Below are 134,494 nucleotides of genomic sequence, written 5' to 3'. Positions count from 1 at the left end.
CCATTTAACTGTACCAAGCAGGCGAAAGAAGGGAAAAATGAGAAGCCGGCAAGGGCATTTCCGCCATTACACTGCTCATAAACAACATTTTTCCACGAGGTTTTAGTATATACATATTTTTTTATGAAAACTAAACAAAAGTGTTTGAAAACTTTGAGTTTTAACAAAAAATCATTTTATAAGTTTATTTAATGACTAGTACAAATCCAATATTAACCCAGCCCAATAAGATTGGCCCAAGTAATTGTTGGAAATGTGCCCTAAAACCAATCATATGATGATACTTTACGGATATTTCACATGTTAAACTAATCTAGTTTAATATCAAGGGCATAGATTATTGTTTTAAGCCGTCTTATATAAATGTTATATGCTTAAACAATAAGTCCAAAGAATATGTGATTGGGAGAATACGATCTAAAGAAGTTAGATTCATGAGACCATTCTTTCGTAGACACATCCTAAACATTCCTGATCATAGGATTGCCAATTGGGCATTGACAGTCCGTTAAGATCAGTACGTGATGTGTCTTCTCTCAGGGAGAGTGACTAGTCTCGAGTCATTGATGTGTGTGACATCAAGACAAGTACGTAGGTGCTCAATAGAGAATGAGTTCACTGAACACGATCAACGAAGAGTTCTCATATTCATGTCACATGAGAACTCATGGTTGGGATAATGCAAAGTAGTCCTTTGACCTGAGACATCACAGTTGTCTTGTGGTTAAGTCCTTAATCTTTGATTATGTCAAAGTCACTCCATTTGGAGGGTGTCCACCGCATCGTTGGGATTAAGCCACTTAGTCATGGAGGCAAGTGAATGCGCAACAAGGGATCTCTAACCTTCAAACCGTTTGAGGGAGAATACTCTATGATATGATTAAGAATCTTTGGCCAAAGTATGAATGAGATTTAGGAAAGCGTTCCAAATCACATTCAAGGTAATCATATAAGCACACGAATCACATTGGATAGTAGACATGAATAAATAAACTATCAAACCAAACAATGTGGTCAAGAGTATTGTATTAGAGAAAGACCGTATTGCATTTGTAATCCTAAACTGAATAGGTTCTCCACCTCTTCTGATTAGCTTGGGTAACCATGATATGCTGCTAGGTGTCACTCATGGTTTGTGGAAGCCCTAAACGTGTGTAATCACTAAAGGGAGAATTGAAAGTAAGTTTCAATTCACAATCGATGTGAAATGGTTTTAATCGCCCACTGCCTCGCTAAAAGGAACCTAATGGATCGTACACCGTGTAAGGTGAAGATTGAAGAAACAATGGAGATGAGTAAGAATGATTAAATGGTTTAATTATTTATTTATGGCAAGGATTAATTAATATGTTAATTAATCAAACGAATAAGTTCGTTAAAACCTCGGGATAGTTTTGGACCTTAAGGCCCAATGGGCTTCGAACGTCAAGCCCATTAACTTAAGTTGTATGACAACTTAATGAATAATGATTCATAAAGACCTAATCAACCCAAATACACCCTAAGGCCGGCCATATTGTTAAGGGTAGTGAACTTGGACTTATTTACAAGTTTGCCACTCAAATGAATAAATGTATAAATATGACTTTATAGCCAAAATTCATTCAGGGTTTGTTTTGGAGAAAATTGGAGAGAACATGTCTCTCCATTTCTCTCTAAAGAGGCCGGCCCCTTGGAGGGTGCATCTAGCAATCCCACTACTCCAAGGTCACTTATTTCTTCTCCAATCTAACCTTGGTGAAGAGACTTAGAGGTTCTCAATTTTGGGAACTTGGAGAAACCTTTTCATCCATCCAAATCCATAGATTTAAGATGCAAGGAATGAAGGCCCTCTCTTTGGGTGATTAGCCTTTGCTTATGCAAAGAGGAATCTACAAAGGTATAAATCTCAACTCACTTTGTTTTGAGTTGATTCTTGATTCACCAATCTACTAGGCTTTGAATTTCATGGGTAATGTTTTGTTTTTGAATGCATGCAAGCATGATTCCGCCTTTTAATTGTTAAATGCATGCTATATGATGTTATTCAAATGAACATGTTTTCACAAAATAATCCTTCAAGTGGTATCAGAGCCTAGGTCTAGTAGTTGGTGAATCCTTTTGGGTTTTGTAGTTCATAGTTTGTGATTTAAAAGTTGTAGTTGTTACAAGCTTTATTCTTGCTTCTTTGAATGTAAATTTTGTTTGAAAATTTGCCATCTCAAATGTTGTAGATGTAGTTCATATGAGCATGAATATTGGAGCTAAAATTTGGTGCCATGCTTTTGGGAAAATTCGGCCAAATCCATAGGGTGGATTTTTGGGTTCTTGTTTGACTTGTTAAAAGTGTTTTCAAGTGACTTTTGGAACCCCTATGTACCCTAGTTTGGTTAGATGTTATTTCCCTTAAGTTTGAATGGTTTTGGAATGTTTTTGGGTGAAAAATGTTCATGGAAAAATTTTGGGTTTTTCATGAATGTTCTTCTTTGTTCTTGACAATTTTGCCAAGAACAAAAAGTTTTGTGTTTTGATTCAAAGTTTTGATTTATTTCATAAAGTTTATGTTTTATGTTTTTCAAATGTTTAAATGTGTTAGATATTTGTTTAAATGGTGTAAGAGATGTAAGAGATATTATGGTGGGTGTGAAAGGATTCATTCCCTTTCACACACACCACTTGCACCACTTGCATGCTTTATGTCAAAACTCACAAATCAACACACACATCACTCTATCTTCTCTCCAAAACCGGCCACTCCCTCAATGGGAGTACTTTTGGAGCTTTTATGCAATTACATAAAGTTTTGATACTTTTGTGTATTTGCACTTTGGCCCAAAAGTTAACGTTTTTACGTTTAGGTCCAAAACGCTAAAGGACAAATTGTTTTGATCCTTTAATGAAGTTTTTGCATTATTAAAATTTTGGGTTCTAGTGTAATTTCATGAAGTAGTGGACTTTTGTGATTTTACAAAGTGACTCCAAAAGTTTTTGTTCTTGCAATATAGCCCAAAAGTTGAGGTTAATTGCAATATAGCCCAAATAAGTTGTGGTTATTGCATATTGGCCAAAATTAGGTAGAGAACAAAATTGTTTTGTCTCTTTAAATGAGAATTGGATTTTCATTTTGTTTAGCTCCATTTAAATCAATTTTATGGATACAAAAACCAAATGAAAATGTTGCATTCAATTTAATTAGTTAAATTGTTAATTAATTAAAGGGTGATTATGAACCTAAGCCTAATATAATTGAGCTATGTGATAGGCCGTTTCAAATTTGTTTGAACCATGGGAATGTGTAGATTAGACTTTGGTTGTAATTTGATTTGATCAAATGTTGTAAAAGGGCATAAGCCCTTCTTTACTTTAAAGTAATTTGTTTTATGCAAATGTTGTAATGAGCATAAGCTCACCTTTACTTTGAAGTACTTCTTTCTTGCTTTATATGATAAGCATGAAAATGAAGTAGTTGGGTTCAACGCCCCTAAGACAACACGCCTTAATGTGATTAAACGCGTAACTAAAATCAATCACCATTCCTAGACCGAGATTCAACACAAGGTCCGTGTTGAATCTAATCAAAGGTTCATAGTCATCCTAAGGCCCTAAGGCAACTATATAGTCCATCAAATGAATGCAAAAGTTTATGTTAGTAGTATCATATACTCTTTCTTTAAAAACCGTTTTAAAAGCATAGTTGGAGTATTATATACAACTAAATTCAATCATATGGACCAATAGTTGTAATAGGACCAAAATTGTTTTAATAGAGATTAAAATGTATGTTTATATGTGATGAGACCTAAAACCCTCAACCAAACCAATATTAAGTTGAAAGCGTGAGAGTGCTTTGAACACTCTTTCGTGGCCTTCCACCGTGGTAGCTCCAATCGTTTATGACTTGTACACCGCCTTCACCCTATCATGGGGAAGTACAAAGTGCATGCTTATACTCAGGAGGAGTCTATACGCATATGATGAGGTGAGTGTAGGCAACAAGGATGGCCAATATCGTATCATTGTGAGGCTATTCTTGAACCCCTTCATGAACTAAGCATGGTGGGAATGACTTAACTAAGTGCAATGGAGCCAATATCATATCATTGTGAGGTGACATTCTCTAGAGGCCAAATAAGATGGGTACTTGCAAGAGATTGTTGCAAATGAGTAAGCGTACTCTCTCATTATTATTAATGCTAGCCAATATCATATCATTGTGAGGTGGGCTTGGTAATAGTGAGCCTCTCATACCCTACTAAGAGTTTCATCTAAAACTCTCGAATTCCAATGAGGGATATGGAATTTGCCAAAAATAGTGGGTGATGCTATTTGATTTAAAGACCCGAATCAAATGGCTTAAAATCAATCAATTTATATTCGTTATGTATTTGTTTACCAATATATTTGCAAAAGCTATCCAACACTTGACAAATAAAAGCCGAAAGTTTAGTTTCCGGACTTGGTACTACAAAACCATAGATTGTCTTTAATGGCTTGTAAATGTACCTAAGTAGTCTCTTCCTCACAATCTTCCTATTGATAATGTATCATTAGAAGAATATGTTAGAAAAGGTCTGTCATAAAGAGGACAACACTTTTAATGTCATAATTCTTCAATTACAAATTGTTGTATGAAGAAATAAGAGTTGCTTTGAACAACCCTTAGTCAATGCAAACACTTAGTGCTTGTTTCTTTGTTACATGAACAAGGAACTTAAGAAGAAAGCACAAGGGCATGGACACTTAATGTGCCATGATTCTTCACTTACAAATTGTTGTATGAAGAAATGAGAGTTGCCTTGAACAACTCTTGAAAGTTTGTAATTATGTTTAGAACATAATGGTTGGTTGACAAAAATAGTCCATTAACATGGACTTATGATGATTTTGAATCATTGAGTGTTGAAGTGATAAACCACTTAACGAGACGGAAACTAGGCTAGGACTTCACCTTCATGTCCCTATACTAATGGTTCACTAAGTTTATTGTAAACTATGTAGTGAACAATAACCACATGCTCTCCAAAAATGCTTGATGTGTATAACACAATTGAAATAAGTTTGAAGAGAGATAGTGGGAGTTTAGGGACCATGACTATTGTAGTCAGAGGAGAAGTCAAATGAAGAAGATAATATTAACTCCAAGGGAACAAACTTTCTTTATGAAATGATGAACATTGGAAGAGGTATTTGCAAGAAATGTCTTGCAAGTGTCAAGAACACACCTTTCGAAGGTGTTGTAAATTGTTCTTGAATAGTTCAAAACAGTTGGTTCTTCTACTTGAATGCTTGATTCCGTATTAGTAACTATGTTTTACAATCGTTGTAAAAGTGTGACTAATAAGAAGTAGAAGATATATGAGAGAAGAAAAGGTGCTTCACATTCGGAACGTGAATAAAATATAGATCTCTGCGAAAGCAGATAGTACTTACTTCCTCATATGAACTACCAAAGAAATTGGAAAAACCAAAGATTGTCTTTACATTCCAATTTTAAGGAACTTAATTCCGTCACTATAGTAGAGATGGATGAATGTTTTGTTTGACAAAACATTGTTCTTTATTAATTAATAATTGGATTATAGTAATCTAATTGATTGTCTCTATAGTAGAGATGATATGGTAGTGTTAACTGTTTAGAATAAAATGATGCTTAAAACCCAAAAGGTTGCAAGGTAGTGACTAATCCCAACTAAGTTGTGATACCTCTAAAACATAAGTTACGAGTTGGTCATAGATGGATGCATTGGATCGTTAGATCCGGATCCAATACCTTCTTGTCAAAATTGTATAGAGGCGAAATGTTCGAATCTTTATTCTTTTGGAAAGAAGAAAGAATCACAAGGTTGTTGAGGTTAATTCACTTAGATGTTAGTGGCACTTGTCCACAACATAATACTACTCATGTTGGATGACATTCACCGAAGATCACTCTCGGTTGGACTATAGTTTATTTTGAATAAACACAAGTCTGAATACTTTGTAAAAGGTTTCAAAGAATTCAAGAAATGTAAGTTAATGAGTAAGACGTCTAAAGTATTTACCTCCTTAGATTTGATCCAAGGAAAGGTAACACTTTAGATGAGTTTCCTTGAAAGATATCAAGGAAAATAGCATCATAAGATAATGTATTTCTCCATTAGGAGAAGAACGAACTCGAATAAGACTTAGTTCGTTAGATGTTATCTATTACCCATATATAGGATATATACTTCTAAAACAATATGATTGTCAATTAGAAGATCTTCCAAAATTTTCATAACTCCATAAGATGTAGTTGGAAAGAAAGACAAATCTTAAGCATGTTAAGATTTGGGGTTGTGTGCTAATAAGCAATATTTGTTTGATAACAATCTTGTGGGATATCCTTAAATTAACTTCTGGATATCGCTTCTATAAACCAACTAACAAATGTTGTTTTGTTGGGTAGTTCATTGTAATCCTACAATGTGATTTGCCTAAAAGCAAATAAACGAGAGATAGAACTCAAAGAATGGGTTCTTTGAGAGACAAGAAAGTAATCAACAAATATAACAACCTAGTTCCTATACCAAAAGCTCCAAGGTAGTCGAGAATGATTTATAAACCGTCTCAGTTGAATGGTTTGAACTTTATGACTATGTCATAGAGTTACACCTCTTAATTCGAAAGAAATAAAGAATGAAAATCCTTATGACTACATTGAGTGTATATATGATATATATTCAAGGAAATGGTAAAGTACCATTTGACCCGAAATAATGAAACCTTCATAAGCTAATTGGTAGCTTAAGGTGACTACAATCAAAGAGAATGGTTGACTTTGAAGAAACCATCTTTGAGATAGTCTTGGTTTCAATTAATTCGAAGATTGCTAGCTACAACTAAATGGTGATTCAATGTTTGGACATAATATGGGTTTCCGAAACCATTATTAAGATAGTCTTGATAATATATGTCTAAAACTATGAATCACAAGACATGTAAGTTGTAGAGATCCATCCATCATGAATCTTAGCAAGCTAGTGGAAGCTATAAGCGTTTTATGAGAAAAGGATCAAATCGTTTGATTTCTCATAAAGATGTAAATGAATCTTTTGTTTACTAGGTTTACAAAAGATTAGTGGGAGTTAATCATGTTCCTAAAATTTAAGTATATATGATATATTAATTTTGGAAATGAAAAGAATACTTCTTCGTTAAAGTTATGACTTTAAGCATTCTATAACGATAGAATGTATATGGGAGACATAGTCTATATACTTGGGATGGAAATCTATATTGATAGATTTTAGGATATAATTGGATTATATCAATTCCTAATAATAGACAAGAGATGCTAGGAAGTTTCTCATATGATGATAAGCTTCAATCAAAAGGACAACTCTAGTGAGACTAAGAAGTTGCTCTTCTCAAAGAGAACGTACTCTTTGACTCCCAAAGAAATAATGCGTAAATAGAATCCTTTATGCATATGCAGAAAGGTGATTTATGTATTCCATATTGTATGAAAAACATTGATATGAGTTGTACCTAGAACGGTACAAGACGATATCAGTGCAAGCCCAGGATCAGAACCATGGCAACTGTCAAGTGAGTCCTTAAGTATTTAAGAAATACTAAAGGATAAATTCCTCAAAGATCGAGGAAGAATTAGAGTAACGTAATGGAAGCGTAAATGTATTAGATTATGAATCTAATCCACCATTGGATGTTTCTTCATTATGAATGAAGAGATAAACGGATATCTCTTTATTATGACTAAAGAGATATTTGGATGGAAACATTAAAGTAATGACTTTAGTGTGTTCCATTATGAATGCAAGACATATTGCCATATAGATGTTTACAACAATGTTGTTTGGATGGGGAAGTTCATTTATGAACTCTCTATTCGGTTCCAACTAGAAAGTGTTTGACACTAATGGGGCGATAGCTCAAGCCAAGGAATCAAGGTCTCATCAAGGTCCGAACTCAAATGAGAGACTGAACCACATGATTAAGAATCATGTATAATGGTGACGTCGTTATTCTCAAAGTTGTTCTATGGATAACATATAGATATCCATTGTCTAGGCCTACTACTCAGTCATTTATGAAATGACTACAGAAGAGGTATCATCACTGATGAACAAGCTGATTGGCTCTAGTGCAAGTGGGAGATTGTTGGAAATGTGCCCTAAAACCAATCATATGATGATACTTTACGGACATTTCACATGTTAAACTAATCTAGTTTAATATCAAGGGCATAGATTATTGTTTTAAGCCGTCTCATATAAATGTTATATGCTTAAACAATAAGTCCAAGGAATATGTGATTGGGAGAATACGATCTAAAGAAGTTAGATTCATGAGACCATTCTTTCGTAGACACATCCTAAACATTCCTGATCATAGGATTGCCAATTGGGCATTGACAGTCCGTTAAGAACAGTACGTGCTGTGTCTTCTCTCAGGGAGAGTGACTAGTCTCGAGTCATTGATGTGTGTGACATCAAGACAAGTACGTAGGTGCTCAATAGAGAATGAGTTCACTGAACACGATCAACGAAGAGTTCTCATATTCATGTCACATGAGAACTCATGGTTGGGATAATGCAAAGTAGTCCTTTGACCTGAGGCATCACAATTGTCTTGTGGTTAAGTCCTTAATCTTTGATTATGTCAAAGTCACTCCATTTGGAGGGTGTCCACCGCATCGTTGGGATTAAGCCACTTAGTCATGGAGGCAAGTGAATGCGCAACAAGGGATCTCTAACCTTCAAACCGTTTGAGGGAGAATACTCTATGATATGATTAAGAATCTTTGGCCAAAGTATGAATGAGATTTAGGAAAGCGTTCCAAATCACATTCAAGGTAATCATATAAGCACACGAATCACATTGGATAGTAGACATGAATAAATAAACTATCAAACCAAACAATGTGGTCAAGAGTATTGTATTAGAGAAAGACCGTATTGCATTTGTAATCCTAAACTGAATAGGTTCTCCACCTCTTCTAATTAGCTTGGGTAACCATGATATGCTGCTAGGTGTCACTCATGGTTTGTGGAAGCCCTAAACGTGTGTAATCACTAAAGGGAGAATTGAAAGTAAGTTTCAATTCACAATCGATGTGAAATGGTTTTAATCGCCCACTGCCTCGCTAAAAGGAACCTAATGGATCGTACACCGTGTAAGGTGAAGATTGAAGAAACAATGGAGATGAGTAAGAATGATTAAATGGTTTAATTATTTATTTATGGCAAGGATTAATTAATATGTTAATTAATCAAACGAATAAGTTCGTTAAAACCTCGGGATAGTTTTGGACCTTAAGGCCCAATGGGCTTCGAACGTCAAGCCCATTAACTTAAGTTGTATGACAACTTAATGAATAATGATTCATAAAGACCTAATCAACCCAAATACACCCTAAGGCCGGCCATATTGTTAAGGGTAGTGAACTTGGACTTATTTACAAGTTTGCCACTCAAATGAATAAATGTATAAATATGACTTTATAGCCAAAATTCATTAAGGGTTTGTTTTGGAGAAAATTGGAGAGAACATGTCTCTCCATTTCTCTCTAAAGAGGCCGGCCCCTTGGAGGGTGCATCTAGCAATCCCACTACTCCAAGGTCACTTATTTCTTCTCCAATCTAACCTTGGTGAAGAGACTTAGAGGTTCTCAATTTTGGGAACTTGGAGAAACCTTTTCATCCATCCAAATCCATAGATTTAAGATGCAAGGAATGAAGGCCCTCTCTTTGGGTGATTAGCCTTTGCTTATGCAAAGAGGAATCTACAAAGGTATAAATCTCAACTCACTTTGTTTTGAGTTGATTCTTGATTCACCAATCTACTAGGCTTTGAATTTCATGGGTAATGTTTTGTTTTTGAATGCATGCAAGCATGATTCCGCCTTTTAATTGTTAAATGCATGCTATATGATGTTATTCAAATGAACATGTTTTCACAAAATAATCCTTCAGTAATTAGTTTCCAATTTTACCCTTATCTTCTAGTCTTCGCCCATTTAAAACTCTCCATTTCTTATCTCTCTGTCTAATCTCTACTATCATTTTCATTCTCAATTCGATTCCAATTTCACCATTTTGCAATTGAATCTCTCTCTCTCTCTCTCTTTCTCTCTCTCTCTGTTTTCGTACCCTACGACAGTTTGAGCCTTAAGGAGCCCAAGCAAATATACGAAACAGCTTCTTCATTGAAACTTAGATGATTTGTTGTTACGCTTTAGCAATTTGCCACCCATCAGTCGTAGAAAGTTGAAACTTAGATGGAGAAAAAGAGAGAGAGCTAGAGAGAGAAAGAAAAGGACAAGATAGAAAAGGATGATGGATGTAGAGAACACGTGGGTTCTAGAGAGTAGTTTTATTATTAAAGATGTAGATTCAATAAAATATTGTAGTATAATAAAGTGATTGATTTGATTTACAATAAAAAATAATTTTAGAAGGAAAAAACCTTGTTTTTGTTGTAAGATCAACTGTGGGTGCAGTGGAATAAATGAAACAAGACACAAAATTTACGAGGTTCCTCTACAGTCAGTGTGAATGGAGTACGTCCTCGGGGCAGCAGTGGTGCTTTCATTATAATTTGGAATAATAGGAGTACAAAGATAACTCTCTTTAATCTCCCCCTCATTTTCCTCTTCTTCCTCTCTTCCTCTTCTTTCCTCTCTCTCTTCCTCTTCTCTCTTCCTCTTACGTAAGTCACCCACCTCTTCTTCTCTTCTTCAAATATATAAACAAAAGAAAGCACTATTCACTTTACAAATTTTCCATAAATGAATAGTGAAAATATTTTGCATAAATAGTAACAAACTATTCATGTGGGCCATCCACATATTATCACAACACTCCCCCTTGGATGGCCATAAGTCTTCGATTGATTCGTTAAAATCTTGATCTGTTTTGGATGCTTCCCCTGATAAGTATCTCCCCCTGATTTCAAATCATTTAGGCTGATCAATGATCATTCTACTTCAGTCTCTTAGCGGGGAGAGTTGCCGAAAGAGGTGTTTTACTTGTTGTTAACTTTCCACAGGCTTTTTCTTGAACTGGGTTGTAGGACTTTCTGCTAGACTTGCATCCAAAGGTCTGAATTTACTTCTTTGATCTGGAGCATATTTGATTCAAGTGTGGTGGACACTTGATCTTGAATCGGACTTGTAATTTCTTTAAGGACCTTCGAAGCTTGATCTTGAATGAAATTGGACCATGAGGAGCTTCACGTGACAAGTGATATTCGGCTTAGTTGGGGATGAATCAGCATATGTTCATTGCACTTGTATCCACATGCTTCAATGCATCATTTTCACTTTCCTTACTTGCTCCCCTTGCTTAAGTAGTATTTTCACTGCTTTTCCCCCCATGCATATGTGGCATCTTCTCTTGTAGGATTTGTCCCCTGGTGCAGAAGTGGAATGCAAACCCTTGCATTTGGATGGTTCATCACTTCTTGGTGACTGGAGACCCAGCTCCAACAACAGTTGAAGATGACTACTCGAGAGCAATACTAGGTAAGCAATCAGGAAAGGTTCCAGGTAGTCTGTTCCTTACCTGGAGTTTGAGTGGAGGTTCCGACATACTGCTTTCTTTATCCTTGTCTTTGCAGGTAAGAACAAGGACAAAGGAAAGGACATGGAGATTGCATGATATGAGATAATCTTGCTCTGGTCCCTGAAGATATGTGATAATCTTGCTCTGGTGTGACATGTTTGAAGAGGTATTCTCGGAGAGGAAGAAAACTGAGTATTTCGAGATGCTATGTTGAAGATGCATTCTCGGAGATGAGGAAGAGTTAGGTATTCTTGCAGTGTTGCAGGTCTGCCTTGTTATGGAGAACAGAGGTCGACATATATAGAGATTTCTCAATAGCACGATTGGTGGTGTTGTGCTTTTACTCTTGTCAGCAACTGTGGTGTAAATAGAACAGTAAGATTTACGCGTTTTCAACTTTGTCAGAGATCTTTGACAAAATTGCACGCGACGTCTGAAAAAGCTGGGATTACGTCTGAAAAATGCCAACGACCTTTATTCAGGGAAATCTGGCTTTTGAAATTCGGAGAGCGGTGCCTCTTCGATCTTTGAACAAGTGGCTCTGCTGCCTCTTCTTTTATAAAGACATCAATTGTGTTCAAGAGTATGCTCAGAAAGTTGCTTCCTGTAGAAATTTCCTTTATCTTGCACTTCTGAAATTTTATTTGACCTCTGTTTTTCCTTCATCATTTCTGAAAAATGACTTGCCCATCTAAGATTTGCTTAGATTTGAGTCTTAGGAGTGATACAGACGAGCAGCGTCATGATAATATATGGCGCCCGTCCTTCTTATCTTCTAATGGTCCTCTTACGGTTGGGGACTCTGTGATGAAGAATAACATAACCGCTATTGTGGTAGCTAGGAATCTTTTCACTCCAAGGGATAACAAGATCCTTTCAGAACGGTCTGAAGAGTTGGCCGTTCAAGACTCCTTGGCTCTCAGTGTTCAGTGTGCTGGCTCTGTTTCCAATATGGGCCAACGCCTACTTGCTCAAACTCGCCAAGTTGAATCATTGATGGCGGAGGTGGCAAGTCTTAAACAAGAGATCAGAGGGCTCAAGCACGAGAATAGGGTGTTACACGTGCTTGCAAATAATTACTCTACGAGCATGAAAAGAAAGCTCGTCCAACTGCAGGAATCTGAAAGTCGGATTCAAAGTGATCACCAGAGGTTCGTTGCTAGATTCCGAAAGCAACTGATGCCTTCCCCTTCTGGTGTTTTGCTAAGTACTGGGGTGCCACATGATCAATCTCCAGTGCCTCCCCCTTCTGGGGTACTTCCGAGTACTGAGGCTTCACATGAGCAACCTTTGTGAAGGTTCCATCCTGTTTGTTTGTTTTAACTCATGTGTATGTATATATCTGTAATTTCTTGGAGATATTAATAAATAAGCTTTATTTCATTCAATGTATTGTGCCAAATACAATAAAGCATATACTTCACTAAGATGTGGTACTTCTGGACCAAATATTAATTTATCTTTACCCTCACGAAGATAAATGATTATTCTTAGTGTTTTCATCATATGAGTATTCAACTCATAATCTTCAATCCATATGGTTCTTTTAATATCATAAATATCATGGATAAGATTCGTGTTGGTAGATTGTTCGATCTGCAGCTCGAGACAATAATTCCTTCAACACTTTATAATTTTTCTAGACTCGTCAGGAGTCCCAATTTAATATCATCAACTCTTCAAGAGTTATAATTTAATGTCATTGACTCTTGCAAGAGATTTTAGTATGTTGCAACAATATCATAATGATAGTACTCACTAAGGCAATTTATATCATCCATTGGTATTGAGTACATATTTTATGTTTTACCCTTCAGAGGCTTACTTCAAGCAATTTGAATCCTTCAAGGGTTTTCTACACTTCATGACACATTTTCCTTTGGAATTTATACAGAGCAATTTGCTCCCATGTATACTTGAGGGATTTACTTATGGAGATATAATGTGGGCGACTCACAACCCTTCGTATATAATTCTCCATTCATATGAACTCGTTTACAACCTTGTGTCATATCATGTGAGTGTATTTCACTGTATTACAAATGCCCAATGTAACCTCCTGGGTTCAACATCTTTTGGCTATTTGTATTGTATTCAAATATATATAGGTTCATTTGCCCACGTTCTTACAAAATTGTAATGGAATTGCCTTTCTCCATTTTGGCCAATAATTTTTCTTTTGTCGACGAACAAAAGAACGTGACTCAATATTAACACAGCTCATTGATGAATTTAGTAGCTACTTGTAAAAACCAAAATTACCATTGGTTATCATCAATCCGTGATCCCATATTCTCATGTGCACGCGCATGCATAAAAACTTTTCATTTCTTTGGATATCCATTGCCTCTTCAAGGGCATGACGCTATCTCTTCCAGGATAGTCATAATTTAGAGAATGTGGATCATAACCTCATCTTGAGCATTATAGAGCTTGGATTTTAATCTCCACTTCCGAGAGTTGAGTCTTTGGAACCTATACGTATATCATGCTACATGCATGAGACATCAATATTCCTATGTCTGTGGATTGTCCTATCTGGGACGTGTATCCATGCGGTGACTGTCATGCTTCTGGCATGCAACAGTTATGCTTCGGGAATGCAATAGTTCAGTAGTGCCATATTCTTCTTCTTTCAAATGACTAAACCTTTTGAGTCTGAAAGTCTGCCACGCTTCAGGCGTGCAACAGATAAATCATTTACTGTCTCATTATTTTGTCCAACAGGGACATCAATTCTTGTAGGCATATTTGCAGTAAGTATATGTGATTTCATCACTTTCGTTGCATCATTCAATTATTCCAATTTCATTTTCTCATTGTTTGTTTCGTGAATCCAAATAAGACAAATTAATGACATTTTCTCATCATTCTTCTGGAATGATATTTTCTCATCGTTCTTCTGGAACGATGTTATTTTCTCCCCCTAACGGCGGGAAAATTGTCTTATCAAAATGATAGTCCGCAAACCACATGGTAAACATATCCCCAGTCAAGAATTCCAAATATTGAATGATAGATGGTGTTCAGCATCAATGCCTAATCTGCAATGATGCCTCATTTCAGTACATTGTGGCAGTCTTACAGGCACATAGACAACACAACCAAAAACTCGTAAATGTATAATGTTTGGTTGGTTCCCAAACCCGAGTTGTACTGAGAAGTATTGATGGTTGATAACATATCTCAACCGAATTAATAATGCATCATGTAAAGTTTACATGTCCCTATGTAGAAAACTGGCAATTTCGTTTTCATGAGCAGAGCGTTGATAATCAATTTCACCCACTTAATAAATGCTTCTGCTAAACCATTTTGAGTATGGACATGAGGAACTTCTGGTCCTTATTAAATAGTCTATGGATTGAGACTTTTATGACCTTTATTATAATTAAGTTGAGGCACTGTGGCACTTCAAACTTAAGGTACTTATCAAGAAACTTCATGTCCGATCTTGAGGATCTAGGGACTTCATGTTTGATCTTTTTGCATGATGGAACTTCGGGTCCAATCATTTTATGTGATGAGGATCAAGAAACTGCAGGTTCTGATCTAATCAAGGAACTCTGGGTCCTTGTTATACTCATCGTAACAAAAGATAAGTACAATAAATAAATTAAAGCAATAGGCGGTAATTCCAGTCATAGTAAATAAATTGAACAATAAATAAATTAAAGCTTGTGACAAGGGCTTTAATTCAGCACCATTCACATAAATCAAAACTTAAAGCAGTAGGCGGCAAAACCGTCCATGATAAATAAATTGCTTTAAAGTAAATAGAACTTGTGACATGGGCTTTAAACCAACACCATGCACATAAATATCAAAGCTTTAAAGCAAAGGGTAATAATTCTACCCACTGTAAATAAATTGCTTTAAATAAATAGAGCTTGTGAAAGTGTTTTAAGCCAACACCATTCACATAAATAAATATATATTTTCTTCTTTCTTTTCGGATGGTATAACACCATCCAAAAACCTTTACCTTTATTATTATTATTATTTTCTTATTCATTTTTTCACATGGTGCCGTGCACCATTCAAAAACTTTGCTTTGCTTTTTGTTTTTGTTTTCTTTCACATGATGCAACGCATCTTTCCAAAGCTTTGGCCCCCATTTCTCCATTATTATTTTTCATTCAAATGGTGCATATGCACCAGGCACCAAACCTTTTGTTTCTTTCCTTTTCAAATGGTGTTTTGCATTATTGCCTTTTTCAGATGGTGCCATGCATATTCCATAAACTTCCCCTTTTTTTTTCTTTCTTTATCTGTCTCTACCAGTCTCGAAACCCAGGACCAGCTGGGTTGTTATGGAGGTCACACAAAACCAATTTAATCCAAAAATGGCTACCAGAGACTGGCGTTGTTCTTACATGGCCTAGAGAACATGACATCGCAAAGCAAGAACCTCCCTATAGAGACATAGATGACAGTGGGGTTGACAGAGGCACAAGAGATGGAGGCTTAAGTGGAGTTAGTTTTGTCATCACCATCTCAGACAACCGAGTATTCATGGGAGTTCTCGAGATCCGTAAAAAAATGACGTGATCTGGGTTTCCAAGTCTGATGAGATTCTTCTGGATCTCTGGAAACCAATTGTCAAATACGAGTTTTCTCATCTCGTGACGACTACAGGTCGTTGTAAATTTCAATTCTCACCGGAATTCAGTAGGGCGCTTCTAGTGCGGTGGGAGAGACGAAAAATGGACATACCTTTTATTCTGTGAGATTTTGGCTAGCAGAGGTGAGAGGTAGGTAATGCTTCACAGGATTTATAGCCTTGTGCTTTCCACTGACATGAGAGCTTCTCGTGCTGATAATGTGTTGTAAAATCGACTGTGGGTGCAGTGGAATAAATGAAACAAGACACAAAATTTACGAGGTTCCTCTACAGTCAGTGTGACTGGAGTACGTCCTCGGGGCAGCAGTGGTGCTTTCATTATAATTTGGAATAATAGGAGTACAAAGATAACTCTCTTTAATCTCCCCCTCATTTTCCTCTTCTTCCTCTCTTCCTCTTCTTTCCTCTCTCTTCCTCTTACGTAAGTCGCCCACCTCTTCTTCTCTTCTTCAAATATATAAACAAAAGAAAGCACTATTCACTTTACAAATTTTCCACAAATGAATAGTGAAAATACTGTGCATAAATAGTAACAAACTATTTATGTGGGCCATCCACATATTATCACAACAGTTTTTGTGTCAAATATGTGTTAGGACACAATTTTTTTTTTTACCATAAAAATAGTGTAAAAATGTAATAGGTTCCACCGGTGCCAACCTTATTCAAATATGCATGGTTGGAAGGTCTGAAAGCTATAAGGTAGTGTATACACTTCTTATATTGGTTTTAGTATCACTTTTGAAAACGAAACCAAAATAACACATACTATTTCTGTAATAGAACAAAATAAACACTATTTTTGGTGTTATAGCAAAATAACCACATTATTTCTGAAACTGAACTAATATAACCCACACTATTTCTGAAACTATAGCAAAACAACCACACTATTTATGAAACTAAATCAAAATAACCATACTATTTTTTAAACCGAGCCCAAATAACCACATTATTTCTAGAACTACTACAAAATAACCTCACTATTTTTGAAACTGAACCAAAATAATCCACACTATTTATGAAACTACAGAAAAATGACTCACACTATTTTTCAGAATCAAAATAACTCACACTATTTCTGAAACTATAGCAAAATAACCACACTATTTCTGAAACTGAACCAAAATAACCCACACTATTTTTGAAACTATAACAAAATAACCACATTATTTTTGGAACTACAACAAAATAACCCACACTATTTCTGAAATTGAACCAAAATAACCTACACTATTTCTGAAATTATAACAAAATCACTCACACTATTTCTGAAACTGAACCCAAATAGCCCACATTATTTCTGGAACTACAACAAAATAGCCCACACTATTTTTGAAAATTAAATCAAAATAATCTACACTATTTCTGGAATGAAACAAAATAAACATTATTTTTGGAATTACAGCAAAATAACCTACATTATTTTGAAACTAAACCAAAATAACCAACACTATTTATGAAATTAAACCAAAATAACTCACACTATTTTTGAAACTGCAACAAAATTACACCTATTTTGAAACTGAACCAAAATAATGAGTTTTAAGACTAGGAGATTTTGGGCGCGTTTGTTTGGCAGGATTAAGTTTCACTGGATTGGACTACTTAGCTAGAATTAGTAGTCCTGTGTTTGATGTAAATTGGGATTTTGTTTAATGGGATTAAGCCGGACTCGTGCCGACTAAATCCTTCGCTAGGTGGGCTTAGCGAGAGCCACCAAAAACGAGGGGGTTTGTAGTCTCGTTTCTGTTCATGCTTCACCTCGTGTTTCTGTTCTTCGCTTCACCTCCGTTTCTGTTCTTCGCCTCAGGCTTCACCTCGTGTTGCTTGCTTCGCTTCTCTCCTCCTCCCTTTTCTCTATCTCAAAGGATCCCCAAGTCTACAATATTGGGTTTGACAGAAATGGATCCAAGAAATCCAAGCCATTGCTGTCTCTCACTTCCTTGACTCCACAAACCCCGACTCGTCGCCGGTCAGCTCGCTAGGCATCGCTGCAGGACGGTTCCGCCGCTCCACAGACTTGCGGCTCCGATTGAATCCACAAACTTGGAAAGCTCTCTCCAGTTCGAATCTTGCACCGAACAAAAACCTGAAAAACCAAGCTTGATTCTTCGTTTTGCAGAAAAAAATTTGGCAGTTAATCAGAAAAAATAAAGGATGGAAGGAAAGCGTGGGACAGAGAGAACAAGGAGGATAAAGAGGAAGAAAAAGATGGAGGCTTCCAGGGAGAGAGGGAGAGTATTATTAGAATAAAAAAGATAGAATTAATTAATATAATATTATTATATATGAATTAAAAAATATAATATTGTAGTTTGTTATTATCCTTATTTTTAGTCCGACACTGCACCAAACACTTCACTAAACTAGTACAACTTAGTCTAGTCTAAGCCAATCCAGCTTAGTCCCTGCAGCTAGTCCAGTCCGAGACAGTCCGGTGCAACAAACGCATCCTTTCAGTCTTATGAGCCAAGATTTTCACTACGTTGTGTTTAGATAAGGATTTTGAATAGCACTAACGAGTTTTAAATTATTTCTTTACTCACAACCAAGGAAGAAAATATCGGTAATATCGGAAATATCGGTAGTCCGAAAACACGGAAATATCGATGGAAATATCGGTAAAATATCGATATCGATAAAAATTACATGGAAACCACGGAAATTGTAAGAAAAACTTGGAAATTTTTATTGAAACTTTGTAGGATGTTTATTTAGTCAATTATCTATTAGTTTATCACAAAAAATTGGAAAGAAATGCATTGCATGATGAATTTAACATTATCAAGTTGATTATATAGCGAGCTGACAAACATTGTGAGTGTAGAAAATATGTAGTAATTAATGAAAGAAGTCTAAACACACCATAATCATTTATATATAATGAATTAGTACAATATTTGGAGGTTTTATTTAGGATATTAAAAAAAAAAAGGGAAGTGAATAAAATGATGAAGAATAATGTGCCGAATTTGACACTTTAAATTTCTTACACATAAGCATGCGTCTAGGCGTTGAAGTTCCAAATTATAGTATATCAATTAACGATTGAAAATCAATACATTGAATAAGACTAAACTTTAATTTGGATGCCGATTATGTTTTTTCAAGTTTATATAAAGTAAAAGAATTGAATTTTGGAAGTCAGGAGTGTGTCAATTGTTTTATAATTCGTCCGAATACATATTTCAGGTTACTACTCAACGTAATTTGAAAGTATATCTAGTGCAAGGACTTGTCTTTTTTTGTTGATAAGCAAAGGGTTTGTAGCTTTTTTTGCTAAGCAGTAGAACATATTATGTTTGTTTAATCTTTAGCATTTGATGGTTGTCCACAAATATAGGATAGAAGGCCCCAAATTAGATCTGGCTCTTACCTAGTTGGAGTCACAAGTTCACATGTACCAGCCCTTGAGGCAATACATTTTGGTTTTCCGGCCAAACCACGGCGAGTTGGCCGGCGTGTAAGGTATCAATCACTTCGTCTCGTCGAGTAGTACAACTTTCCTTTTTGTTTCACTCAATTTCGTTGAGTATTGAAAACGTTATACTCATTTGAATCTTACCCAGTTTCCGGCGACCTCAGTGGCTTTCGAGGCAATTTCCGGCCAAACCACAACGAGTTAGACGTCGTGTGAGGTACCATTCTCTTCGTCTATTCGAGGGCTACAACTTTCCTTTTTGTTTCACTCCATTTCGTTGCCTATTGAAAAGGTTATACTCATTTGAATCTTACCCAGTTTCCGGCGACCTCAGTGGCTTTCGAGGCAATTTCCGGCCAAACCACGGCGAGTTGGCCGGCGTTCAAGGTATCAATCTCTTCGTCTCGTCAAGTAGTACAACTTTCATTTTTGTTTCACTCAATTTTGTTGAGTATTGAAAAAGTTATACTCATTTGAATCTTACCCAGTTTCCGGCGACCTCAGTGACTTTCGAGGAATTGTCCGGCCAAACCACAACGATTCAGATGTCGTGTGAGGTACCATTCTCTTCGTCTCTTCGAGGGCTACAACTTTCGTTTTTGTCTTGCTTGATTTGGTTGAGTTTTGACAAAGTTATGGCCGTTTAAAGTGGGTGTGGATTTTCGGCCGAAATTCCTATTTTCTTCCTTGGTCGAGTCCCACATCGCCGAGCGAGGGCAGTGAGCAAGCCAAGAACGCCTATAAAAGGCACATTCACATGGTGAGAAAAGCATGTCTTGGTTGGCCTTTGGAGGCTTTGATCAAGTGTGGTATATGTTGAGGTTTTTCAATATTTTTGAATGTTATATTGTGATATTATAGATAATTTTAAAAATATCGCGATATTATTGATATTATCGATAATATCGCGATAATTTGACGAAAATCATTTGGATAGTTAAAAAAATTTTGGAACTCCAAAAAATCGATAATATCGGCGATATTTCGCCGATATTATTGATTTTTTCTTCCTGCTCACAACTACTTAACTTATTTCCTTGATAATATCATCTCGTTGGCAAATAATTGGCATTCTTGTGATAGGTTGAGCATGCCCTGACTTCACAAGTCAAAGTCATGCATCTCATTGACACGACCCTTTTGAATAATATATTATGGGGTTTATGAATTAGTCTCAATATTGTTCCTTAACTATATATATATATATATATATATATATATATTTTTTTTTTTTTTTTTTTGTCAGGAATAACAATTGCATTGATAAGGAAAATACAAAATGAGACAAAAGGGTGAGGGCACAGACGCCCAAACCCAGATAAAAGATAGAAAATAAAGGTAATTTGACCCAAAAAAAGGAAAAAAAAACAAAGGTGATTTGACCCACATGAAAAAAAAAAATGTGACTGACAGATACATGGGCACAACCAAACAAATATTTAATGGTAGTGTGGCCCGGGCAAACTTCACAAGTCAAGTCATGCATCTCATTGACCTGCCCTCTTGAATAATATATCCTGGGGTTTATGAATGGGGTATGATATCCACACATCTCATTTTACTTCTCACATACTTTTTTAATTTTCAATCATCAGATCTAATGAATTGAAGAAAATCAACTAACATAAATTATCAAAGATGTGTGAGAAGTAAAGTGGGTGAGACCACATAGGTCAAAACCCAGATAAAAGATAGAAAATAAAGGTGATTTGACCCCAAAAAAAAAAGAAAAAAAACAAAGTTGATTTGACCCACATAAAAGCAAAAAATGTGCCAGACAAATACATGGGCACAACCAAACAAATGTTTAATGGGAGTGTGGCCCGAACAAACTTCACGCAGTTCAAAGTCTAATGGAAAAATTCAACTTTTTGATGGAATGAACTGACAGAATGAGACTTTCGTAAGGGTCATTGGCTAGAAAACAGAAAAATTAGCATCTTCTTTATTATTGATGAGGCTTTAGCTTTTATCATTTTTTTTCTAGGAAAGCCTTTAGCTTTTATCTTTATTATATTGTATTTTGTTCTTTTTATTAAATTTCAAGCTTTTTATATTAAATAAAATTATAGAGTAGTTTTTTGTTAAAATAAATTTATCTCAAGCCCTTTTTATTAAAGGGCCTCAAATTTTTAGCTATAGGGAAGGCCCCTTTCTCAAGCTTCATGGTATTTATCCGATGAGAGAAGAAATCAACGGTGGAGACTGAGTAGTATGAAGTATGAACAAACAGATAGTGGGTGCATTGCATGCGTGTATGATGGGTTGGATGTAGTTGCAACCTATGTATGATGTTGGAAGGCTGCTTTTGGTTTGTAACTTTGGGGCAAAGAGAATCATGAGGGCCCGTGGAGTGTGATGCGGTTGGGCTGTTTGGTGGCCCTTTTTGTCATGTTTCAAGAATGAGGATTATCTACGGATTTTCATATCTTAGCCGTTATATTTATATTTAATTTTAAATAAAAAATTTAAAATAATTTTTTACCTCAAGATGTACAATGAACGGTTAGGATGTGAGAATCCCTAGGATTCCCACAATTTGAATCGGATGGTATAACTACTACTTTGAGTTATGTGTGGGTCCTTCAGTATATAACCTAGGGTTAAGGTATTTATAGTTGTCCACTTGTCTAGTGATAACTTATATCACACGGATTTCCTTAAGTATATACCTCTCGGTGAAGCCTAGATTTGTCCAACCCATGAGCTGTTCACCAGCTCTCCTAGAACCCCCACCCACATGGTTCTTTGTGAGCCTTTGTTTTTTTTTTTTTTTTAAAAATCAATTCAACAGCTAGGATTAATCCAACTCTAAATTTTTTTAAAAATCATAAAAATTATATAAAAAATAAAAAATATTAAAATAAACTTACGTAGTTCACACTTTAAAAATCTTACAAAGTTCAACACACATGCAAATTAAACGTTTAAAATAACCTATAAAACTACGGTGATAAAATAATGATATGTGGGTATAAGATAAAGAAAACATTAACAAATTAAAAAACTATGTTGGTTCAGTTGCTTTCTGTTCGTTAGTTGTGGTCGTATGCTTCTATCGCAAGAGACTCAGAATAGTTCAAAGAGAGATACCACTCCAAACGACAAATGAAAAAAGGTAATTAATTGTTTAATTAATTAATAAAAAGATTTGAAAAGTATTTATATATTACTTCAATTTCTTAATATATTTTTTTATTTAAGATATCTAATTTTTGAGTCAATATTTGTAGTTGGTAATGACATGAAGAAGACTGTCGAGTCATTGCAATTTAGATTGGGAACTATTGAAACTGCCACGAACAAGTTTTCAGATGATAACAAATTTGGTGAAGGAGGATTCGGTGCAGTTTTCAAGGTATGGAAATATTTATTTGCATGAGATACAGCTCCACAAAATTATGGAGGCATTCCTACTCGAATATAGTTCCTGATCATCGCTAGTGAAGAATTATTTATGCTAAAATCAATAAAAAATGTGATCTTTTATGCATACAAAACAAATGATCAAAATAGATAAAAGTATATATTATGAATCGTCTATCTATTTATTATAATTGATTGATTAAACAACCTTGATTAGTTTTAATCACATATTATACTACATAATTAATAGTATTTACAACGCTTATTGCTTAGTTCAACATTGCATATTGTAGGGCACACTTGGTAATGGACATGAAATAGCAGTAAAACGGCTGTCGAAAAGCTCCACACAAGGTGTACAAGAATTCCAGAATGAGGTGGTATTGGTAGCCAAACTTCAACACAGAAATCTTGTGAGGCTTCTGGGATTTTGCTTGGAAGGAGAAGAAACCTTACTTGTCTATGAATATGTACCCAACAAAAGTCTTGACCATTTTCTATTTGGTTTGTGAATATCATTTGACCATATATTTTCCTTTGTTAATTCCAAAATATATATATATAGACACATATATACATATATACATGTAATGGGCTGTAAATTCTAATTTGTCCTTGATAAATGTTACCCATGCAGAACCCAAAAAACGAGAATAGCTGGATTGGTCCAGACGTTGCATGATAATAGGAGAAATCGCTCGAGGAATTTTGTATCTTCATGAAGATTTTAGGCTTAGAGTTATACATCGTGATTTAAAAGCTAGCAACATCTTGTTAGATGGCGAAATGAATCCAAAAATATCAGATTTTGGGATGGCCAAAATATTTGGAGTTGATGGTCAAACTCAAGGAAATACCAAACGAGTCGTCGGAACTCTATAAGTTTCAATTTAAATAACCTTCGATCCTATTTAAGTTTCAACATATATACCTTTACATATAAAATAAGAGGATTCTACAGTACCTCATTAAAAAATAAGGAAAACTAATGAAAATGAAAAGTTCAAAAAAACTTTAGTTTTAATGAAAAAAATAAATAAAGGTGTAGTGAATTGTACCAGGGAAAAGTAAAAATGTGGTTTTTCGTTAAAAGTTAACAGTACCGAGAGTATTTCGTTAAAACTCCCTAAAAACATAAAGGTACGTGTGCCCCTTAATATAATAATATTTTAAATCATCTTAGACCATTGATTAAGTTCAAAGAATGATCTTAGTGTTAGATACAGTTTGTTTTAATAAAAATTTGAGGGTTATCTTAGACTATTGATTAAGTTCAAGGAATTATCTTAATCATAAACGTTAAGGATTATCTTAGACCATAGATTTAAGTTTAATGAATTACCTTGTACCAGTGATTAATTTTATTTTTGTATAAATGTGTAAATTACCAAGGGTTAGATTACCAAGGTTGTCACTTACTGTGTGGATATTAGATTACACTATCAAGGTAGTATATTACAATTGTGTTGAACGTTATTGAATTACAATATTAACGCTAACATTAAAGAGTACTAGTATCTTATTGTTTTAATAAAGTACCATAGACTAACTCTAAAATATATTTGTTTTTTCTAACTAAAAAGTCTCAACACATTACTTTTGTACGTGCAAGTGGTTACATAGCTCCAGAATATGCAATAGAAGGAATATATTCAGTAAAATCAGATATCTTTAGCTTTGGTATACTCCTGCTTGAGATCACCACAGGGAGAAAGAACTTTTTAGGCTTTAACTGCCGTTTTCCTACACTTCTAGCACACGTAAGTATTTAATAACTTGGTATAAGAATTATTTATATATACATCATTATTCCCAAATTATTATTTGGCTAAGCTATCAAATATTAGAATAGTATACTATTTTATAATTGCATCCTTAAAAATTATTGTTTTACAGGCTTGGCAATCATGGAATGAAGGAAAAGGGTTGGATTTGATAGATCCAATACTGTCGAAAGATTCATGCAGGCCAGATCAAGTTTTGAGATACATCCACATTGGACTATTGTGTGTTCAAGAGGATGAAAACAGTAGGCCGACCATGTCATCAGTTGTTTTAATGTTGAAAACTGAAACTATTAGTCTTCCCAAACCTGAGCGACCGGCATTTTTTACAGGAAGATCTACAAATATGCAGGATCAAATAGCTGCTAATAGTTGCACCATCAATGGTTTAACAATTTCTGATGATCTTCCCCGTTAAGATTAAATTATAAATTATATGCTTGTATATACAGCCTATGTCTCGCATTCAACCCCTATATACATACTTCTTGTTCCAAGTGACATTTTTTGTGAGACTGAGAATGAATTACGAAGTTAAACAATTAAACTATTGAACCTTTTTATATTATTTATTGTTAGAGTAAAGTTGGCCATTCTTAACAGAACGTCTGAGTTTGTAATGTTTTAAACTAGTACATGTTTCCGATTGTAATTATTTTAGTTTAAGTTTGTCTTTCGTACTCTTGATCACATAATGTCAAGCGTTTCAAAGACTTCAACTCAAGTGAGTATGTCATTCATATATATATATATATATATATATATACACATATATATATACATATATACATATATACATATATATATATATATAATGTTGAGTGGTTGGAATATTTTTGGAGCAGCCCAATATATCTAGTAGTTGCCATGTTATATGGAAAGTTCGTTAGCAGCTAATTTGATATATTTTTTGTACATTTATAAAGTTGATAATTTCAAGTGTTTTTAAATTTAAACTTATCATGTGCATGCTTATCCTCACATTTGTTTTTATCTGTACAAAAGAAATCTCAGCACAGTGCGTTATAAATTTAAACGTTACTTGAGGTTTTTTGGTGGCTACTGCATATATCAGAATAGTTTTTTTTCTTGATTTTTAAGGAGTAGTACTGGTGGTAAAAGTTAGAGGACTAAGTGCGAGAAGAGGGAGCATGGTAGGTAATATTAGAATTAGTAGTTGGAAGGGATAATAAACATGTTTGCTTATATTTTGAGAACTTCTATGCCAAGAATCATTCAAAAAAAAATTCAAAGATTAGGTAACAGGACGAAATCATGACGACGAGATATGTGACAACCCCGTCCCTAATTTTACGATTTTATTAATTTTAAATGAGTGAATCGAAGAAAATGTCTCTAGTGGTGAGTTGTTGACCTTTGTTAACCGTCTTTTAATGACGCGTACGAGATATTATTTTACCGTATTCTCGAAGTACTCGACGAGAAAAATGAGAAGCCATCAAGGGCATTTCTGCCATTATACTGCTCGTGAACAATGTTTTTCCACCGGGTTTTAGTATATAGATAATTTTTTAGCTATAGGGAAAGCCCCTTTCTCAAGCTTCATGGTATTTATACGATGAGAGAAGAAATCAACGGTGGAGATTGAGTAGTATGAATAAATGGATAGTGGGTGCATTGCATGCATGTATAATGGGTTGAATGTAGTTGCAGCCCATGTGTAATGTTGGAAGGCTGCTTTTGGTTTGTCACTTTGGGGCAAAGGGAATCATGAGGGCCCGTGGAGTGTGATGGGGTTGGGCTGTTTGGTGGCCCTTTTTGTCATGGCTTACGGATGAGGATTCTCTACAAATCTTCATATCCTAGTCATTTATCGTATATTGTGCGATTAATTTTCGTTAGATATTATTTGTGTTTAATTTTAAATAAAAAATTTTAAATAAATTTTTACCGCAAAATGTACGATGAACGGTTATAATATAAGAATCACTAGGATCTCCACAATTGAATCGGATGGGATCCAAATTCTTGATTCACATGGTTGGATGTGGACACAACACAACAACTTTGAGTTATGCGTGGGGCATTTCAGTATATAACCTAAGGTTAAGGTATTTATTATTTGTCCGCTTGTTTGGAGATAACTTATATCACACAGATTTACTATTATATAGTGTTGTGGTCAGCAATATATATATATATATATATATGTATGTATGTATGTATGTATATGTATGTATGTATGTATGTATATATGTATAAATTTTCACATAATATTCATATATTTTGAGAACGGAATACAGTTGTTAACAAATTAGCAAATTTAGGGCTTCTTTCGTCTTCACTTGTTTGGCATGCCACTCTTCCTATAGAAATTCTTCCTCTTATGCACTCAAATTTCTTGGGCATGTTAGTCTGCAAATTTGTCTCCCCTTCTTGATTTGTGATTTTTTTTTACCTAATCTTTTTGAATTTTTCTTTTTGTTTTGCAGCTTGTCTTGCAGGTTCTTACCTTGTAGGTTTATAGAGGGGTTTGGGCTTATGTCCACTCAATCTTTTTCTTGTATTTTCTTTTTCAAGAGATGTTAGGTCTATGTCCCCCATTTTTTTCTTGTATTTTCATTTCCAAAATGGGTAAGGTGTGTGTCCCCCTCCCTCTTTTCTTGTATTTTGTTTTTGTTTTTTTTTGCTCTATGAGGGTTAGGGTTTATGTCCCCCTAACTAGGTGTAACTTCTTTTTTCATATCAATAAATTTCACTCGTACTGTTGAGGTTTTCCAAAAAATAAAATAAAATAATAGCCAAAATGGTCTCTGAGATTTGCAGAACTCATCACTTTGGTCCCTAACATTTCAAATCGATAAAAGTGGTCCCTGAGATTGTCCACCATCCATCATTTTAGTCCTTCAGTTAAAAACTCCGTTAAGTGTCCCAGAGCTCTTGGTCGGAAGTTTGGGCAATTTTCAAAGCTTCGTAACTCAAACGTTTCTTAAACAAATTCGACCCATAATATATCAAAATGAAGATAGGAAAGTGTAGAATAAGATTATACCTATTTAGAAGCCCAATGGCTGCCGGAGAGCTCCGAGACACTTTGAAAATTGCCCAAACTTCCGGCCAAGAGTTTCGAGACACTTAACGGAGTTTTTAACGGAATGACCAAAATGATGGATGATGGACAATCTCAGGGACCACTTTTATCGATTTGAAATGTTAGGGACCAAAGTGATGAGTTATGTAAATCTCATAGACCATTTTGGCTATTTAACCTAAAATAATAGTATTAGATCGTAATGCTGATGATAGCTCGTTCCACGTAAAATTTTCTCATTTGTTTGAAAAAGAGAAAAGCATGCCCTGCATATATGCATGCATGTCGATTATAAAATTTGTACAATCAAAATATACTATTTACTGAAAATATGACTTTAGCCCCTGAAACTTAATGTTTTCCACATAAAACCCGATATAAGTTTTTTACTCAAATAAAACTCATTGACTAGATTCCAGATTAGCAAATTCATTAATTATATTTCACTTTATACATTTAAAAAATTTTGATGCCCAAAACACCCCTATTTGAATGTTTGATTTACACAATTAATTCCATACAAATTGTAAGGGAGAATTAATGATTTTACAAAAATACAAAAATAATAAATTCATTGCCTAATATACAATAACAATAAAACATGCCTAATAACTGTAGTAATACATGCTTAGTTAAGTCAATAAAATTATATTTTACATATAAATGTAGGTAAATTATGACACACCCCGACCGAGATCAAGGCATGCTGGCTGTCACGTGAGAGTGACGTAGCCATGTCCACAGTGCGGAAGCAATAATGATAAGAAATATATGAATAATTTAAAACCGAACTACTAGAGTGCACTACTAAACAGGAAGTGTTAGGAGTAAGATACAAAAGTAACACTCCTAATCAGAGCATAGAATGTCTAGGTGCAGTCCAGTAGGACAAGTACTAATTATACAGTATCATAAGATGTCCTACAATTATTTAGATATGTCAGAACCGCCGAAGTCCTCAAGCCACCAACAACAAACTTACCTAAAACCTGGAGGGGCGCAAAACAGAAAGCGTGAGTGGGCAAAAACAAATGTTTTACAAAACCATTTAATTTATCAACATATCTAACTCCTCGCTATAAAACATGTATAATTTTTCCCAGAATCAAGATATAAGCATATACATAAATATATATGTAATATATCACTTCAAATCATGCTTCACATAATCATAATCATATGTATGCCATGCCAAGATATAACAGAGTAAACAATTCAGGTAAGAATAATTTCATAGAAATATAACATGTTTGCCGGAACCCCTGACGTAGTCTGTACGGCTGAATTCATAGCTCAAAAGTCAATCTAGCCGGAGTCACTACAATGACCTATATGGCAATATACTGCACAAGAGTCGGAACCAAATGAAAAGGTCTGTACGACAATAATGGGTGTAATATAATCATGCTCAATACTACTCTCACATAATACCTGGGCGATAAATCGCTAGTCACCTACGAGTCGGAACCATAAATGAGGTATGTACGACAAGACTGTGCACCTAAATTGGATCCAATACGAGCATATGATGCGGGAGGTGACATAATAAATAGGCCTGTGCAACAACTCTGGCTAAATCACAATCACCCTAAGTGCAGTTTTATGAGCTCAACATTATTCAATCACATATCGCATCATTGACAATTCACATAACCAAACATAACTCACCTGAGCTTACCTGAGCATCCACATCACAACATTTATATACATAAAGCATCACATATCAAATCATATATGAAATATAAATTCATATGCATGGCATTTAAGGCATACATTCATTTAAACGCATATTTCTGGGAAAATATCAAGTATATAAATATATACTGAAAACCAAAAGCTCACTCACTGGTATGTCGAAGGGTCGTAGGCCCCGAGTCGCCCTTAAATACGCTCGTTCTCGGGATAAGTCTCACCTATATGCAAATTAACTATAAAAATGTTATTTTAGAGCATATAGACAAAATTAACTAATAACTTCTCATACAGTGACCTACACAACCTCACGATCATCCCCAAATTTTTAGAATATTTTTCTGACTCCTCACGCGCCGGCAAGGGCATTGCCCTACGCGCCCCCACGCGTGGCCACGTGACATGCATATTGACGGTGTCAGTCAACGTCATCAAGAATATTCTAAGGAATATTCTGTTAAAACTTAACGGTAACTGTTAAAGATGACTGACGGCGTTAGCATATTCCGTCAACACTGACAGAATATTCTCCCTTCTTCTCCGGTGAGTCGCAGGTTTCTGGGTAAAACTTTAAAACCACTATTCTCCTTCGTTTCTTCACCATTTTTCATGAAATTGGTACCAAAATGAAGCTAATAACATGTAGAATCACGTTATATAAGTTTCAAGGCTTAAAATCTACTAGATTTTCCCCGAGAAAGCTCGATAGTTCGGCTTACCAAGATATACGTCGATCTCAACCTTCCGACGTCCAAATCCTTCCAACGAAGTACCCCGAGACTCGTGAGGACCTCCTTAAGCTTCCTATAAGCTTCAAATTCCCTGCAACACAAGGTTTTACGTGTGCATGAACAGTGCACCAAATCGGGGTTAGGGTTTCTCGGGTTTTTCGAAGCATTCACGTCCAAACAAAGGTACCAATGAACTCAGGAGGTTACAATGAGCACGAATCTTACCTTTACAACTTCGATCTGTGCCTGAAATGGAGAGTTCAAAGGTTGTCCGTACAGGAGAGAAGAGAGAGAGAGTCTGAGAGATGAGAGAGCACGGGAGAGAAGAGAGAGAAAGAGGTTTGTGCGTGTGTGTGTTCCACGTAGGTCACCAACCAACCAAGGAAATAACATCTAAGTCTCAATATGTCACACCTACACTACAATTTCCCGTCCAAGGATAAAACTGTCATTTCGCATCGTCGAAAATTAAGTATTCGGGACGGGCTCTGACAAATTATTTCACACACACACACACACACACATATATATATATATATAACAACAACAAAAAACATGCTTGATATACAAAAAAATTCATGCAAAATAATTTACCTACATAATAAAGCAAACCCAATATATGCAAAATAATATACCTACATAAAAAATGTTATTATTTTATTCAGTACTAGTTTACCTATTATTTGTACATATAATAATAAAATGTGCCCAATATATATGATGATACATGCAAAATAAAATCCTACATAATGAAGAAATGTTATTTGATTCAAAATTAAGTTAGTTACAAAATAAAGCAATTGTATTTTATTCAAGATTAATTTACCTATTATTTGTAAATATATCTAATAATAATAAAATGTGCCAAATATATGTAATAATACATGGAAAATAAATTACCTACAAAATAAAAGAATGTTATTTGATTCAATATTAATTTACCTACAAAAACTAAGTTATTTGCTCATCATAAATTTAAATATAGGTAGATTAATTAATTTAATATGTTTGATCATATATGTAGTACTGTGCATGTGTGTGTGTGTGTGTGTGTATGAACGATATATGTAAGGGAACTTTAACGAAAAGTTACTGGTACTGTTCACTTTAACAAAAAACCATATTTTTACATTAAAAAGTCAATCCTGATACTATTCACTATTCACTTTACCCTTTATTTTGTCTTTATCGTTAAAACTCAAAGTTTTCAAACCCTTTTAATTAGTTTTCCTTATATATAATACTACTATACGTTCATATAGGTAAACTCTATTTGTTTGTATATATATATATAGGTAAACTATATATGTATATACACACAAACACACACACACATTTATATATATATATATATATTAAGCTTATGGTAGTAATATATACATTTGAACGTATATATGTGTGTTAGGGGTAATAATATGTGCAATAATTATATTTTCATTGTAATTAAGGTGAGTAATAACATTTATTGATTTTATTTTGAATATTGTGGTACAAATTGTAAATATTTTGTAATAATAAGTCAATTACTTCTATACTTGTCAGCCATTTTTACATTCGAGTTTTATTTGGATGTTTATAATTATGTGGGTTTTTATCAGGAAATAAGAATGACAATGATCTATATCTAAATAACCCTATTATTTATAAAGGATAATGAGCTCATTCCAAGGATTGCAAGGATTATCCACTCATTTTATTGACAAGTCTTTCCACTCGTTGATTCTAATCTGCTTCGACGTTGACTCACGAGTCAGGTCAGTCAAGCGTCGCGTGCATTGACATTGTTATAAACTCGTAACTTAGATATTTTAGCAAAACTTGAACAAATTAATCGTCTTATCAAAACCCCGTGGTTTTTCCATGCAACGTGACATGATCCCTTTCTACTTTCTCTCCTTGCTTCTTATTGCATTGCCCAGTACTAGCACATATGTTTCATACGGTATCATCCGCAACAGCTCTTCATCTGTCGCCTGCAGCAGATACAACAGCAGGTGCTTCAGGTCGTCGTCAGGTAATCAACCTCCGCGTGAATCGCTGTTGCCGCCTCCTCCGCAATCGCAGTCGCCGCCTCCTCAGCAATCACCGTTATCTTTGCCGCCTAAGCCTTCTCCCCCGCTGTCACCTTCACCGCCTCCTTCGCTGCCAATCTTGCTGACAAACAGATCTGGTAAATGATGATATCCTTCAAGCTTTCTACAATTCTTGTGACTGAGAAAAATGGGTACCCTCGTATATAATTTCATATGCCACAAATCACCGTGTTGAGTTTCATCTCACGATGTAATAATATGAATCGTTCATTTTTATATTCTCCCTTAAAGATGATTCTTATAGCAAATAATCAAAATAAAAATCGATTAGCTCTTTGATTATTGTTAGGTAGGCCCAGAGATATATTTATTATAATTTTGTATTCATACAGGAAGCAGCAAACCCTCATCGATGATAATCATCGTTGGTACTCTTGGTTCAGTTGCTTTCTGTTCGTTAGTTGTGGTTGTGGCCGGATGCTTCTTTCGCAAGAGACTCAGAACGGTCAAAGAGAGATACCACTCCAAACGACAAAAGAAAAAAGGTCATAATTAATAAAAAGATTTGAAAAGTATTTATATATTACTTCAATTTCTTAATAAATTTTTGGGTAAAAGACTGTTTATTAGCCTTATATTTCGTGGTTTTCAACATTTAGTACATCAAGTTTTTTTCCTCCCAGAGTCATACCTAAAGTGTAAATTTTGGGACAGTCTCATACATCCGTTAGTCAAACTGTTAAGTCTCCTGTTAACTGTGACGTGACGCACAATAATTAAGCGCCACGTGTCATCCACATTGAAATTAAAAATAAAATATTTATAAAATAAATATAATTTAAAATTTAAAAAATAAAAATAAAAATCCTTCATCTTCCCCAAATCCCACCCGTGCCCATCCTTCCATCACCCACCCCTTCTCCCACTCCCCCCCTCAATCTCTCGCACCAATCCTACCTGGACACCCGCTACTCCTCCCATCGCTCCCATGAAATCGACTGCGACACCCCCGACCAACCCCACTCCACTCCCTCTGTGACACCCCTAACGACGCCGATGGATCCTCTTCGACGGCTCCGGTCACGATTTCGGTTCAGATCGGGTCTCCCGAACGAAGTTGGGGTTTTTTTTTTGCCTTCTTCTTCTTCTTCCTTTCTAGGTTGTAGGGGGTGGGGAGGGGGGGCGAGACGAATAGGTGGGTGATGGGAAGGTGGGCACGGGTGGGATTTGGGGAAGATGAAGTTTTTTTTTTCCTTCTTCTTCTTCCTCTTCCTTTCTGGGTTGCAGGGGTGGGGAAGAGGGGGGGTGGGGAGACGAGCAGGTGGGTGATAGGAGGGCCGCGGCGCACGATCTCTCGGTTGTTTTGCTCTCTGCCTTCAACTCGGTTTCGGTGAGTTCTTCTTCGATCCCTGGCCTCATGATTTCCCGATATGTTTCTTTACGTTTTGAGTTGGAGTTTTGATTTGGGTTTTCTTCCTTGTTGCTTTTGGTTTCTGGGGTTTTCTTTTTTCGGCGGCTTGATTAATCTGCGTGCTAGTTTTTGGTGTTTTATGTTTTTGGGGGTTTGGTAATTACGTTGTATTTGGGGCATAATTGCATTATTATGTCAATGGCTTGATTTTTCGTTCTCGGCTAGTTTGGAAGTCAACAGATTTGTCTTGGGTTTGATGCTTGGTTAATTTGATGTTGAAGTTCTGTAAATTACTTTTATGTAGTCTTTGGATAAAATCCTTGATTATAGTTATTGAATTTGATAATTTTGAAGACTTCAATTGAAAGTTTTTGGAAAAAGGTGGAGGGGTTTATCTACATACTGGGTTGCAGGGGGGCCGAAAAGTTGAGTGATGAAGTTTTTTTTTTTTTTTTTTTTTCCTTCCTTCTTCTTCTTCTTCTTCCTCTTCCTTTTGGGTTGCAGGGGGTAGGGAAAGGGTGGGGACGAACAGGTGAGTGATGAAGATTTTTTTTTTCCTTCCTTCTTCTTCTTCTTCTTCTTCCTTCTGGGTTGCAGGGGGTGGGGAGGGGGACGAACAGTTGAGTGATGAAGGTTTTTTTTTAATTTTTTTAATTTTTTAATTTTTATTATATTTATTTATTTATTTTATAAATAATTTTTATTATATTTAATTTCCATGTGGATGACACGTGGCGTCTAGTCATGTAGAGTCATTGTCTACATGAGCGTTACGTCATAGTTAACGGAAGACTTAACTGTTTGACTAACGGATGTATGAGATTGTCCCAAAATTTACACTTTAGGTATGACTCTAGAACGAAAAAAACGTGATGTACTAAATGTTGAGATACATAAGGGGTAGTAAATAGTTTTTGCCCTAAATTTTTTATTTAAGACATCTAATCTTTTGAGTCAATGTTTGTAGTTGGTAATGATATGAAGAAGACTGTCGAGTCGTTGCAATTTAGATTGGGAACTATTGAAACTGCCACGAACAAGTTTTCAGATGATAACAAATTAGGTGAAGGAGGATTTGGTGCTGTTTTCAAGGTACGAAAATGTTTATTTGCATGAGATCCTTCGCTCCACAAAATTATGAAGGCATTCCTACGCGAAAATAGTTCTTGATCATCGATAAGTGAAAAAATATTTATGAAAAAATCAACAAAAATAAAATAAAATAATCTTTTACGCATCGAACTGTATAAAACTAAAAGGTACTTGATTGACTAAACGATTTTAATTAGTTTTGATTACATATTATACTACATAATTAATAGTATTTAGAACGCTTACTGCTTAGTTCACATTACATATTGTAGGGCACACTTGGTAATGGACATGAAATAGCAGTAAAACGGCTATCGAAAAGCTCCACACAAGGTGTACAAGAATTTCAGAATGAGGTGGTATTGGTAGCCAAACTTCAACACAGAAACCTTGTGAGGCTTCTGGGATTTTGCTTGGAAGGAGAAGAAACCTTACTTGTCTATGAATATGTACCCAACAAAAGTCTTGACAAATTTCTATTTGGTTTGTGAATATCATTTGACCAAATATTTTCCTTTGTTAATTACAATATGTGTGTGTGTGTGTGTGTGTGTGTAATTGGCCGTAAATTTTAACTTGTCTTTGATAAATGTTACCCATGCAGAACCCAAGAAACGAGAACAGCTAGATTGGTCGAGACGTTGCATGATAATAGGAGGAATCGCTCGAGGAATTTTGTATCTTCATGAAGATTCTAGGCTTAGAGTTATACATCGTGATTTAAAAGCTAGCAACATCTTGTTAGATGGAGAAATGAATCCAAAAATATCAGATTTTGGGATGGCTAAAATGTTTGGAGTTGATGGTCAAACTCAAGGAAATACCGAAAGAGTAGTCGGAACTTAGTAAGTTTCAATTTATATAACCTTTGATCCTATTTAAGTTTCAACTTATATACCTTCACATATAAAATCGGAGGATTCTACAGTACCTCATTAAAAAATAAAGGTACCGGTACCCTTTAATATAATAATATTTTAAAATTATCTTAGACCATTGATTAAGTTCAACAAATGGTCTTAGTGTTAGATACAGTTTGTTTTAATAAAAATTTAAGGATTATCTTAGACTATTGATTAAGTTCAAAGAATTATCTTGATCATAAACGTTAAGGATTATCTTAGACCATAGATTTAAGTTTAATGAATTACCTTATACCATTGATTAATTTTATTTTTGTATAAATGTGTAAATTACCAAGGGTTAGATTACCAAGGTTGTCAGTTACTGTGTGGATATTAGATTACACTATCAAGGTAGTATATTGAAATTGTGTTGAACGTTATTGAATTACAATATTAACGTTAAAATTGAAGAGTACTGGTATCTTATTGTTTTAATAAAGTATCATAGATTGACCCAAAAATATATTTTTTTTTCTAACTAAAAATTCTCAACGCATTAATTTTGTACATGCAAGTGGTTACATGGCTCCAGAATATGCAATAGAAGGAATATATTCAGTAAAATCGGATGTCTTTAGCTTTGGTGTACTCCTGCTTGAGATCACCACGGGGAGAAAGAATTTTTTAGGCTTTAATTGCCGTTTTCCTACACTTCTAGCACATGTAAGTATTTAATAACTCGGTATAAGAATTATTTATATATGCATCATTATTTCCAAATTATTATTTGGTTAAGCTATCAAAGAGAGAGTAGTATACTATTTTATAATTACATCCTTAAAAATTATTGTTTTACAGGCTTGGCAATCATGGAATGAAGGAAAAGAGTTGGATTTGATAGATCCAATACTGTCGAAAGATTCATGCAGGCCAGACCAAGTTTTGAGATACATCCACATTGGACTATTGTGTGTTCAAGAGGATGCAAACAGTAGGCCGACCATGTCATCAGTTGTTTTAATGTTGAAAACTGAAACTATTAGTCTTCCCAAACCTGAGCGACCGGCATTTTTTACAGGAAGATCTGCAAACATGCAAGATCAAATAGCTGCTAATAGTTGCACCATCAATGGTTTAACAATTTCTGATGATCTTCCCCGTTAAGGATAAATTATAAATTATATGCTTGTATATACAGCCTATGTCTCGCATTCAACCCCTATATACATACTTCTCGTTCAAGTGACATTTTTTGTGAGACTGTGAGTGAATTATGAAGTTAGACAATTAAACCGTTGAACCTTTTTATATTATTTATTGTTACAGTTGAACCTTTTTATATTATTTATTGTTAGAGTAAAGTTTGCAATTCTTAACAGAATGTCTTAGTTTGTAATATTTTAGACTAGTGCATGTTTTCGGTTTAATTATTTTAGTCTAAGTTGGTCTTTCGTACTCTTAATCACATAATATCAAACGTTTCAGAGACTTCAACTCAAGTAAGTATGTCATTCATATATATAGGTAGGTCTTACTTGGTATTTAACTTGATTTGATTTTGAGCTTAATGTTGAGTGGTTAGAATATTTTTGGAGCAGCCCAATATATCTATTAGTTGCCATGTTATATGGAAAGTTCGTTAGCAGCTAGTTTGATAATTTTTTTTTTGGTACATTTATAAAGTTGATAATTTCAAGTGTTTTTAAATTTAAACTTATCATCTGCATTATCACACATTTTTTTATCTGTACAAAAGAAACCTCAGCACAATGCGTTATAAATTTAAGCGTTACGTGAGGTTTTTGGGTGGCTGCTGCATATATCAAAATTGTTGTATAATCGATGGTATGTGCGCATTGGAATATAAAGTAAATGAGACACAATATTTATGAGGTTCGGCAAGTGTGTCTACGTCATTGGGATAGCAGTAGTATTTTCTTTCATTACGTGAAATAATAGGTGTGGAGCCAAAAAAAATCAAGAAAATTATATAGAGGCGACACGTGGACTTTCGAGGTGAAAAAGACAAAATTACCCTCGAGGCACATCGGGATTCTCACGTGCATGCAACGGACAATAACGGCTGAATCAAGAAAGAGTCAAAGGTGATCAAAATTGTATTTGTTCAAAACCCTCTCATCACTCCTCATCAAATTTTCACTAAAAAGGTAACTCCCAATTGTGGATGCAAATTTTTGCCGTCTTCTAATAACACATAAGATTAAGGTCAAAAGCCTCACGCACCCATGATGAAATGGGGGGGGGGCTTTGGCCGAAGAATCTCCGATGCCAAAGTTAGAATTTGAGAGAGAAAGTGTTTAGGAATTTTTAACTGAAATCTTTAGGGACATTTTGGATGCAGTCCTTAACTACTAATGTTCTTTGACTAAAATCTTTGTGGTTTTTAGTTTTTTATCAAAGTTTCTGACATTGATGTAATAATGTAGGTTATTATATTAATGAAATTTGTAGTTATTTATATTAATGAGATTATAAATAAAACCCATAATTTATGAGATTAAAAATATTAAAGATAAATTATAATCTCCAATGTATTGTGTGTGTGTGTGTGTACATGGGTACGTTCATCAAAACTAACGAAAAAATTATTGTACCAAAACATGGGTGCATTTCAAAAAAAAAAAGAGAAGATATTAGACTTAATAACATTTTTTAATTTCTTCTATTAAATTTGACATGGATATATTCTCAAATTTACGAAATAGAATGTATGCATATAAGTTTAACAAATGAATTAGACATAAGATTGAATGAATTTTATTTAAAAAATGGGTACATTTTATATTAAAAAAAAGGTATATTTTTCATATAACAAATTGGTATGTTAAGGAATGGGTATATATAAGATTAAAAATTTTAAGGGTACAAACTTATTCTAATTTTTTTTTTTTATATTTTGGAAATGTTTGAATTGAAAATTAATTAGGAGTTTAATAAGGATGTGAGTATTAAAACTCTAAACCAATTACTAATTTTTATAATGCTAGGGACTTTGATCAAAATTTAAAAACTAATAAGGTCTTAGTCAATGAAAATAGAAACTAAGGACCGGATACTATTTTTTTTATTATTAATTTTTTTTTACATTTATCAAGTTGATAATTTCAAGTGTTTTTAAATTTAAACTTATCATGTGCATGCTTATTCTCACATTTGTTTTTATCTGCACAAAAGAACTGTCACAGCCCGTTCTGAAATATTATATTGTTAGGCGTGAAATGTCAAGTTTACCCTTGAGCGTTTGTGGTGTTGTGTGGTTTACGTTTTGGATTTGGACCGATTCATTAAGTCCCTAGCAGTTTGGAACCAATTAGAAGTAAAAAGGACATGGTTTTGTTGGTTTGTGACTAACTAGGACCACACACACACAAACAAGCTTACCCTTTCTCTCTCTCTCCCGTTGACTCCCTCCATCTCAGATTTTCAGTTTTCCGTACAAGTCGTACAGACAAGTTCGAACTCAAGCTTCTAGTCACGGATCGACGTTAAAAAGGTAATGTTCTTACTCCTTACAAGCTCCTGAGTCCATTTGTACTATTTTTAGGACTAGAAAGCTTGTAAAACCCCGAGAACCCTAACCCCAGATTTCATGCACTGTTCATACACTAATAATTGTGAGGTTTCTAGGAGTTTTCAAGGACATAGGAAGCTTTAGATCATCCCCACGGAGCTCGGAGAAGAAAAATGAAGTGAATTGGACGTTGGGAAGTTGAGTTTCGACGAGTTGCAAGTTTAGTCGGATTATCGAGGAATTTTTAGGCGAGTTCCGTCGGTGTTGGGGCTTTTGAAAGGTATGGTTGTGTTCTTTTCGTCCTAAGCTTTCATTTGGTTCAAGTTTCATGAAATTTGGTTGAGAAACGGACGAGAAATGAAGGTTTGAAAAATTCCCAGTTTTCCGGCAACGGTGACGTCGCCGGAGTTCGAAGGTAGGGGATGACGGAATATTCCTAACGGCGTTGGTTAGTTCTAACGGTTTTCGTTACTATTTAATGGAATATTCCTAACGGGGTTAAGGGATTCCGTTAGGGTCTCTGCGCATGGTCGAGCGTGTTGCCATGCCTTTGCCGGCGCGTGGGATGTTAGAAAATTATTTTTAAAATATGGGGATGTTCGTGAGGTTGTGTAGGCATTTGAGCAATGTACGAGAAGTTATTAGCTAGTATTGGTTATGTGCTTTAAATTAATGTTTTTATAGTTGTTTCGCATATAGGGGAGACTTATCCCGATGACTAGTGCAATCAAGGGCGATTAGGGGGCTACGACCCTTCGACATACTAGTGAGTGGGCTTTTGGTTTTCAGTATATACTTATATACTTGATATTTTCCTAGAAAATGCGTTTAAATGAAAGTATGCCTTGAAATGCCATGCATATAAATTTATGTTCAGTATGTGAATTAGTATATGATGCATATATATAATTGTGGTGCTGTGGACGCTTAGGTAAGCCTAGGTGACTTCATGAATTGTGAATGTGAATAATGGTTGTGATTAATTGAGAAATATTGAGCTCATAAACCTGCACCCCGGTGTTAGTGATTTAGCCAGAGATATGGCACATACCTGTTTTATGGAGCTGCCGTGTAGGAGTGATTCAAGGGTAATCAATGTGTTGATCACACATTGCCCTATATATCTTGTATTCTTGTATTGTTGTTTCTCTATGAAAGATAATACAAATAAACACTTAAAACTCAACAGTTAAGAATTTCGAATTCATCCATCTTAAAGAACATCGGTGACGAACCTGTTCTTGATCCACTTGAAGTTGTTTCTTAGAGTTGTTTTAACCTCACCTTCCATAGTAAACATGTTGTATGTGTAACATCCCACATCGCCCAAGTGAGTGATCCTTAAATGTATATTCTCATCCCTACCTAGCACGAGGCCTTTTGGGAGCTCACTGGCTTCGGGTTCCGTAGGAACTCCGAAGTTAAGCGAGAAGGAGGCCAGAGCACTCCCAGGATGAGTGACCTACTAGGAAGTTGCTCGTGAGTTCCCAAAACAAAACCGTGAGAGAATGGTCGGACAATATCGTGCTACGGTGGTGGAACGGGCCCGGGATGTGGTGGACCCGGGCCGAGATGTGACAGTATGAGTCGACTCTCTTCTACCTCTAGAGTTCTGGATTAGTTGATGTTGCGAAATCGCTTCCCTTCTGGGTTGGCCTGTTGAAGTTGTACGAGTTCAACCGCTCCCGAAAGTTGAACTCGCCGAAGTAAGCTGCGGTGTATTCAGGGAATGACTTGCTCTTCTCCATATCAAAAGTGCCTAGCTATAGGGAAATAGAACCTAACTAGAAATTTGTGCCCGCTCGTTGCTGCGGGATTGAAAACTGTATGAAAGATTATGTTTGTAAGATATAAAAGATTGTGTTGCAAAACATTAATACTATACACATTGAAAACATTTGGTGAATTGTTAAATACAAAAGTTTTTATCGACACATTCCTCAAGTTGCTCATTCGGGGCTTTCATGACTATCCATTGGTCCCCTTGGTCTAAGTCCCTGCTCTAGCTCTTTTTTTGAGGTCTGATCACACAATCTTGCATGTCTGAATTTAGTGCCTATCATAAAGTTTTCATATCAAACCACATAAGCATAGGCCTAGGATCAGAAAGAGGGAGGAGAGAGGATGAGAGGGGGTGGGGGAGGTTATAGGGTAATTCTTTTTAAAACCATATAAAACATGTAAAATTATATACAATAAGCAATACTACTTGCATACATGTGGAATGTAGGAAGGGAATTATTGACCTTTTGTTCTGAATAAAAAAAAAAAAACTAATTCCAAAATACAATTCAAGAACCCTTTCCAGGCAATTGAACATTAAGAAGAACGCTAATTCTAACATACAATTTCAATTTTTCTCCATGTTAAAAAGCATGCAAGTAGAGATAAAGGATGTAGTTCTATTACTGGTAGGATAGCTTGTAAAGACTTATGCACTTTGTTCTGAATCACGGTTTCCACTGTTAGCATGTTTAGAGAAATGTCGCTAATTCCACTGTTAAAAAAAAACATGTTAAACTTATAATCCATTGATATTCATAACCCAAGTAGAGTGGAAATAGAGATAATCAAGTTATGTAAGTAATTAAATATGTTTTAGATAAGTACCTGGCTTTTGGCAGAAGTAAGAAATTTTCCTCAAACATCATGGCCACTTTCATGAGTTATTGTAATTCCTCTTCACCAGATGCAAAAAAAGTGACTCCTCAATGTATCCAATCTTTACATGTAACACTTTTAACAAAATCCACTGACTAATCATTAAAACATGGCATGTAGGTGGAATTATATAAAAGTGAATTCAGGATGAATAAATCCAGTAATTTCTATATAAAACCGCATAAAGGGATGCACAAAATTTCGAGTGAGCAAACAAATATCTAGTTATACTGAGACTTGAATCATGCTCAAACCAATTCGGTCTAATATGTAAGAAAAGAGTTGCACTTCATCTTTGAATACAAACAAATTAATTTTACACCAAACACAACAGACTCCTTTCTCTCCTTTACTATTCTTGAAAACTTAAATTCATATAAAAATTGTATTATGCCAAGATACTTCTTACAAATTCGATTAAGTTCAAATAAAAACCAAACCAAAATGCAGATAAAAGCTCACTAAATTACCAAATTTCAACAATTTGGGCAATTAGGTATCCTCAAAACAATTCGAAGAGCAATAATTCGGCAAAAAAGGATTATAAACAAAAGAAAGATAAAAAAAGGGATATTGAGATTAACAAAGGCGGCTGATAACACAAAAATTTGAATATGATATCAGTGCTGCAAAAACTACTAAATAAAAAGGGGCTTTTAGATCTAGGTCCAAAAACATATAGAGTTGTTAGGAGTGAGTCTAGTTAATAAATTATATGCTTTTATTTCTTCTATACTAGTTTTATATTTTCTAAAAATATTAAAAATCAATTAAAATCTTTTAATATTACGCATTTTTCAACTCCAAAATATCTAATTAATATCTTATAACAAAAAAAATTAATATACTAAAATAAATCTATCTGCAAAACATTCTACCCTAACTCAAGTAGCAAATATATGAATGTATATTATACCTATAAGTGAGATATGAAACCTAACTAAAAGGTAGAAAAAACACAATATACCTACAAGCAAGACTTATTAATCTGTGACAGGTTGACTATGAAAAAGAATCTGTCATATATGTAGATAAATACAATTAACCTGTGATATAGGTTGATTATAAAAATTAAAAAAAATCTATAAATGGGTTAAAACACGAGGAAGAACAAGAAATAACAAATAAATAAATAAAAAGAAATAATCAAAGAGATAATTAGGAAGAAATTTTGATTTTTACAATAAATTTTTTCAATTAAGAGATAATTATTGATAATTAAATAATTAAATTTAAAGAATTGGACCTATTCTAATAAACTGGACTATTCCTACTATTGGCTCAAAAAATTGGAGTTATATCAAGTCTCCCCAAATAAAAATGATAAATTACGGTTTGACCCCTTGAACTATTACCCCAGTTGATTGACCTTCTAAACTATTTTTTTTGTAAATTAACGCCATGAACTATTTAAAATCAGTCAATTAACCCCTTACCGTTAGATTGCGGAATCAATTCTGTCAAATTCAAGGGCAAATTAGTCATTTCATCATCAATTATTACTTGTTAGCTATAACCACTAATAAAATTTTGACACATGAACACAGAATAATTCGAAAACATAAAAAAAAAAACAAAACATTTACATAATGAACCATCTCAAATTGTCATTGCACATTATATTGTTTTCAAATGTCATAAGTTTATTGGTGGTTATAGTTGACAAGTAAGAATTGATGAAGAAAAGGCTAATTTTCCTTTGAATTTGACGAAATAGTGGATGGAATCTACCAACAAGGGGTAAATTGGCTGATTTCAACAAATTCAGGGGGTTAATTTACCAAGTTCAGGGAGTCAATTTCAACTGGAATAATAGTTTAAATGGTCAAATGACAGTTTACCCAAATATAAAATAAGGAGATTTCAATGACTTGATAAATGTACCATATCACAGTAAGAGCAACTGCATTTGAAACCCTCTTTGAATTTTTCATGCAGCCTACACCAACTGCGTTGCTAAAAAAAAAAAAAAGAATTCACAGGAAGACTTCAAGGGTGCGTTTGTTGCATTGGATTATCACGGACTGGACTAGCTTCAAGGATTAAGCTGAACTAGCTTAGACTAGACTAAGCTGGATTGATTTAGTAAAGCGTTTGATGCTGTGTCGGATTAAAAAGCAGGACTCATTTATTATATTACTTAATATATATTTAAAATATTTTATTATTCATTTAATCTATATACTAATATTTTATTATTAAATTATCATTTTCCTTTCTAGAATCATCTTCCATCTTTATATTCTAGTCAAACTCTTAATCATCTTCCTTCTCTTTTTTTTTCTCTGGCCACTGCATCCCTCCCCTCTCCCTTTTCTCTGCCCTTTTCTGTACCACTGTCTCTTTCCCCTTTCTCTTTTCTGTCCCGTTTCACCTCCAATCACTTACTCCTATCCATTTTTCTCCCGACTGACTTCAAATTACTCTGGCCTTCTTCTTTTTCTTCAAATTATGAAACTTTGTATTTATTTTGTTTCACCTGAAACGGCTTGGCGCAGGAGCTACGGGATAGCAGATAGATCTGAAATTGTGGAGATTGTTTTCGGATTCTAAGTCCTTGAGGTTGAGATCATTATCTTTATTTTCTGGGTTTGATTCGAGTTCAATTGACGAAAATGGAGAACCCAATTCCGCATATCGAATCAACTGTTCCTTCGTGAAGCAAATAGGGGAAATCTGGGTTGTGGGTTCGTCGGGAAGCAAGTAGGGAGTTGGGTTGTGGGTTCGTCGGCATGAAGGCAGAATTTTGGTGATTGGGTTCGCGGGACGTTGGTGATTGGGTTCCTGTAGTCTAACACGATGAGGAGAGAGGGAGAGAGTGTGGTGGTCTAGTGGTGTGATTTCAGAGTGAGGACAAAAAGCTAGCATCGCAAGCAGTAGCAGAGAGAGGTCTTAGCAGTCCCAAGGTTATTGGGGGGTCTCGCTAAGACCTCTTAGCGAAGGGTGTTGTCCATGCGAGTCCCCTTTAGTTTCATTAATGTTAATCCTAGCACGGAACAAACATGGTATTGGACTAACAGCTATTCCAGTCCAGTCCAATCCCACTTAGTGAGGGCAAACAAACGCTCCCCAAATGAGCTCTTTTGCCGCCAGGATGCCCACGAAAAATATCAATGAGAAAATTATCTTTAATGGGCTTTCATCCAAGTTGAGTGCACTATTATCCACAGATTTCTTACCACATTGAGAGAGAGAGAAGCATCACCATTGCGGAGTAGGGTTCTCTCATTTCCTATTCTCATTCTCTTCCCTCCTCTCCTCTCACAAATTGTTTTTTGTCTTCTTCTGGCTATTAAAAAATTAACACAAAACGTTGACATGGCTTACCCATAACTGTTCAAATAGGAGGGGATGGGAGGGGAGGGAAGGGGAGGGAGACTAAGAGGGGAGAGAATCATACTCCCACCATTGTCTATTTCACATAATCTATGAAATGTAATCTTTAATTTTATTTTTTTTCAAAAAACATTTTAAGCAAAAAAGAAACCATGTATAAAACCAGTTAGTATCATACTTATTTAATATCTCATCTTCACTAAACGTTTGGGCAAAACAAAGAGCAGTATGAAGCCCAATGCGTTGAACTCTATTTTTTTTTTAATACATCGATATATTTTTATACTTAGAGGAGTTCGGCTAAGCAACACAATAGGTAACCTAATTTGGGCTTCGATATCTCACATATAGTTAATGGTTCCTGCATACCGATGAGATTCTCTTAGTGCCTAAACATACAATAAGGAATGAGAACTGGCAAGAGAAGAGAGATGGAAAGCTTTTATTACACATTTAGCCTCAAAGAGAAACGCATCACTGTCAAATGTAATTCAAGCATCTACATGACCATTGCCATTTAACTGGCCTGTTTGCTTTTAAAACAGGCATTTCAAGAAGTTTAAGTAGTCGCTTTAAACCACCCTCAGTAAATAACTGATAAGCATTCCAAATGCCCCACCAACCAAAGTAAATATTTTGTGCGCACAAAGAAATATTACATATTCTAACAGGACTAAACTGATCATAGAATTTAATAAGATGAACAGATGTTGAAAAAAACAATTAAGGTACGGGATTCATGAACTCTTGCTCTTCAACGTATCAAAATTCACACAATCAAACATAAATTCATAATGGAGATCACCGATCAAATCACATAAATCAAAGAAAATTCACAGCAAAACGGAAAATAAAAACTGAAGCTCACTTTGCATCAACTTTTCTGAGAGCAACAGCTGGTGATTTCCCCCATGTTCAACTAAATCTGCACATAAAACCATAAAGCAGAGAGACTAAAAAAAATAAAAATTTGTTTCCAAGATGTGAATAAAACTATGATGATTCAGTGCAGCAGCAGAGTTACACAGAGAGAAGTCATAGTCCTGTGATTGGTGGCATATTATCTTTGAATCTTGATTACGGAACATGCACCTAAAAACTCAACAAAAAATAAATCTGAAACAAACTAAAACATGGGATGGTGAACTTCGTACCTTGGAAAGGATAGACGCATGTGGGATCAACAATGCAGAGAGCTCTTCAGGATCGGTTCAAACTCCGCTGTCAATGACGGAAAGAGAAGCCAAGCAGGAAAAAGAACGGTCCAAGTCAAACTCTCGCAACCGAGTGTATGCGACGATAAGAAATCATATATTCATTCATGTATTGAATTCTCCTATGAACTATTTTCTTTTAACAAATAAAATTGCTACCTCGCAGATGCGCAACATATTCATGCTGGCTCATATTCTTCATCTACTCAAGTTGTATAGTGTAATTATCAAACTGCTAAAAGACCAAGATAATGAAACTTCCGCTATTAAAAGCTCAGACTCATAAAACTCCAATTGTTAGAACCCTACCATAAAGTTTATGAGTTGAAGAATCCCAATACTTAAAGTGCAGCAAGATCATAAGCTCTTGAAGCATTTTCCTCCATGTCATAGCCACCAGCCGTTCATATTAACAAAAATTCAATGCCAAATAAAAAATTAATTAGTGATAGTTAAAACTAAAACCCCAAATTATTGTTGTAGAGAAAAGACATACCAAGTTAAACTGCATTACTTGATTTGAATGGAATACAACAACAGCATAACACATGACTTGTAAAGAATTAACAGCACAACTCATATTTCAGCAGCAATTAATAGCAGCGGTCAAATTTCAGAAGCAGGTAGAGACAAAAAAAAAAAAAAAAATTAGTAAAAAAAGAAACAATGAAGCTACAACTGAAATTATAAAAAAATAAAAAAAATGCTCGAACCAATCTAGAAGCCAAAATTATCCATAGCATTACTAAATTAACAATAAAAAAACAAAACTCATATAAATTTACAGGAAAATTGAAAAATGTAAATCAACATTAATGTAAACTTAGCCACAAACCTAGATAAACCCATACTGAATCACACTAAATAGAAAACACATAATCCTGAAATCAAACCTCAAATGAAACAATGTTCTCCAATATTTTTTGTTGTGTAAATAGCTTAACACAACATGAATTCTCCAATATTTTCTTCATGTACAAATAGCTTGGCATTTCACAATCTTTTGTTTCCAAATGCTGCTATCGATAAAAAAACCACAGGGTAAGTTCTACCCCAATTCATTTAACCATATAACAGAATGGTGATAACACACTTCAATCAAATTGGTTACTCATTCCACCCAATTTTTATCAAACATATAGAACCAAAGACCAATTGTTTAAACGTATTTAATAAAGGATTTATTTAAAAAATTCCTTCAAATACATATTGCTAACTGGCAAGATATGCATCAATTTAGTTAACCCACAGAGACTGGTAAGTGCACATGTTGTTCAGACAAAAACTAATACAAATTACTGAGACTCGTTTATTTAAAAACTGCAAAATGATTATTCAAATGTATATTCATACGAAGTCTAATACTGAAACAAAATTTACAACTCAATTAAAGACATTTGTCCAAGCACTTGCTCAGTGCATTTCCCACTTTCCTCCAGATTCATCACCTTTTTCCCTTTTTCTGTAAAACCACAAATCTGTAAAAGAAAGAAATGGAAACGGAAAGAACAAGGGTGAAAACGCACCCAAAACAAAGAAACGACGATGACCGATGCGTGTCAAAGATGGGTAAAAGCGCCATTTAACTGTACCAAGCAGGCTAAAGAAAGGAAAAATGAGAAGCCAGCAAGGGCTTTTCCACCATTACACTGCTCATGAACAGTGTTTTCCACCGGGTTTTAGTATATAGATAATTTTTTAGCTATAGGGAAAGCCCCTTTCTCAAGCTTCATGGTATTTACAAGAAAATATGTCTGCGCGTTGTTGCGGGAATTGAATATATTAGTCGCGACAAGCATGAATAATTTCCACGCAAACCAACTTAAAAGACGGCGTAGTACCTAAGAATCAATGAAGTAAAACTTTGCTTGCTATATACGGATATGCATGCTATAAGAAAGCATTCATTTGTAGATTGTATTGTGCCATCAGTATTATACTCATAGTTTCAAGTGCTAAGCCTACTATATGGGGAAAAACACGGAAAAGGGAAAGCAGAAAAGTAGAAGACATAATATTTGAGCATCTGGCAGGAATAGTATGTTTCTGAAAAAACTGCTAAACCGTCTCACAAATTCAATTGTTAAACATTACACTGTGGCCTAAGATAAATATAAAGTATATACTTCGTTCACAAATCAAAACAAAGTGCTATCAAAGGAAAATGTTTAAGATGATGAAAATAAAAATCTGGACTTGGCAACCATATTTTCTATCGGTAACCAAACAAATAATTTAGAATGATACAAACCCAATTCTAGCTCATCTGATTGCTCTCATCCTCAGCTCTGTATTTCAGAGGCTGAGTAGCCATGTTTTCAGAAGTTGCCAAATAATCACCATCTGAAGATTGAGAATAACCCACATTGTTCACATCGCACAAAATTTTACAGAAATGGGGACAAATTAACATATTTAAAGTAAGCATTAAGATGTAAAAATATTCAAAGGCTAAGTAGCTGATTGGATTCGTTTCGTTTTTTGAATCCAATGAAAATACAAAACGAAAAGGAATTAAAGAAAAGTTACATTTTAAGTATTTCAAATTAGTGATTAATCAACCAGTCAGTCAGTCTCAATGATCTATCAATACCATGGACATCATACAGAAATTCAAGTAAACCCTGTAAACTATCAATTCCTCAACTCCATCACTCTTCCACCATTGTTTCTAATTTACCTCTCCTTGGAGCTTTTTGATTACTAATTTATATACAGCAAATTGAACTTTCCATTTCAAATCAAATATACATGGGCAGAAAAGCAAAACCTAAACTCCCGCCACATAAATTAATCAATAATCAAACAAAGAAAAATTCTTGGAGACCAGAACAAATCCAAATGGATTTTCATGCGAGTGATTGTAATTGCCAAACAAAACACATATATTTAAGTGCCAAAAATTTAAGCTTTACATCATAATCTATTCTTGTAACAAAAACAATTTCTCCGCCATTGGGTATTTTCTGTGGCTTTCGATCAATAGTTGTACTTATATAGAAAAAAAGTAAAACAGTCGAACACAAATGAAAGAAAGACGGATCAAATTATTAAGAAATCTAAGTTAGAGTTGTTAAAATTCACTTTCATGTGTACGATTCTACTTACTAAATATAAGAGGGAGTTTTAACAGTTAACAGGAGATTGTTCTTTCTTATAATTGATTCAAGACTTTCAACCTTCAACACATTTATTCTTACATTTTACCAATCGTCAAACATTGCTAATTGCCAAGATAGCAAGATAATGAATTCCATGAACGAAAAAAAAAATTGACATGCAACTTCAACTTACCATGCCAAAGAAGCTCCATAAGAGTAGCAGCTTCCTCCTTACCGCATGTATCAAAAGCATTACAACCGTAGATCCTGGAAATTATAAAAAAACATCCAGTCAATAGACAATATAATAGTTGTGGGAAGGTGAGTATACAACCAAGAATCTAAGATATACTTGATTTGTGATTCCATTATAATTTCACACGCAAAAAAGATCAAATTTTGATTGAAACATCAAACAAAACAATCTCATCTGTTACAGATTGGACCAGCCAAATAAAGAATCTATTGATATGGTTTTCAACCTAACTATAAAGGAGTTTTATAACAGCGCAACCAACAACATTTGAACCCAACTAAAAAGAAACTGATTGTAGTTATAAATTTCATGGGTAATTTGATTTTGCAGATTAAAAAGAGTCGAAGAATATTGAAAATTACTAAACCCCATCAGATGATCGCATCAGCAAAGAATCAAATCCAAATGTAAACTGTAGAAGAGTGATAATTGCATAAAGAATATGATAATAGGAAGCATAAATGGGATATTGAGGATCTCAAGTAAATTTGCAACAACACAAAACCCAACCAGCAACAATTCGTTCATGACATCTTAAAACACCAAATTTCGTCCCGAAAACAGGACATTTAATGCAGAAAGCTTAAAACTTTGCCTCCCAAAACTAACATCTGAGAGAGCATTGCAATTCTTATCTTTAAAAGCATGAATGGTGAACTTAATCAAAGAATAAGAATTATTTGCACAAAAATTAACTGTATTGAGAAACTCACCATCCCACTTCTCACGATGATGTATGATAATAAAACCAATTGGTGGGTGCACTGAAATATAATCACAGCCCCATTAAACACACGAACATCATACAGTGAATTGCACATAAAGTACAACATTATCATGTATACCTCGAGGCAACATTGGATACGATCATTATAAAGTCTTCATCTCTGACACCAAGAGCACTCAACATCTCATAATTCCTCATCTCCCTACCATTATATAGCAGCTACTGCCGCTGAAGCAGCACCTGTGTCTGCTCATACGCACTGAAAAACATATCACGCATTTGTTATACATTTCTCTATTAACTAATCAACTAACTGAATTTAAAATCAGCTTCCAAACCAAAAAAGTTCTGAACTTTTAATTCTGCAATCACATTCAGTTCTTCATCTCTTACTCTAAATCCCAATTACAGAAATATCTAAACATTACTTCAATTTAATATTGTTTTCCCCCAAAACAGCACAATCCCACAAAAAAAAAGTTAAAAAAAAAAAAACCAAAAGATCATGAATTAAATTAAACTTCTCACCTCCACCTCCACCAGAACTTTCACATTCTCAACCTATCACAAAAAAATCAAATCAAGTTAAAAAAAAAGATCTTCAACTTCCAAATTAATTGAAAGAAATATAAAATCAATGGAAAACTAACGAAAAGTCCAAAAAAACTTCTCTTTTAATGAAAAGCCATTTTTAAAGGCATAGTGAATAGTACCAGGGAAATGTATAAATGTAGTTTTTCGTTAAAAGTGAACAGTACCGGGAGTGTTTTGTTAAAACTCCCTAAAATCAATTAAGGGTTTCTGCTGAAGTGAAAAGTAAGGGTCTTACAGTCTTGTGAGGATCGACGTTTAAGGAGAGGACCTGCTCGTCTTCGGTCATCACTGTGAACTTCATCTTCTTCAATCCGTTGTAAAAAAACAACAATAAATCATGAATTAAATTAAACTTCTCACCTCGGCCTCAGCAGAGCTTTCACATTCTCAACCTATCGCAAAAAAAATAAAATCAAATTCAAGTAAAAATAAAAAAGTGAACTTGAATATAGCAACCCTACTCCCCCTCTTACAGTATGTAAGGAAGTTGTAATCCAATCATGTTAAATTCACCCTTTTAAACGCCACAATTTATCTCATAAAAAGAGAAATTGAAAGGAAAAAAAAAACCTAAAACGGAAAGTAGTGATCGAAAGCTCCCTCTACTGTCATTTTTTGCCTAAACTCCGTGAATTAATCGGAAACGAAAGAAAACTAAGAACTTGATTAATTGAGTGATTAAGAAAACATGGACTTGGTTAACTTGATATATGAAAGCTGAATTCATTGACAGATGCTTCACATACATCAAGCATCCACTGTCTATTTCCAGAAAAAAGATACATTATCTGGATAACAGCACCTAGTAATGAATTGATACTCAAAAATCCCACAAAACAAAACCATCCACAAATACATATTTCACTATAAAGCATGAAAAGTGAAGGATTAAGGCTCAAAGATACTAGTTGAGTGAAGTGCAGCGAATTCAAATGATGGCGCTAGGTAAGAGGACCTTGTTTCGGAAAGGAAGGATGTTGAGGCTAGTGGGAAGCTCCACCGATTCCACCATATTTGCAACTTGTAGTGAGAGGAAAGAAGAAGAAACAGAAAGGAGAGTCAGAGGATGAGCTAGAGAACACATGCATTACCATATAAGTGCCCTAAACCAAAAACAAAAAAACTTAACACAAAATTATGGATGCCGTTGGAGACCATTTTAAATGAAACAAATAAATATTGGGAAGCACTGATTGTCAAACTCACCTGACGAACTTCCCTTGTTGAAAATTCATGACTACAACTTATTTTCTAGAATCTCCAAACGGAAAGTTAACATCTGAACATTTGGATAACCCGAAGAACTTCCTCATGAACCACCATGTTCCCAAATGCAGTCCCCTGACAACGATTCAAAGTGAAATAAAGTGAATTCAACAAAGAAACTTCTATAATTTCACATGTTTCCTAAAATTACTCGGCTACGTGTTCATAAAAGGGGAAACTTTTTCTGAAGTCCAAGAGCAATATCAAAGTGCTATTTGCCCCAATTCAAGAAGCAGATATCGCACTAATACTAAATATCCATACAAAAATATCTTCATTTGAGCAAGATCCCCCTAAATTTAGCATCCACTGTTTTCATACATTCATAAATTCATTGCTAACAAAAAAATGTAATAAATAAATAAAATATAAAATAAGGTCAAAAAGGGATCAACAGGACCCTTGGATTCAAAATCAAATAATTTCAACAAAAACGTGATATTTTGGATTTCCAATTTCATATCCTTTCAAGAAAAGATCAAAAAACTAAATTGTTAACATTCCCAAAAACTGAAAATCCAATCTTTGGGGGAAATCCATGAGAGCATGCAGTTGCATCAGTCAAAATATATTTCTTACCTCAACTAATTGGATTAACCAGAAGAGCTAACATGTTGAGAATATCGCGTTTAAGAATGGGAAAAACAAGAACAAACTCCGGAAATCGAAAAACAAATAACCAAGATAAATAATACCAAGAATTTACGTGGTTCGGCAATATGTGCCTACGTCCACGGGACAACAACAATAATCTTTCACTATATCAATAATGAGTACAACCAATAATCTTGCCAAATCTCTAGAACTAGGACTTGACAAAAAACCTGAAAGAACAAGAACAAGAACAAGAAATACACTATCTCTTTTCTTTTCTCTCGCACACACTTTACAATATTCTCTCACTCTAATCCCTTGAGTGGTATACAATTTATTGTTTTGCTCCCATCTTCAAATCTAGTACAATAGCCCCTTTATATAGACATAATAAAGGTCTTCTTCAATAAGGATTATTAATCCTAATTGGAATCTAGTTATGAATCCTACTCCAATTGAGAAACTAACTCCAATTGGGTAAATAACTCTAATTGGGAAAACAACTCCAATTTGGAAAACAATTTAATCCTCTAAGACTATTAATTCCCAATAGACTTAGGACAACTAATCATGGGCTGGAAAAAACCCAACAATTTTTATGATAATTAGTTAATTACACATCTAGAGCTATCAGCTATAGCGAATCTTTTATCTCCAACCTTAAATATTACTCCCTTAATTAGTGCTTCTTTTCAGACCACAACATTGAATACAATTAATTAGGTGCTACATCGGTGGTGATTTGTGAGGACCACTATACTAATTAAATTATACAATACAATTTCAAGATCTAATTGCAACAACTCGAAATCATAGCAAGACGATCAATCGACGCAAGAAAGAGACCTTAAGAGCGGGGATCATTTTTCCTTGAATATGAATCTGCTTCATGTGCCCAACTAAGATATAAATCCCCATAAATCCATTTCTGGAAAGTACTAAAATACCCAAAACAAATATATATATATTATATCAGTATGAATATGAGGGATTGGATGAGGAAGTCTAAATAGACCAGTAATGGCGAGTGGTGAGGATGAGCTTGATACGGATGCCATGTTCTTGGGCTGCTTTCAGAACCTTCTCAGGTTCAACTGGATCCACAACCGCTGCTTTATTGGTACTCTCGTCAATAATTCTAAACACCAATAACAATTGAATTAAGAACTGATCAATATTTAAGCATAATTAATTAATAAAACCCTAATTAGGATAATCAGAATTTGAGATGAAAAGGGTGGATACAACCTTTCTGCTTTTAAAAACATGCTATAAATTTGTTCCGCACTTAAAAATACAGGAAATTAGAGAATTTTAATCAAGTGTTCACAAGCGTATAACATTACATGCATCCCATTCATGAAACCAAGGCTTATACACCCAAACTAAAAGGCAAAGCCCTTGAACGCTTATCCTGGGGCTAAAACCAACAGAAAAAAGTTAATACTTGATTATTCGCATTTATTTATATATCATATACCAGCACGTTAAACTCATTACTAAATCGCCTATTTGGGAGAGAGAATCTAGCATTGACATCATAAGATTGCTATATAACAGTGAAAATATGCCTACATTCCCCACCATTGAGTGCAACAAAATCCATGGTCTTGGGTGTGAACTTACCCTTCGCTAGGGTGTTCTTGAGAAGTCGGAGCCTTTGGAACAGTTCGGGAGCTTCTCTGAGAAGTTGGAGCCTATGGAACAGTTCGGGAGCTTCTCTGGGAGGCTGAAGCTTCAGCTGTCCGGGAAGCATGCTTGCAATAGGTGTATCAGAACCTCCTACATTAAATCAGTCGCAGGAAAACACTGCCAAGAAATGAAAATCAAACAAAATGGGCAACTCAGATGTTAAAAGAGAACACAATTATCTAAGATTCCCAAACTCCTTCAAACACATAAATTTTCTAGACTGAAAGAGAACTGATACTTAGAAATCTGTACCATGTAAATTGGGGCTGTACACGGGCTCCATTTTTTACACCGCCGTGTTGCGCAGAAGCAATACTGGAATCCTTATTGTTTATAGTGGCTACACTTGCTCTGGATTGTCCTCCTTGTGCATTGTTATTATGCTACTTAAAACTGAATATTTGAAATAAAAATCATCAAACCCTAAAATTTCCAACAATCACAAAAATTTCCAAAATGCATTAAAAACCTCAATTTGAAATAGTAATCCAAAGCAATATAATTGCATAGATGGTTAAAAGTGAAGGAAAACTGATCAGGAACAAACCCTACACAAAAACATATATGCAAATAAGTAGATACAACACACACACACACACACACACACACACACACACACACACACACACACACACACACATATATGCACCTGCGGTTGGAGGAGATGGAAGGGCCGAGCCCACCGGCACCGGTGCCCATAAGGTAAGCGGTTGAGTATCCCTTGTGAAAAATATGAAACATTGTGAAAAGAGCGCATGTGGGAAAGAACGATATCAGCATCGAACGCATAGAAACTGCAGCAGTAATAACATTCAAAAAAGTCTTTGTTCTATACGACACAATAAAAGAAATAACAGTGAGCCATAAAAAGTAAAAATAAAAAATTGGGGGTTGTAAATTGTAATCTAATCACCCAATAAAAAAAAAAGAAATTAAGCACAACAATATCAAAATTAAAAGGAAGGAATAATATGAAACCTTGTGCATAGAACGCTCATGACAATGAATCACACAACAATCAAGGGTGGACAAATCACAAAAGTGACAACTAAAGGGCACCTAACGGACACCCCCATCTCTCTCTCTGCAACGTACACCCCCGTCTCTATCTCTCTGCAATTGCAGAAATCCCTTAGGTTTCAGGAAGCAAATGGAAAACGAAGTGCTTTTCCATCCCCTACCCATACCCATACTTCCCTTACTCGTTCCCTTTACCCTCGCAGAAAATCCTCCCATCTCTCTCTTTCTCACCCTTGTCCCATCTCTCCGTCTACAAATCACAGAAAAAAAACCCTAAACAAATCCATGAAATCCCTCGCCTAAATCCTCCCACATCTCTCTCGGACGCCCCATATCTATCTCTTTGCAAACCCTAAACCAAATCTCCTAAATCCTATCTCGGACACCCCACAAACAGCCAAGAAGCCAAAGATATCAAAGCAATCTCTACATAATACTTTGGAACAATGAAGCAAACGGGGTACTTACTTGTTCCTTGTCCAAAATCGTTGGTGACGCCGTACATTGTTATCAATTGTGGGTTTATCAAATCCTTCATGGCTTAGACTGCATGAAGAATTAGAAACAAAAAGATGAATATATGCAGTAAATCATCATATAAATGTAACTGCATTTAAAAAAAAAGAAGGGAATGAAAAAATCGAATTCTATTTCATCAGTATGTAACTGCATGAAAAGTTACATTGAATGCAGACTCAATCAATTTCCCCAAAGTCATTGTTAACTGAAAATCAATACCAAACCCATAAATACCACCATTGAATTTGGCAAAACCCAAAAACAAAATACAAAAATTTACTCATATAATCACAGAAAAAACATGAAATTTGAGCACCCATTTGGCCAAGTTAAAGGATAAAGGCACTCACATCATCGAAGTACTGTTTGAGAAGACCTTCTAATACTGGTTCTTCCTTTTTCGTGCTCTTCCTCAGAACTGCCATAAAAAAACCGGAGAAGCATACAAATTCAGAAAAGGAAAGGTCCAAAACTGCCATATAAAATCCAGAAAGCATACAAATTTATCAGAAAGAAAAGTTCAAATTACAAAAAAACAACTGATGTGAGTGAGTAGTGAGAGGTTGTCTTAGGAACCTGAAACACGTTTTGGTTTCCATTGAGAGGGCCAGAGCCTTGCATGCGAGGAAGATGACGCTAGGATTCCAGAGACAGAGAAAGGAGGAGTAAGACGACGGAGGCGAGAGAAGGGAGACGACGGCGAGAGGAGGATAGGACGGAGGTGAGACGGTCTTTGTCATGGGTCTGCAAGACGGAGGAGGCAAGGAGGGTTTGAGAAGCAGATGGAAAAGGCCGGCTTTACCATTGTTCTTCTTTTCCCGCGATCCCGCAATCATCAATGCGTGTGCATCAATATCAGCGGCAAAGATAGCATGTGGCTGACTCGTAAATAAAGTGAAATTGAGCCACTGAAATTAGCCCGGTGGCAAACTCGTAAATAAAGTGAAATTGAGGCAAAATTGCACAGTGCTAAAGTAATACGATGAGAGAAGAAAACGGTGGATATTGAGTAGTATGAATAAATGGATAGTGGGTGCATTGCATGCATGTATGATGGGTTGAATGTAGTTGCAACCCATGTGTGATGTTGGAAGGCTGCTTTTGGTTTGTCACTTTGGAACAAAGGGAATCATGAGGGCCCGTGGAGTGTGATGGGCTTGGGCTGCTTAGTGGGCCTTTTTGTCATGATTCACGGATGAGGATCCTCTACGGATTCTCATATCCTAATCGTTCATCGTACATCGTGCGGTTAATTTTCGTTATGTACTATTTATATTTAATTTTAAATAAATAATTCAAAATAATTTTTTACCTTAAGGTCTACGATGAACGGTTAGGATGTGAGAATTCTTAGGATCCCACAATTTGAATTGAATGAGATCCAAATCCATGATTCACATGGTTGGATGTGGACACAACAAAACTACTTTGAGTTATGTGTCATATAACCTAGGGTTAAGGTATTTATTATTTGTCCATTTGTCTGGATATAAATTATATCACACAGATGTACTATTATATAGTGTTATGGTCAGTAATATAATATATATATATATATATATATATATATATATAATTTCACATATTATTCATACATTTTGAGAATGGAATGTGTCACATCCCAGCCTGGGCCCCACCACTTCCTGAGCTCAACTCCACTGTAGCACGATATTGTCCACTTTGGATCCCGACCACTCCCTCTTGGTTTTGTTTCTGGGAACTCACATGAGAACTTCCCAGTGGGTTACCCATTATGAGATTGCTCTCGCGCGAACTCACTTAACTTCGGAGTTCCGCCGAAACCCGAAGTCAGTGAACTCCCATAAGGCCTCGTGCTAGGTAGAGATGAGAATATACATATAAGGCTTACAAGATCCACTCCCATAGACGATGTGGGATGTTACAATCCACCCCCCCTTAGTGCCTCGACGTCCTCATCGGCACATTACCGCCCAGGGATTGGCTCTGATACCAAATTGTCACATCCTGGCCTAGGCCCCCACCACATCCCAAGCTTGACTCCACCGTAACACAATATTGTCCTCTTTGGGTCCCGACCACGCCCTTTCGGTTTTGTTTCTGGGAACTCACACGAGAACTTCCCAGTAAGTCACCCATCATGGGATTGCTCTCGCGCGAACTCGCTTAACTTCGGAGTTCCGACGGAACCCGAAGCCAGTGAGCTCCCAAAAGGCCTCGTGTTAGGTAGAGATGAGAATATACATATAAGGCTTACAAGATCCACTTCCCTGGGCGATGTGAGATATTACAATAAAAATTGTCACATCCATGCCCAAGCCCCCACCACATCCCCAGCTCGACTCTACCGTAGCACGATATTGTCCGCTTTGGGCCACGATCACGCCCTCACGATTTTGTTTTTGGGAACTCACACGAGAACTTCTCAATGGGTCACCCATCATGGGATTACTCTCGCGTGAACTTGCTTAACTTCGGAGTTCCGATGGAACCCGAAGCCAGTGAGCTCCCAAAAGGCCTCGTGCTAGGTAGAGATGAGAATATACATATAAGGCTTACATGATCCATATCCCTGAGCGATGTGGGATGTTACAATTCACTCCCCTTAGGGGCCTGACGTCCTCATCATCACACATCCGGCCAGGGATTGGCTCTGATACCAAATTGTCACATCCCACCCCGGGCCCCACCACATCCCGGGCTCGACTCCACCGTAGCACGATATTGTCCGCTTTGGGCCCCGATCACGCCCTCACGGTTTTGTTTCTGGGAACTCACATGAGAACTTCCCAATGGGTCACCCATCATGAGATTGCTCTCACGTGAACTCGCTTGACTTCAGAGTTCCGATGGAACCCGAAGCCAGTGAACTCCCAAAAAGCCTCGTGCTAGGTAGAGATGAGAATATACATATAAGGCTTCTAGAATCCATATCCCTGGGCGATGTGGGATGTTACAGAATGCACCTGACAAATTAGCCAATTTAGAACTTCTCTCGTCTTCACTTGTTCAGCATGTCATTTCTCTTATAGAGATTCTTCCTGTTTTGCACTCAGATTTCTTGGGTATGTCAACCTACAAATTTGTCTCCCCTTCATGATTTGTGATTTTCTTTTTTACCTAATTTTTTTGGATTTTCCTTTTTGTTTTGCAGTTTGTCTTGTAGGTTCTTACCTTTTAGGTTTATTATATTTTCTTTTTCAAGAGAGGTAAGGTTTATGTCCCCCATTTTTTTTGTATTTTCTTTTTCAAAAGGGATATGGTGTACATCCTCCCATCTTTTCTTGTATTTTGTTTTTCTTGCTATATGAGGGGTAAGATTTATGTCCCTCTGAATTCCTAACTATGTACAACTTCTTTTTTCATATCAATAAATTTTATTCGTACGGTTGAGGTTTTCTAAAAGAGAATTTTATATTATTAGGTAGTAATGCTGATCAGCTCGTTCCACGTAAAATTTTCCCATTTGTTTGAAAAAGAAAAGAACCCCGAGTATGCCATGCATATATGCATGCTTGATCACTGATCAGTGTGTTCTGGAGAGGAGACTTTATGAAAAGTGGTGGAGTCATATCAACTTTATGCTCAATCGGTGTTGGGGACTTGGCGCTGTGTGGGCCTGGCTGTAATATAAAATGGTCGGCATGCATTATCTTTAGTACATAATAAGCCAACATGATATTTTTTTTCAATTCTCTTTAGGAGGATTATAAGAATCCGTGAATTATTTTCGTTTATCGTATATCGTATGATCAGTTTTTGTTAGATATTGTTTATGTGTTTAATTATAAACAAAAAAAATTAAAATGATTGCTGACCGCACGATGTATAATAAATAGATACAATTCATAAATTTCCAAAATTCTTATAAAAAAGATCTGGAGAGGATTCGAATTCCATAATAAGAGCATCTCTACCGGTCATCAAATTGCAAAAGCAATCGGATTGAGTTGCCTTTCATCCCAAAAAATACTTCTCCAACAGTTCACAAAATAGGAGGCAATTGAGTCTCTCCCAAAAAAAAAAAAAGGCGGCAATTGGGTTGCTGCTGCCCATTAAGCAACGGGTTTGCGCCCTATTTGAAGAAAAGAACCCCGAGCATGCCATGCATATATGCATGCATGTCTTAATCACTGATCAGTGTGTTATGGAGACTTTATGAAAAGTGATGGAGTCTGTCACCGAAAAAAAAGAAAAGCGATGGAGTCATATCCTACTTTATGCTCAATCAGTGTTGGTGACTTGGTGCCGTATGGGCCTGGCTGTAACGTAAAATGATCGGCATGCATTATCTTGTGTACATAATAAGCCAAGATGTCTTCTGGATTCTTTTTAGGAATTCATAAATCGTATTCGTTTATTATGTGATTAGTTTTTTTCAGATACTGTTTGTGTGTTCAATTATAAATAAAAAAATTTAAATGATTTCTAATAGCACAATGAATAATGAACGGATACAATTCACGAATTCTCGAGATCCTCACAAAAATGATCTGAAGAGGATTCAGATTCCATAATAAGAGCATATCTACCGGTCACCAAATTGCAAGGGTAATCGGGTTGAGTTGCTTTTCATCCCAAAAAATACTTCTCCAACAATTCACAAAATAGGAGGCAATTGGGTTTCAGCTGCCCATTCAACAATTGCAAATGGCTTGCGCCCTATTTGAAGCCCAGCAGACAGGAACCCCCTGGGGAGCGGTATACCGAAAAAGAAAAGAAAAGCGTTCTTTGATTTGAACAACTGAGTTGTTATAATTTTGTTTTTTATTGTCCAAACCCGTGAGCTGTTCACCAGCTCTCCTAGTGCCCCACCCACGAGGTTCTCTGTGAGCCTTTGATTTGAAAAAAAAAACTTCAATTCAACGGTTAGGATTAATCCAATTCTAAAAAATTTAAAAAATTACAAAAAAAAATGAAAAAATTATTAAAAAAAACTTACGAAGTTCTCACTTTAAAAATCTTACAAAATTCAACACACATACAAATTAAACGTTTAAAATTACCTAAAAAACTACGGTGATAAGATAATGATATGTGGGGATAAGACAGAGAAAATATTAAAAATATTAAAAAACTATGTTTATGAATAGTAATTCTCATTGCCCTTGCTCTTCTTCCTTCCAAATTGGTGGACTTGCACAAAGGCAATCACTGTTTGGAGTGAAAAGTAAGGGCAATTTTATTGACCTTACCTTTCAATTGTCATTGCCCTCAACCAACTGGTGGAGATGCTCTAATATTCCACCATTCCTGAAATGTATCTTCACCATATAAACTTAAAATCAGAATCGTTGAATTTATGAATATTCATAAGTGAACAGTTTCGATTAGGACATTATATGGTGAAGATACATTATTCAAGAATGGTGGAATATGTGCATTTTCTCATGTGGGGAACACAAGTATTATCCTGATATATAATTGGATAAAACTTGCATCCCCATGTGGGGATGAACATATTCTTTCATTTGCGAATAACATATCTTAACCGAATAAAATCAACTATCGGAACCATTCAATTTATTAATCTTCTTTTGAAGAGCAATCCTACAAAAACTCATTTGAATTGGAGATCATTGAATCATCTAAACGTATTAAATAAATACATGATTCATTATGAATATATTACTTGGTACCTACATTGTCGATTTATTATATACATTTGAATAACTTAGGAGTCAGGTCAGTCAAACGTATCAAATAAATACACGGTTAAAATAAGGAATGCAAGTAATATCCACTCAATTTATTGCCAAGTCTTTCCACTCGTTGATTCTAGTCTGCTTCGACGTTGACTCAGGAGTCCGGTCAGTCAAGCGCCGCGTGCATTGACATTGTTATAAACTCGTAACTTAGATATTTTAGCAAAACTTGAACAAATTAATCGTCTTATCAAAACCCCGTGGTTTTTCCATGCAACGTGACATGATCCCTTTCTACTTTCTCTCCTTGCTTCTTATTGCATTGCCCAGTACTAGCACATATGTTTCATACGGTATCATCCGCGGCAGCTCTTCATCTGTCACCTGCAGCAGATACAACAGCAGGTGCTTCAGGTCGTCGTCAGGTAATCAACCTCCGCGTGAATCGCTGTCGCCGCCTCCTCCGCAATCGCAGTCGCCGCCTCCTCAGCAATCACCGTTATCTTTGCCGCCTAAGCCTTCGCCCCCGCTGTCACCTTCACCGCCTCCTTCGCTGCCAATCTTGCTGACAAACAGATCTGGTAAATGATGATATCCTTCAAGCTTTCTACAATTCTTGTGACTGAGAAAAATGGGTACCCTCGTATATAATTTCATATGCCACAAATCACCGTGTTGAGTTTCATCTCACGATGTAATAATATGAATCGTTCATTTTTATATTCTCCCTTAAAGATGATTCTTATAGCAAATAATCAAAATAAAAATCGATTAGCACTTTGATTATTGTTAGGTAGGCCCAGAGATATATTTATTATAATTTTGTATTCATACAGGAAGCAGCAAACCCTCATCGTTGGTACTCTTGGTTCAGTTGCTTTCTGTTCGTTAGTTGTGGGATGCTTCTTTCGCAAGAGACTCAGAACAGTCAAAGAGAGATACCACTCCAAACGACAAAAGAAAAAAGGTAATTAATTAATAAAAAGATTTGAAAAGTATTTATATATTACTTCAATTTCTTAATAAATTTTTTATTTAAGACATCTAATCTTTTGAGTCAATGTTTGTAGTTGGTAATGATATGAAGAAGACTGTCGAGTCGTTGCAATTTAGATTGGGAACTATTGAAACTGCCACGAACAAGTTTTCAGATGATAACAAATTAGGTGAAGGAGGATTTGGTGCTGTTTTCAAGGTACGAAAATGTTTATTTGCATGAGATCCTTCGCTCCACAAAATTATGAAGGCATTCCTACGCGAAAATAGTTCTTGATCATCGATAAGTGAAAAAATATTTATGAAAAAAATCAACAAAAATAAAATAAAATAATCTTTTATGCAAAAGGTCAAAATCGATAAAAAAAAAATATATATATATATATATTATTAACTGTCTATCTATTTACTATACTTGATTGACTAAACGACTTTAATTAGTTTTGATTACATATTATACTACATAATTAATAGTATTTAGAACGCTTACTGCTTAGTTCACATTACATATTGTAGGGCACACTTGGTAATGGACATGAAATAGCAGTAAAACGGCTATCGAAAAGCTCCACACAAGGTGTACAAGAATTTCAGAATGAGGTGGTATTGGTAGCCAAACTTCAACACAGAAACCTTGTGAGGCTTCTGGGATTTTGCTTGGAAGGAGAAGAAACCTTACTTGTCTATGAATATGTACCCAACAAAAGTCTTGACAAATTTCTATTTGGTTTGTGAATATCATTTGACCAAATATTTTCCTTTGTTAATTACAATATATGTGTGTGTGTGTGTGTGTGTGTGTGTGTGTGTGTGTGTGTAATTGGCCGTAAATTTTAACTTGTCTTTGATAAATGTTACCCATGCAGAACCCAAGAAACGAGAACAGCTGGATTGGTCGAGACGTTGCATGATAATAGGAGGAATCGCTCGAGGAATTTTGTATCTTCATGAAGATTCTAGGCTTAGAGTTATACATCGTGATTTAAAAGCTAGCAACATCTTGTTAGATGGAGAAATGAATCCAAAAATATCAGATTTTGGGATGGCTAAAATGTTTGGAGTTGATGGTCAAATTCAAGGAAATACCGAAAGAGTAGTCGGAACTTAGTAAGTTTCAATTTATATAACCTTTGATCCTATTTAAGTTTCAACTTATATACCTTCACATGTAAAATCGGAGGATTCTACAGTACCTCATTAAAAAATAAAGGTACCGGTACCCTTTAATATAATAATATTTTAAAATTATCTTAGACCATTGATTAAGTTCAACAAATGGTCTTAGTGTTAGATACAGTTTGTTTTAATAAAAATTTAAGGATTATCTTAGACTATTGATTAAGTTCAAAGAATTATCTTGATCATAAACGTTAAGGATTATCTTAGACCATAGATTTAAGTTTAATGAATTACCTTATACCATTGATTAATTTTATTTTTGTATAAATGTGTAAATTACCAAGGGTTAGATTACCAAGGTTGTCAGTTACTGTGTGGATATTAGATTACACTATCAAGGTAGTATATTGCAATTGTGTTGAACTATATTGAATTACAATATTAACGTTAAAATTGAAGAGTACTGGTATCTTATTGTTTTAATAAAGTATCATAGATTGACCCAAAAATATATTTGTTTTTTCTAACTAAAAATTCCCAACGCATTAATTTTGTACATGCAAGTGGTTACATGGCTCCAGAATATGCAATAGAAGGAATGTATTCAGTAAAATCAGACGTCTTTAGCTTTGGTATACTCCTGCTTGAGATCACCACGGGGAGAAAGAATTTTTTAGGCTTTAATTGCCGTTTTCCTACGCTTCTAGCACATGTAAGTATTTAATAACTCGGTATAAGAATTATTTATATATACATCATTATTTCCAAATTATTATTTGGTTAAGCTATCAAAGAGAGAGTAGTATACTATTTTATAATTACATCCTTAATTACTGTTTTACAGGCTTGGCAATCATGGAATGAAGGAAAAGGGTTGGATTTGATAGATCCAATACTGTTGAAAGATTCATGCAGGCCAGACCAAGTTTTGAGATACATCCACATTGGACTGTTGTGTGTTCAAGAGGATGCAAACAGTAGGCCGACCATGTCGTCAGTTGTCTTAATGTTGAAAACTGAAACTATTAGTCTTCCCAAACCTGAGCGACCGGCATTTTTTACAGGAAGATCTGCAAATATGCAGGATCAAATAGCTGCTAATAGTTGCACCATCAATGGTTTAACAATTTCTGATGATCTTCCCCGTTAAGGATAAATTATAAATTATATGCTTGTATATACAGCCTATGTCTCGCATTCAACCCCTATATACATACTTCTCGTTCAAGTGACATTTTTTGTGAGACTGAGAATGAATTGCGAAATTAGACAATTAAACTGTTGAACCTTTTTATATTATTTATTGTTAGAGTAAAGTTGATAATTTCTAACAAAACGTCTAAGTTTGTAATGTTTTAGACTAGTGCATGTTTTCGGTTGTAATTATTTTAGTTCAAGTTTGTCTTTCGTGTTCTTGATTACAGAATGTCAAGCGTTTCAGATAATTCAACTCAAGTAAGTATGTCATAGATATACATTCATATAGGTAGGTCTTACTTGGTATTTAACTTGATTTGATTTTGAGCTTAACGTTAAGTGGTTGGAATATTTTTGGAGCAGCCCAATATTTCTTGGCTAAATAGCCAAAATGATCCCTGAGATTTGCATAATTCATCACTTTGGTCCCTAACATTTCAAATCAATAAAAGTAGTCCCGAGATTGTCCACCATCCATCATTTTGGTCATTCCGTTAAAAACTCCGTTAAGTGTCCCGGAGCTCTTGGCCGGAAGTTTGGGCAATTTTCAAAGCTTCGTAACTCAATCGTTTCTTAACCAAATTCGACCCATAATATATCAAAATGAAGATAGGAAAGTGTAGAATAAGATTATACCTATTTGGAAGCCCAATGGTTGCCGGAGATGGCCGGAAAATAGCCTCAAAGTTGACTGGTCCGAGAGAAAACTGGAAAACTCGCCGGAAACCGGGTAAACTTTAAACGTTCATAACTTCTTCAATACTCAACGAAATCAAGTGATTCAAAAACAAAAATCATACTTCTCGACGATACGAAGAGAATGATATATTTTTAGATGGCTAAATCGCCATGTTTTGGCCGTAAAACGGCTCGAAAGTGGCCGTAAAATGTCTTTGGCGACGGAGAGGTTGTTGAGTTCGAGCTGGGTGAGGCTTGAGAGGGAGGTGGGGGTAAGGGTGGGTGGGATGGGGGTGTGCTTGGGTGGGGAAGACAAATTGGGTTTTGGCTCTTTTTTCTTTTCAATAGGTAAATTATTATAATATATTTAATGCATAAATAATTATTTTTTTGCCGCGTGGCACAAATGTGGCAGCCACGTCAGCTTCTAACGGATCAATGGATGGAAAATGTAACGGATGTATTATATTGAAATAAAATAGTACTTGAGGTATGAAATTGAAATGTTTTAAAGATGTTGTAAGGAACTGAAATCGACACCAAACCTGAGGGGGTAAAATGTAATTTAACCTTCTTTTTTTTTTAAGAAAAACTTAAAAACGAAAGATAAAATGGATATCAAGTTGCTCCTAAACTAAAAAACAATAAAATGGATCTTACATCCCGTCCAAAATCTTATGCTATACGACAAGATATAGTTATAATATTTTCATCAATTTAAGTAGTAGCAATCATTTAGTATTACGGTCTAGTGATATTCCTCTTCACTTGTAAGTGAGAAGTCTTAAGTTCGATTCTTGCCAAATGCAAATTTGAACCACATTATTGCTAGTCCATTGTTAGGCTAAGCCCACCCCATCCCCTTAGTGTAGATAATATTTTTTGTTCAAAAAAAAAAAACCCTCCTATTCTCATCCCCTTCCATTCCCTTCTCTTACATATTATTTTTTGTCTTATTATCTCTATTAAAAAAATTAATATAAGATGTTGACGTGACTTAACAGTGACTGTTCAAATAAGAAGGCATGGAAAGGTAGAGAAATTAAGAGGGTAGAGAATCCTCCTCCGTTAGTTTGACTTCTTGCCAGTCATGCTTAAGGAGAAGATAAGTGGAAAATACTGCTATGTTTTCTTCTTTCTAATGGGCTAGAGTTTGTTTTCCTTTTGCAACACCTAGTTGGTAATATCACAACGTTGTTATATCAAATTCATTCAGTTAAAAAAATGTTTCTTTTAAGTTTTCAATTGATGCCTGAAAATTGTGCCAAGTATTCTATTTCCCTTCCTTGTGCAGCAATAAAAAAGAATCCGAAGCATGCTATCGCTGACCATTTATAAATTATAATGTGCCGCCCCAACTCATACCTTTCATAATATGTGGTGTTAATTCTCATCCAAAAATGAATCTTAACTAGTTTATTAATTCAACCAAAAGCACGACAATCATGTGTTTCAATACATAACCGATATCTTACACTATTCTAGCATGAGAGGGAGGAAGAGGGTTTGAACTAGAAAGACAGTGAGTTAAAGAGAAAATTTAATTACCAAAGCAATCTACCACTTGCAACACGACAATCATGTTTCATGAGAACAATCTTTGGAAGAAGTTCCATACCATACGACAAACACTTTATTTTTACTTTAAGCAAACTTAGCCGTAGTTCATTCACATAATCTCGTGATTGAAAAGAAAAAGTCACGCATATGTTGGAATTTATTAGGTTTATTTAGGAAATTAATTAGAGATTTGATTTGATTTTGTTGTAGGGTATTTTTGGCATTTACGCATTAGGGTTTCTTAGGTTTATTGCTCTATAAATAGAGCTTGTAATTTAGTTTGAGAATAAGTTATTCACAATGTAGTCTCTTAGGGTTTTGTAGCCGTTCCGGCATTCTCAGTTAATTTAATAATATTCCTATTATTTTGTTAGTCTCGTTCGTTGTGCACTCTGATATTCAACTTGGTATCAGAGTGGGTTCGATCCTTAAGGTTCAATCTGTTCTCGTTGGTATCAATTTGTTTGTATCAGTTTTGTTTTCGTCATCTTTCGCTGTTTGTGTTTTCGTTTTAGATTTGTTAGTTGGTATTGATTGTTTGCAAGAAAAAGAAAAAAAAAAGAAAATAGAAAGGATCTTGCTATCGCTGTTTGTTCGCATGAAAGAAAAAAGAAAGAAAAATGGGAAGGAAGGAAATGATAGAAAAAAAATGCAAAAAGAGAAGGAAAAAGAAAAACAATTGTTTGCTATTTGTTTAAGGCCCACACGGGCAACAAAAAAAAAAATGGTTACCTATTGTGAGATCTTTGTTTTGAAGTTGGGTATCTGTCGTTGCCGTTCGCAATGAATTATCGAGTTGCTAGAATATTTTTGACGTTGTTCGTTTGTTGGTATAATTGAGATATGGAAATCTTGTTCGTTTAGTGACGGTTATTTCCATACTCTCAACACTAGCTAGTCAAGAATCAAGAATCAGTTTGCCAGTTTGCACTCAAGAATCAAGTCAAGTCAAGTCAAGTAAAAGTAATCAAGAACTAGTTCGCCAGTTAAGTCAAGTCAAGTCAAGTTTGCACCTGCCAGTCCACCTAACGGAGCTAGTCCGCATCTGCTTGTTTGCAAACTCATGTCGTGTACCGCCATGAGTTTGAGTGGGGGTGTTGGAATTTATTAGGTTTATTTAGGAAATTAATTAGAGATTTGATTTGATTTTGTAGTAGGGTATTTTTGGTATTTACGCATTAGAGTTTCTTAGGTTTATTGCTCTATAAATAGAGCTTGTAATTTAGTTTGAGAATAAGTTATTCACAATGTAGTCTCTTAAGGTTTTGTAGCCGTTCCGGCATTCTCAATTAGTTTAATAATATTCCTATTATTTTGTTAGTCTCATTCGTTATGCACTCTGATATTCAACTGCATAACCCCATGAGGGGCTAATACAATAATGCGTGCATCACAAATATTTATTGTTTTTATTTTTTTCGTTGTTCTTCTTTCGTACATTGAATAACATCTACTATTGTCACGTGTTATTGGGTGGCCAACCAATTCCTAAAAACATTGTTTTGTGGTTGTATAAGATGATTTTCGGGATTAAAAAAGATGGATCAGCCTATAGTACAAACTGATAGCCATAAAACTATTAACCAACACATCATGAAATGGATAGGCAGGAAATACTATTCTGGCACAACATGAAGAGTACTGACACCTACTAAAATAAATGGACAAGGATTGTTTGCCCTCCTTGTTCCCGTGCCCTACATTTTGTGTGGTCACGGTTAAGCCACGTCAACATTTTATATTATTTTTTATAAAGATAATAAGACAAAAATAAATAGTAATATAAAATGTTGACGTGGCTTAACCGTGACCACACAAACAGGAGGACATGGAAGGGCACGGAAACAAGGAGAGCAGACAATTCTTAATGGGAGTAAATAATGAAGACTAAGAAAAAACGATTTGACGTGGACATAAAAGGATCCTCTCATCCTTTAGTTGGGATCTTTTTCTTTTTTTTTTTGTTACCCTCCACCACCCACACAAACACAAACACACACACCAGGTTTCGAACCTGGGACCTAGAACTACCCCACCCCTCACCCACACCCTCACCACTAGGCTATTCCTAGTGGCTTCCTTTAGTTGGGATCTTGTTCTACTAAGTACCTCAAGTAGTCCTTTTATATATATATATATATTTGAACACACGATATTAGCTACATTAAGAGGGTGAAGAGTGGGTTAAACTTCACAATATGTTAGCAATAATATGAGCCTCACAATGGACTATCAATAATGTGATTCAAATTTGCCTTTGGAGAAAATCGAATTTAAGACCTCTCACTTACACATAAAAAGGAATACTACTAGCACGTAGTACTAAGTGACAATAAGTTTCTAAATTTGCAAAATTAAAATCAGCAAAGCAAAACCACAACAATTCTATTTGGACACACAAAACTATTACTCTTTCATAAAGTGAGCCCTACTGTTGTATGTGAAACTCACTGTATTAAAGAATAATCATGTCAATTTTGTGTGTGCAAATAGTATTAATGAGATAGAAATGACACAATAATGTAAGTACTAATTCTCCTACTTGTGGCATTTCATTGTTTAATTGGCTTAACATCAATATTTACATCCCCTTTCATGAACACTCCAAGCAACATTATTTAACATTCCATAAAATAAACAAACACTACTCACACCAACAACAAAAAATGCACTAACAATATCATGTCGAAATTTGATTCAACATTTCAATGACTTCTTTCATGGCCGGCCTTTGTCTTGAAATCTCACAAGCACATAAAATGGCAATGCTAAAATACTCCTTAACTCCCCCTTCATCCAAATCCTCCTTCGAAATGCCTGAATCCACCATTTCCATTTGCCGATTTTGTTCCACCATTTTCCTAGCCCATTCCACCAACCCCATTTCGTTCCCGTCGTGCACGGTCGGCAAATTCGGCCTTCTCCCGGTCGCAACCTCCAACATCAAGATTCCAAAGCTAAACACGTCCGCCCTCACGGTTGCTCCCGTGAACCCTTCCTTGTATTCCGGGGGCATGTACCCCATCGTGCCGGCAAACTGCGTCGACACGTGGGACTGGGAGGAGTCCATCCTCCTGGCCAGCCCAAAATCAGCAATATGGGCCTCAAAATCCTTGTCCAACAACACATTGCTGGCCTTAATATCCCTATGAATAATGGGCTTTTCCAGCCCATGCAAATATGCCAACCCATTCGCCACCCCCCTAACGATCTTAATCCTCGTTTTCCAAGATAACGGTAATCGTAAACCCGGCGCGTCATCATAACCGTCACCGTCCGTTGACGACGAGTCATTAAGCCAACGGTCGAGATTTCCCTTGGAAATAAACTCATAAATTAATATCCTATCGGCGCCGGAGACGCAGTATCCCAACATTTTGACGATGTTCGGGTGGCGAAGCTTACCTAGGGTTTCCATCTCGGCTTGAAATTCCCGAAACCCTTGGAACGCGTCGGGATCGAGCTTCTTGATCGCGACGGTGAGGCCGTCGGAGAGTTGGGCCTTGTAGACAAGGCCGAAGCCGCCGTCACCGACAACGAGATCGGCGGAGAAGTTCTTGGTGGCCTTGACGACTTCTTCCATGGAGAACTTGAAGGACGGATCGAAGGAGGTGCTCTCGTCGAAGCTGATGGCGGAGAGGGCGGCCGGGTTGCGGAGGGGACGGGCTTGGCGGGAGCGGGTGGATTTGTTCTTTGAGCCCTTGAAGAGGAGGTAGACGGCGGTGAAGATGACGATTACGAAGAAGAAGCTGGCGGCAGCTGCGAGTACGGCTTGGAGAGAGTTGTCCATGGACGTAGTGAAGTTGATCGGGGGAGAGAGAGAGGGAGTGGGTTTAGTGAGAGAGATATACGATCGATGTGGATGTGGATGTGGATGTGGTGGAGGAGAAGGGGAGGGAGGGAGGGAGGGAGGAGGCGGCAATGGAAGCAAAAGGGGGTTTGTGGAAGGTTGGTTTTGACTGAGAAATGGATGGGGGAGGTTGTAATGAAATGATCAGCAAGCTAGTCCAGGACGACGAGTCAACGCCTAATTCGTTTACTTTGAACATCAAATATTATTGTCTATGGTGAACGTATTACAAGGACCGTAAGTCTTGGCAAAATTACGCTTCCCAAACCCAAATTATTGAATATTTTTCTGAAAAAATAAAACAAAACTAATGAAAAAGGTTTTAAAATTTTGAGTTTTAACGATAAGGACAAAATAAATGGTAAAATGAATAGTACCATAATTGACTTTTTAGTGTAAAAATATGGTTTTTCGTTAAATGAACAGTACTGACAGCTTTTCGTTAAAGTTACCAAAAATAAAATCATACCAAAATATATTGAAGGATGCTACCGACATTCTCATATTCTAAATTTAGTTTTCGGCCTCTGCTTCTCGTTCTTTAATATTGCACGATAATCAAAATTGGCTATTTTTTAATTTACATACTAAAAATCAATTATGCAAAAAAATAAAATAAAATTAAACGTTTAAATTGACGTTGCAATATTCACATATACATCTCCCTTTACTTTATTTTTCAATACCTAATTTCTCTCCTCCAATGAAATTTTGTTTAGTTTTGACTAGAATCACCCGAAAGTAAATAGGATCATTTTTGCTTGTCACCATAATTATGGTGTATACTTACTTTACACCTCATCATCAAACACATGTTCTTTCAACTAATTATGCACCCTAAATATATTAGAGGATGCTATCAACATTCTCAAGTGGATATTCTCGGTCCATCTCTCGTCTCTTATTCTCATACTACAATATTGCACGATATGTGAAGAAAAAATAAAAAATAAATAAAAATAATGGGTTTAATTCACGTTGCAATATTCAATACCTAATTTCTCTCCTCCAATGAAACTTTGTTTAGTTTTGACTTTACTCACATCACATGGTCCCGTGCTACGGAAATGATGTGGAAATGGAAATGAGGTTCCAGCCAAGTAATCAAAACCCCAAACTATATCAAATCTGAATCATCAAATATATAGGTAATAACAACCGCAAGTCGATTATTTCCGGAAGAAAATGAAGCTTCATAATACGTAGATTGGTAGGTCACAACGCCGAATATGTAAAAATAGTCCCAGAATCGTAGTCGAAAATCTCATGGTGGTAAAACACGAGTAACGTTTCATTGGTTTTTCGGTTTCAAACCAATGAACATGTTTGGAAGAAAGATCAATTCTGCAAGTACTTGATCTCATTCTCGGTGTTGCCGTCAGATGGTTCAGCTTCGGCAAATGGCCTTCGAGGAGTGCAGGCAATGCCTTTAACAATGGAAGAATATAGGTCGAATTCTGCCTTGAGTTTCAAGCAGCAAGCTTCTATCCACTTCTCAGCTACACTTGTAGCTACACTGTCTTGGCTGTCCCTTTCATGTTCTTCAATGGCAGGTCGTATCTCATTGTATAGAGATTCAAGATGAGTGGCAGCATCGTTTTTCATCCGCTGCGAACAAAAGTTTTAACATGAACAGTTTCGATAATAAACCACTGCTGAGAGTGTGACAAAATCATTTAAGTTAAAATATTAAAACCATACTACAACAAAACATAAATAACACAACTCCGTGGAGCATACATATCCATGTAAGGGCAAAGTTAATGACGATATTTTGGTCCACCGACGAGATCAATAAAAAACTGAAAAATAAATACCTCATAGTTTAAAATTTCCTCTTGTGCTTCCTTTGACGCTAAAAGCGCAGCAACAGATTTGGCGTCGACTTGCTTTTGTGCACCATGTTTCAACCTTCCATTATATTGTTTTGATCTTTTGTTTGACAAGGACCCTGATCCAATGTGATAATTCCGACCTGCAGTATTACTGCGGATACGAGATATCATTGCATTCTTTTCTGAAATAGCCAGTTGATTGTCTTCTGAATAAAGTTTCCTCTCCATGTTCACTTCTGTTTTTACCTCCATAACTACACCTTCCATTGGAACAGAATCAAGTGATTGCACAACAAGAGCAGTAGACATCAACTGATGTTCAGAATCCACAATGACATTCTCCATCATCCCATCAACATCAAACTCAGAGCTTGAGGAGTTCACAGCCCTGAAAAGCCTAGACGAAGGCTCATCCTCTGCAGAATCGTACAGCGGAATTTTCTCAACGGAATATCTGTCACAAAGAGGCAGTTATATGTGAACATTAAAAGAAAGTCGTAAATAGAATGCACTTCTTCAAAAAATCTCTATATATCTATGTGCGTGCGCGAGTGAGTGGCATGTTTCGAAAAGATTTTACATTGATACTAAGACATAGTCAAGATAAAACTGTGTCTAAAACCTATACCTTTCAACTACATAGGCCAAAAGTGTTAGAATAGTTCTGAAATTTAGCAAGATAACCAGTCCCACCAGAGAAGTGGAAACTACTTGCACTGATCCACTCATTTGATTCATGTATCTTATTGAACAAAAAAAGTGATATGGTTACCCCGTTGATCAAGAATTTAGATTTTTGGAAAATATCTTGATCATCCAATAAAAAGGGTTTCTATTTTTCCAAATGAACGATTTGAAGACCTATTGATTCTAACAACTGATTTTAGAGTTGATTATTAGGACCTTTCAACGGGGATATCCTCGAAACTCAGTCTTCCACAAAACTCATAATTCTATGAAGAGTTTCCTCTTTTTACCCTATCAGTCCAGTCAAGGGTCTGAAACGGCTCAAGAGTTCAGGTCAAACAAGAATTATTTTTTTTACAGGAAGCACAAAATATACATATTAAGGAAAAAAAAAGTATTTATAGAGACGAAAAATGTGTCCATCTATCAAAAGTATACAAAATTACAAACAATATAATTACAGGAAAAGAAAAAAAAATTATAAAATATGAAGAGGCATGGACACGACACTGGCACATCAACAATGACAAGACAAGTTTTAACAAACTAAAATACCACACACCATGGATGCAGGAAGTGTACACTTTATTGTTTTACAGTTTAGTTTCATCTTTATGCATACTTAGCTTGTAATTAATTCATCTAAAGTTGATAGTCAAAAGGTTTGTTGATGCACAAAACCGGAGAGGTCTTGGAACAACGTAAATCCGACCATCAATCTGCAAGAAAGTAAAGAACACAAGATGTATCGTGGTTCACCCCAATGTTTGGGCTACGTCCACACTGATGTTGATTGTATTTCTCTCTAACTGTATGTATGGATTACAAGGGTGAGGGGGAGTCCCCCAGAGAAGAGAGTTTGAGAGAGCCTCTGTTTAGGGTGAGGATGAGAGCCCTTTTTTTGTGAGGGTGAGGAGGCCCTTTTATAGAATAAGGGATCCTCACTTATTACATATTTGCCCCTTCATTTATTACATAATTACCTTTGAGTCCCCCGAGTATTTATACGAGGTCTAAATACGGAGGCCCTAAGTATGGTATAAACAAGGTTCATTGAAGGAATGTAAAACCGAAGTCCTAACACCATATAAAGTACTACAGCGTTAGCTCTGTAAGTGTCATGAAAAAAATAAAAATAACAATATAGAAATGCAAAAAATATAAGAATAAGTATTCATATGTAACCCCATATAAAGTACTACAGCATTAGCTCTGTAAGTGTCATGAAAAAAATGAAAATAACAATATAGAAATGCAAAAAATATAAGAATAAGTATTCATATGTAACCCTTTCCTATCGTATAACATCCACCTAAAGTTTTTACAGTTTCTTAAAAAAATACTAAATTTTCACCTCAACTATGTCATCGAAGTGTTGGGAAAATGTCGAAAGGGTGTTCGGTGGTAGAAAATGCATACAGACCATGTAGAAAAGCACTGTGTCGTTGTCCGACAAACACAACAACTTTGAAGAAGTGTGGTTGCTAGATTACAATTTACTCATGCCTATAACGCGAACATGAGGAACTAATCAAAGGGAACAAAATTTAGAACTACAATAACTAAAGTATGAATCTACAAGAAGCAAGTGCATGCAGGCCGACCAAAACACAGGCTAAAGACATGTTAAAGTAAGAAATTCATGCAGCAATCCATTCTGCAAAAACAAACTTTGAGGAGAAATGCATCCCAATGTATGGTACATTACCTGTCATCATCGTCTTCCCATAGGTAAGTATCCTCCTGTTTGTAAAACAGTTGCACAACACAGGTTAAAATATTTAGTAAGAAGAACAATTTACTGAACAAAAGGAAAAAAAAAACAGTAAAATACACACCAGAACTTTCTATAAATACACAACGCTAACTGCTAATAATAAATAGAAGCAAACCAGTACTCGGACAAAGGCAAAATAACAGCAAATGAACACCAGAAATCCTATGAACACCCAATGCTAAATGCTAAAAAGAAATGAAATGAATAAATAAAACAAAACAAGCCCTACAAGATAAGTATGCTAATACAAATAGGATTAAACAAAAATTACATGGAACATTAAAAAAACATACAGTATAGAGAAACTAGTTTCTCGTATGCTGATTTTATGATTGAAAGCACTACTGATGGAAGACCGATACAATAATGTGGGGGGTTTTAAAGGATTCTCAGTTCTTCCCAATTTCGTTGATATGTGCACGATCAAGATACAAAGTGTATTGTTTGTAAGTTGACATGTACAGTTAACTGATAAGAGTGGTGCACGAGTGTGTATAATCTACTCTAGTGTACTTAAGGTATTTTGGTAACATGAGATGGTATGGATGGTATGTATGGGGACTTGTGGCCCTCCCCTACACATTACATTTGGGGCACCTAACAAGGTATGGTATTGGAGCAATGGAGGGATACATGGTATATCTCAGGCCAACCGTTTGTTTATCATTGGATACCACAATTGTCAAATGCTGCCACTATGAATGATCTGTAGGATACAAGAGAAGCTGGTAGCTTTCGTAACAGGCGACATATAGGATGCCCTGTCCATACTATAAGGTTTAACACTTTACCACTAAGTCTATTATCTATATCACTGGAAATATCTGTTTCCATTATTTGTGTAGGGTTTGGATCCTCATGGTGGGATTTGCAGCTTTCCTAACAAGATCCACTTCATGGCCTCTCCTTCAGGGCACATTTGTGCATATAGACGGTATCTCCTTTCAGAGCACATTTGTGCATATACGTGATCAAACCTGACCATTCTAAGCATATTTTTCAGACAGTTTGGATTTGTGACTTGCACCTGACCGAGTCAGATTTGATCAGAGCTGACAAGAGATTTGAAGCGTAAAATACAACTAGTATACACAGTGTCCCATCCTTGTGCAGCTGGTGTATGATATCTGATCCAATCAGACGTAATGGGAGGCACAGGATGCCCTGGCCTTAAGAACACCTACAAGAAACATATGTAACATTAATCTAAATTGTCTTTCTACAAAAGATATAGAACAGTCCATTATTATGGGTATCATACCTCCACGCAATGACAATCATTCATAAAACCAATAGCAATCTGTCGACGCCTTGGCAAAGGAACTGGTGCCGACCGAAGTGGTAAGAAGGTAAGGCACTGAGTAGATGATAAGTGGAAAAGCACGACCTTATAGCATGACGCTATAAGATGACCCATGTCAGGCATCATCATCCATCTATCAAATGGTGCTCTACCTTCATCAAAGAATGATAGTATCTGTGCTAACTCACGAACCCTGTCTGTGCTGCCATACAACTCGCCATAATGTGCAGAAAATGAAGACAACTCAGTAAGCAAGTCATTACGCACTTGCAAGTATCCATTCTCACCCATTCCCACTAAATCAGCAACTGCCCTAAACCCGCAGTGACCATCATGACATACATCCTTGACTTGCTGAATGAAGGGCCTCAATCCAATTGGGAATGCATCAATATACGAAATACCTTTCATTGACAGCGTCCGGTAAACCTGCATGAATATGAAACCTTATGTATAAATGGGTAACTGTATTATATTCGATTTAGTAACTGGTATCTTTATTACCTTCTTCTTGGTTTGCTCCATTTGCTTGTGTGTAAAATTTTGCTGACCATCCATTGGGCTAGGTGAGTGACTATCCACAGATGCAGATCTCAAATCAAATGCATATGGATCCTGTTGAGTGGACATATCAATTTTCTCCCTCAGTTGACCTCGTAATCTGGATTTAACTCCTGGTTCAACAAGATTAGTTGTATAGGGTGCTACAAGTTCTCTCACTCTTTTCCTGAGCATCAACCTATTTTCTGCATTTGCCTCCAGAAAGTATTGTTGAAGCAACTCCAACTCAGGAAACTCATTCACATCCATAGAATCCTGAGCAGAACTAGGAGGTAGTATATCAAGTTTCGTCCAATGGGGGTCAAGAGACTCAAGAGGAATTGGCTGACACTCCCTCTTGTAGTTCACAATCTCATGGGCACAAGGTAGACCATGGGTTCGGGGTATGACACAACCACATCCTGAACCATCAACACCAATTGAGGTGGCTAGTTTGGACTGAGATAACACCTTCTCCAATGCAAACATACATACAACTCCTCTCAGATATTTGAATTCTGAAGACTTGAAGCTTTGTTGTGTGACCATCAAACACTTGTCAAAAGATATCTTTATGTCAGTGTGCTGTAACTCAATAAGAGAGTGTATACTCTCAAAAGAACCCTCAAAATTTCCCAGGCTCATACCAAGTTCCCTCTTAAGCTTGGTATGTGCACCCTTGGCCCTATTAAAACATAAAAAATTGCAAACATGTTAACACAAAGTTACAAACGTCATAGTAAACCAATGATGTAACATTGAATGAGTAATATAACTTCATGAAATTACCTGTTTGATGTTACATTACCAAAATGCATGATCATGTCCGTCCAAGCCGACACAAATCTGTCCTTGAAAGGATTCAACCATGTGTTTGTAACATATTCCATGACCTCAGTATACATACTAAATTCTCTCTGTAACACTGCCAGCTCCCGTATGTAATCATTTTCTGTAGGAGAGGTCACCAGTACATTCCACTTCATAATAAATCTATCACACCTTTCCTTGGACTCAAACAAGTTTTTGCATTTGGCCAACACATGCTTATTAATATGCCATTTACATAAAAGATTTTTAGCGGTAGGGAATACTACCTCAATGGCTCTCATCAATTGCAAATCCATGTCTGTGACAATTACATTTGGCATGGGACACTCCACCATGACACCACGCAATTTACTTAATGCCCATATGTAGTTGTCTTCTTTTTCAGAATTCAAAAAGACAAATGCAATTGAGAATGTAATATCAGTGGATGTGACGCCTACAACCTCTAGTAGGGGATAATAATACCTATTGGTCTTGTACGTGCAATCTATCATCAAAATGGTTGGAAATGCACGTAACAACTCCAAACTCACAGGATGCGCCCAAAACAAGTCCTGCACACTATCTGACATAGGGCACCTCCTATGCCACTCGACATAGTCATGCTCATTCAACTTACATAACAGTTGTTGCATTTGAGACCTCCCCGCCTTCTCTTTAACTCTTTGCCTTTGGCGTGCATTATAGATCGTCCTTATGGTTGTAGCATTGAGTTCATCCCTTTGCTTCAATGTGCTCAGGATTTCTTTGGGTCGTACTAAATTCTTTGACAAGTCTATCAAGAGTGAAGCCTCCTGCTCCGATAACCTCCCTGCATATGAACGCCCATCAGGATACTCAGTGGATGCATGGTTATGCACTCCACATACAACCTTTAGCATCCATCCGTCCCCATTCGCTGACTTCTCCCCTTTCAATGTGAAAGGACACCCACACTTCTTTGTGCCTGTCCCACGTCTTTTTTTGGCAGCCCTAGTTTTCTTCTCCTTAAATCTTCCACCCCTCTCACAACCTAATGTAACTCTTGGTTTTGTACTCTTACAACCCATATCAGATCGTAATGTCACAATAACAAACCCATTTCGCTTGCCCGTCCGACGAGCCCACTGCATCAAGGACTCTCTAGTCTTAAATATCTACAAAACAAAAGAAAACTAGCATGTAAGTACCCAAAATATGCATATGGCTCTTATTGGACAAGCATTTTAAAGACAAAGTCGGTTACCGCATAAGTAGTAAATTCACTTGTGAAATCCATTACACAGTCTGAGATAACCCCACTATCTCGAGCAGAATTGTTGTCCTGCATTCTCAAAACAAGTTTGAACAAAGAATATGTTACAAGAAAAAGCCATAGTCACTATTGGAAGCATTTCCACCAAACCCAAAGCTAATGAAGCTATCTCATAATAAATTCCATTATCAATTTAAAGATAAAGTTGGTAACCTCATTACTCGTAAATTCACTTGTGTAGCCCGTTGCACATTCTGAGCCAACCCCACTACCTCGAGAAGAAGTTTCGCCCTGCATTAGAGAAAACAAGTTTAGATATAGAATTTGGTCAGTGTTCTGTTAGAGAATACAGCACATAGAAAGAATTGTGTGGCTATACTGGCTCCACTTTCTTGTTGGTGTGCAGCCATTTCTGGTCACACGCCAAATGTCCTCTGCAGCAATATCTGGCTACACTTAATGAATGGTTGTTCGGCCACATATAACTGCACAGTACATTTGGTGCTCAGCTCTGAGTAACCAAACAAAACGTGAGCCCAGTTTTAGTAACCACCAGAACAAAACAAGCTCAACTAATTTGGCAAATAACATACCTTTCCATTCTCACTGACTTGTCATACATGATGATTTGATGCTCCATTGACCAAGAAACTCAATATGGGTGGTATTATGTGATTGGGGTTTATGGAGTGATGAAGGGCTGATTTTGAAGATTGTGATGGGGTTATGGTTAGTATTGGATGGTAGGGTGGGTATAAGCCTGAGTGAGCTATGGTGGAGTAATTGGAAAACATTTTAAATGTGAATTAAGTTGTTTTAAGGTTATAATGGTCATTAAGAAGAGTTATTAAAGCTTAGAGTGCGCTGGTCAAGCCTAAAACATTATAACCACAAAATTTCCCTATATTTCAACATGTCAAAAACAACCCAATTTGGTCCCAAATTTGGCAAAGCCAAAATCATTAAAGAAACCCAATAAACTGGTCCATGAGACACCGTAAATATTTATTTTTCAGGTCGTTAGTAGTCTTTCTGAGGGAATAAAGGAGATAAAACCAGAGATTTCTCTCTGCCAAACACCTCAATGTTTACTAATTTTCTCAATTAAGAGCCTAATTAAAATATCGTGAACTCTATAAAACCCTCTTTGCAAGAATAAAAACCATTAAAAGAACAAAAATTGGAAGTTACCAACTGTTCAACTCCCAACTGATGATGGAGATGCTGCCATATAGTAACCATTCAAGTTTTTCGTTGCATGCTTCTGAAGGAGTCAATTGGTTGTGGTAACGCTGTGCAGGGTTTGAATGATAGAGACTTGGGGTTCTATTTACTAGGGTGTCAAAAAATAAAATAACATAAAGCCCATACTAAAAGAATTCCCTTTTCTTAAATAAAGTGTGAGCTTGCTAAAGCATACCAACTCAAAGAAAAGGCTTACACCACACTTTTTTGAAATTTCGCAGAACACTTGCATGCCTAAAGACACTTTCAGGTTGTCTCTGTGAGGAATGCCTAAGCTTTTCTTTCTTTACGCTATTTGAAACAATGCCTCCAAACTAAGCATCAGACATATACCCCCATAAAAGTTTGTAGGACAATTGCAAACCGATAGAAACTGCAAACCCCTAAAACCATTTTATAAGCATAAAATATGTAATTATGATCCTGGAAAGTTTATAGCATTAGAGAGGTTAGGCAATGAATTTCAAAGCAAACAATGGGACCATGCCCAGAGAAAAAGAAACTGAAAAGATCAAAAAAAATAAAAATGTAACCAGAAAGATTGCAGAACTTGCATTATGCATCACAGGCAAGATTTTAATTTTCAAGTTCAACGGCAGTATCCAGATAATTTTATAATGAGAAAATAGATAATGTACAGCTATGGAGATAACAGCCACTTATAGGCTATAACACACCCTCGAAATGACTTCTTTTTCATCTTTAATATCTAAAATGAAGACTTGTATCCAGAATGTTCAATCAATAAATTACCTGAAAACCACGAGACTTTGCCCCAAGAAATCCTGAACAGCTTGAAGCACCACAGAGGCAGCGAACCTTAGCTCCCCCATACCATTCAAAATTGTAGTCATATGCCAGCTCAGTTCCTACCAATATATCTTGTTTTGCAAATATTCCAACCCTAATTTCCCCCAACACGTTCCACTTTCTTGTCTCACAATTTGGTTGGCTGAAAACGTGAAGGTGTAATAACTCAATCTCAACTTGGGCAAGTAAATAAAATAACAGCTAGTTGTTCTAAAGATATACAAAATTTTCCCAAAAAGATTTGCGAGATAAGGCTCACCATGAATGATTTATAAAACGAGCAACGCTTCCCTTTTCAGTTGCATCAATAGATTCAGAGGCATTGAGAGAAATAATAAATGCATCTCGGAGACCTACATCAATGCAGAAATTGAATTCAGCCTCAAATAAAGTAATACAAACATATATTTGGTAAGCCTATTAAATCACCTTGAGTTTCATAAGCGTGAGATCTTTGCTTTGCTTCTTTCCATGATATCACTTCCCCACAGTACTCAATAATAAATTGTCCTGCCTGCATTGTGTAAAGCAAATCAAATAGCTTACAAGAAATTACAGATTCACTCAAAAGATAAAGAAACTATAAATAGCTCATAGACTTATAAAACTTCAAGGTTCTCAGTTGAGTAAAAACAAAAGTTCCAAAGATAAATAACATACCAAGATGCACTATACAGTTCAAATGTTTCAAAAAGAAAAAAGAAAAAAGAAAAAAAAAAAAAAAGCTACCAGAAACTTGCCTAAAACCCAGTAATGTGTATATAATTGACTCAACTAAATAATTGAATAGCAAAGAACCCAGGTAAAGAGGAGTCACTTTACAGTTGTAACAAATCAAGATAAAACTAGTAGGCTATTACCTTTATATTCTCATTAGCTAAAAGACCCCAACCACGACCTTCTGTTTTAAACAACTTTGTCTTGGCATATTCACATTTCTGAAATCTCTGTTGACAGTAAACAAACAAGGTATCATAAATGAATAATAGAAATTTCATAGTATTTGAACAGGGAATTGAATATTCAAATTATCTTAAACTCACGCTAAGTACATCATTATCCCAATATTTTCACGAAAAAGGAAAAGGTGTTCCAGATAATTTATTAGAAAATTAAAAAACAGCATAAAGAATGTTACAAAAAATAGAGAATTACCGATGCAACTATAAAAGACAAAGATTGAATAGTGGTGCCATTGCCAACCTCATCTATTTCTCCTCACCCACCTTTAACTAAATTTTGTGGTTACAAATAGGATGATGTCGCTATCAAATATAAACTTTCCTTGTATTTGGTAACAAACTCCAACTCCATTGGTAACTGTGGTCTCACCACCATATTTACTCTTTTTTAAATAATAAAAGTTTTACGAAACAAAGGCAACAAATAATGAAAACTTGTCCATCTAACAAAGGAGATTAACCAAAATAACTGCACAAGCAAACTAATCATAATTTCATACTCCCCCAGTCCCCAACCCAGAAAAACTAAACTTAAAGGAATGACCCTAAAATGGTTTGTCAACTTTAACGAATATCCCAAAAATGCTAAGTCAACAGAGTGGTTTCCCAATAATAGGACGAAGGTATACCTTCTATAACTTGGATTGCGCTTGGACAAACCTAATGTTGTAAATCTCATTACTGACCAAAAACAAAATCTAAAAGCACATCCATAAATTCTGAACTGCAGAACCCATAAATATATCTATTGTTCAGAATTTCCATCTACATGCCAAACTATACCGTTCTGAACCATAAAAAATTACAAGCCCCCATTGCCATACAAAAACAGTTAAGTCACAATTTTCAAGCCATAGACAACTTTCATGTACACGCTTATGTCTGTGAGCATATAATCATTAGTATGAGGCAGGTGGAGTGTGCATGCGTTGGGGTGAGTGTGAATAACATCTTATTCTTTCTGTGAAGAATTGAAACTTTTGATGGATGAAAAATCAGTTAAGATCAATACTAAACCAATATGCTGATAAACATTACAAGAGGATAATATGAATTGGCAAATACAAAAGACAATTGGAAATAAAATAAATAAAATACAAATTGGTTAAGTATTATAATCTTCTACAATCACAACATACAAAGTCCTGAATTATACATGGCGATGCCACGAAGGCTTACATATAAACAGGAAAAGACAAATATGAAGAAATAATATGCAAGCAAACAGATCCATATTCACAAACCCACGAGCAAGAGGTGGGAGAGAAGACACACACACACACACACACAACACCAGAGGAAAAAAAAAATATTTACCTGATTCTTGCAATAGACACCACAAGGGCAATGCGCAGGAGTGCATTCCGTGTTGGTTAGTACATTCAAGCACCTCTCTCCACATGCACTTTCAGGATCATTTTCATCATACTTGCATTCACATATAGCAATATCCTCCTCCGTTTGTATCTTGTGTCTGCAAATAAATAAATAGAGGGAGAAAGAAACCTTGTTATATAATTTCAAACTGTCAACTGCTAATACAAATAAATAACCAACGATAACCAACTACAAAAACCTTTCCTTGAACCGATTAGCACATAAAAGTTGCAACTAAACAGTGTTCTGTCTCATTGGTTCTCTCAGGCTGATATTACTTTCAAGTGAGCAAATAATTGCATACCATATATCTTAAACCCTAAACCCTAAACCTCACAGTGTAGATTCAAAACAAAATGAAACAGACCATCAATCCTCCCAACTGCATCCGGCAATTAAAACACTTAACAGAGCCCACATTACAGGCAAAGACAACAAATTGAGAAACCCAGAAGACAAATTGGCAAGTCATCTACCAATGCAGTTCGATTTCCACAAACCCAATTGCACAAAACTCATGCCGAAGCTAAAAACTAACAGAGAGACAGTGATTGTAACTTACCTTCTATGCAAGAACTCGTTTTGCTCAATGTGGGTGTACCGCGGCCCTTGTCCGGTACACTGTTCCGTCAAGCAAAGCAGCTGGCGCGCACAGTGTTCTTCAATCTGGTCAATTTCAGTGTGTGTGTGATCTGCCTCTGACTCCATAGCTTTCTGAAAGCTGCGATTCTTTCCGGTCGCTTGGTTTCGGGTCGAGACACTCCCTCCCTCCCTCACTCCCTCTTACTGAAATTCCTCTTCCTCTTCCTCTTCTTCTGTGTCCCTCAACCAAAACCCTCCGCTCGGTTTCTTCCTAGGTCTTATCTTCTGTTTCTTTCTGAGAACTTTTTCATGTGACTTGACCATACTGCCCCCACCCCCGCACATCTCTCTCTACTAGTAAAACACCCAGGCGAGCAGGCCCATCCAGGAGATGAATCCGGGCGGCCCAGCTCGGGCAGCCACTGCAGCCCTTCTGTCCACAACAAGCCATGGAGCCCCAGGCACTCCAGCTCGTGCTGGTCCAGGCGCGCGAGCCCAGATGCAACATCACCTACTAGTACAACATTAAGGCAATTTGTCCAAATTCAAATAAACAACCCATCAGAACCATATATGCTGTCAATAGCATATTATATAATTCATAAATTTAAGTGCATCCAACTTATTCCACCTCTTTTCTTCAAAAAAACAAAAACAAAAAAAACTTATTCCACCTCCACCTCTTCAAGAAGCCAACCAATCTTGAGCTCAGGTTTTTTAATGTCAGAAAATATCACTCTTCTTTGAAAGAAATTTCATTATGATCGGAACACGAATGGTACACCACATGTTATTATATAAGTGGTAGGATGTTTTATTTTATTAAGTTGTTCTCTTTTTTTAAGCAAATATATCACAATTTGTATAATGACATGTGTTTCAGGTAAATTGAAAAATCTCTCCTCTTGTCAAGCTTACTTGTAAATAGTCCTTTTGCAAAACACCACATTTTGCAATCCCTTTATCCCGTAATTAAAAGATTCAACATTGTGCATGACTTCACTAACTTTCCCCCGTCCACCAACTACTGCGTCATTCTCATTTTTCTTAGCTTGTATGACAGTTGTTGAGTATCCCGTTTTCCCCTTACAAGATGACCTCGTCAGTTGAGGGGTTTCAACTGATCTGACGTATCTTTATAAAAAAGTACACAATAAGGAAATTCAACAAGGAAAAGGATTCTTGACGGATCCTTTTTTTGGGGATTCCGTGATCGTGACCGTTCATCGTGCATCATGCAATCAGAAATAAATTGAAATTTAAAATTTAAAATTAAATATAAATAGTACCTAACAAAAACTGACCGTACGATATACGATAAACAATCACGATCACAGGATCCCCATGAAAAGAATCCGACAATGATCCTTTTCCATTCAACAATAGGGTTTAGTAACTAACTATATACACACGACTGCATGATCACATTGATGTAAACTTGAATTGAACCATCAAAAACCCCAAACGACACTAATATATACGACTGCTTCACAAATATGCAAAAACAAACGAATGTAAAGTAATGAGGAAAAGAATTACTTGTAAAGTTTTTCAGACATATCCATGATGAGATCCGCATAACCACCAACCACCTTAACCCACACCCAGATGGAACTAATTAAAACAATTGGCATGACGTATCTTTATAGGAAAGTACACAAACAAAATTAGGGATATGAAACTAATTAAATGGTAATTCTCCCATATGCAAAAAAGAAAAAACAACAATTTTTGTCATACTCAAAAGACTAGAAACCTAAAGACTAGAGGTTGGAGAGTTTGTCAAACCCTCACCAACAATAGTCAATCCAGGCGAGATCCTATCCCAATAGGGGCACATAATTTCGTTACAGCCCTTGCGAAGGCAAACTGAACACTTGGAAGTACCACACGAGGATCTTTGGATTTATTAGATAAACTGATCCGTTGTCATTCTTGTCGGGGTAAAACTGAAAGTGGAGTCTAAGAAAACTACACCTTTCAATTGAATGGTTTCCATCCGTTTTAATAGTGCAAACAAATAAAAAAAAATTCCAAATATACTCAGCGATTATGTCTCAATTAATACAAAGTTAAGTAAAAAAAATAAAATACAAAATAACTAGACTGACCTCTGAATAGAGTTCCCGTAAACTTATCAGATAAAGCAGAGGCCTTCAAAGCCAACCAAATTCGCTTTTTTACCTCATCCACTCGTTAACTTCAAATCCTCAATTTTATAACCAATGATTTTCCTCTGAGCTAATCGTCTTACGATCTAACAAAACACTTAATTACTTGTTTCAATTTGCTTCCTAGAGCGCGCGCGCGCCCACACACACACACATATATATATATATCGGGCTTCAGTTTTGTAAATTCATGTAAACAAGTTGGACAACACAGACAATTATGCCAACTAAATAATTTACATTCGAGATTATATTGTATTTGTACATAGACACGATATGCTTCGAGTGTCTGTTAAACATATATCATTAAAGAAAATAATGAGCCTTCTTTTTTCTCCCAAGCTACTTGATAATACAGTTTGAGCTCACAATGTACAATCCGAATGGCACTTCAACTTCAAGCAAGGTTACATGTGATCAAGAGTTCTGTACTTCCGTATTCAAAGGTAAAACTTCCTGATTGCAATGCAGATATGCTTTGCAATTGAAGTATCTCGTACGGAGATAGAAGCATAACTGATGGTTACTATGTCAAGGGCAATATCCAACTTGATAGTCACTGGAAACCATCAAACTACCTCGACAAATAGAACCGTAGTTATACATTGGTTCTAGAATTGTCTAGCATTTTCAATGCATGCCCTGCCACCTTACATGCAAATTTGAAGTAGAAAAATCTAGTTCATTTGCAACTGGACAAACTGCAAGTCTTCTAGAAGCTTCAGCCTTCCAAGCTTGCTACTGTATTTGCTAGAGTTTTCTAGAATCCAAACACCAATTGGGCTGGTGTTGATCTTTAACAATCAAGCCACACCCCTGCTTGTGAGTAGCAAAATCATCTTGAAGCCACAAAATGATAGTATTAAGTTGGTTTCTTTTACCATTTGTTTATAAATGACAGTATTAGGTTGGCTTCACAACGACAATTTATTCTCTTTAAGAAACTTGAAGTGCGACTAAATGAACGATTGATCTATTGTCAACTTTCATAAAGCACCAGACGAGAATAATATTGAGCATATGAACATGGCTAATCTTATTGGCGTGACACAAGATTTAGTAAATAGCTGATCTAATTGATTTGCTCATTAAAAAATAATAAAGTCAACACTCGTATAATTTAAACATGACTTCTTATAGCACAGAAAATAAAACTTTCAAACTTGTAACTCATACGTACAATATTATAATTACATGAACACACTAATGGGTGTGTCTTTAAATTCAATTTGTTCTCTGTGAGAAAGTGCAATTAAATGATCGATTGTCAACTTAAAACACATGGCTATAGGTATGGAATCTTTTGTAAAATTATCATTTTCTAGTATGTGAGCATGGTTATGACAAGGAATAAAAGCATATGGCAATAGGTGTGTGGTCTTTTGGCAGATTTTAGAAATTTTATAACATATGAATTTACATGATATGTATGAGAAATATATCTAGTCAACGTTTGTAACCATTAATGAGAAATATATGTTTTAACGTAATACGTGTGCAACATAAGTATGCAACATCAGTTTATATAAACATTAATTCTTAACGTAATATATGTGCAACATAAGTGTGCAGCATCACTGTGCATAATCACTTTTATATAATCATTAATTTTTAACGTAATACTTGTGCAATATCAACTCATAGAATCTTAATCAATTGACATAAGTTTTTTTAGGGGGTATACTTGTGCAGCATCAGTTTATATAAATATTTATTTAAAAGACTATGGATTAGAAAATTGTGCAGCTTCAGTTTTATTTAATCAACATAATACTTGTGCAACATTAGTTTATATAAATATTTATTTAAAGGACTATGGATTAGAAAATTGTGTACCATCAGTTATTTTATTTGTATATATTTTGTGTAGCATTATTTTTATTATACAGATAAGTGTGCAACATTAGTGCTCAGCATCCTTGTTGGCATTTTTTGTGTTGCACTGTATTATAGATATTTGTGCAGTATCAGTTTTATTTATTATAGATTTACATTTTAAAATGCATAGATATATACAATTATTTATGTGCAGTATCAGTTTAACTTTATGATTTTTACTGGTCGCATTTAGTTGTTTTGGATTGTTCATGTTTTTTCAGTCACGGTTTTTTAGTTTTGAAGATTTTAATTAGGTTTTGAACTTATTTGATCAAGTGTTTGGAGAAGACGATTTTTCGTTGTGCTGCTTTTGATTTTCATTGAAGTTCTTTTTGTTTTTTTTTTGCAGTATAGTTATCATATATATTAGTTTATGTAACATCAGTTCATAAAATCATGCAAAATCAGTTGGCATAAGCTTTTTTTTTGGGGGGGGGGGTATTGTAGCATAAGTGTGCATCATTAATTTATATAAACATTAATTCTTAACGTAATACGCGTGCAACATAAGTGTGCAACATCACTTTTATAAAAGCTTTAATTTTTAACGTAATACTTGTACAACATCAACTCATATTAATCAAGTGCAACATCAGTTTTATTTAATCAACATAATACTTGTACAGTTTTAGTTTATATAAATATTTATTTAAAAGACTACGGATTAGAAAATTGTGTAACATCAGTTTTATTTAATCAACATAATATTTGTGTAGCATCAGTTTATATAAATATTTATTTTAAAGGACTATGAATTATAAAATGGTGTAGAATCAGGTTATACGTTTTGTATGCAACATCAGTTTGTTGTATTTTGCAATTTTTGGTTCCCAAATTTATGAAGAATCAATTTTTAGCAATTGAGTTCATGTTTGTATGGATAGGAGACTATTTTTTAATGTAATGTTTGTATAGCATCAATTTTAAATAATCAATGTAATACTTGTGCAACATCAGTGTGCAACATCATTTTATATACACATTATTTTTCAAAGTAATATTTTGTGCAACATCAAACTCATTCTTTTGTTTTTCATTGAATTTCCTTTTTTTTTTTGCAATATAGTTATCACATATATTTGTTTATGCAGCATCAATTCATATAATCGTGCAAAATCACTTGGGCATAAGTTTTTTTTTAGGGGGGACCCCCCAATAAACATTTAATATTTTTCAAAGTACTACGTGTGTAGCATCAGTTTTAATTTTCAACTTAATATTTGTGCAGTATCAACTCATAGAATCTTAATCAGTTGGCATAAGTTTTGTGTGGGGGGCATTGTTGACCGATGAATCTATTGGTTCAAAAGCGTGGGATGGGCAAATCTCACATATGATTAATTGATTTCTTACTTATATTACTCTATTTTTATTAGTATGGTCAATAGTAATTGATGAATCAAATATTTTCAATTAAATTTATCCTTTCAATTGGTTGATATTTTGAACCTCGCCTTATTTTTCAATGTCCATGAATGATAAATAATAGCATAGATCGAACTTAATACTTCAGATGCAATGTCACTTTTTCAACGTAATACATGTGCAGCATAAGTGTGTAGCATCAATTTTATATAAACATTAATTTTCAACATAATACTTGTGTAGCATTAGTTAAGCAACATAATACTTGTGCAACATCAGTTTTATATACATGTTTTTATAACAAGTAGTTATTGAGGAGAAACTTGCCGTTCCCAATTTTGCAAGTTTTATATCATGAAGAAAATGAATAAACAGATTGAAAAAGTTATGTAACATTTGAAATGGATAGATTAAAAAAGAAATGTAACATTCGAAAAACATAAACATATACACTTTACTTTACTTTTTTTTTTTTGGTAAAAATGAGTTATAACAATGTAATTTTAAATATCAAAATTCATAACAATTGAAATGTTAGAAGTCCAGATTTTTTTTTTATTGGTTCAAGATGGTTTTTTTTGTCCTCTACTTCAGCTGCTTGTTTTTGCTCCTCAAACTTCATGCTCTAGCTCAATCTATGATGTATTATTTGAGAAGCAACATCACGGCGCACATAGTTGACTTCTCGCTTGGTGAATGACTTTTTCATCTTTTCGCCTTTTGCTATTTGTTTGATGTAGTACATCACAAATACACTACAATCATCTCTATAAAATAAGTTTGCATAATTAGCATGCAACATCAACTAAAGCAGACTAAGTATACAACTTGAGTTATGGAAGAACATAACTTTAGTATGCAGCATTAGTTATAGTAGACTCATTTAGTATGCATAATTATTATTTTCTATGAAATCTAATGATTGGTATAGAATCATTTTATCATTGAACATTTATCATTGAGCATCAGTTATACCAGAATTATTATGCAGCATCAGTTATACCAGACTTAATAATGTGCAACATCAGTTATACCAAACTTAGTATGCAACATCATTTTACTATCTTATTCATTGCAAAAATTAGTTGAACCTTAAATATGTAACAAAAAATAGTAATTCAATTAAAACATTCAAAATACACAATTATACTTACGATCTAAGCTGAATAGGACATTGTTTATCTTCATCCATTTCAAAAGTTGCATTTGTAGGGCTCCTTCGGATGTAGTCAGTTGTTAAACTTTTCCTTTCATTCAATGGCAAATGGAATAATCTGTCTTTGTTGTTGTACCATTCTTTGACCATTTTGACCTATATACAAATTAAGCGTATGTTTGAAAAATATATTAGGAAATCACTGAAAATATAAGTGATAATGAATTTACACTTACTACTTTATATGCATTGTCATTGTGGATGTTTGTTTCACCTTCTTGGAGGTTTTTTCTATTAGAGTTGTAAACTTTGAAATACCTTTCTTCTGTGTCGAACACAAGCAATGTGTAGTGCTCGTGATTTAGAAGAGGTATAAAGATTTTTCGCGCAACTCCCATTTGCTCGTTTAATTGTTCCCCCAAACTGTGCTTTAATTCTTTCATTTTGGTTTCATTGTTTTCATAGGTGTTGAAGTTCATTTGTTTATCCAGAACATAATTAGTATATGGACAATCAGTATGCAACATCAGTATGAATCATCTGTGTGGACATATGTATAAAACATCAGTATGGATTAAAAACATCTTAAATTAAAAATCCAAATTCTTCAAAACCCTAGCCAAGTTTCTATCCCCCAAAGTCGTATAGAAGAAGAGAAAAGGTTGGGGCCAGCCAAAGACCTTATTTATACTACATAAGTTATCCGATCATTCCTAATAAAAGTCTTAGAATCTGACTAGGAAACCAAATAAAAACAAAATATACTAGAAAACAAAATCCCAATTAAATTAGGAGAATTTGCAATGAATATGTCCCGCCACATTTTAGCCCTAAATATCCTCCAAATCCGGCCCATAATAGCTTGTTTTAAAGATTGGAACAATCTAGACTTGGGATTTTAAACTAGACCCGACCCACCCGTTAAAATAAAATAAAACAAAAATTCATACAAGTCAATCCAATATTATTTTGTCTCAATTAGATAAGCTATTTCAAATGTTCGATTAACTACTAGTAAGTTTCAGGCTATTGTTGGAGTCTCTTTATTTTTCATGAATGGTGTGAAAAGCCATCCACTGCGAGAAAAGGACAACTAGAACAAGTAGATAAAAATATTGCCCTACCGAAACGGAATAGGAAATTTTTTTAGTAGTTAATGGACGCTGGCTAAAACAAAGGGAATGGTGGCTAGAACTCGATCCCAAGCCGCACACAAATAGCCTCTCTGCGGTTGATGTTATATAATCTACTGGCTTAACATATGCGTTTATAGCTGCCGCTAGCATTACAATTCGATACCTACAACCTATTTGTAAATTAAGGTTAGAACTTACAGGTTGCATTTGCATTGCATGTTGGATAATTATTATTGCTTTACATGTTATGTTTGGCCGGATTTAGGCTCTACATTGCAAAAATCAGACTTGGCTCCCCTTTAAAGGACTTTCATGTGCAGGTTGATACAGGTAGTGACATTTTATGGGTGAATTGTGAAGAGAGCAGAATTTTCCTACTAAAAGTAATCTTGGTGTATGTTTTCGTTGCCTTCTTTTTTCGCCCTAGCTACTTGATGATACAGTTTGAGCTCACAATGTACGATTCGAAGGGCTCTTCAACTTCAAGCAAGGTTGCATGTGATCAAGAGTTTTGTACTTCCATATTCAAAGGTAAAACTTCCTGATTGCAATGCAGATATGCTTTGCAATTATAGTATCTCGTACTGAGATGGAAGCATAACTGCTAGTTACTATGTCAAGGACAATATCCAACTTGATAAAGTCACTGGAAATCATCAAACTACCTCAACAAATGGAACCGTAGTATTTGGGTGAGTTTTGCACAATTGTCATACTAAAACTAGCATAATATGAGGAACAAAACTAGATTACATTTTGAGTTGGTTTACTTTGAGTTTGCATACATGGTTGTTGCTATATGTTCTTGTTATGTGTATTAAGCTGCATCTCTTATGGAACAGGTGTGGAGCTAAACAATCTGGGAATCTTGGTAAATCTCCCACAGTAATTGATGGGATACTTGGTTTTGGACAAGCAAATTCATCCGTGATCTCGCAGTTATCTTCTCCGGAAAGGTGAAAAAGGAATTCGTGTACTACTTGGATAACGTGAAGGGTGGTGGAATTTGGGCCATTAGTGAAGTGGTGGAACCAAAAGTGAAAAACACAACTCTGCTAATACCAAATTTGTATGTCACACAATCTTGGAATCCTTGGTAACACTTTTAACTTGATTGAAAAATAAGCTGTAAAATGTTTTTTTTTTTTTTTGGTAATGGGCGGAGAAAATGTATGTACTCAATAAGTTAAGGTCTCTATTGCTCAAACATCTGCATACCTTGTCCTCTTTATTATGTAAGAGAAAACATAGACTTAAAGATTAATACACTAGCCAATAACACAAGGATCAATCAACTAAATCACAATCCTTATTATATGTAACTGTTGAAGCATTCACAACGACACATACCTGCAGACATGTTCATGGATGAAGAAGCCATGAAAACCTGCACATAACCTTCTCCCCTCTGCAAAACTCAATGCTCTCACAAAGCACGCTCTTATTGTAGGCAGAAAACATATACCCACACACATAATACGTACTGTGGAAATATTTGACACTTACCAAGTATATATTATAGAAATATGAATTGTAATAAAATAACCAACAACCTGCCATAAGATCAAGGGAAGCATTGCAGCATACATCTAAAGAAAATTACGCTAGACTCCAGGAAATCCTCAGCTTCAGCAGACTCATATGCAATCATTACTAAACAATGGATGAGTTGTATGATTTGTGCGATATGGGCATGTGGTAAGTCACTTCGTCTACGTCTAGCCTGGAATCAGTGTTCAACTCAGCTATCATATTTGGCATAGGGCAGTCAAGAAAACTGTGGCCATAGTCATTACAATTAACACAGCAAATGGCACGAGCATATGACATATTGTGCTCACACATATTATCCTCACGAATACAGCGCCTACAAGCTAGTTCATAGCCCTCACCAACAATAGTCACGTCAGGCGGGATCCTAGACGAATAGGGGCACATACTTTCGCCACAGCACTTCTGAAGGCAAACTTAACACTTGGAAGTACGACGACGTTTCTTCTTCTTCTTTAAAGTAGGCGGGGCATTCTCAAGTTGTAGTTGAGTCAGAGTCATCCAAAGCCTCTTCTTCTTTCTTCTCACCTGAATCATCTATTTTGTTTGCAGAAATGTTCACAAATTAATAAACTATACAAGATATCATTTTAATTACTTTGTATTCTCAATCTCATTCAAACTAATCACATACTTAGCCAAAGTAAGGGAGCACCATAGCTTTCTTAATTTCAAATTAAAAAAACTTGCACACGAGATACTTAATTGTGAAACTAATTAGGTATAGCAAGTTCGTTTCTTAATCAAAACAAATAAAATTAGGGATATGAAACTAATTAAAGGGTAATTCTCATATATGCAGAAAGGAAAAACAACAATTTTTGTTCAGTATATTTCCTCAAACTCTGAACATGTACATATGGTTATGGAGACTAGTTAAAAGGGTAATTCTAGCAAATTTTGTTGAGAGTTCTACAAAGGTAACCATGGTCAAATACTCAGATATTGCAAAAAACAAAAACATAATATTAATATTTAGAAACAAATAATCAGATATGAAAATTAAAAATAATCTCCCTCATCACAAAGAAACCCTAAAAACAAAAACCAAAAGCATCATACCAACATCTCACCTAGGTGCTTCGGTGGTTGGCCTGGACCGGATCCTAATTCCGTTTCCGGGAGGCGCTTGGCCTTAGATCCGGGTCGGCGATTCCTGTCTTTGGATAGGCGGTACATGGCTTTGTCTCTTTCTTGGAGAAATCTGGAATAGTCGGTATGCACCAACTTTTTCATGTGACTTGACCATACCTGAACCTGAAGTTGGAGAAATTTCCACTATACCTCCAGAACAACATACACGGTAGCAACGTGGGCTAACGATGCAATGGGCTATTTAGATGAGGCTACTAAAAATTGTGAAGAACCTAAAGCCATAATTTCTGCCGTTAATGAATATGCAGCCAATGGAAATTGCGAGCAAGGTTTTCAAAGTTACATTTGGAGTCTGGAATATGAGGTAATTAAATTGTATTATTTTAATGTTTTAGAATATGACACATTAATTCTTTTCAGAGAATAGCTCATGATTGTCTTTGATGATATATGTTTAACAGACACTCTCGAAGCATATTGTGTCTATGTACAAATACAACATAACCCTGAATGTAAATTACTCAGTCGGCCGAATTGTCCCTGTTATTCAACACGTTTACATGGATATGTGCTCGGGATATATGCTCTAGGAAGTGTATCGAAACCAGTAATTGAGTATTTGGTTGGTGCATTTGGAATAGATGCTAAGAGGATTATCTCAGATAAAATTGTTGGTTATAAAATTGAGGATTTTGAGTTAACGACTAGTGTGGATAAGGTAAAAAAAGGAGTTTGTGTGGGTTTGAAAGCCTCTACTTTATACGATAAGTTTACTGGAACTTCATTCAAAGGTTAGTTTGCACTAATAAAGCGGATGGAAACCATTCAATTGGAGGTTGTAGTTTTCTTAGACTTCACGTTTTACGCCGACGAGGATGAAAACCGATCAGTTTTTCTAGTATATCTGAAGATCCTCGTGCGGAAAGATCACGGCCACCACGTTGTCAAAACATTGTAAGTTATACTTTTTTCGTCTTTTTTATTTAATGAGGCTTATGTTAGCATTTTTTTTTTCCAGACTTTGTGACCTAAACTTTGTTTAATTTGTTGTTGGCACTGCAGGCTTGGAAATCTAAAAGCAAAAAGAAATGCAAATACATATACTCATCCCTTAATCTGGCTCCAAGGAGATTACTGTTTACACAAAGTCAAACTTTATTGGAAATAGTTACTTGACGAATTACTGCAACTGTAGGTGCTAAAATAGGTTAGTGAAATCCCAGAGTTTGCCACTGGTAATGGAATGAGATCATTCCTTTACCAAGAAAAGCATAAAGTTTTTGTCGTTAGGTCTCAAAACAGGCTATGGAGAATATGATAGAGGAGGAAGTGTTGCAGGTTAGGGGGTTCAGGGGTGACCAGCATATGCCCCTAAATTTTTAACATCGATTCAAAACGAGGGACATCAATGTCAAAAAATCAGGGGTATATGCTGGTCAGCCCTGAACCCCCTAACCTGCAACATCTCCTCCTCTATCATATTCTCCACAACCTGTTTTGAAGACCTGACCACAAAAACTTTATGCTCTTCTTGGTAAAGGAAGGATCTCATTTTGTTACTAGTGGCAAACTCTGGGATTTCACTGACCTCTTTTAGCACCTGCAGTTGCAACAATTCATTGAGTAACTGTTTCCGATAACGTTTGACTTTGTGTAAACAGTAGTCTCCTCGGAGCCAGGTTAAAGGATGAACATATGTATTTGCATTTCTTTTTTGGTTTTAGATTTCCAAGCCTGCATTGCCGACAACAAATTAAACAAAGTTTAGGTCATAAAGCCTAGAAAAAGAATATCCTAACATAAACCTCATTAAATAAAAACGATAGGAAAAAAAAGTAAAACTTACAATGTTTTGACGACGTGGTGGCCGTGATCTTTCCGCACGAGGATCTTCAGATATACTAGAAAAACTGATAGGTCGTCATCCTCGTCGGCATAAAACTTTAAGCAAAGTCTAAGAAAAATACACCCTCCAATTGAATGGTTTCCATCTGCTTTATTAGTGCAAACTAACCTCCGAATGGAGTTCCAATAAACTTATCGTATAAAGCAGAGACTTTCAAACCCAACCAAACTCCTTTTTTTACCTCATTCATACTAGTCGTTAACTCCAAATTCTCAATTTTATAACCAACAATTTTGTCTGAGATAATCCTCTTAGCATCTATTCCAAATGCACCAACCAAATACTCAATTACTGGTTTCGATCTGCTTCCTAGAGCATATATCCTGAGCACATATGCATGTAAATGTGTTGGAGAACAGGGACAATTTTGCCGACTAAGTAATTTACATTCGGGGTTATGTTGTATTTCTATGTAGGCACAATATGCTTCGAGTGTTTATTAAACATACATCATTAAAGAAAATCATGAGCCATTCTCTAAAACGAATTAATGTGCCATATTCTAAAACATTAAAATAATACAATTTACTTACCTCATATTCCAGACTGCAAATGAAACTTTGAAAACCTTGCTCGCAATGTCCATTGGCTGCATATTCACTAGCGGCGGAAATTATGACTTTAGGTTATTCACAATTTTTACCTGCCTCATCTAAATGACCCAAATAGCCCATTGCATCGTCTTCATCGTCAACCCACGTTGCTACCATGTATGTTGTTCTTCTTGGAGGTATAGTGGAAATTTCTCTAACCTTAGGTTCAGGTATTTCTACAAGTTTATCAACTTCAGGTAGAACTGCACAGATAAAACAGTAGAATTAATGCATTCATGTTCCGGATATAGTACATATAGTAAATTTTTTACTTCTATCCTCATAGCTAGTCAATCTCGAGTCAGCACAGCCGACTAACACATCTTTCAAAACGATTAATGCAATTATGGCTCTGGATCCTTTTTTAGTTTCTGTTTTATTGCCTGTACCTGTACTGGTTCGGTATGGGATACCAAACCGAAATCTTTGTTCCGATTCCCAAACTGATGTTTTCGGGAATCTCAATTTCAAGACCGATCCCAAACCGAATTTTCAGGAATCTCGAAATAGTTTAGGGATTTCGGGACAAATTGGGAATCCTGAAATATTTTTGGACTTTTGGGCTATAACTTGACATATTGGACTTTTGGGCTAAAGTTTAGCCTTTTATATTAAAATTTAGACTTATAGCCCAACCCAATCTGTGCAATCAATCTGTGCATAACTTCATACTATTGGGTTTTTAGCCTTTAACTTCATACTTACCATTGATACCAATGCAATCATAGAAGGAAACGAAAGATCATGAATTTCGTGGAGAAGAATGAAAACCACAGAAGCAAGAATATAAGCTCAAATCAATTTTTGATAACTGTTTATATATAAGGTAACAGATGAATTTCAACAATCAAATTGCCTACCACATGCTTGCAAAAATTAATTCTATACAAAACCATTCAACCATTAATTATTTGACTTGGTCTCTATGAGAAGTAGTGACCCATGGAATTAAATCCACTAATACACATGCAAATGGCCAGGGCCATCCCCACACACATATCTGATACGAGTTTATTATTATTGATATAAACACACAAATTACAGCGAAATTAAAACAACAAAACAAATAAAGAAAAAGGTACTGATGAAAGCTAATGCCACTTTCGCGGGAAACACGATTGCATTTGCGCATGCAACAAGCCTTTTAAACCCATAGGTGACCCAAATGGGACGAGTGAAGTCTCGTGAGGGTTTCCAGAGACGCTACCCACAAACATCATGCATAATTATCATTAACATTTACATGTACCACCGGAGACTGAGTACATATCCACCCCTTGGGAGTCGGGGGTTTTTTGGTGGAGGCGTAATTCGAATCTATTTTCGATAAACGGCCTTGTTAAAAGGTCGCTTTGCAAGTGGCGTAATCGGCAGCGCGTGATTTGGTTGTTGTTATCGGGTGGTCCGACAGGCTCGACCTTGAACAATGTGCAAGCCCAATTGTCTTTGGTTTCATTTCTGTCGGTAGCTGCGGCCAGGACCAGTAGCCTGTTTTGGTCCACCCTTCTCAAGTAGTTGCCATTGTAGGAGCATTTGATATGCACATAATGCTTATCGGCATAGTCCTCATTGTTTGGTGTTTCGGTGGTGAACTTTACGAACCGGCTGTCAGGATTGTCTTCAGAGAACTGGACAATCTCATTAATGTCGCTTTCTGCATCAAGTTGGTAGCGCAAGTATTTGTTGTTGGTCTCTGCTTTCAGCAGAAAGGGGCTTGGTAATACAGGTGGAGCCATGTTGTATGGTATAACTGGGATTGGGAAGATCTCTCTTCTGTCTTCTCTCTTGATGATTGAATTTGCTTGCTGTGAGTGTGATCCCTAGCTCAAAACCAGCTTTCCTATTTATAAGAATTTAATCACTAGCCAGCTCATGTTCTGACATTTTCTTAGTCTTTTTGAATTAATATTAGTTAAACTTCATCAGTCCGTTTCTCATCTCCTTCATTTATATGAACATGGCTGATCTCATTCAAGTGACGCAAGATTTGGTAAAATAGCTGATCTCATACATTTATTTGTATCATTTTCAAACTAATAGTTTCTAATCGTGAAACTGGCGAATGTGCTTTTGAAGTGTTACGTGCGAAGACGAGTGCTCATATTATAACAAAAAATAAAAACTTAACCCGTGAGCATAATATTTTGTTTCCCTTCTCTGTTTGGGGTCATATACAAACAAATACATGCTTTCTACGCAGATGAAACTATATCAGTCTTTAATTTTGAGGGAGAGACTAATGTTGGTTGGTGCATTTGTAAAATGGCTAGTAAGCCCAATTTCCTAATAATTAATTGACTTAGTTTCTATGACAACTAGATCCGGAAGATGGAACTCCAAACTAGCAAATTGCCAACTTTCATAAAGTAAATGGCAACAGGTGTGGAGTCTTTTATTAGAATTGTTTTGTACATGTTCTGACTATGGTGACGGATTAAAATACATGACTTCGGGTGTTGCGGGTCTTTATATAAAAATAAGACTTTCATAACAGGTGAATTCAAGAACTTAAAGTCTCAATCATGCGTGTTACCTACCGTACCAAATAAAATACAATAATATAACTGTGCAGGTGTCAAGTATGAAGAACTTGGTATTCAATAATGTTTTCCTTTATTAATCTTGCTGCAATGGACAACAGCTTTTATATACACAGTTACATATGTATGTAATAAACAAATGTAATACAAGTGGACACTGTTACATACGCATGCAATAAACAATTGCATTACAAGTGATGTCCTTGCTGCCCACGATGCAGCAACCAGAACACAAGGTGCAGAAACCATGTGGTAGTCTAGCTGTCAAGGTTCCATGTGCAACATTCCTTTTGTCCAAGCTGTACAGCAAGTTGATTACAGATTGCAGCGTGGTGGAATTGGTGGTGCTGAAGTGGAGTTGTCATTAGGGTTATCCGAAACTAGATTTATCACGCCCCCGCAAGCTGACGGGGCGTTGACGAACAGGGAGCTTGGAGATAAGATAATGGAATCGGACAGAGGACAAACCCTTGGTTAAAAAATCGGCAATTTGGTCTGTGGTAGCCAGATAACCAACTTCTATTTCCTTGCGGATGACCTTGTCCCGGATGTAGTGATAATCCACTTCAACATGGCGCATGCGAGCTTGATAAACAGGATTGGAAGCAACAGCAATGACGCTGATATTGTCACACCAGAGACGAGGTGGCTGTAATGGAAGATATAAATCACGGAATAGATTGCGAAACCATGAGAGATGGGCAGAAGTATAGGCAAGTTGACGATACTCCGCCTCTGTGCTAGACCGTGATACTCCACGTTGCTTTTTCGAACTCCAGGAGATTAAATTTTCACCAAGAAATATGCAGTGACCGCCAGTGGAACGACGGTTATCAGGGTCTCCAGCGTAGTCAGCGTCAGCGAAGGCAGTGAGAGTGAGGGGACTGGGTTTGTAAAGTAAGCCGTGATCATGTGTGCCTTTCAAATACCGTAAGATGCGTTTAACTGCAGCCCAATGCGCAGTAGTTGGAGAGTGCATGAACTGACACACTTGGTTGACAGCGTAAGCAATATCAGGTCGTGTAAATAGAAGGTATTGAAGGGCGCCCACAACACTGCGAAAAGAAGATCCATCTGAGAGAGGCTCACCATCATATAAACTCAAGCGTTTACCACTGGGAACTGGCGTTGAGATGGGCTTGGCGTCAGCCATATTAGTTTTCTGTAGAAGCTCCAAAATATACTTGGATTGAGTGAGATAGAAGGTAGAAGGCGTCCGGGAAACCTCCATCCCCAAGAAGTAGTGTAAGGGCCCAAGATCTTTCATTGCAAAATGAGTACGAAGCTGCATGATGAACTGAGACAAGTGAGCAGTGTTGTTCCCTGTGATTAAAATGTCATCCACATAGATGAGAAGATAAATGATTGTTGAGCCATCAAAATAGGTGAAGAGAAACGAGTCAGCTTGGGAAGTCGTGAAGCCCAAGTCTTCTAGTTTCTGGGAAAAACATTGAAACCAAGCACGGGGTGCTTGTTTCAAACCGTATAGGGACCGTCGAAGTCGACACACATGAGACGGAAACTGTGGATCAACGAACCCTGCAGGTTGGCGCATATAAACTTCCTCATTCAACGTGCCATGAAGGAAGGCATTTTGAACATCAAGCTGGCGGATAGGCCACTGAAAGTGAAGAGCAATAGAGAGAATGAGCCGAATGGTGGCATGTGTGACCACCGGACTGAAGGTTTCGCAGAAATCAATGCCCTCTTGCTGATGAAAGCCATTGGCAACTAGGCGAGCTTTAAAACGCTCGATGGAACCATCAGAGTTCTTTTTGATGTGATACACCCATTTATTAGGTAACACGTTCATAGAAGAGTTGTAGGGTACCAAAGTCCAAGTGCCGGTACGCTGTAAAGCGTTGAATTCATCCGCCATTGCTTGGCGCCATTGGGAAGACTTATTGGCCTGTGAGAAACATGTGGGCTCAACCAAAGTATTAGTAACATTAGTGATGCAAGCATATCTGGGATTTGGTTTTCGAATTCCTTGTTGACCACGCGTGATCATGGGATGAGTGGATGAACCAGTATGTGAAGTGGTGTTGGCAGGTTCAATATTCACGTGAGTAGTGGGAGGTGGTGGGTGAGAATGGAAGGCTGGGGTAGATGACGGAAGAGTAGTATGGGAAGCTGGGGTAGGTAGCGGTAGGGAGTGAGGGAGGGAGGTGACGACAATCGGTGTTGAAAGGGAAGGAGGAGTCCGTGGGGTCGAATGTGGTTGGGTGTAATGGAAGGTATCAATGTCGAAGACATGGTCCAACTGACTAGGGTTTGACAAGATCGGAGGAGCAAGTTCTTTATATGGAAAACTCTTTTCATTGAAAACGACATGACGAGATAGAAAAGACTTGCCAGTGGTAGGATCATAACATTTATAACCTTGATACTTTAAGGAGTATCCTAAGAAAATGCATTGTTTTGATCGAAACTTAAGTTTAGAATCAGTGTAAGGACGTAAATAGGGAAAACAAGCACAACCAAATACTTTGAGAAAATCATACTGGGGTGATTTTGAAAATAGTTTTTGGAAAGGAGAGACGCCATTCAAGATTTTGGTGGGAAGACGATTAATGAGATAATTTGCAGTTTGAAAAGCGTCATCCCAAAAAGTGTGAGGGAGAGACGCATGAGCAAGTAAAGTTAAGCCAATTTCAACAAGATGACGATGTTTGCGTTCTGCGAGACCGTTTTGCTCGGGATGATGAGGACAACTGAGTCTATGATGAATGCCATGTTGAGAGAAAATGTGTTTAAAAGAGGAATTGACAAACTCTCCTCCACCATCAGATTGAAAAAAATTTATTTTGGTGTTGAACATATTTTCTGCAAGCTTTTTAAAAGTAACAAAGGTTTGAAAAACATCAGATTTTAACTTTAAAGGATAGAGCCATGCATAACGAGAAAAGTCATCCACAAAAACAACATAATACTTGTAACCATTAATTGAATAAGAAGGAGAAATCCATACATCTGAATGTATTAATTCCAAAGGAAAATATGACTGGGAAGAAGATAAATTAAATGGCAACTTATGACTTTTGCCAAGGGGGCATGATGAACAAAAGTCGTAGGTTGCATTACCAGTTAAAGGTAATTTATTTTGAAAAATGAGACTACGCAAAACAGAAATTGCAGGGTGACCTAACCTAGAATGCCAAATAGCATCCGACACTCGAACACCGACAAATGCAGAGACTCCATGGTTGACCACAGAAGAACTTGAAAATGGATAAAAACCATTTTTACTCCGGCCTTGCAAAAGCATCTTCCCCGTTTGAAGGTCTTGAACACGGTAGGAATTGGGATATAAGGTCAGTGAACAATTGTTATCTTTGGTAAATTGATGGATGGAAATAACATTAGTAGAAGCATTAGGGCAGTGAAGGGTGTTGGGAAGGGTAAAGGAGTGATGGGGTGTGTGAATAAAAGAAGTGCCAACATGAGAAATATGCAAACTTGATCCATCAACCACACCATTAACATTGTCAGTGCCAGTGTAGGGACGAGGATTCGAAACTTGATTCAAATCATAGGTGATATGTGCATTGGCTCCAGAGTCAAAAAGCCAGTTTTGAATGCCAAAGGGAGAGGCAGATGCCGGAGACGGTGAAGCAGCAGCATAAGCTTGGAGACGTGGAGCAGGAACACGTCCTTCATAGGCCATATTGAGATGATTGAAACAATCGATTGCAGAATGGCCGTGACGACGACATATTTGGCATTGGATACGACCACCAGATTGGGTTGGAGAAGGAGAAGCACCAAGAACGCCATTATGAGGTTGTCGGAGGGGAGGAGCATGGTGTTCCTGGCCTTAAGGATGAGGAGGAAACTGGCCACGGCCGCCATGGAAGTGACCACGGCCTCCGCGAGGAGCACTGCGACCACGGGAAGGTCCTGAACGACCTCTTCCAGCAGCAAGGGCAGTGGGCCCATTTTCAAACACAGTATGAAGCTTTTGACATCTCTCGGCACCAAGAAGAAGAGCCTCCAAGGCACTGTAAGTGATGGCCTCATCCCGTGCTTGTGCAGAAGCAACAGTACTCTCATAAGCAGGCCCAACATTATTTAAAATGGTGGCAACAAGATCAGAGTCAGTTACAGGAGAACCAGAGAAGGAGAGAGTGTCAGCAAGACAATTAATACGATCAAGAAACTCAGCAATAGAGGAATCACCACGATGGGTATTCATAAGCTCACTACGCAATTAGAGGAGGCGGCCAGTAGACTGAGAAGCATACCTGTCACGTAAACAAATCCATGCAGAAAGAGAACTTGTCTTACTAATAAGAGAGGCAAGAACTGTGGGATGGACCGAACTGTTGATCCAAGAGAGAACCATAGCATCTTGCTGAATCCATGCATCAAAGTCAGGATTGACTTTATCAGTGAGTTGGCCAACATCATCCTTCAAGAAGGTAGGAGGACATGGGTTGGTTCCATCGACAAAAGACACCAGATTCCTGCTGCGAAGCAAGGGCAACATCTGGGCATGCCATAGGGGATAGTTGGTACGATCCAACTTTATAGTCAGAAAATTGGAAGCATTTGGAAGAGAGGGAATAGCAATGGGATTTGAGGGACTTGAACTGGACGCCATGAGAGAAAAAAAATAAAGCTTTTGGTCGTTTAGACTGTCAGCTCTGAGATACCATGAAGAACTTGGTATTCAATAATGTTTTCCTTTATTAATCTTGCTGCAATGGACAACAGCTTTTATATACACAGTTACATATGTATGTAATAAACAAATGTAATACAAGTGGACACTGTTACATACGCATGCAATAAACAATTGCATTACAAGTGATGTCCTTGCTGCCCACGATGCAGCAACCAGAACACAAGGTGCAGAAACCATGTGGTAGTCTAGCTGTCAAGGTTCCATGTGCAACATTCCTTTTGTCCAAGCTGTACAGCAAGTTGATTACAGATTGCAGCGTGGTGGAATTGGTGGTGCTGAAGTGGAGTTGTCATTAGGGTTATCCGAAACTAGATTTATCAAAGTATAACTAACGATCCGTTCACACCCATGACTCGTTTTGTACAAAGGAATGGATAACTCCCTAATCTCAATGGCAGTTAAGAGGAGAAATGGAAATAGTATGACCAACTAGAGGGTAGAAGATGAATTGCAAATGAGATTATAACAAAACACGGCACCAAAGTGACTAGTTATATAAAAAAATTAAGAGAGATTCACTTTCACCCCTTGTTGAGGAAAAATTAAAGGCGATCTAAACTCTCAGGTTAGTAGCTAGGGCGATCTAAACTAATTTACTACATAATAATTGTTAAAGAGTGGGTAACATTTCAAACGGATGGGGTACTGTTTTAAATCTTTATCAATTTCTTTTGAGGGGTACCTGCTTTCAATACTACCATCAAAGGAGTCATTGGAAGGAAACGAAAACATTAATTTAATTTTCAAAAAAAAAAAATTAGGTTTCAATCGCCCATGATGACATTTTCTTGATTGAAGTGTTTTAAACTTTTGATTTATGTCTTCCTTTTTTTTTTTACAGAGATGGATTGTCTGTCATTCTCATCTCCCTCTATTTTTGTGGTTATGATTAACCCACGTCAACATTTTATATTCTCCTTGCTTTTTGTCTATTATTTCTATAAAAAAAATCAATATAAAATGTTAACGTAGTTTAACCGTGACCATAGAAAATAGGAGGGGATGGGAACGGCATGAGATGGGGAGGGTAGACAATCCATCTCCTTTTTTTACAATGATTGATCTCCTTTCACTTGAAAGAGGATCATCTCCTGATCCTCTTGTGAGGATTATGGAGATTCTCAAATTGTGTTCATTCATCATACATAGTGCAGTTAAAAATCATTTTAAATATTTTTATTTAAAATTAAACATGAATAGTACCTGACGAAAACTGACCACACGATATACGATGAACAGACACGATTTAAGGATCCCTGGAATCCTCACAAAGAGGATCCTCATTCCTTTGACTTATTTCCACATCAACATCTAATATTATTTTATTACTAGCCTTTTTTTTTTTTTTGAACAAACGATATTATCTACACTAAAGAGATGGATGGGCTTAACCTCATAATGAGATAACAATAATATGGTTCAAATTCGCCTATAATAGGAATCGAACCTAAGACCTCTCGCTTACAAATGAAGAAGAATACCACTAAACCGTAGTACTAAGTGAATATTAATAGCCTCTTTGCAAGTGCTTCCATGCATGTGAGAGGCTATTTTTTATGACAGAGGCTATGCACCCCTACAATTTGGAGGCAGATTCTCTGCCCTCCCACTTCCTGTGCCCTCTTGTTTGTGTGGTTACGGTTAAGCCACGTCAACATTTTATATTACTATTCATTTTTGTCTTATTATCTCTATAAAAATATATCTATAAAATGTTGTTGTGGCTTAACCGTGACCACACAAAACAGAAGGGCACGAAAAGTGGGAGGACAGAGAATCTGCCTCCCTACAATTTAAACATTATGTCAAAATCACATATCATGTGGCAGCCTTTTTAGCGTCTTATTAGAGTACTACACATTTCTAAAGTTTGGTTCAACTGCACTCGTGATATCATTCAAGACGTTCTTCTTCAAGACTTGTGGTGTATTTGAGTTTGTTCAATGAAAGTTCTGTCATATTTTGATTTTTGGGGCAAAAAAATGAAGTCTAACCTTTCCCTTTTGGTAATCTCGTATATCAATAACTCCAAGTGAAAAAACCAAATCATTGACTGCCGGATAAATAGTCTAATCGTGGTTTTGAATAGATACTATGTGAGATTTAAATGTTGTATCTTGAAGTTGTAGATAGCCGTTATAACACGTCCAATAGTTTTTCGATTGCTTCTCTAGTTTTATTTACATGTTAATTGGTTTCTTGGATTCAAAATTGAATGGGTGTTTCGTCTTCTACATTGCATTTTGGAGACGGTTTCAATTGCTTGTTTTATTAAGAGGAAAAGTTAGGAGGTGTGCTAGTGGTTTGATATTGTTGTACTTTGAAAAAAAACTATTTCTGTTGTGCTGTGAGAATAAGCTCATTTCTGCTGCTTCACGTTTTTAGCTTTTTTTTCACCCAAAACTGTGAAAATAAGTAGTTTTTAAGTGTTTACCAAACACCTCTTTAAGCTTAGCTTTTTTTTATACCCATTTTTTTATAAAAGCACATCAGTACCAAACTAGTACTCATACAATTGCTTTGTGCTCGTCGAACATGCACACGAACGAGATGAACAAAGTATCTAACCTGATTTTCTTTGAAAGTTTTGAATACTTTTTCAGGTGTTTGAATCTTCGAGATTGTGGATTGTAATTTTGATCATCTTTCATACAAAGGTTGGTAGTAGGAAAGTTTATAACTCATTGATCGAGCTACTTTCTCGGAGATCAACAAAGCCTTCGAATACATGTTTAGGGGGGAAAGGCAGACGTATGGGTGGTTTGGGAGTGAGGTGTTTAAAAAAAAAGCACCCATGAAAAAAAGCTGTGAGGGTTTTAGGTGTTTGGTAAACTGAAAAAAAAGGGCTTATTTTGGAAGCTGCTGTGAGAATAAGCTGAAATCAAAGGAAAAAGCTGAAGCTGCTATTTGCAGCTTTGGAAAACTAGCTTTTTTTTCAAAGCACACGGAGCTACAGTGCTCCTTTAATGAAAAGACCCACTATCAGACTGCTTTTTTTTTTCCAAAAGCACTTTTACAAAAAAGTTTACCAAACACTCTGCTGATTTATTTCACAGCCGCTTATTCTCACAACACAACCGCTTATTATCACAGCAGCTTTTTTTCAAAGCACAGCAATACCAAACCAGCCCGTAAACTTCCATTTCCTTTCACAAGTATGGCACAAAGTGGTGCAGCTTTACACACTTTCAACATGATGGACCTAAAAATATACGAAAGAAACAGCAAATGATCGACTTGTCAATAGACCTGGCATTCGTGTCGTGTTTTCCGTGTTTGTGTCGTTTTCGTGTCATACCCGATATCTTAATGGGTCGTGTCGTGTAACACCCATTAAAATAAACGGGTAAAATGACCCGACCCGAAATCGATCCGATAATATTAACAGGTAATATGACCCGACCCGTTACCTGTTAAGGAAAATATATTTTAAACCAATAAATAATCAAATGAAAAACATAATACTAAATAAGTATATACATACCATATTGTCACATCCAAAACATAAAAACACAATTTTCTTTTAAGTATATTTTCACTTACCTAAAGTCTTTAATAGTTTTTTAATTAATGTAGAAGTGTAAAAAAATATAGAAAAATATATATAAACACTCGTAATAACAAGCTTTACAATTTTTATGAAGAGCTTAACTTCGAAATTCGTCACTATAATCATATAAATCATATATCAAAATTTAACCGTTGATTGTTGTTTACATTTATGCTTCATTGTTCTCATCAAATTTTGTTTTTTTTCAGATTTTCTTTTTTGAAAACTTGATCTATTAGAGGATGCAGGAAGATGAACGGTTTGGATCGTTGATATTATATTCAGAGTTTTACGGTTAATGAAAATATTGCTTGATGTTTATAAAGTTTCTACAAACTATATGATATCAACTCATATTTCAGTTAATCGTAAATATTGAAACGTGATATCAAAGATCTGAACCGTTCATCTTCTTACATCCGCCAGATGATCAGGTTTTCAAAAAAGAAAATTTTAAAAATGAAATTCAGTAAGAAGAATAAGGCATAAATGACAAGCGACGGTTAAATATAAATTTAAGGTTTATGTATTATAGTGTTGGATTTCGAAGCTGACCCCTTCATGAAAGTTGTAAAGTTTGTCACTATGAGTGATTGTATATTTTTTTTTACATTTTTTACACTTCTACAATAATTATTATTAATTTTATTAATTTTACCCTCAAATAAAAAACATTATTCATGAAGGTTTGGAGGATTTTAAAAATCTAAACTACAATGTAAATGTAACCATTATCTATTCGTGGAGGAATAATGATGAATCACGAGTGTTTATATGTTCTTTCACATTTTTCATACTTGTATATATATCTTCTTAGTTCTTGCCTATACAAATACTATATCGGTTTATTTTAATTTTGGACAACATGTTAAGTAAAATTTATCCTAGCAATGATAATAAGGAACTCTCATAATAAAAATAAATAATGACTAAAACTTTTTTTTTAAAACTTATATGGAATAATAATACAAAACTATATATTTAATATAGAATATATTGTATATATTAATATAGCTATTGTATTTTATAATAATTTTTTTAGTAATTAAACTTTAAAATTATCAAAATAAAATTTTTCTTAACGGGTATACACGCGGGTAACGGGTCACCCGATAATGACCCGATAAGTTATCGTGTTGACCCGAAATCCGTTATTTTCGTGTCGTTTTCATGTCGTGTCACCGTGTCGTGTCAAAAACTGCCGGGTTTACTTGTCGACGACATAAATATTTCGTGCTTAGATATTGTTTGGACCCAAAATAATGGATTTGGGCCGAGTATGGTTATGGGCTCGACCTAGAGTTAGACACTCCTAATTCCCTATCTGTTTAGATAGAAGTCCAACCCAAAGTGGATTAGCCAAATTTGAATAAATGCTGGATTCCTTGAGGATTGAGATTGAATTCGGCTAAGTCCTGATTTAATTAGAAGTCTTCAAAGATCAGGACTACATAATAAGATTCGTAATATTCCAAAGATTGGGGTGTGAATTTGATCAGCACAAGGAATGAATTAAATACAAAGGAAGGACTAGGTTCAGAGTCCCAAGTCTGGTGAGAGTGGCCAAGCCCAACCCAGATGATAGAATGATTTGTTATTGGATCAAGATATGCCAAGGAAATACAATCCGAGTCGGGCTCTACTTTGACACCAGGTGAGAATCACTCATATAAATAGAAAAGGGTTTGTAACATTCAAAGGACCTTAAACACAACACGCAAATCTGCCATGCGCCATATCTCGGTCTACGTGAAATCCAACTGACCTCCCTAACTTCATCAAGCATACCTCTCAGTTTGTGTTAAACAACTCTATAATTGACAACCAGTGACATCTCTCAATTTGTGTTAAGCAGCTCTAAAGCCGTAGAGTCAGGCGATCAAGGAGCATCTATAAAACCTCTCCCCAAATTTAGTTTGTATTTATACTTTTCCTCTAAAAAGTTGTTGAGGTTTTCATTTTGGCCCCTTATCCTAATCCAATCTGAATCCCTTTTCCCATATCCTCTCATCTCTTCAGCTGCCACGTGGTAGCCCCTAAACTCACCACTCTCTATCTTTCCCTGAACCCTATCTCAGCTCTCATTCTTCTCTCCCTCACAGAACCTCATCTCTCTCTCTCACTCTCCTTCTCTCAAACCCGACGACACCCAACACCCATACACAACCAAAGAGGTTCCCCGACGACAGCACCACAACCATCACTCTTGCAAGGATCTCCCCTCCCTCTCCACCATCTCTATGGAACCTCGAGACACCCAGAGGGCACCCAAAACCCAAGTCCAGCGAACCGTGGATGTGCGAGCCCAAATCGGCCACCTCCAGTTTTCTTTCGGGGAAACAAAATGTAACAAACTTCTTCCCCTCTCTAGTATCTTCATGTTCGTAAGTAGATCGGAGGGTAGGTTGGCAAATGGCGTCGACCAGAGCTTGGAAGGCTCTGGCCTTTTTCCCCGACGAGGAAATGGCCTTTAAGCCCAAACCAAGGAGACCAGGGCTTCGGGCCGTGACCAATATTGGGCCTTTGGCCCGTTAAATCCCCAAGCCCAACCCTTTATATATATATATTTTTTTTTTTTTTTTCTTTCTAAAACCGGCCCTTAGGGCTGTGTAGATATGGGGCCTTTGTGCCGTTGCTTCTAAGCCCAACCCGGTTAAACCTTTTTAAAACCCTAAGACCTAAGGCCTTCAGGCCATATGGAACTCGGGACCGTTGACCCCGTTGACTGACTAGGATCCATTGACCGTTGACTTTGACTTTGACTTTGACCGTTGACTTTTTGGGTTGCTTTTTCAGGATTTGAACAGGACCCTTTCTAGGTTAATTTCAACGTTCTACACCCGTTTATGACGTCCATTTTTCCAAATTCAATCATTTGAATAGATTTTTATTAATTCGACCCTTTATGTGCTTAGGTGCATATATTGTGGCGTTTCCGTCTTCGCTAGTTTGCGTGGCTCTTCGGCGGCTAAGTATCTGTGAGTAGACCCCTTCTAAAATGCATGATTTAATGACTACGTTTTATGAAATGTTTTATGAGATATTATGCTTACTTAGAATATTTTGAATTATCATATTTTCTATCGAACCCATGTTCTTGTAGGGTATGTGATGGATGACGATATACTATTTAGAACATGTTTTTACACACTTCTTTATAGTATAGATGATAGATGACTTTATACAATGAAGATGATTATGAGATATATGTACCTATGTTTGGAAAGATTATGTTCAATGTTTTGTGTGTATTTAGTGGTCACTATTCCGTCTGGGGCGAGGATTTGGTGTTAGCTGCGAGCCGGGAGAAATAATCTTTGGCTTTAGGCCAAGGGACATGGAGCTAGCATTGGGCCGGGAGAAAATAATCTCTGGCTTCGGGTCGAGAGACATGGTGCTGGCATTGGGCCGAGATATATTATTATTGGATACCATTATTTAGCACACTATATACGAGATATGCTTTATGAGATGTTTTATGGCATGCTAAGGTTTTCGGAAAACCTACCACTTATTATGCTATTGGTTTTTATAAAGTTTTGGGGGTTAGTATGTTGATAACTGTTTTATTATATATGTATATCAACTTGGTCCACTCATGTTTGTTTTGCGCCCCCTCAGGATTTAAATTTGAGGCATACTATCCCGGCGTCAAGGCACCTCCGCATTGGCATCTTCAAGTCCTCTCGATGTATGACCCATTCTTTCATTCATTCAATTTTAGATCATTTATTTTCTAGTGTATAGAATTAGTTGTATGCTCTGAACACGTTCATCATTCGTATATTAATTATATTTAAATTTATAAGTCTTATTTATTCTTGTTCTCATGCATTCTAAATGGTTTGCATCACCTTCGGGTGTCGGCCAGCACATACTTACCCGGTGTTCGAGGAATATCGAGGTCAAGGCATGTCAGCATCTCTCAGTTTGTGTTAAACAACTCTAATCCAAGTTCAATTGACTACCTATCTAAGTCTCTATCAATGAGGGTTGTTTGAGTCCTTGTTGAAAGATGTCATCTCATTAGGCTTCTCGGCGAAGTGAGGTGTTACCAGATTACGTCGTTCGACACTTTAAAAGCTGAACATTTGTTGAACTTCGCAGAAACTAGCAACCTTACCTTTAGGCTGTAGAACCCAGAGGCCGAGATGAGTTCCTTCCTCACCTCCAGACGAGTTCCTTCCTCGCCTCCAGACGAGTTCCTTTCTCGGCTCCAATCACTCGGATAAAAAGTTAGCAGCGCGTTTGACACCACTGCCACATTCATCTACTCACCAACTTAGCTCGGTTGTCGAGTTGGCACGCCCTACATTCAACCAAAGGATGTAGTTAACTCATTAGTTATTTGGCCGTGCGCTACATAGGTTTGGTAGTATTGTAGGGTCAATAGATATATAAGGTTTTCGTTATATGTTCCTAACAAAATATGGTCCTAATGGTAACTAATTAGCAGAGGCACTGCGTTTTTATGTATGCTTAAAGGTGACAGATCAGTAACACCACTTTTTTATGTATTTTTGACACATCATTTTGTGAGTTCATTCCGTAATGTATTTCAACGATCCGAAACATCTATCTTTTAGATCTTTCTTCAAAGATCATATCAACAAAACCCCCCAAAAACTAAAACCATATAACCATGGGATTAAGGGTTTTGAGTTTACTTGTAGAATCGTATTCGTTCATTTTTCTTCACTTCGAATGAATGTCTTAGTGGTTTTGAGTTTGTTTATTTATTGCAAATATCATTCGTAGGTCATCCTTACAACAAATTACCACCCTATTTATTATGTGAGTTTAAATTTTGAAATCTATCTATTAAAAGAGGCAGTTGAATCATGTTTGATGAACTGATGTATTGAATGATCCATGAACCCCAAAAGGACAAACACATTGTGGTCAGTCTTACAGACAACAGACAGATACATGTGTGTGATGCTTGATAAAGACCTTCGACCCTCGATGGAACATCCCTATGAACCCAGGCCCCAGTTGACATAGGTCGTGTTATAAAGAAATAAACCTTTTCGAGTTGAGGCCATACGGTTTCACATCATACGTCATCACCACAATAACATCCCTCGATTGACCTATTAAATTGTTCAAAGATACCATACCTTCGGATGCGAGCTTGCGCGATAAGACCAAATTAAACATAAAAGACCATCTGTATTATACGAGCTTCCAGCACCCATCATTTGTAGAATTCAAAGTCAGTGTCGGGCTTCTTCACGTTGGTTTGGTAACCCTTCTCAAAGTCCTTTGGGAGTATGACATATCTGTTCTTCCGAACTGCATGCATTCCTGCTTCTTGACATATAGCTGAAATCTGTACAAACCCAAGCCATTTACGACAGTTACTACACAATCAATTTTTTTATATAAAACGATAAAAGATCTGAGACCACCAGCAGAGCTCCGATGATATCTTAAGAATCAGACACAGAATACTACAGCTGACGTCAAATACGAGAACTCACATTCGTCAGAACAAATTTTACGGAGATTCACTATGAGAAGGTCTTTGTTATCGATCATTAAAAGGATAAATTCAACCCCATTTGACGATGTTACTGTCCCCAATGCTAGGCATTATTTACAGATCCACCCGTATAAGACATGTATAATCTTAAAGCCATAATTCTTCTATACAAATATACATATACATGTCTAACATCATGACTGTTGTTCTAACCAAGAGCTTTAAGCAAATATTTCTTAGTATTTCAAGATCATAGCACAAGACCAACAGCGCCCCAAACAAAACTCCGAATTAAATTAAAATAGAGAATTAAAAAACACAACATAATACTAACAGGATTTAACTTTGGTAGAAGAATGAGAGCGATAAGCATATTCTCTCCCAAAAGAAATTAGTGTCTCACCTCAGCAGCACTGATTTTGTCTGGCCGAGAGACATAATCTTCCAAGTCTACCTCATCACTCAAGTTCATTTTAGCGGTGCAAACCTGCAGAACAGGCAGGTCCATTGACATTATAGTAACTGCATTAGCTTGTTAAAAGTCCACAAGAGTGAGAAATCATGATTGCAAAAGAAAATATAGAAGAAAGGGTATTTAATAAACTAGTGCCAAGTTTGATAAATATCATAAGACATAAGGATAACACAGGGCTGAATGGGATAATCTCATGTAGAAACTGGGTGCAGATGTGTTTTGAGGTGTCCGACTTCTGTGCAGTCTGAATCTCAGACATAGGGGGTAAGTAACAGGTCCACTAATATGGATGGCACTGACTGTACATGGCACAAGCTACAAAACTTGTGATTATGAGAAAAATGAATACCTCGCAGCTTACAAACAACATTTCACCAATAATAATTCTTTCATTGAAAGATACTTTAATCATCTTATTTACCTGAAAAACAAGTCTTTTCTGCCTCCTATCAGGCAAAGGAAACTCAATCTTCCGATCAAGCCTTCCAGGACGCAGAAGTGCAGGATCCAAGGTGTCTGCTCGGTTAGTAGCCATAATAACCTTAACATTCACTGTCTGATCAAACCCATCCATCTGAAAAGATATTAAGCAAAAAACAACGTTGAGAACAGAAAGCAGAAAAGGAAAGTTTCAGGGTTAAACTTTCCGACGTTTGTTGAAATATTTTCTCCACCCTCACAGCGATGCATTGAACATCCAAGTTCCGGTTTATTTACAGTTTTAGTTCATTCAGATTACAAATTCTTTCAAATCAAAACTTCCAGTCCTACCTGATTCAGGAGCTCCATAAGGATTCTCTGAACTTCTCTGTCAGCTCCAGTTTGAGCATCAAACCTCGCAGTAGCAATAGCATCCACCTCATCAATAAAGATGATGGCAGGTGCATTCTCCTTGGCAAGACGGAAAACATCACGAACCATTCGTGGACCCTTGACAAAGAAAACAAAAAGAATTAAGAACTCACAATGTTTCTAACTTAGTCAATAAAACAGAGCGTGAGGCAACAAACAAATATCACACTGCTCTTGCAACACTTGCCCACAATATTTGTTATTCCAAAAAACGATAAGGATCTATTGAATGTAAGAAAAAGATAACACACAAAAAATAGGACTATGTTATATACCTCTCCCAAATACTTCTGAACAAATTCTGAACCAACAACTCTGATGAAGGCAGCAGTTGTATGATTAGCCACGGCCTTTGCTAACATGGTTTTACCAGTTCCAGGTGGACCATAAAGCAATACACCACGTGGGGGATCTATTCCAATCTGTTTGTACAACTCGTGATGGGTAAGTGGCAGTTCTACTGCTTCACGGATTTCTTGCTTCTGAATGTCACATCCTCCAATATCCTGATGCACCACAAAAAAAAAAAAAATGGTAAGGGATTAACATATAGATTATAATAAAGCCAATGTGCCTATGGGTATTTAGCTCAGAGGCAGAGGCAAACAGATTAATCACATGCACAAAAAGCTTCACTGAACAACTGGCTTGACTGCATTTGACAGAGCAAAACACATAGCGAATTGCTTCTATTACATAGCTAATTGTACAAGGAAACTTACTTCTTTCCTAATACAATCCTCAACAAAATAGGACACTAGCTTTGATGAGCCAATACTTGAAATGTTCCATCTCCCCATGACACTTATTAAGAAAATTAAAGCATATTACACACCATAGCATTCTTGTTGTGTTGAAATTGGCTACCAACCAATAAAAGCCAACTAAACCTAATTGGTTAATTCTCAGAACCAAGTAGTTTAGACAACAATAGCAACCAGTTATTTCCAATAAGGTATAAATTAGAAAAGATTAATGAGTTTTCTAGTTTAGACAACAATACCGTCAAATAGGATCAATTATATAATAGGCTGTTCATCTCTTGCTTGAAAAGACTTTATAAAGCCTGAAGCTTCAGAATTTCGTCGCTGAGCACGTCAAATTGGGCATAAAAATAAGCATACACAATAGTTAATTTCAATCTTAGACTCATAGAACTTGAGTAACGGGTAAAATTTTGGTCTCCACTCTACTTCTCCTAACATAAAGACCATTAAGTAAAGAGAATCAATTATCCACACATTCAAATGGCACCGACAGAGTGAGTTTTTCAGAATAGCTAGCTTTATCCTCAAGAAGTGGCGCCAGAATATCGTTAAATTCCAAAAATCCAAAACCTTAATAGTAATCTATTGATTCCAATTAAGCATTTGTTGCAACAATTGATAGTAGGTGTCAAACACATGAAGAAAAAAAAACCCTAATTCAGTCATAACCCGAATCACTCAATTGGACATAACTTACAGAGTAGGTGACGTCGGGCTTCTCAGACTGGCTGAGGAGGGAAATACTTGAGTCGGCCTCCGGAGGCAAAACATCGACAAGGGCATTGGAGTGGCGGTGCAAGGCAACGGAAGCAGAAGGCTTGAGGAGCTCCCGATTAATGGTGCTGAGAATCCTAACATAGTAATTGGAGCCAGTGGTGGAGCCCACAATCCCGTTGTTCTGGTCGACCATCTCCATGAATTGCCCGATGACGAGCGGCACCGATTGGATCCTCTTGACTTCTTCCTGGGCGCGGAGGAGCTCACGCTTGAGATTCTTCTGCTCGTCCTTGACATACTCCTCCTGGATGTCGATGAACTCGAGCTGTCGTTGATAGGACTTGAGGCGGCTGTAGAGATCATCCTCATCGGAGGCCTGGTTTTGATCGGTGTAGCCCTGAAGGTCTGATCTTATGGAGGGGATTGAAGCTGGTGGCTCAGGAAAAGGTTTTGGATCCAACACCATGGCTGATCCTGACAATGTTGCACTCTAGGAGTTCGATTCTTCTGGTTCGCTCTGGGGAGAAGCGAAGAGAGAGAGAGAGAGAGAAAGTGAGGTTAAGTAAAAGTTTCGACTCCGATCTATTTACAGGATAGCTTACATCAGCAAATATACATCATTTATCAGGTAGAATTCAATGACAGCAATTAAATACAATTTACTGATAATAATAAGAACATTAAACAAAAATATACCAGTTTTATGCTTATACAAATAGAGTACACCATATACACTCTAATAAGTTACCGATACGAACTGGCAATGTTAGCAGTTCTTGAAGTTGACGAGTAATCCCCAACACACCGAGGATTTCAGACCAACTGGGATTATTAGCAGGACTACGTTTGTCATTAACCAATTTTTAGTTCATCAAACAATGTTACAGGGCATATTGGCTACTGATTTGGACAAAAATAATTAATAAATTGGATTTGAAAGCCAAATATAATACACTACATTAGAAACTGAAATGATCATTGACAATTAGGGTTCCAGTTCCCAGATAAAGACAAACATAAAAAATGTTCAAATCAAGAGTTATAATTGATGAATTTTGCAATGTCCCTTCAATTTTTATGGGGCAAAGAGCAACCTAATTTCAAAAGGGCACAAATAAAAAAATCAACCCAAATCTAATTGAATAAATCCTAATTTGAATTTTGCCCCAAAATTAACATCATACCTTTCTGGCGGCTTTCCTTGTCTGATTGAGTCTGAGAGAGACGGTAAAGATGGTGGGGGAGGAGAGCCAAGATTGAGAGCGCGGAGGAGAGGGAGGAGAGAGAGAAGAGAGAGAAGAGAGAGATGGAGTGAGCCTTACGAAAGCAAACTTCTGACTCTTTAACTGCCATGCCAGATGGAAAGACGACGACGTTTTCCTGTGTTTCGCCACCGCTAGGCTCTTAAACCAGCTCAAAACATTTTTGAATTGGTATTACACTAGGCCCATCATTTAAAAAAAATTTGTCCAAAAATTTCAACCTCTTTCGAGGACAAATTTCTTTTATAATCAAAATGTTTCTGATTACGTTTGGTTCAAAAATTTAAAATATTTTTCGGTCACAAATGCATTTAAATTTTTAATAAAAAAATTGTGATGAATTTTGCATAAAAACACGTTAAAAAAAAAAAAAAACACTTGTGCTTGTAAGAGAAAGTGTTTCTTACAAGAGTAACTACAAGCAGGATTGGAATATAAAGATGGAAAGGTTTAAACAACCTAGCTTTTAGTTTAGGAAAATTATTTCCCTCATAATTCATCATGGAGATGTACTAGTATTTCAGGTTAATCACATTATGTATGTCATGTATCAAAATTAAAACACAAAATAATGCAGGATTATCTTAAGTTTGGCCTAGATGAGTTGATGTAGAATAGATAGCCAAGTGGATTGAAGACGAAATTACCGAAGAAAGGCAAAAGGATGTTGGGGGGGGGGGTTTATTACAGATTTGGAGTCAAACTCTTTTTCGGGCGCATAATACCTTTCTGAAAAGAGCATGACGTCTCGGTTAAAACACATCGCTTTGCTGTGAAGTATGATGGATTTTAGCCATCTGAGGTCGTTAGTTTAGACTTCCAAAACCAAATTTTAAAGTTTGTAATAAAAATCGGACTTTTTCAAATTTCATTTGATTTATGTCATTTCAATTCCAATAAGATCTCTGAGCTTTGCGGAAGTGAGTTTAAGTCAGATTAAGCCTCTTGCCTAATAAACATTCAAGAATTAAACTGGTGGATACCAGCTTTCCAATTCTTAGGTTTACGCTTGTATTCTATTTACTATGCTCGTGCTGCGACATGAGTGAAAGCAATTCGATTTTGGTTTTGTTTTACCAAATATATCACTGTTACAAAGCGCAGATTGAATATAATTGGTCTTCGAATCAGTTATGTTGTACACAACAAACAATTTGAAACAGAAACAGGTTGAGATTTGGCTACGTTGGTTTCTGTTAATTGAACCTTCCCTCTCTTTTTCTGTGTGGTAAATATGTAATTGAAGTTCAGTAACAATAAATTGAGGTTTCAGAACAAAAACAGGAAAGGAAAGAAAAAAACAAAAACAAAAACCGATCAACAACTTTAGAAGAATAACAAGAGATGGTTCCCCACCTTCTACGTAACCTCCTATTTTTAGTCTCATATACCCGACTAGGGTTCTTATATATGTAATACTCCATTCATCCATTACTTCACCCAAGTAAATATTTAATTACAAATTTATTTAGCTGGTCTTGGCAAATGGAGTCCCCACTTTCTCATCATTTATTGCTCCTCGCTTGCTTCCTCCTATTATTTCTCTCTTCTTCTCCTACACCGGCAGATGCAAGAGCGTCTCCATTAGTTCGGAGTATTTGCAAAGCAACCCGAGCCTCTTTCAGTCAAAACTACACTCTGTGCGTAAAAACTCTCTGGTCAGATGCTCGAATTCGATCGTCGGCAACATCCAATGATCTCAAAGAACTTGCTATAAATATTCTTGAGGTAGCAGCAGAAACCGCACAGGACGCCCAAGAGTTGCTTAACAGTTATCAGCCCATGATCAAGAGCAGCAAAGAAACCAAAGCAATTCAACAGTGTGCGCAATCGTACGGATCAGTTGCTTCGTGTTTCCGAGGAACACAAGATGAGGTAAAGGAAGAGGACACCATGGCCAACTATACCGTCGCAAGGGTCTCCGATGACATCAGTGTTTGTGAGATAGCATTGAGTTCTGGGGTGAAGCTTCCCACTACTATATCTTCCAGACTCCAGTTGGTGAAGTTGTATAACAACATTGGATACACCATCACTATTCAGTTACTAAGTATCTGGCTCCACCACTAGACACCTAATTAATTATACATAACTACAAGGATCTTAGTGGGTACTGAACTAAATAAAAAAATGTACGTGCATGGAGCGCTATAACAATAATGACTGAGAGCATTGACCTCCCCTGTAACAAAAATGAAAGAGGACGAAATAATGATCGATATAGCAAACCATATATGTCTATAACTGATTACTAATTTAACTACTACAAAGATCTTAGTAGGTACTGAAATAAATGAAAAAGATGTACGTGCATGCATGAAGTGTTGTAACAATAATGACTGATGAGAGCATTGACCTCCCTTGTAACAAATACGAAAGAGGAAGAAACAATGATCGATACAGCCTGCGTATGTGTATGTTTTCATAATAACTTCAAACCAATCATCCGATGAGAACTGAATCACATCTCACTTGTTTGAAGGACATAATTAACTCAACATGAGTTCGGATGTGCATAAGTTGAATATGGGCTTAAATATGTATAAAGTGTTAATTAAGGTAAATTGGCGATTAACCCACCCATATCTCCATATCTGTATATATAAAGCCAGTAGGCCCCTTTTGGGGTCACTGCTTCACCAAAAATTTATGAACAAAAATACCCTTCAAACAAAAAAGTTCAAAAACAACCCAAAATAATGCATGGATATTTTTGTCATATAAACAGTTTTTTTTTAATAATTATTTATTTTTGTATAGTCTTTTTTTAATTTTTATAATTAGTACCTCACAATAGGTTAGCAATAATGTTATTCAATTAGTTGTCAAATGATTGTTTTTTATCTTTTTTGAACAAACGATATTATCTAAAGGGGAGGGTTGGGCTTAGCCTTCCAATAGGCTAACGATAATGTAATTTAATTAGTTGTTTATTAAATATTATTTTTTCTATTTTTAAACATGTTCAAAACATCTTAAGAGGTGCGTAGTGTCAGTTATAAAAAAAAGTCTTCCGCATGCGCATAATAATGTGATTCAATTAGTTGTCAAATGATTATTTTTTTTAATAAACGATATTATCTACACTATGGGAAGGGGGTGAGCTTAGCCTCACAATGGGTTAACAATAATGTGATTCAATAAGTTGTTTATTAAATATTATTTTCTCTATTTTTAAACATGATGAAAACATGTTAATTAACGCGTACCGCTAGTGATAAAAAAAGTCTTTCGCACGTGCACAATAATGTGATTCAATCAGTTGTATTATTTTTTTTATTTTTAAACACTTAAGAGGCGCGTATTACCAGTTATACGCGCATAATAATGTGATTCAATTAGTTGTCAAATGATTTTTTTTTTGAACTAATGATGTTATCTATACTAAGGGGAGGTGGGCTTAGCCTCACAATGGGTTAGCAAGAATGTAATTCAATCAGTTGTTTATTAAATATTATTTTTCTCTATTTTTCTCTATTTTTTATGTAAATTCAATAGAATGTAGATGGAAATTGACAGACCGATTTTATTATATGGATTCAACTGCTTTGATTGGTTTATGAGGGATTTCTTCTAGCATAGTCTAATACTATTCATTTACTTCAAATATTTGACTTTCTTTTTGTCATAAAAAAAATTATTGAAGCAATTTAGTTATATAAATATATTTAAAACGTGTAAATCGCACGTAGCACGCCGTGATTCAAAAAATGTCTTCTGCACATGCATGAAGGCTAGTCTTTCATAAAGTGTGGGCACGTTCAGAATGGATTACTTTGGCAAAACATTCCAAACCAATCACAATGTAACGGTTTGGTTCGATTTTGACAACTTATGAAACTCGAACCAAACCAAATCAATGATGAACAGTTTGGTTCCAGTAGTTTAGTCCTATTGTACACACAATTTATTTTTACTGTGCGCACTGTCTATTTTTCTTCTCCATTTTTTTTAACGTTTTAGCCCAATTACAATAAAAAAAATTGTTGGACCTAATTACGATGACAACTAATCCGTAATTTGCTTAATTTTTTTTATTTTAACATCGTATCATCTTCAAATCCAACATGATAATAAACTTAAAGTTTGGTAACTCATACAGTTACGACTTAAAGCTCAATAACTTCAGTTTCAATGAACATTAACATCTTGTTCGCGTCAGGAATTTTCGTCGGGGATGTTTCCTGGCCGACGAGCACACAGCTCCCCTGGAGGTTGGCGCCGGTTGAGGGCTGCTGTCAGGCTTCTACTTCGCTGTCAGGCGTTGTCGGGCAAGTCTAGTCGGGCAAGTCTCGTCGGGCAAGACTCTTCGGGCTAGGCTAGTCGGGCAAGGCTGAAAGAGAAAGACATCGTTAACTTTTGAGAGGTGCCTTTGTGTGGCCTTAGGTGTAGGCCTTGAGGCTCACAATCAAGGTTAACATTTAGGTGCTCAGGCGTGCCACTGCCATCTTTAGCATGGTAGATGTAAAATGGATGTTGCGTTTTAGTTGCATATATGTATGTATCCAAGAAACCGTGTTAGTTATAACAGGTGCCTTTGTGGGGCCTTAGGTGTAGGCCTTGAGGCTTCCCATCAATAACTAAACCTGTGCTCGAACACATCATATTTGTTCTCGTGATTGCCGGAGTTTTCTAACTATTATACTTTTGATTACCCGAGTCTAAGAAGTAGAATGAACCCAAATAGGTACCTTCGTGGGGCCTTAGGTGTAGGCCTTGAGGCTTCCCATCAGAGTTCATTCTTATACTTAGACTCTTTAGATTGCAGAACGGAATGAATCCAAATGGATGCCTTTGTGGGGCCTTAGGTGTAGGCCTTGAGGCTTTCCATCAGAATCCATTCCATGCTCAAGCGTTATATGGTAATCGTAATATAATAGAAAGAAAACTAGATGGTAGGTCGATTACTTGCGCCCCAAGTAACTTTGGACTTCTCGTTTATCAAGGACTGTCGTGGATGGGTTAAGTCCACATAAGGTTCTTTTTTATGCCTTGAGGCCAAGGACTTTTAACTGATCAGATTTACATGCCCGAGGGCTTAGGACTTGGATCTGGTTTGAACACTGAAGATATATTCAAATCGGATTCAAGTACTGAGAAAGCCTTTTAATAGTCATATTGCTAGAAATAACTTGCATATAACTGGAAGTATACAACATATTGAAAAGACAAAAACAAAGCAAAGAAGGTCGGGCAAGGTTAAACCTTATCGGGTAAGGTTGCTCGTCTTGCAGGTTCCTATCTTTGTAGTTTTGTCAAAGGTCTGGAAGCTTAGAGGGATAGAGAGAGAGAGAGAGAGAGAGAGATTACAAAAGATGAATCGATACTACAACAAGGTTGAACAAGGTAGCAGAGCTATTACAAAGGGTTGAAGAGAGGGTTATCCCGAGAGGGATGAAGGCTTGTCCCGAAAGGGATGAAGGCTGACTACAGCTTTGTTTTGAAGGCAAATCTGGCTTTGAGCAGAGTTTGTGCTTGCATTTGTTTGTTTAATTGAGTGTCCTTATTCCTGGTTTTTCTTTCTTCTTATATAGACAATTCGGCTTGGTTTTCTATAATAGCAGCTTTGCCCGAATATGGTGTGAGGATGATGACTCATCAACTATTTTACATGTGATGCCACCGTAAAGTGCTTTATGGGCTGTGTAGCTGATCAGTCCACACCACTTGGCCTTTGGGTAGGTAAGCAAATCGTCTTCATGAGCTGCACTAAGTCAGATAAGGCCATTTCTGCCTTCTGGGTTTTGACTGGGCTTCGGCTATCTTCCCTTTCGGGCCTCCTTTTGGGCCAGCTCATTTCTTGAGCCCAAAGTTCAAGTTTTGATCCAAACACATCCTTACCCTATTACTAGCCAATTAAAAAAACTACTTTACAGTGGATAAGGGAATGCATATGGAGGTAGAGCATCTCCAATCTCTATAAAGCAACCAAAATTACATAGTAAAGAACCAAGCTTAAAAACTGCATCTCCAAGAGATGATGTAAAAGACTTTCTATTATATCAAAGGGGACAATGACTCTTTAAATGTAGAGAGCAACTATTCACTTGCTACCTGTCAAACTTGTTTCCACGATTCAATTGTCAAACTTGTTTCCACGATTCAATTGTCAAACTTTTTTCCACGATTCAACGGTCAAACTTATTTGTATATACTTTGAAATATGATACGTCACAAAAGTCACCAAAAACAAATGTTCTAAGATTAGATAACGGAACAAAATCCTTCGAAGGTTAGAAACGAAAGTTCACGTCGTTTTAACTCCAATTTTGATGATTTATTTCCCACCATTTTTTTGTCAAAATAAAATATTTCAGGCAACCTTTGCCGGACGAACCCTTAGGGTTTGCCCAATGAAATTTTGGGGTTTTTTTAACACCTGTTAGAATTTTAAAAACCTTTGCCCGACGAACCTTCTGTTGGACAAATGCCTGAAATGCCATAACCGCAAAGCCTTCTTCTTTCTTCCTCTTCGCGCCGCGAACTCTCAAACCTTTGCTCTCTATCTCTCTAACACATCCTTCTCGAGCTCTATTCTCTCTTTCTCTCTCAAATCTCTTTCTTAACTCGCTCTCTCTCACCCGTGAGCCGCCACCACCACTTCATGCTTTCTTTCTCTCTCTCTCTCTCTCTCTCTCAAATCTCATACAGTAAGCGATTTCTCTCTCTATTTTAATTTTATTTTTGAATTTAGGATTGTGTGATTTGTTAGGGAAATTTTATTTGAACCCATAAAACCTCTCTCTACACCCAACTTGAACTTTGAATGTGAATTGTCCTTTTTACCCTATTGTATAATTACCACTAACTACAAGATGAAATTAACAATAAACTAAAATTTATCAATAAACTCACATCTAATAATCAAAGCCTACCATCATGGAATCTTTATCCTACGCTCATTCTAACTAAAACCTAAGACACTTTCATAGAGAAAAACAAGCTCTTTTTGAACGATGGATGGTGATTTAGAAGTTTTGAATCCTCCAACTAAAGTATGAATCGATTTTTGCAAGTTTTTTTTTTTTTCGTTTGATTTCAATTTTTATTAGGATTTAGGAACAAAATCAGCACATTTTCTAAAGCATAATTACTAGCAAAAACATATATATGGGATTTAAAATTTTAAAGTCTAGCAACTTATGCGAATGTCACGCTTTCTTCTCCTTTCATTCGTTGAGGGTGGAGGCTATACTTTGCTTGTAGTTTTGATGGTAGTGCATAGCAGCACTATAGTTACTATTCTTGAATTTAAAGGTGTTGAGATCCTTCTATCCGATGAAACAAATGTATGTAGTCTCCAAAAGGTTCCCCTTCTTTCTCTTGTTTCAATCAATATTGTTTTTCATAATTTAATTCGGTTGTTTGGATGTTGAAAATGTTTTGATTTCATTAAAATATAGGAAAGTGAGGTTCAAGTAGGTTCATAGCATGAAAAAATATGCCTTCAATTTTAGAGTTGAATTTTTTATCTTGATTATGATAATTAAAACATAATCTTGTTTTGATTATGAGATTATTAGGTACCCTTATCGTCATTTAATGAGAAGAAATTGTGCCTCTACTTCTCTGCAAATTAGTGTAGGCCTTGCAATTACCTCTCAGCATTGCAAGAACGTGATTGTATGAAATGCTTAGAGTGGAAGGCAAAGAGTTTAAGATAATCTTTGTCTCTATCGGTTGTGGTGAGGTAAAAAATGAACACTTCAAGTGCATGCCATGGCTGGCATTGAACGGATGCTATTTTTCATAAAAGATTGAGTGACATCTACCGCATAGAATAAGTTTTAGAATGCTGATTTTGGGTCTTTATTTTCTAAATGGGTGTAAAGATAAATTTATATATTGAATTTGGTTTGTGAGGGTAGTTTAGGTAGTAAGTTGGGTTTAAAGAGATATTAAGAATTTAATTAAAAGTTGGGTGTAGATGATTTATGTAGTAGGTTATTGTGAAATTGTGAAATTGTGAAATTGTGAAATTGGTATTTATGATATATGTCATACAATTGAGAAAGTTGAATATGTGAAAATTTGGTTAAATTGTAGAAGTTTGAAATTTGTGAAACTGTATAAATATGTTAATTGAAGAGAATATGTTTAAATTTGGTAAAATTGTATAAATAAGTGAAAATTGTAGGAAATATGATTAAGTTTGGTAAAATTTTAGAAATATGTGAACATTTGTGGAAAAAATATGAAAATTTGGTAAAATTCTAGAAATATGTTAAATTGTAGGAAATTTATGAAATTGTGATTTTTTTTACAGATGTCATTGCGCTTGATCACCAATGGTTGCCGCTCTGCCTCTGCTTTTAGTCAGGATGAGCATTCGGCCCTTAGTGCCACCTTAGCGACCACAACTGAGTCGACGACCAACACCAGTAGTTCTGCGTCATTAGGGTAGGTGGCCTAATCTGCCAAGTGGCATCATAGCCGTAGCCGCTACGAACCTGTGACAGCTCCAACCCACCTTGTTGATGGCTTAGAGGCCGATTATGCAGCTGTGCAGTAGGTGGGAGACGAGGAACCTCTCACCCGACTAAAAAGCAAAGTCTGGGAGATCTGTAAAGGGTTGGTGAGCAACTCGATTATCCGAGTATCATAGTCTCAACTCCGGGTTGATTACCACATTCATCGATGAGAGAGCATAAAGTCAACAGCTTGTTGACTCACAACATAGGTGCCATCATAGCACCAAGTGCCCCATGGTCAACGATTGGTGAAGGACCACACCTCCCCAAGTCCGTGCTGAGATTTAATACATATTTAAGTAAATATAGAACTTTCTTAATTTATTATTGGGAAATTTTATTTGAACCCGTCTAACCTCTTTCTACACCCAACTTACTCTCTTCACCCGTATTGTTTTTTATTAAAGAATTAATATCTCTTTAAACCCAAATTTATTACCTAAACTACCCTCTCAAACCCAATTCAAAATGTAAAATTATCTTTACACCCATTCCCTTTATAAAATAACATCTCTAATTGAAAGTTTTTTTTTTCTTTTTTTCAAAGTGGCGTCCTTTGGCCCTCTATAATTGCATATGCTGTATAGGACTAGCATTTCCATGACTGCTTTTTTTCTTTCTGCTAGCACAACCCATTCATGGACTTGGGATCTAAGAGATCATTCCATAGACTTGAATTTGCCCAGAGAATGTTATGCAAGCTCCAGTTAAGTTCTTTTTAAATCGAGCATTTTCATGTAGTTTTTAAGAAACTTTGAAGTGACATACGGCTGGGTGTTTTGCTACTATGTTAATAAACAAATAAACAAATTGGAGCTATTTCGAATTAAATATGTGCAAGCCATGCCATCGCTAGTTCATGGTTAAAGTTGAGCCATCTTTATTTGCACCAAGAATCAAGCTTTATGTCTTTGCAGTACTAATCAAAAGTCCTTGCACTGGTGTTTTGGAGTGCATACAGACGACAGAGAAAAATAAATACAATAAAATATAAAAAGTATGAAATTTAACCCAAAGAAGAAGTAAACAAACAAAATATTCATAAATTGAGTCATATCTTAGTTGGAGGATTAAAAACTTCAAAATCACCATCCATCAATAGAAAAACTTGTTTTTCTCACTATTAGGGTTTTAGTCGGAATGAACATAGGATAAACAAATGGCGATGCTATGGTTTAATTATAGTATGTGGGTCTATTGATAAATCTGCTTTTTATTATTAATTTCCTTTTGTACTTAATAGTAATTATGCAATAGGGTAAAATAGACAATTAACATTTAAAATTTAAGTTGAGTGTAGAAAGAGGTTAGATAGGTTTAAATAAAATTTCCCCTTAATTAATGTGGTTTTAAACTAATAATTTGGTTTTGGTTTTGGTTTTTTTTTTTCCTAATTCAAGCCAACTTCGAGATCACCTGCAGGACAAGGGGACTGTCAAGTATATAAAGCTCCTACCAGTCTACCTGAGGAGTTTAGAGACGTAGGCGAGTGATAGTGGCAGTGCACTCATTTTCAGAGCGAAAAATTTCAAGTAAGTTTTATTTATATTTTAATTTTAGTTCAAATGTTTGTAAAAAGTTTAATTATTATTTTTAATTTACAATGTAAATCGACAGCAAATATACATCACTCCAATTCTCGACGCCTAAATTTTGGTTTTCCCGAAATTCCGTATCAAAATTATTTTGATTTTTCAGTTTTGTATCCCAAAAATCAGATAGTCGGTAATCGAATACGAAGGTGATAGGATCAGAGAATGGCACAATGCATAAGACAAAAGAGAAAATGAAAAAAAAACAAACTAAAGCTTCATATTTTCATTTCATGCCTTACCCAAATGGTGAAAGGGGGATTTAAATACAACCCTAAAAGGGGGGTGCCCAGATTGGAACATATATTTGCCCTCACTACCATTGGTTGAAACAAAGATAAGACAAAATAGACTAACAGCTGTCCATAATTTCCTAAGGTCCTATCAATCCTGCCCCCTAAGAGAGAGCATGTCATCATGCTTTGAAGTCGGAAAAGCGGTCGAGGATGGCGTCGGCATCCTCCCAAGTGGCATCATGGTCCGGTAAGCCTACCTATTTGATCAGCCAATGGGTGACTGCCTTATTCCCTCGTTTAAACATGCCTCTTTGCAAAAAAAATTCTGGTGTCCAATTCATAAGGCCCGTGTCAGCAATAAGAGGAAGTACATGGGATGTTGTTACAGTTGAGCCGAGTTTAGGCTTAAGGAGAAACACATGGAAGGTGGGATGGATGCGAGGGTCGGGAGGCAGTTGCAAGGTATATGCGAATTTCCCCACACGAGCAGCAACCTGAAAAGGGCCATAGAACCTTCATGCCAATTTAAGGCAATTGTTGTGACTGACAGAGGATTTGTGATAGGGTTGGAGCCGGAGGAAGACCCAATTTCTGACCTTAAACTCACGCTTGGAGTAATGTTTGTTGCCCTGGTGTCGTATTCGATCCTGAGCAAGCTGTAAGTTTTCTCGAAGGAGACGCAACAATGCATCATGGTCTCGAAGTTTGGTATCCACAAGATGTACTGGGGAGAAGCTAGGTAAATAGAAGGAAATGCAGGGCGGAAGATATCCATAGACAGCTTTAAAAGATGTCATTTAGGTGGCTGAATGAAAGGTGGTATTATACCACCATTCCGCCTAAGGCAGCCATTCAACCCTAGAAGTTGGTTTGTTTCCCATAAAGCTGTGCAAGTAATGTTCCAAGGTACGATTCAAGACATCAGTTTGGTCGTCGAACTGTGGGTGGTATGTCAAGCTGCGGCAAAGCTTCGAGTTGTGGAGTTTGAAGAAGAACTCCCAAAATTGGCTGATGAAAATGGGATCCCAGTCGTTGACGATGGTGGCTGGTATGCCGTGTAAGTGGAAAACCTCTCGGAGGAAGATGTGAGCTACCTTGGCTACCGAGAAGGGATGTTTAATGGCAATAAAGTGGGCATACTTGGAAAGGCGGTCGACCAAGACAAAGATGGCGTTACGTCCGTGAATGTGAAGAAGACCTTCAATGAAGTCCATTGCAATATCAGTCCAGATTTGAGAGGGGATGGGCAGCGGCTGAAGCAATCCGAGGGGTTTGATGGACTCATAATTAGTACGCTGACAAGTATCATAGGTAGCAACCAAGATTTGACTGCTTTCTTCAAGCCAGGCCAATTGAAATTTCGACGAACCCGTTTGTAGGTTTGAAGAAAGCATAAGTGTCCTGCCGTGAGGGAGGAGTGAAACTCTTGAAGGAAACGATTACGCCATAAGGAAGAAGCCACTACGAAGATTCCATCTTTGTAGTATAGGAGATCGCCATAAAGGGAAAAGTGGAATCATGTTGGCTGGTGACTGTGGAGATGTTGGAAAAGGGCAGAGACGTCGAGGTCGTGAGCATATTCAGCCTGTATCTCTGTGATGCTATCAAAGATGGGCTGTGAAAGGCTCATAAAGGATATGCATTCATGTTGCCGAGACAGAGCATCAGCAACTATGTTCAAGGAGCTGGAACGGTACTCAAGGATGTAGTTGTATCCGAGTAGCTTGAGAAGCCATCGTTGTTGAGTGGGTGTTGTGATCCTTTGATCGAGAAAATACTACAAGGTTTGGTGGTCAGTGAGTATTTTGAAGGGGTGCCCAAGCAAGTAAGGGCGCCACTTCTGGACCGCGAACACAATGGTCATCATCTCTTTATCGTAGACTGATAGGGTTTTGTGCTTATCTGCCAAGGACTTACTCAGGAAGGCGATGAGGTGTTGGTTTTGTGAAATGACAGCCCCAATACCGGTGTCAGACGCATCACATTCGATGGTGAATGGTTGTGTAAAGTCTAAAAGGGCTAGGATAAGTGTGGAAGCTAGGGCTTGCTTGAGGGTTGAGAAGGCAGTTTCTGCCACAGAAGACCAATGGAAGTTCCCATTCTTCAAGATGTCAACCAAGGGTCAGGCAAGTAGGTTGAAGTTGCGGACAAATTTACGGTAGTAGCCCACCAAACCCAAAAAACCTCGCAAGTCTTTGAGAGTGCTAGGTTGAGGACACCCTAAGATACACTGGACCTTTTAAGAGTCCACAGCGACTCCAACTGCTGAGATGGTGTGCCCAAGGTATGCCACTGTTGTTTGTCCAAGGGTGCACTTGAAGGCCTTTACCTTTAAATCATTAGCACGCAGAACTTCAAATATAGAGACCAGATTGGAGATGTGCATCGATAAGTTAGGGCTAAAGACAAGAATGTTGTCGAAGAAAACAAGGACAAACTTTCGTAGGAAGGGCTTGAAAATAGAGTTTATTAAGGCCTAAAAAGTGGAGGTTGCATTACAAAGCCCAAACGGCATCACCAGGAATTCGAAGTGGCCCTTATGTATGCGGAATGCAGTTTTGGGGACGTCGGGCGGATACATTCGAATTTGATGGAAACCAGAGTGGAGATCCAGCTTAGAAAAGATGGTAGCACCTCGAAGTTCATCCAACAATTCGTCAATGACAGGTGTAGGGAAAGGAAATTTAACAGTGACCATATTGAGAGCCCGGTAGTCTACACAAAAACATTATGTACAATCAGCCTTGTGTGCTAATAAAGCAGAGGAAGAGAAGGGGTTTGAGTTGGGGTAGATAACGTTGACAACAAGCATGTCAACCACTTAATGTTCTATTTCTGCCTTCTGAACATAGGCGTAGTGGTATGGACGAACATTGACTGGTTAGGCGCCGAGTAATAATGTAATCCGATGGTCAGTGAACCTTGGAGGAGGGAGTGCAGTTAGAGGCTCGAGGAGGTCTGAGTAAGTGATGAGAAGAGGCTTAATCTTTGGTGGAATGGGTGAGGCACCCTTTATGGTCGAAGGGGCTTGTATCAAAGAGGCGACCATTGCGTTAAGGTCGACCCGTGGAAAAACTGGGAAGGGCGATGGATCCGATGGTCGTAAACCGACGAGTCGATAGTTGCAACCATTTACTTGGAATTCCATAATCTTATGTTTGAAATGCCAACCAATGTATCCTAGAGTCTCCAACCATTCTGCACCCAATACCAAGTCACAACCCGCCACTGATAAGAGGCTGATGTTGGAAAAGAATACATAATCTTGCAAATGTATTGAAACATTGAAAACAATGCATTTAGTGTAGCAGAGGTGTCCGTTAGCAACCGTGACCAGTTCGACAATTGAGTGGTCGTTACTGAGGCCGAGACGGTTGGTTACGGAGGGATTGAGGAAGTTGAGATAGGCTCCAGAATCGACAAAAACTCGAATGGGAAGATTCCCAATGTTGTTCATCAAACGCATCGCACGTCCATAAGTGCGTTTGGGAAAAACTAGAGCATGGAGGGTGATGGGGTTGGGATTTTGTGAAGGATTCTCGTCCGAAGTGGGGGGTAGTTCCTCGATTGGGTCATCGGAAGCAGCTTCGGATACTACATCTGTGTCTAAAAGCAACAAGTGAGGTGTTGCATATGAATGGCCCTGGTAATATTTCTCGAGACAATAGAGGCATTGTCCTCGAGAACGTTTTTCATAAATTTTGAACGGCGAGAAACAAAGATGAGGTCTTACCGTGGTGGTGGGTGTGGTATTGGGTGGTAGAGAGGAATGTGATGAAAATGAGGGCGAAGGTGAAAAAGATGGGCGAGGGAGAAAATGGTGAAAGGGACCCCGACATCTCTGTTGCTTGTTGGTATACATGCAGGCGAGTTCGATGGCCCGAGATAAGGAACGGGTTGTGGGTCAAACCATCATTGGGCTTGACAAGAGAGCCTGATGAAGTCATTGATACAATCATCCAGTGGGCCCATTTGTAACATATAAGAGAAAGCATATTAAAATCCAGTTGGTATCCTGGCCCAAAGCATTGAAGGAGTGACTCGGTGAAGGTAGGCAAACACCTAGATCCAATGTGGAGCTTGTACCATTTGAACCAAAGGGCCACATCATCGGTGAAGTGGAGCCCCACAATCGTGACTCGGTTGGTTGCATCAACGTTGTGATAATCCATATACTCCTCGGTAAGGGCCATCCAACTATACGGATTGTCGCCAGAGAATCGGGTGAGCTTGATTTTCATGTGTTTCGGGCCAGGGAATGGGGGTGGTGTCCTCGGGGTGTAAGGAGAAGGTTGGGGAGGGGTAAAGGAAAAGAATGGTACGTGGGGACGGGGGGCGGTTGTAGAGGATGAAGGGAAAGTGGATCTGTGTGGGTAAACGGCAGATGGGGTTAAGGAATATAGAATAGAGGGTGAATGGGAAAAATGGGACCCCAGGTCAGAGGAGGAACTGCGGGAGAGGGTTGGGAGGGGTAAGAAACGGGTTGGGGTTAGGAGGGTTGTGACAGTGGGGTAGAAGACGAGCCTAATGGGATTTGCAAGGAGCCAATGGGAATATGAGGAATGTCGGTTGTCGATAGCTGGGGTTGTTTGGAGGCTTGGATTTCCTCCATCAAGTGGTGCTGAACAAGGCTGATGTTGGCAAAAAAGGCTTGAATGTCTGTCAGATTCGACTAGAATGACTCCTGGCGAGTAGCAAGCAGGGATACCGAGTCATAGAACCTATTGAGTTATTCCAGGATTTGGTGTTGTTGGTACTCCAGTTCCAGGTCAGCTTCCGAGACGTCAGCCACTGCCACAAAAGCCTTGCTCTTGCGCATGGATGACCGCCACCTGGCTCTTGATACCAGATGATAGGATTAGAGAATGGCACAATGCGGAAGATAAAAGAGAAAAGGAAAAAAAACAAATTAAAGCTTCATATTTTCATTTCATGACCTTCCTAAATGGTGAAAGGGGGATTTAAATACAACCCTAAAAGGGGGGGTGCCTAGATTGGAACACATCTCTGCCCTCACTACCGTTGGATGAAACAAAGATAAGACAAAATAGACTAACAGTTGTCCATAATTTCCTAAGGTCCTAACAGAAGGTTGAAGAAGCCCCTCAATCAAAAGCAGAAAATTGAAACCAAATACAAAGAAATCAAGGAGTAATTAAAATTAAGGATTTTCAAATCTTAATTCAACCCTTTAATCCCCAAATCTAAAGAGAGGAAAACAACTAATAGCTTTAATAAAGCACAAGGTAAAGTTTTCTAGAGAGAGAAATAAAAGAGAGAACATCAATTCGAGGAACGCAAAAATGGTTGTAGCCCCTAAGGGTTTTCTTTGGTTTCTAGAGAGAGAAAGTGAGATTATGATCGTTTTTTGCAACGAAAAGAAAAACCCATTGTGTGTGTGGAGGAGAGAGAGATTGGGAAGGAGGAGAAATCCAAGGTTAGGTAGAGAGTTAAGTGAGCATCTAAATGAGGTGAGGTCGAGAGAGACATAGGTTAGTTTTGATTGAACGGTTGAGATTAAATCTCAACCAAATCTGACGACAATTAACTAATATTATATATATTTTGGTAAGGTTCAGTCTTATCGAACAAACCCAAGTTTCACACTGAATTACGTACTAAAAATTTCAGTATCAATTCGGTTGGGTACCGAATTTTTTGGTACTTTTGGTTTGGCCTTTTTTGGTATTTTTTCAATACTGCTTCGACCTGTTTAGAATTTTTAGTATTTTTTTTTTTCATTTGTACTTTAAACAACCTAGCTTTTGGTTTAGGAAAATAATTTTCCTCATAATTCACCATGAAGGTATACTGGTATTTCAAGTCAATCAAGTTGTGTCATAAAGGTAAATCAAAACACAAAGCAATGCGTGATTATGTTAAATTTGGCCTAGATGATTGGAAGCAATTCGATTTTGATTTTGTTCTACTAAATAGATCATACTGTTACAAAGTGCATATTGAAATATAAGTGGTCTTTGAATCAGTTGTGTAGTATGGATTGCAGCAAAAGGTTCATAGATTCTATATTTTGAGATGTATAGGTAGATTGTGAACAAGGCCAAGTGGGCGCGTGAAAGTTACAACTTACACCCTATATATTCACGCGCACACACACACAAAAGAAACAATATGAAACAGAAATTTGACTACGTTGGTTTCTATTAACTGAAGCTTCTCTCTCTTTTGGTAAATATGTAATCGAAGCTTCAATAACAATAAATCGAGCTTTCATAACAGAAAAAACAAAGAAAAAAAAAACAAAAACCGATCATCAACTTTAGAAGAAAAAAACTAGATGGTTCCCCACCTTTTACGTACCCTTCTATTTTTAGTCACATACCAGCCTAGGGTTCTTATTTATGTACTACTCCATTCATTCATTGCTTCACCAAAGTAAACAATTAATTACAAATTTATTTAGCCTCTTCAACTAACTAGCTAGTCTTGAAAAATGGAGTCCCCACTTTCTAATCATGTATTGCTCTTCGCTTGCTTCCTCATAATATTTCTCTCTTCTTCTCCTACACCGGCAGATGCAAGAGCATCTCCATTAGTTCGGAGTGTTTGCAAGGCAACCCGAGACTCTTTCGGTCAAAACTACACTCTATGCGTAAAAACTCTCTGGTCAGATGCTCGAATTCAATCGTTGGTAGCATCCAATGATCTCAAAGAACTTGCTATAAATATTCTTGAGGTAGCAGCAGAAAC

At 36.4% G+C, this 134,494-nt stretch overlaps 5 protein-coding genes, 5 long non-coding RNA genes and 1 pseudogene across 14 annotated transcripts; 4 read left to right on the top strand and 7 right to left on the bottom strand.

Annotated features, from left to right (window-relative positions):
• Positions 1-19,746: 19,746 nt before the first annotated feature.
• LOC126621002 (uncharacterized) lies at positions 19,747-20,488 on the top strand. Its single transcript, XR_007622762.1, has 3 exons — positions 19,747-19,790; positions 19,892-19,960; positions 20,062-20,488. It is a non-coding gene; the product is annotated as an uncharacterized LOC126621002 (long non-coding RNA).
• Positions 20,489-24,314: 3,826 nt separating this feature from the next.
• Positions 24,315-25,172, top strand: LOC126622498 (cysteine-rich receptor-like protein kinase 7). Its single transcript, XM_050291301.1, has 3 exons — positions 24,315-24,386; positions 24,523-24,699; positions 24,836-25,172. The coding sequence occupies exons 1-3, from the start codon at positions 24,315-24,317 to the stop codon at positions 25,139-25,141; spliced, it is 555 nt and encodes a 184-aa protein (XP_050147258.1). The 3' UTR covers positions 25,142-25,172.
• Positions 25,173-31,906: 6,734 nt separating this feature from the next.
• Positions 31,907-65,074, top strand: LOC126620995 (cysteine-rich receptor-like protein kinase 44). Its single transcript, XM_050289349.1, has 7 exons — positions 31,907-32,368; positions 32,624-32,776; positions 34,610-34,734; positions 35,007-35,217; positions 35,339-35,579; positions 36,155-36,302; positions 64,675-65,074. Exons 1-7 carry the CDS (start codon positions 32,059-32,061, stop codon positions 64,978-64,980), a joined length of 1,494 nt encoding a protein of 497 aa, XP_050145306.1. The 5' UTR covers positions 31,907-32,058; the 3' UTR covers positions 64,981-65,074.
• Positions 36,735-37,072, bottom strand: LOC126620999 (uncharacterized). The gene is made up of 2 exons (XR_007622759.1): positions 36,912-37,072; positions 36,735-36,880 (listed from the first exon to the last, which is right to left on the bottom strand). It is a non-coding gene; the product is annotated as an uncharacterized LOC126620999 (long non-coding RNA).
• On the bottom strand, positions 45,676-46,377 carry LOC126621000 (uncharacterized). The gene is made up of 2 exons (XR_007622760.1): positions 46,263-46,377; positions 45,676-46,033 (listed from the first exon to the last, which is right to left on the bottom strand). It is a non-coding gene; the product is annotated as an uncharacterized LOC126621000 (long non-coding RNA).
• On the bottom strand, positions 56,207-56,911 carry LOC126621001 (uncharacterized). Its single transcript, XR_007622761.1, has 2 exons — positions 56,668-56,911; positions 56,207-56,509 (listed from the first exon to the last, which is right to left on the bottom strand). It is a non-coding gene; the product is annotated as an uncharacterized LOC126621001 (long non-coding RNA).
• A 4,714-nt stretch (positions 65,075-69,788) lies between the features above and the next one.
• On the bottom strand, positions 69,789-71,268 carry LOC126620992 (leucine-rich repeat receptor protein kinase EMS1-like). Its single transcript, XM_050289345.1, has one exon. It carries the CDS (start codon positions 71,053-71,055, stop codon positions 69,946-69,948), a length of 1,110 nt encoding a protein of 369 aa, XP_050145302.1. The 5' UTR covers positions 71,056-71,268; the 3' UTR covers positions 69,789-69,945.
• A 948-nt stretch (positions 71,269-72,216) lies between these two features.
• On the bottom strand, positions 72,217-84,588 carry LOC126620991 (histone-lysine N-methyltransferase ASHH1-like). Of its 5 annotated transcripts, XM_050289340.1 has the most exons (12): positions 84,279-84,588; positions 83,657-83,813; positions 82,238-82,324; positions 81,807-81,891; positions 81,637-81,730; positions 81,321-81,519; positions 79,536-79,613; positions 79,314-79,391; positions 78,047-79,224; positions 77,222-77,942; positions 76,676-77,146; positions 75,774-76,594 (listed from the first exon to the last, which is right to left on the bottom strand). In XM_050289340.1, exons 1-12 carry the CDS (start codon positions 84,422-84,424, stop codon positions 76,451-76,453), a joined length of 3,438 nt encoding a protein of 1,145 aa, XP_050145297.1. In that variant the 5' UTR covers positions 84,425-84,588; the 3' UTR covers positions 75,774-76,450. The 5 variants fall into 5 exon arrangements, with proteins under 5 accessions (XP_050145301.1, XP_050145297.1, XP_050145298.1 ...); XM_050289344.1 differs by lacking the exons at positions 75,774-76,594; positions 76,676-77,146; positions 77,222-77,942; ... (1 more) ...; positions 79,314-79,391; positions 79,536-79,613 and adding exons at positions 72,217-72,723; positions 72,933-73,404; positions 75,346-75,380 and having other exon boundaries at positions 84,279-84,567; XM_050289341.1 differs by lacking the exons at positions 81,321-81,519; positions 81,637-81,730; positions 81,807-81,891; ... (1 more) ...; positions 83,657-83,813; positions 84,279-84,588 and adding an exon at positions 79,702-81,304.
• Positions 84,589-92,246: 7,658 nt separating this feature from the next.
• Positions 92,247-93,711, top strand: LOC126622497 (aspartic proteinase 36-like; annotated as a pseudogene).
• A 22-nt stretch (positions 93,712-93,733) lies between these two features.
• On the bottom strand, positions 93,734-95,899 carry LOC126620990 (uncharacterized). Its single transcript, XR_007622756.1, has 2 exons — positions 94,629-95,899; positions 93,734-94,092 (listed from the first exon to the last, which is right to left on the bottom strand). It is a non-coding gene; the product is annotated as an uncharacterized LOC126620990 (long non-coding RNA).
• Positions 95,900-112,765: 16,866 nt separating this feature from the next.
• LOC126620989 (26S proteasome regulatory subunit 6B homolog) lies at positions 112,766-117,611 on the bottom strand. The gene is made up of 7 exons (XM_050289339.1): positions 117,407-117,611; positions 116,203-116,739; positions 115,014-115,244; positions 114,658-114,816; positions 114,308-114,460; positions 113,815-113,898; positions 112,766-113,258 (listed from the first exon to the last, which is right to left on the bottom strand). The coding sequence occupies exons 2-7, from the start codon at positions 116,686-116,688 to the stop codon at positions 113,124-113,126; spliced, it is 1,248 nt and encodes a 415-aa protein (XP_050145296.1). The 5' UTR covers positions 116,689-116,739; positions 117,407-117,611; the 3' UTR covers positions 112,766-113,123.
• Positions 117,612-134,494: the final 16,883 nt, after the last annotated feature.

The sequence above is a fragment of the Malus sylvestris genome, chromosome 5 (genome assembly GCF_916048215.2).
Source record: "Malus sylvestris chromosome 5, drMalSylv7.2, whole genome shotgun sequence".
In the NCBI taxonomy this organism is placed as follows: Eukaryota; Viridiplantae; Streptophyta; class Magnoliopsida; order Rosales; family Rosaceae; genus Malus; species Malus sylvestris.
This window is presented reverse-complemented; position numbering and strand designations above follow the sequence as displayed.

What these genes read in the sequence shown, in the direction of transcription:
- LOC126622498 (XM_050291301.1), top strand. Translation starts at nt 24,315, where the DNA reads ATGTGTAAATTACCAAGGGTTAGATTACCAAGGTTGTCACTTACTGTG. An exon ending in TATTAGATTACACTATCAAG is followed by an intron (nt 24,387 to 24,522) that starts GTAGTATATTAC and finishes CTAACTAAAAAG; the next exon opens with TCTCAACACATTACTTTTGT. An exon ending in TTCCTACACTTCTAGCACAC is followed by an intron (nt 24,700 to 24,835) that starts GTAAGTATTTAA and finishes ATTGTTTTACAG; the next exon opens with GCTTGGCAATCATGGAATGA.
- LOC126620992 (XM_050289345.1), bottom strand. Translation starts at nt 71,055, where the DNA reads ATGGACAACTCTCTCCAAGCCGTACTCGCAGCTGCCGCCAGCTTCTTC.
- LOC126620989 (XM_050289339.1), bottom strand. Translation starts at nt 116,688, where the DNA reads ATGGTGTTGGATCCAAAACCTTTTCCTGAGCCACCAGCTTCAATCCCC. An exon ending in AGAAAAGACTTGTTTTTCAG is followed by an intron (nt 113,899 to 114,307) that starts GTAAATAAGATG and finishes CCTGTTCTGCAG; the next exon opens with GTTTGCACCGCTAAAATGAA. An exon ending in ACAAAATCAGTGCTGCTGAG is followed by an intron (nt 113,259 to 113,814) that starts GTGAGACACTAA and finishes GGGTTTGTACAG; the next exon opens with ATTTCAGCTATATGTCAAGA.
- LOC126620991 (XM_050289340.1), bottom strand. Translation starts at nt 84,424, where the DNA reads ATGGAGTCAGAGGCAGATCACACACACACTGAAATTGACCAGATTGAA. An exon ending in CGTTTTATAAATCATTCATG is followed by an intron (nt 81,520 to 81,636) that starts GTGAGCCTTATC and finishes TCACGTTTTCAG; the next exon opens with CCAACCAAATTGTGAGACAA. An exon ending in TGGAGCAAACCAAGAAGAAG is followed by an intron (nt 77,147 to 77,221) that starts GTAATAAAGATA and finishes ATATTCATGCAG; the next exon opens with GTTTACCGGACGCTGTCAAT.
- LOC126620995 (XM_050289349.1), top strand. Translation starts at nt 32,059, where the DNA reads ATGCAACGTGACATGATCCCTTTCTACTTTCTCTCCTTGCTTCTTATT. An exon ending in CTTGCTGACAAACAGATCTG is followed by an intron (nt 32,369 to 32,623) that starts GTAAATGATGAT and finishes GTATTCATACAG; the next exon opens with GAAGCAGCAAACCCTCATCG. An exon ending in CAAACGACAAAAGAAAAAAG is followed by an intron (nt 32,777 to 34,609) that starts GTCATAATTAAT and finishes CAATGTTTGTAG; the next exon opens with TTGGTAATGATATGAAGAAG.